The following is a 121,529-nucleotide window of genomic DNA, read 5'->3' on the forward strand; positions in this document are numbered from 1 at the left end:
GTGCACCAGTGTCGGTACAGTCTCCAGAAAACCATCAGAAAAGTGAAATGTGAGTACAGCAGTACCATTGAGTCCCATATCAACATGTGAGGTGCTTGTACTTGTAAAGTGTAATCATGTCCCCTCGCAAGTGCCTTTTTTCCAGAGAAAACAACCCCAACCTTGACAGTTTACCCTCATATTTTAAGTCTTCCATCCCTCTAACCAGTTTAGTTGTACATCTCTGCACATCTCTCCCCAGCTCATTTATATCCCTCTTAAGGACTGGATTCCAAAACTGCACTTCATACTCCAGGTGAGGCCTCACCAGGGACCTATAAAGAGACATAATTATATTTTCATCCCTTGAGTTAATGTCCTTTTTATGCAAGACAGAACTTTATTTGCTTTAGTAGCCACAGAATGACACTGCCCAGAATTAGACAACTTGTTATCTACAAAGACCCCTAGATCCCTCTCATTTAAGGAAACTCCCAACACACTGCCATTTAGTGTATAACTTGCATTTACATTATTTTTGCCAATGTCCATAACCTTGCATTTATCAACAATTTCCCAACTTAGACAAATCATACTGCAAAGTGGCAGCATCCTGCATGGAACCTATAGTTCTGCACAATTTAGTATCATCAGCAAAAATAGAAACAGTACTTTCAATGCCCACCTCCAGGTCATTAATAAACAAGTTGAAAAGCAAGGGACCTAGTACAGAGCCCTGCGGTACTCCACTAACAACACTGGTCCAATTAGAAAATGTTCAATTTACCACCACTCTTTGTAGTGTATCTTTTAGCCAGTTCTCAATCCAGGTACAAATACTATGTTCCAGGCCAACATTCCTTAATTTAACCAGTAACCTTCTTTGTGGCACTGTATCAAATGCTTTAGCAAAGTCTATGTCCACTGCCATCCCAGAATCATAAAAATAAATTAAGTTAGTCTGGAGAGATCTTTTATGCATAAAACCATGCTGGCACAAACTCATAGTATTATGATTTGCTATGAGTATCTTATCCTTTTTTAACCATTGGAAAAGCTTTCCTATCACTGATGTCAGACTAACTGGCCTATAGTTTTGAGGCTAAGAACGGGATCCCTTTTTAAATAGTGGCACCACATTAGCAATTCGCCAGTCTTTCAGCCCCATGCCAGACCTCAATGAATCCTGAAAAACTAAGTAAAGAGGTTTGCCAATCACAGAGCTAAGCTCACTAAGTACCCTAGGATGAATACCATCTGGCCCTGGACCTTTGTTTATCTTAACATGTTCTAGTCTCTTTCAAATTTCCTTATCTGTGATCCATGCATCATTAGTTGTATTACTAGTATTAGGACTATTAATAAGGAAACCTTCATTAACTGGTTCCTCATTTGTGTAGACAGACAAAAAATATGCGTTCAGAATCTGCACTTTTTTTGTTCCCATCAACCAGCTGAACCAACATATTGAAAAAATAATTTTGGATTCTTTTTACTGCTTGCTGCAATATCCTTTTCCATATCGATTTTAGCTTGCCTGATAGCTTTTTTGCATTATTTATTGGCCTCCTTGTACCTTATAAATGATTTAGCTGTCCCAGCTAACTTGACATATCTCTTAATGTCAGCAAAACTAAAGAACTGGTCATGGATTTAATGAAAAAATGGGCTCACAAAAGTGCCGGCGCACTGGAGAGCTGCACGTCACCAGTCCTTCCAATAGAGCAGCTGGGCGGCATGCCACCCCTAATAATCTGCCACCCTAGGCCCGAGCCTGTCAATCCGCACACTGATTCAGGCACAGTTTTTACCCCAGTGCCGTCAGACTTTATAACACACCCCAATGTAACAAATGATATGTAGAGACTGTACAATGTGCATTAATAAATGTTCATACAATGCAAAATAATGTGCAACATATGCTTAGCAGTGGTTTCAACAAACTTATTTGCAATATTGGTAATATACAATACAAATGCTAAATACTGTTAAATAACACATCTTACACTTGTACTGTACTTTATGGTTATGGATATTTTGATAATTTTACGGAGGTTATTTATCAAAAGTCTAATTAGATATATATATATATATATATATATATATATATATATATATATATATATATATATATATATATATATACATACATATACCTCAAATGAACTCAAATGACCTCAAAACTCGATTGGTATCTTATTTAATAAAAAACTCAAACAAATATAACTGACCCGAAAACCCGAATCAAATACGAATCACTTTTGAACAGAACTTGATTTGAGTTTTTACTCTGAATGTCAGGAAGGCTATTAACATCTTTAAATGTGTCAACTGACCTCTGCCATTGACTTCTACATGAACTTGGCAGGTTTTAGGTGGCGAGTTATTAAATTCGAATTACTTCCAGGGTCGAGGTATGATAAGTCAAATTTGAGTTAGGAGTTTCCCAACTCGAATTTGTGAGTTTTGACTAAAAACCCAACTAGAAATAAATCTGCCCCTACATGTTAACTGTATTAATTGACTTTTTTTGTAACTTTACTGTTTATATCTAAAGTGACAGAACTTTTTTTGTAGGTTATTTTATATTGTAATGTTGCACTGAGTGTTAATTGTCTAGTCTATGAAGAAGGCATTCAAGTATTTTAAGAATTTAAAGAAAAAATACCCCGCATATATCTAGTTTTAGCTTCAAACTGGTCACTTTTAAGCTATTGTGTTTCTATTTGATTATATTAACTGAGCAGTTTCAAAATAGGTTATATAACAATACAACAGGACACCACATTTTTTGATAGTCAATTAGACTTATAACTTAGAATATGTTACTAAAGTGCAGTGCAATTATTAGAATTTTATGAATTCAAATCAATTAAGATTTTAGTTAAATTTTTTTTAAAAACAATTAGTTAGTATCTAGATAAAGTGCAGCCAAGAGTTACTTGTAAATTAATCTGATGAATTAATTAACTTTAATTAATCTGAAGTGTAGTCCAATAAATAGTAAATCAATTTTGTTACCAATGAATTCATAAATAGAAAACATAATTTGTGACCAGCAAAAAAATAGGACCATTTAATTTAACAATCTGCTCATAATTCATGATATAACAGAAAGAAAAATAAAATATGATGAGATGGCGTTGTCCCGACATCTACTGCCTAAATAGTTTCTATCCATGGGACATCACAAAACTGGAGAAGACATGGTAACCAGGACTGTGGTCTCAAATTTTACCTGCCCTAAACTTATGGAGAAAACAAGCTAAGCCTCAAAAACCACAAATGCTCGGCCCCTTGGAGTAAAAGCAGGAAGAGAGGAGATTAGAATGAATTGAGCAATTGACCACTTAGATACCACCCCACATTCCCACTTATATGTTTAAAACTGTAGGTAAAAACAAATCAATATTTTTCCTCGTTACTTGGTTAAAATCCAAGTAATTAAAAAGGAAGGAAGAACTTTCGCAGACAAGCGTTTTCGCAATAACAGGCATTCGAGTGAGAATTTCATTGTACTGTGAACACTGTACTCTGTATATAAGACAATAAAACTTATAATATTTGAATCTGAATCTGAGAATTAGCCATTCTATAATTTCTATGATTCTATAAGATAATTTAAAGGTGAATTACCCGTTTAAGTGCAAAATAAAACTGTTGTTCCACAGCACAGTGTAGTACAATTTTACTATAGATCAACAATGATTCCTAATAATGAAGTCCTTCTGTGAATTATAAGCATCTTATAAGAATATTATAAACTGCTAAGAAGTACAATGACCACATGAAGACACGGGGCCCAAAGTTCAGTGATTTCATTTTGTTCAAAAAAGTCAAAGGTGCCATCAGATATCCTTATATTTCAGGGAAATGTCCACCCAAAGAGTCAGAGAAGTCATTATTCTAAGTAACTTTCCAATAAACATTAACAATTTTTAAATACCTGAAAGTTATTTGAAAATGTATTTGCTCTTGATTCTGTCTATCTCTTTCAACTACTCATACTACTGAAAAATGATATTGGGAGTCAGCTTAACTCCAGACAAAACATCACTTCCCATACAACCACAAGATTTTCTGTGATTAATAAACCTAAGAAGTCTGCAAGTCATTGTGCAAACTGGAGTCTTGGCTGGAGGAGAACTGATTATTGATACATTTTTTGTGCAAATTGAGAAAAAAGGAAAGAACAGACAGGAACAGCATTTATTTGCAATTCAATGTACAAATAACTAAAATCATTGAAAATATGTAATCACTATATTGTCACATATCACTTCACTATATATTGCATTGTTGTTTATAATCACATTTTCTTCCATTGTGCAATTTTCTTTACTTTTTGTGAGCATCAGCTGTAAAGTAGAAAGAATTATCTTTCCTAGGTGGTAAATAAAGCAAAGTAAAGCTCATTGAGCTGAATATTTAAAAGTAAATATATGCGGATTTTGAATGTTAGCATTGTCTTTTAATGGAATTGTTTATGGTTAGTATTTTCAAGAAATCTTTTAAATGTTGCAATAATTTATTTGAATATTTCTCATTTAACTCAATTTTAGCTCCACCACCACCAGGTAGGTTATATACATTATTCTTTTCTTTATTCCCTGTGTGATGTTTTTCTATTACTACATGATGATAAATGAGCTGGAGAGCTGGAGAACTGGAGAACAGAGACTTAGGGGCAGATTTATCAAGGGTCGAAGTGAATTAGAGGGAATTTTTGAAGTAAAAAAATTCGAAATTCTAAGTAATTTTTTGGATACTTCGACCATCGAATAGCATACTACGACTTCAAATTTACTTCGAATTCGATTTGAAGTAAAATAGTTTGAATATTCGAATATTCGATAATCAAAGTACTGTCTCTTTAAAAAAACTTTGACTTCAATAGTTCCCCAAATTAAACCTGCCGAAGTGCTATGTAAGCCTATGGAGACCTTCTAGACCATTTTTCAAAGTCTTTACACATCGAAGTAAAACTTCATTTGATTCGAACGATCTGAATCGAATGCTCGAACGATTTTACTTTGATCATTCGATGGGCAAATTTGGTGAAAAATTCTTATATCGAAAAGTCAAAGTATTTCAAAGTAGGGGGTTCTTCACAGTTTGGACAGTGAGGTTGTGGAATGCACTGCAGGGTGATGTTGTGATGCTGATTCAGTTAATGACTATAAGAGGGACTTGGATGATTTTTTGGACAGACATGGGGGCAAATTCACTAAGCACCGAAGCGCCAAACGCTAGCGTTCATTCGCTAGCGTTTGGCATTTTCGTTACTGCGCATATTCACGCTTCGTTTTGCTAGTGTTACTTCGCACCCTTACGCCAGGCGAATTTTCGCTAGCGACGTAACTACGCAAATTCACTAACTTGCGCAGTGTACTGAACGCTACCTTTTACGCTAGACTTCCTTTGCCACCTCAGACCTGGCGAAGCGCAATAGAGTAGATAGGGATTGTTTCAAAAAAAGTCAAATTTTTTTCTAAGTCCCAAAAAACAATGGCGTGTTTTCTACATGATGGGTGATAGGCTGAAAAAGATCGAACAATTTTTTGGGGCTCCCCTCCTTCCCCCCTACATTTCCTGACTCATGGCAACTTACCTAGACAGTGGGCACATGTGTAGGGCAAAATAACATTTTTATTTGCTGATTTGAAGGTTTTCTAGGCATTTGTAGTGCTGATACGTATTCCTCCATTGAAATTTGAATTTTGCGCCGTATGCAAATTAGCCTTCGCTAGCGTAACTTCGCTTTACATAGCGAATCAACGCTAGCGCAACTTTGCAACCTTACGCTACCCCTGAGCGCAACTTCAGATTTTAGTGAATTTGCGGAGCGCTGGCGAAACTACGCCTGGCGAAGTGCGGCGAAGTGCGGCGAAGCGCGGCGAAGTTGCGCCTGGCGAAACTACGAATGTTAGTGAATTTACCCCATAGTATCAAAGGCTATTATGATACTAAGCTCTATAGTTAGTGTATGAGTATATATAGTTTATGTGAGTGTATGGAGGGGTCAGTAAATTTATGTGTATGTATAGATGCTGGGTTTCATGTGGTGGGGTTAAACTTTATGGAATTGGTGTTTTTTCAACCCGATTTAACTATGTAGCTATGTACAGGTATGGGATCCATTATCTGGAAACTCATTATCCAGAAGCTCTGAATTATGAGATGGCCGTCTCCCACAGACTCCATTTTAGTTCAATAATTCAGATTTTTTAAACAAATTTCCTTTTTAGCTGTATTAATAAAACAGTCATTTGTACCTGATCCAAACTAAGATATAAATAATACTTATCAGAACCAAAACAAACCTATTGAGTTTATTTATTATGTTAATGATTATTTATCAGACTTTAGGTATGTAGATCAAGGTTATGAAAAGATCCTTTATCCAGAAAACACCCGGTCCTGAGCATTCTGGATAACAGATAGCATTCATGTAATTGCTTTTTTTCAGGTGCTAGGATTTTTTTAATGAATCAGAATAGCTTCACCTCATTGCACCTCTAATTATTTTCTGAAATATACTCAATTCCTGAAACTGCGCTCTGCTCCTCACACTACATTTTGAATCCAGTGTGAGATGCAGACCGCAACTTTGACTATTGTGCAATATGTTCTCTTGAGCCCCTAGTATCAGCAGTCTAAAGCTGAATATTATGTATTAGAAACCTCTATAAAATAGAATTAATATAAACTGCAAAAGAGCTCTCTCTAAATTTACATCAATTAATTGTTTGGATAACATCCACTATAAATTATGGTATAATATGTGTTAGTGAATCTCTGCAGTGCATATACATTTGCAAGACGTGCCATTTATCAAAGACTCACTTTATACATTTTTATGGTTAACAGAATGTGCAGTAAATCCAGCTGACAGAGTGGACTGTGGATACAGAGGGATTACCCAGGCAGATTGCGAAGGAAAAAACTGCTGCTTCGATTCCACTATCCCTGAAACAAAATGGTGCTTCTATAAACCGGCAGATGGTATTTCAACAGACTATATATGTTTCAACTAATGTTCCACTGAGCACAAGAGGCAGCAGGATATTTTGTTTAGGAAACTGATTAAAGATCGATACAGACCCCAGACCATGAGAGCATTTAGCAAACATAATGTTCCAAACAGGAGGTGGGGTCCTTCTTAAAGAGTCTATTTTAGTTCAGTGTAAATAAATAAAAATAACAAATAGGGTAAAATGGGTAAATAGACTGTGCAAAATAAAAAATAATAAAGGCTGGAGTTACAAGATGTCTTACGTAATTGCCAGAATACAATACAACCTCCTTCTAAGTAACCAACCAGTCAACATGTAACATTGGAACACGAGATATGGAAGACTTTCTCTTAAACAGTTTAACTTTATTGTGGTGACTTCTTCTTACAGGAAAATTGCAGCCCAATCATTGGTCCTCACCTTTCCCTGACACAGACTGCTGTCCCTTGCTCCATCACTGCCAAAATGGCCACCACCTTTCCTGTTCCTGTTTTTTAATCACTGTTCACTACCATCCATTTCATACTTCACAGTTTACTTAGGAATTACTGCCACCTAGTGGCCAAACTAATTATATATCAATTACCATTACTAAACACTTCACATTTCACCCCTGTACAAGCAAGTAGAAGGGGGAGCACATGGGACAAAACTGTTCAGTTAGTTTGCTTTTGATCCTGAGTACACAGGTCAGTTATTATGTCCCATATGACCCCCCATTCAAGTCACTGAGTGACTAACAGGTTAGAAAGTGGTAAATGACAAAGTTGTATTTTGTCTATTATATTAGACACTTTAGCCTTTATAGACAGGGTTGGCCATTATGGGCCCCGTTGGTCCAGACCTAATCCTCACAGCTGCTGCGCTCCTGAACCTTCCTCCTGTTCAATAACACAAAAGAGTAGGTATGTGCTGGTGAAGGCAAGGGGTCAGAGCTGGAGAGGGTGGCAGTGGAGGCTGGGGAAGGGTTTTGGGAGCTGGGGGGCCTAATTAGGCAGCCCAGTGGGCCCTGACACTCCAAGCTGATGCTGTTTGTTTTTGGCTAATTAATTAAAAAAAATATTTTAATTAGCCTATTAAGCCACTTTTATTTTTACACTAAAATAAATGTATTTAATAATCAAAATAATATACAGGTATGGGAAGGGCCGTCACTTAAAGGCTCCATACTATCATAATAATCCAACTTTTTAAAAATGATTTCCTTTTTCTCTGTAATAATAAAACAGAACCTTATACTTGATCCGAACTAATATATAATTAATCCTTATTGGAAACAAAACCATCTTATTGGGTTTATTTAATAGTTACATGATTTTTAAATGATTATATATATATTCACTTATATCCCAACATCCAGGACCACTGACTGACAGGGTTGTCACATTTTTTGCTGCATAATAATGGACTTGGTGGTGATGTCAATTGGGGGTGGGACAATGATGCAATGGGGGTGGGTAATGGGTGGGCAGGTGGGGCAATGGCCAAGTATTGGCAAGAACTGGTACATTTGCAATAACAGCTCTGGCAACCCCACCCACTGAACCAATACAAGATCACATTCCAACATCCAGGAGGGGAGGTGATAGATCTTGTTTGCTATTACAGTGACAAACTTTTTGGATTTAAAAAACATTGGTTCTAGATGTCTAAATGAACAATGTTGTTTTAATTTTTATTGAAAATCACTTCATGTGAAGTCTATTGTTATATTGCATTTAATCTGATAGTAGTTTTGCTTTTGCTGCACATACAAATTTGTATATATATATACATATATGCATGAAGGAATGAAGCAGCACACGATTCTTTGCAAAAGTGTATATTACATATCAAACATCAGTACAGCGACGTTTCGGGCAAGCTATATGCCCTTTATCAAGCCATATTAAAAGTGAGCATTATACACGTGAACTTTAAAAGCAACAAACATGAAATGACTTCATTGCATAATGATTGGCCCACATCCATCACTACACTGGTTTAACCCTATATATCCATTTAATGGATTAGAGAAATAGAAATAGATCATAGTCTTTGTTGAGACCTGAGGGATATAATGATCCAAGTTTTTTGATCCACCACACCTCTCTCTGTTTTAATTTTAATTCTCTATCTCCCCCTCTTTTCAAGGGAGGTATCGTTTCCAACACCATAAATTTCAGTTGGTCTGCAGTATGTCCTTTTTCCAAGAAATGCTTGGACAAAGGCAGGCTCATATTACCTAGATTGATGCTGGAACGGTGTTGGGAGATACGTGATTTGACCATCTGTGTGGTCTCACCTATATAGATGAGACCACACGGACATATCAACACATATATTGCAAATTTAGATCTGCATATGTATGTATATCTAGTGGGGACGTGACGGGGACCCCCCACAGGAGCGTGCACCGAGACCTACACTGACTACATTGTTGAGAGTGCTGGGGCACATATTGGTATTGTGTATATATATATAAAGTGAGAGAATATATATGTATGTGTGTCCATCTCTGATTTTGTCTCTGCTTTTTTGCACATTTATTACAGCTCCAGCTAAGAAAGCAGCATGCGCAGTGCCCCCTGAAAAAAGAACTGACTGTGGATACCCAGGGATTACAGACAAAGACTGCAGGGCGAAGGGTTGCTGTTATGATGAAAGTATTCCTGACGTTATATGGTGCTTCTAAAAAGCAGGTACTTTCCATTCTTGAATCGACTGCTGTAAAGGAGAAAGTAGTGGGCTGTTTTCTTAAAGTGACAGTATACTGATCAGTTATGGGTTTAGAATATTAAAAATATATATATTTCAGAATTGCAGAAAGCCAGTGATACAATGTGACCAATGCTGTTTTATTATTATTAACACATATTTATAAAGTGCAGACGCATTTTACAGCACTGTACAATTAATGGCTGCATAGGCAGCAGAGGAAAGGGATGTGTGAAAACATTAAGCCACATCTACTATCCTCATACCACACCCACTTTTAAAGCTCCACCCTTTAGAACCTGGTGTTAAGTGGGTCTTCATAAAGAAGGAAAAGAAACAGTTGCTTCCAGTCTAATAACCCACAGTAAACTGATCCTAAGATTATTATAAATGCAGAGAGAGAACTGGTTTGTTGCTCAGTACCAGTGACTAGATTTCTAACCCTAAGGGCTCAAAAGTAAAACTGTTAGAATTGTTCAGTGGTGCCTGTTAGAGTGCACAGTTATGTAGCAAACAATCAGTACATGAGTGATGGAAACCGCTGCTGACTACAAGGAAGACAATTGACCTACACTGTCAACAGCTTCTCAACAGCTGCTCAGAGCCCACTGAGCATGTGAGTGTCACAGACACTTTCCAAGATGGTGACCCCCTGTGACAAGTTTGAAGTCCTGGATCATTGCTGCTATTGACAAGCTGAAACTTTAGCCTCGTGCAATAAGTTCACTAAATAAAATATGGTATTTTTACCTGCCGGTTTTGACTCGTACAGCCCAGTAATTTGAAGGGCTGCCTGGGTCAAAACTTGATGAACAAATGAGGAAAACTGGGTAGGATTTCCCATGATTGACACGTCAATCGTGCAATCACCAATCACGTGTCATAGCCATGCCCCCTGATGTCACAGCCCACCCTCCACTGCATCATGGCTGTGCCCCCTGCCCAGTCTCCAACAGTAGAAAAGGTGCAAACCCTAATAATAAACCGTTTACCCAAATGCAGCCTTGTATGTTTACATGGTCAAGGGACTTTCACGGCTTCCTATTCCTAGGGGGTATATTAGCTCCAAACAATCTGTATAATTCGTAGGGATTCATAAGTATAAGAGGCATTTCATCAAATATATGCGATATGTGGTGATATATTAATCATATTGGATGGTACACCAGTAGTGATGGGCGAATTTATTCGCCAGGCTCGAATTCGCAGTGAATTTGCGCAATTCGCCACCAGCGAATACATTCGCGAAACGCCCGTGAAAATTCACGGCAAAAATTCGCCTGCGTCAAAAATTTTTTTTGCAAAAAACAGACGCCGGAGTCAAAAACGGACGCTGGAGTCAAAAACGGGCGCCGGCGTCAAAAACGAGACGCCGGCGCAAATTCGCCCATCACTATACATCAGTCAAATTTATAGAAATTATTAATGATGCCAATAAACAGCATCCCACAGTTACATTTATACATGAAATTGGAGGTAAAAGCATAAACTTTCTAGACATAAAACTAGATATTGTAGTGGATAAAATAGCCATTGTACTATACAGAAAACCCACTGATAGAAACAATATTTTGGATGTACAAAGCTTTCATAATCCTGGTGTAGTTAAAGTTATCCCTAAAGGGCAATTCCTATGGGCTCATAGGATTGTCTCTAGTAAAGAAACATACAACATAGCAGCAAAGTCACTGGAAAAAAGATTTCTAGAAAAAGGATACAATGGACACTATCTTACTAAGGCAAATGAAGAAGTGTCAAAAATCCCCAGAGAACAGTTGTTGGTTGATAAAAACATTGGAATAAACAAAAATCAAATTAGGCATCCAGTATTTGAGAGCCAGTATGGGAATTTTAGTAAGAAAGTGGAAAATGTGGTTAAACAGTATTGGCCGATTATACAAAGCAGCAAAAATTACGGTAAATGCTTCTCAGTCCCCCGATGCTTAGTTACAAAACAGGGAGAACACTAAGGGGCAGATTTATCAAGGGTCGAAGTGAAAATTCAAATTAAAAAAATTCTAATTTCAAGCTATTTTGGTGTACCTCGACTAGAGAACAGTCCAAATTCAATTTGAATTTGAAAAAAATTAGAAAATTTGAATATCGAAATTTATCATGTACTGTCTTTTTTCAACTTCAACCATTCGCCATCTAAAACCTGCCGTATTGCTATTTTAGTCTATGGGCGACCTCCTAGAACCTATTTGGAGTCAATTGGTGGACTTTGAAAAATTTGAATTCGATTGAATACGATGTAACTTCAATTCGTATGATTCGAATTTGATGAAACCGACCTATTCACACCCAAAAAAAAACCTTTAGATTTTTTGATGAATTTTGGTAGGTCTTTTTTATTCGAATTTCAAAGTTATGGGAGTTCAAAAAAACTCCCATTACTTCGAAGTTTGACTAAAAACTTTTTGGGTCAGACTGTTGTTTTTCAGGTGGCCAATGAGCAATTACCCAGGAATGAACTTTGAGCTTTGAATATCCCTTGGATATTCCCCCCTCTGCTTCCTTCATTTCTTCAAATTCACTAATTTGTAGGGATTCACCAAATCCAGGATTCAGTTCAGCCAAATCCAAGTGCCTGGCCGAATCAAATCCGAAAAATCACATGACTTTTCATCACACAAACAAGGAATTCAAATTTCTTTTTACTCTGTGCGGTTCTTTCCCCCTCATTTACATCTACAAACTAGGGTTCGAATACGGTTTGGTATTTGTCTGAATCTTTCACTCAGATTTGGCCAAATCCTAAAATAGCGAATTCAGTTCACCTCTAATAATTTGTATTTGTGCATTTAAGCTCACTGAAATGTTCTGTAAAATAAACGCTGACTAAAACTGCTCTATGTTCATGCTCTTAGTCTTAGATATTTGAAATTTGAAGTGCAATTAGATCGCCCAGTTCTAAATTAAAGGGACACTAAAGCCTGCTGAACTGCACTGCTTAACCACACTTTACTCTGTCGTTGCTGGACTACAAATCCTGGCATACTTATTATCAAGGTTAAAGCATTCTGGGAGTTGTAGTCCAGCAACATCAGGGTTGTATTCTTAAAGCAATACGTTCTCCCAGCTTTCTAGGGCCCACGGCAGCATTAAAATTCAAAATAATCCTCTAATGAGAAGCTGATCTCTGTATATCTGGCTGTATGTTATTTGTTCCTGCAACTGGATTTGCAGTTTCCCAGCACTGTCCAAGTCTGTTTTATTCAGTGTCATATAATCACCCCAAAATTACACAATAATCTCTGTATGTAAGATAAGAACAAGATGGCTGACATAGTTCTGGGAATCAGCATTCTAATTGGTCGATTCTCTTTGAATTGTAATTACGTTTTTGGTCAGTAGTATTCTCATAGGTGAATTGGTTTCCTTGTGTAACTATGTTTTTCTCAACTTCTTTAGAGACCTAGGGTTGTAGTGATGCAGCTTTATTGTTGAGTTTAGTGTCTGTTAAAGTAATGTAATTTCTATAAAATGTAATTATTTCTAATATTTAGATTTCTGTGTCCTTGCAGCACCTTAATTGATGGGCTACACAGAGATATCATCAGATCACAGAAATTTACAAGTTTTGATTTCAAATGGAATATGTAATCAAGGATATGTGTTGATTAACTCCCAATAAAACAGTTCTGCATATTTGTTTTATTTCTGTCTTTTATATGCGCAAACTTATAAGGACAATGTTGTTGTAAACGATGAATTCCTCTTTAAGGCTTATAGTGTACCTGCCATTAATGAGTTAAATTACTGTATATAATATATACAGCTCTCACCTTGCTGTCTTCCTATCTTGCCCATTCCCAAGGCTTGCAGCTCAACCCATTTTCTTTTCAGATTGAAAGCTCTTTTGGGCAGAGCCATTTTTACCTCTATAATTAGTTATCTAATATAAGTAATTCAAAAAACAACTTGACTAGCTAAGTAATTATTGAAGACATTTCAGTACTTATCCCAGCAGCTTCTTCAGTTCAACTGACTGGTGGGGGAAGTTCTCAGCATTTAGACTCTTCCACTAATCCAATCACAACACTAATCCACTAATCCAATCACAACAGCACATTGTAAGTCTTCAGAGAGGTGAGGTGACATCTGAAGAAGCTGCTCGGATGAGTAATAAAACGTCTTCAATAATTACCATGACCTGGATGAATGAAAATCTTCATAGTCTACTATTAGTTATTTGTAGTTTTTGTATCTGTTCTCTCGCATGTTTAAAGGCTAGAGAGGAGTTTAGGGAATATGAAGCTGCTAAGAATTAGACAAAGCCAGCACTGCTGCTTGGTGCTACAATAGTTGAAGGCACTGAAGGCAAACTTTATTGAATTTACTTAGACTTTGCTAAAGCATTTGATACAGTGCCACACAAAAGGTTACTGGTTAAATTAAGGAATGTTGGCCTGGAACATAGTATTTGTACCTGGATAGAGAACTGGCTAAAAGATAGACTACAAAGAGTGGTGGTAAATGGAACATTTTCTAATTGGACCAGTGTTGTTAGTGGAGTACCGCAGGGCTCTGTACTAGGTCCCTTGCTTTTCAACTATTAATGACCTGGAGGTGGCCATTGAAAGTACTGTTTCTATTTTTGCAGATGATACTAAATTGTGCAGAACTATAGGTTCCATGCAGGATGCTGCCACTTTGCAGTATGATTTGTCTAAACTGGAAAACTGGGCAGCAAACTGGAAAATGAGGTTCAATGTTGATAAATGCAGGTTATGCACTTTGGCAAAAATAATATAAATGCAAGTTATACACTAAATGGCAGTGTGTTGGGAGTTTCCTTAAATGAGAAGGATCTAGGGGTCTTTGTAGATAACACGTTGTCTAATTCTGGGCAGTGTCATTCTGTGGCTACTAAAGCAAATAAAGTTCTGTCTTGTATAAAAAAGGGCATTAATTCAAGGGATGAAAACATAATTATGTCTCTTTATAGGTCCCTGGTGAGGCCTCATCTGGAGTATGGGGGGCAGTTTTGGACTCCAGTCCTTAAGAGGGATATAAATGAGCTGGAGAGAGTGCAGAGACTAAGTGCAACTAAACTGGTTAGAGGGACGGAAGAGTTAAATTATGAGGAGAGACTGTCAAGGTTACATAGTTACATAGTTAAATTGGGTTGAAAAAAGACAAAGTCCATCAAGTTCAACCCCTCCAAATGAAAACCCAGCCCCATACACACACCCCTCCCTACTTTTAGGTTGAGGTTGTTTTCTCTGGAAAAAAGGCGCTTGTGAGGGGACATGATTACACTTTACAAGTACATTAGAGGACATTATAGACAAATAGCAGGGGACCTTTTTACCCATAAAGTGGATCACCATACCAGAGGCCTCCCCTTTAAACTAGAAGAAAAGAAGTTTAATTTGAAGCAACGTAGAGGGTTCTTCACAGTCAGGACAGTGAGGTTGGGGAATGCACTGCCGGGTGATGTTGTGATGCTGATTCAGTTAATGACTATAAAAGGGACTTGGATGATTTTTTGGACAGACAGAATATCAAAGGCTATTGTGATACTAAGCTCTATAGTTAGTATAGATATGGGTATATAGAATTTAATTAAAAGTAGAGAGGGGTGTGTGTATGGATGTTGGGTTTTCATTTGGAGGGGTTGAACTTGATGGACTTTGTCTTTTTTTCAACCCAATTTAATGATGTAACTAACTTTAGTCTATTCCCCTTTTTTAAAGGTGCTTCCAAATTTTTCTTTGCTATTTTTATTGTATATTATATATAGGTCAAGACTAACTGCATACACGTATCCAGTGACCTTATAACCAGAAATCTGTTTTAGTTTCTTCTTTAGCTCATAGGGCTGAATTTTTATTGTTTGGAAAGGTGTAAAGTATATATAATATATTATATACATAATCAACCACACGGGTTCTTCTCATGGGTACGGCAGCCAAAAGTCAAAATCCAGAATTCAGAAGTCCCAATCTTGCTTTTAGGTGACCAATTTCACAATGGAAATTTGTTATAATGGCTCGGTATCAATTAACCCCTATGTGTTATAATTTATATACAGGTATGGGACCTGTTATGCAGAATGTGCAGGACCTGGGGTTTTTCAGATAACGGATTTTTCCATAATTTGGATATTCATACCTTAAGTCTACTAGAAAATCATGTAAATATTAAATAACCCCTATAGGCTGTTTTTGCTTCCAATAAGGATTAATTATATCTTAGTTGGGATCAAGTACAAGTTAAGGTCTGCCTCAACCTTCCTTGGGTTACTATATACTGGTTCCAGAACCCGGGCAAGGGGTCCAACGCCTGGCATTTCCCAGTAGGCACAATACAATTTGACTTTATATCTACAGATGGACTCCTGCTTATGGGATGGAGGAAGGGATACAAGTCTGTTATGGACACACAGCCATAAACAGTTGAACACTTTATTGAACAGTCTGTACAGGTATGGGATCTGTTATCCAGAAACCTGGTATCCATAAAGTTCCAAATTATGGAAAATGCTGTCTCCCATAGACTCCGTTATAATTAAATGATCCAAATTTTTTAAAATGATTTCCTTTTTCTTTGTAATAATAAAACAGTAACTTGTACTTGATTCCAACTAAGATATAATTAACCCTTATTGGCGCCAAAACCAGCCTATTGGGGTTATTTCATGTTTATATGATTTTCTAGTAGACTTAAGGTATGAAGATCCAAATTACAGATTATTATAGATTCATTATCCAGAATAGCATTCTGGATAACAGGTACCATACCTGTACACCCATGGAATACCAATTACTTCAAATATGCAGGGTGTGTGCTCAGTTAATAAATTCCATGAACAAGTAGTGGCGGTAGGTAATTTATATTGATACAGGACTCACTTGTCAACTTTCTCACTGGGTTGCATTGCTTGCCTTGTGGCAACCAACTCCCCATCCCTAGATGAAGCCTATAGAGGTGAATTACTCCAGGATCTCCCTAATCCTAATCCTAACCACTCAGGTCCCTATATGGCAACAGAGGTGCCACAGGGTACTAACCCTTCATTAAAGTAATTCATTAATTAATCCTAACTATCACTCCTACAGTGACCTATGACACTTTGTGACCTGACACTTGCTTGCTCCTATACTGAGGTCCACCGCCACCTCAGGCTCTAGCAGCAGCACCCTACCTCCTTCAGCGAGTGGGTGTTACAGAAAAGGGTGGAACATAAGGGAGCATCCTTTTTTATATCCTCTGGGGAACTACTCCCCCTCCCCTTTGGGAAAAAGGACCCAGCCTTGATGGCTAACTAACTCCCTGGGGTATAGAAAAACCTTAAAATATAATAGTGACATATTCTGTACAGTCACTGAACCGCCAGCAGATACTTTCACATAGGAAAAGGAAACAGCTCCCCTTTTATAACTGAGAACCCAATCTAGCTGACTAAGTTATGCTTAGGGGACCCTCCAGCACAGACTTTACTGACTTGGTGTTTGACTACAAATTCCAGAATAATGTAACATATAATGAAGGTTGAGGCATGCTGGGAGCTGTAGTCCAGCAACAGCAGAATTGTATTCTTAAAGCAATATTGAACAATAAAACTTTTCCAAATCTTTTCCCCAAATCTCCACAGTCAGCAACTGCATTAAAATGCCAAAAATCCTCCAATGAAAGTCCCAGCTAATCTGTGTAAATTTGGCTCAATGTTCTTTGTTCCTGAAACTGAAGTTGGAAGCATTAAATGGGTGGTTAACCTTTAAGTGAATTTTTAGGGGGTTATTTACTAAAACTCAAATTTATCTAATTTTTATCTCAAATGTATCTATTTTTTATTTTTAATACACTCCCTAGCTCCCATTTATACATTTAACTCATTTGACTTCTTCAATTGAATTCTACATGACCTTGACAGGTTTTAGATGGAGTAGTTACAGATTCAGATAGATTGTTAGCAGCTTTGAGGCATAATAAATCTAGAAACCTTTTTTTTTTGCTCTAAAAAAATTTTTTCTAAAAAAACTTGACCAGAAAAAAATCCAGGCTTCATAAATAGGCCCCTAAGTAATTTATAGAATGGGTAATTCAAAGCAACTTTTCAATTTACCTTAATTTTTTAATGGTGTTCGAATTATTTGACTTCTTCTGACTCTTCCCAGCTCTCTAAAAAAAACAAATGCTCTTTAAGGCTTCAAATATATTGTTATTGCTTTTTATTACTCAACTCCTATTCATAATCCAGTCTCTTATTCATTTCAGTGCATGGTTGCTAGGGGAATTTTGGAATCAGCATAGTCATTGGTGAATTCTTTTGCATTTATAATGAAGTATTTGGCCAGTAGAATTCTCATTGGTGAATTTTCTTTTACCTACTGTATAATTATGTTTTTGGCAACTTCTATAGAAAACTAGGGGGTGGAGTGCAACAGCGTTGTGGTTGGATTTACAACCTTTTTTTTTTTTACAAAAGACACATTTAAGTTGTTATTTCTCTCTTGATGAAATATCTAATTGTGCCACTAGGTGACATATTGTTTACAGTGAGTATCGGTGCTTCTGAATGGAATTATTAGATTACTGTTCTAAAGCCAAGCCAAGGACTGTACTGTACACATTGTTGGATGGGTGGCTCTTTCTCTGATCAGTGTAATATTATACTAAAATACTGTGGTCCTTCTGTATGTGTTTACTTTTTACTTTTTTGTTACCAACACTGCACTGTTCACTGAGTCAAAGCTGGAAGGCTACATAGCATGCTAAAATAGATAGAATGAAGGTTTTTATCATTAAAGAATACTTGAAGCTCTCCATCCCATCTATGCACATTTTTGTGTAGCCCTTCTGCTTTATCTTCTCCTTATTGGGCTTTCAAAGCAACACAGTCTGTGCAGCCCTCCTACCTGTAATACCTCAACTGGAGAAGCAGAATCTACCATCCTCCGTCATTGGATCAACCTTTTGCAAACCTTGTTATACATATTACGAAAAATAAGTAGAAGGTGGACTGCAAAACCAATATATTAAAAGTACAATTTATTATATAATCACAAAAACACTGGCCAGCCAGAAAACACAGTGAATAAATTATGAATAAATAATTCTAAAATCAGTAATAAATACAATGCAGACGGGCATTCACTTTTCCTGTGAAGAAAATTCAAATGAGTGTTCCTTGGTGTTGGTATATGCTAATAATTTAAAAAAGGAAGATGGTTGTGAGTTGTAGTTGAACAAGGCAGAAAAGTTATTTCCCAGAAGTTAAAGCTGGAATTTTTGAAGCAGTGGAGGGTGGTTGTGAGTTGTAGTTCAACAAGACAGAAAGGTTACATCCCAGAAGTTGGAGCTGGGATTTTGAAACAGTGAAATGTGCAGAGTATTTAATTAGATATAACAAACAGGCCGGCCGATAGATGGCTGAATTTAGAGAGCAGAATATAAAAAGGGGGTATTTTGGGGTGTCCCCAACTCGCTCCTCCTTGCCAGCTGCACAGGCCTCCTAAAAGGAAGTTGGAATAATCTCACCAGATACACAGTTCCGGAATTTCTCAAGGGCACAGCCGGATTTGAACTCTCAGCAGCCTTAAGCCTGTTTCACGAGTGTCTGCTAGTGATGGGCGAATTTGCGCCGGTTCTTTTTGAATTTTGCCAGCCGTTTTGCTAATTTTGCCGGCCGTTTTGCGAAAATTCGCGCAAATTTGCGATTGGCGAATAAATTCGCCCATCACTAGTGTCTGCATATTATTTTTACATACCCACATAGTGGTAACAAGATCCCAGTAAAACAATACTTCACTTGTAATTCTGACTGGGTCGTCTACGCCCTGAAATGCCCTTGCGGCATGGTCTATGTATGCCAAACATCTTGCAATGTTAAAACGCGGATAGGTGAGCATAAGCGTTCCATAGGCTCCTACAACCAGGTGGAAAAGAAGACACATACTCCAGTGGGAAGACACTTTAATATAGCAAAACACAATGCAGCTAAGGTGGATAGTAATGGAACACACTGAAAGACCCCAACAGGGTGGTGATAGGAAGAAATATCTATTACAGTGCGAAGCTAAATGGATTGACAGACTGAACTGTATTGAACCAATGGGGATAAATGAAGCATGGAGTTTGAAATGTTTTCTATGAAAAATAAGGGTGTAATAAACATGAGTAACTAACCTGTTATATCTTTTTACAGTTGAGAATACCTGTGAACACTATGAAACATATGGATACTGTTTCAAACTTGATTTGGTGAGATACCTGACTATTCTATATAATACTGAATTGTAACACTACTACAAAAAGAAGTGCTTTATTGGTGTACTAATGGATAGATGGAAACACAGTATCCTTATTTGTTGATGTATATTGTTTTTTGGCCACAAGATGGAGCTAAGGACATACTTTTGGGTCTTATGGGTAAGAGAATGGTTTAAAAGGTCACCGTGTTAATTGTTTGTAAACTTACACCAGAGGAAGGATCCTTGAGATCCGAAACATATAGTGCTTATATAAAAAATGACATTAATTTACTTTGGAAGGCTCTCCAGTTTTCTTTAATTTTAATTGCTAGCTTATTGCACAAAATATTTACCCTTAAGTAATTTATATGTGCTGCAGTATAATGTTTTTCTGTCCGTGGCATCATTCAGCCTGGTTACAAGCTGGAGAGCCATCTGATTGGCTGGGTGCCCTAGTGTATCATTGGGAGAGGAGGAGGACCCAGGGGAATGCCTTAGTTTGGAGCCAAATGCAAAGGGTTAGAGAGAGATTGCTGATAAAGGAGCCCCTGCTGCAACAGTCAGCCAGAGCCAGATCTATGGAGTGTGACAGTGCAGCTTGTGAGTAAAAGAACTGCAGTAATAGAGAGTGACTGTGTGTGGTACTCAGACTGACAGCTTTGAGTTTCCAGTCTAGATGTAGAAATTACCCTGCATCCAGTTCAGCTGTTGGATGCCTGTTGAAACAATAGTGTGTCCCCACTGTGAGTAGTGATGGGCGAATTTGCGCCGTTTCGCTTCGCCGAAAAATTCGCGAATTTCGCGAAACGGCGAAAAATTCGCGAAACGGCGAATTTTTTCCGCAAATTTTCGCAGGAGTTTCGCGAATTTATTCGCTGGCGGCGAATCGCGCAAATTCGCCACGAATTCGCGCCTGGCGAATAAATTCGCCCATCACTAACTGTGAGGAAATGTCTTGGCTGTGTACCTTCCAGGTGGGAGCAGCTATCAAATACAAAAGGGAAAGTGCCTTGAGGCAGGTACCTGGGGACATAAGAGCTCCTGGGGAAGGAATATTTAAGTGAACTTTGCTAGTCTGCATTTATCCACACGGATTTGACTGGGGCATTGAAGGGCTGTGCCAGGGGTTGTACTGTCTATGCAAGATCCCCAGGGCAATTAATTGTGTGATTTGTATTTACAGTTACTACATTCATTACTACATACATAAAAACCTCAAACATTTATAACCATATTTTGGTTACACTCTCTAAAATAGCGATTAATCCTTTGCTATCCAGGGCCCTGAATTCTCTTTACATATGAAAGATAATGGGAGAACTGGGATTTAAAGTGCAGCTCCTCCACCTAATGAGCACTGAGGAGCACACCTCAGTAGGATTCCACTAGGAAAAATAAATCACAGTTTGCAGTAACGATATAACTTTATATAGAAGATGGTAAATAAAAAAATAATACATAGCACACGTCTGCACCGAGAACTCATGGAGACATTTTTAACTGACTAGTAGATATCACACTGACTGTCTAACTAACAGAGTCTATTTATAACACAATCCAAATCAACACTGGAAGGAATTAAACAAGACACAGTTGAGTTGTCCCGTCCTAAAGAACTCTTATTTTCCAGCAAGCACTACCTTTTCATGAAAGTACATTTCCCTTTTGATACTTAGCATTCGCTTCCATGTGGCAGGTGCACAGACAAGACCTGCTCTCACACAGGGGCCCCACACTTGTAGCCTTGCCAATATCCTTCCTTGGGTGGCTCACTCACAGGATATCACACAGGAGATTACAGGAAGCAGGGTCAATCTCAACAGTGGCACCTTTCCCTTCTTGAGTCTCTAGCAGCGTGGCAAGGAACAGGGTGGACTCTCTCTGTACTTCTAAGGGTGTAGACCTTTCTCCTTGCGATTAAGTGAAACACAGCATGAAACAGTAGCCTGTCTGCAATCTTGAACAGTCTCATGCACATTGCTTTTGACTGGATGCTACAGCAGGGGCTCTTTTATAATCTCACTTTACCAGCCCCTTAGATTTGGCTCCAAACCCAGGATCTTCCTGGATCCTCCTCTTTTTCCCAGACATCCTCTGGATTTTTCAGCCAATCTGTAACTTCCCTGTCTGTAACCAGGCTCAGTGTTGTCAAAGGCAGAACAGAGGGAAGAGCTGTCTGATCTGATTTTTAATTGATGGATACCTATGGAAGTTCCTAGGTAGTGAAATTTGCAGTATAGCTACAGAGTTCACCTTTTCTGAAAAAAATCTGACCCAAGTATGTAATAGAAGGCACTTTATTTGCCCAGGCACATTAACCCATAGTAACCAATAGCATCTTTTGCTTTTAAACAGATGACTAGAAAACCCTACATGCTGATTTGTTGCTAGTGATTGATAGAAACTTTGTAACTTTTATTACGCAACCCACTTTTATTTTAACAGCAGGCATAAGCCATGGAAAAAGTGCAAGGGTTAGGATCATGCAGAGAGCACATTGTCCATGGTTTGACTGCACTCTGCATCTCATGACACCTATATAATACATTAAGAGCTGTATCCATAGGGCAGCTGCAGGTCTTTGCACTCCAAAACAGAGTGCAGAAACCTGCAGCAATTCAAACAGACTGAAAGCTAGGATAACCAAGCAACAATTGCTAAGTGAATTCATAACTTACAAAGGCTGTTGCCCCAGCAGGCAGATATCATTTATGTGTGTTTTTAAAAGCTCAGGTGTGAAACATTGGCCAGTACATAAAAACATGATACTCCTAGAGATTTTTCTAATGTTGCTAGCTGTAAAAGTTACAGATGAACAAATAAAATTACCTTAAATTGCAACAATTTGGGGCTAATTCAGGCTATAAATAAGCAGACCTCCAATTCTCCCTTGTTAATAGGGATACTCATGGCAAAACATGTTTTTTTTCAAAACACATTAGCATTAGCTCCAGCATACTTCTGCACTGAAATCTGTTTTTTAAAAGTGGAAACTGATTTTTTATATTTAATTTTGAAATCTGATATGGGGATAGACATATTGTCAGTGTCTCAGCTGCCCCCAGTCATGTGACTTGTGCTCTGGTAAACTTCAGTTGGAGTGCACTGAGAGCTGGAGTGATATCAACCCAACTCTCTCCCCCCCAGCAGCCCATCAGCAGAACAATGGGAAGGTAACCAGATAACAGGTCCCTTGTAGATATAAGAACAGCACTCAATTGTAAAAATCCAGGACCCACTGTGACTCCTTCAGTCAGGGCCAGAACTAGGGGTAGGCAGAAGAGGCACGAGCCTAGGCCCCAAAGGTGGAGGGGCGCCAGGCACATACCTCATCTGCCACCTTTGCCTAGCTCAGACCATTGCATCCTCCACCTTTTGAGCACATACACTTGTGCTTGGGCTCTTGTGTCCTCAGGGCTCACAGCAACTCTAGCACCCTATGCATGCACGTGCGTGCTTATGCTCGTGCCCATGCACTTGCTCACATGCATGCTTGAGGAGGGGCTGACGTAGCCAGCTGTGTTGCCTAAGGCGCCCAGCCTGCATGGCCCAGCAATGCCTTTAGTTTTTTGTACATTGAGTATGAGAAACAAAACCCTGTCAGAAAGCAGTTCCATAGTGCAGCACTGACTCTTTCTGAAATCACATGACCAGGCAAAATTACCCGAGAAGCACCTACACACCAATATTACAACTAAAAATATATTCTTGTTTGTTCTGGAATGACATTTTATATGGTAGAGTGAATTGTTTACAGTGTAAACAAAATAAAAAGTACACCATAAAAATCATGACAGAATTTTGTTTTATGAAAATGTATGTTGATCATACTGTATGTTTTCTAAGGTTCCTTTTTTAGTGTTAGGTTAGTTGGCTCCTACCCCTTAAAGAGATATGGACAACTGAAATTAAACTGTTTATAAATATATCATAGCATTGTCTTTGCATAAGCATTATAATTTTGCCATGAAAATACATGTACAAGTAAATACTTAAACATTATCTTTGAGATTCCGAGAAGTTTCTGTGAGGAGTCTGCAGTAGTCCATAGAGATGTCGCGAACTGTTCGCCGGCGAACTTGTTCGCGCGAACATCGGGTGTTCGCGCTCGCCGGAAGTTCGCGAACGTCGCGCGACGTTCGCCATTTTGGGTTCGCCATTGTTGGCGCTTTTTTTTGCCCTCTCACCCCAGACCAGCAGGTACATGGCAGCCAATCAGGAAGCTCTCCCCTGGACCACTCCCCTTCCCTATAAAACCGAAGCCCTGCAGCGTTTTTTCACTCTGCCTGTGTGTGCTGAAGAGATAGTGTAGGGAGAGAGCTGCTGCCTGTTAGTGATTTCAGGGACAGTTGAAAGTTTGCTGGCTAGTAATCGTTTTGATACTGCTCTGTTATTGGAGGGACAGAAGTCTGCAGGGGTTTGAGGGACATTTTAGCTTAGGTAGCTTTGCTGGCTAGTAATCTACCTTCTACTGCAGTGCTCTGTATGTAGCTGCAGTGGGCAGCTGTCCTGCTTCTGATCTCATCTGCTGACTGCTGCAATAACAGTAGTCCTTGTAAGGACTGCTTTTATTTATTTTTTTGTTGTTTTACTACTACTACTACTACTACTATAAGAGCCCAGTGCTATTAGTCTAGCAGTGTTGGGGAGTGGGACTGGTGTGCTAATCTGCTGCTCCTAGTAGTTCAGCAGCACCAACTTTAATTTTTTTTTTTTAATATTCATTTTTTTTTTATTTTACTTTTTTTATTTTACTACCGCTGTAGTAGTGTATAAGTTGACCTTTTAGGCATTATTTGCCCTGTAGGCATTATTTGCACAGTGTTTTCTTCAACCCGCCATCTAGCTGTGTGACCTTGTTCACATTCTGTCTAAATATCCATAATATTACCGTCTCCAGAAAAAACACCGGAGTGACTTTTTTCAAGCAGCCATAATATATTTTACGTAATCCGTATCCACCGCTGTAGTAGTGTATACGTTGACCTTGTAGGCATTATTTGCACAGTGTTTTCTTCAACCCGCCATCTAGCTGTGTGACCTTGTTCACATTCTGTCTAAATATCTAAATGTCCCTCCAATACAGAGCAGTATCAAGCAGATTACTAGCCAGCAAACTTACTATCATCTGTCCCTGAAATCACTAACAGCTCTCCCCCTACACTATCTCTTCCAAGCACACACAGGCAGATTTTTCAGATACATTTTTGCCCTTGATCCCCCTCTGGCATGCCACTGTCCAGGTCGTTGCACCCTTTAAACAACTTTAAAATCATTTTTCTGGCCAGAAATTTTTTTTTTAGATGTTAAAGTTCGCCTTCCCATTGAAGTCTATGGGGTTCGCGAACCGTTCGCGAACCGCTCGCGTTTTTGCGCAAGTTCGCGAATATGTTCGCAAACTTTTTTTCCGACGTTCGCTACATCCCTAGTAGTCCACTATCTTTAAAAACTCTTACTGACAGGTTGGAAAGGGACAGTCTGGATAGCAAATCAGTCAGGTTTTGGGAACTTTAATTAACAATTATTTACAAAAACAAACTAATCAGCAAAAAAAATTTCAACATGGGCTAAAGGCATTTTTTATGTACATACATAATACTTGTAGCCATAGATCAACCATGACGGTGATTAAAAGCATTCCATCTTTATTTTCATCTGTTTTAATTCCATTACATATATAGCTAACATATACAGCCATGTGAGTAAAACATTGAGTGGGTGTATATGAAGCATATTGCTACAGCGTGGTAAAGAAACTGACTAAAACACATAGAACTCGCTGCATGCCATTAGATGTGAATGATAGTGTCTATATGTAGATTGCTTTTAAAATGGAGTATCTCTAAAAAGACCACAATGGTGGACTATATATGATTAGAACAGCCAAAGTGCAATGTGATATGGGACTGTATTTAAAATGTGGTGATTAATCCGCATTTATCATGTACATGAACTATATTTGAAATAGAAGTAGCAATATACAGTATGCCATCAAGAGATGTAGATGTGATGGAATGGATGCCGAATATATTGTGCATTTAGCTACTTGAATTTTGTGACTTTGAGATATTCAAGATGGAAATTTCTACGTGTAAAGATCTATGAAGGATTTATTAAAGAGAGAAAGCGCTTGGAACTCAATATAACAATATCTAAGAAGATTTTTTACATCCTATAATAGAGGCTACAGGGCAGAGCATTAATAATGATGAAATGTGTGATGTCTCACCAATCTATCAGGAACGGAATGAGAAGGCTAAGCTTTTGTTCAAAACTGATAAAAAAATACCACTACACATAAAGTGAATGTTAATCCTGAAACTGCAGGGGGTGAAATTCTAAATCTGTTTAAAAAACTCCAGAAACAGTCATTGAAAGAACTGAAAGTATGGTGGGAGATTTCCACACTAGAAAACTATCTGGAGGTTGAGAGAGTACCATGTGGTCTACGTCTAAAAAAGTTGCCGGCTTTTGAATTACAGGATACAGAATTGATGCAGGAATGGTATATGAATGTTTATTTAATCTGATGGGGATACTGATAAGGAATTATAAGAAAGAACAAAGTAAATTGAAAGAGGAGTTAGAAGAATCTCAAAAACAACTGAAGAAATATGAATCATCCTGATTATGAACAGAAAAAAAAAAAAAGTGAAATAGAAAGCCTTGAAAATAAGATTATGGAAAATAAACAGAGAACATTTCTACATGACAAAGTAGACAATGAGAATGAAAGGATATATTCGTGGGGCATGGAACTGAACTCGGATATAGGAAGATGGGAAAGAATTAGAACCATTTTAAAACAGAGAAAATGGGGAAAATACAACAAGAGAAGTTCTACTCCCACTAGAGAAGTTGATGCAACACATGGAGTTACTTTTTTAGAGACAACAGACAGCCATGTGGAATTGAGTCAAGAGGAAGAAGAGCAATTAAAGACAATCGTAAAAGAGACAACAAAGAGACAGAAAGGTATGAAACAATCAGAAAGAGGAGAAGGAGATGAAGAAGATTGCAAAAGGCAAATAAAGAATCAAGAGAAAAGAAATATGACCAAGAAGAAAAATCTGAGAGGGCAACGAAAAATTAAGTCAATATTTCAGAATATGGACAAGATGATAATGACTTGGTTATTAACTTTTCGTCCCATATATTAACATCAAATGAAAGAACTGTCCTGAACAAAGGTTTAACTTTTTGCCCATCTAATCACTTCTCATTATTTAATACGATTGTAGATGTGAATAGATTTATGCGCTCGTTAACCCTTAATCATTTTTTCAATAGCAAAAGAATAAAGGAAAGTAATGGTGAAGGTGTAATAAGTGTAAGTGTAATAGATAATGATGATAGTGAAATGAATGAGAACTATGGCACACAAGATGTGTTACAAGCTCTTGAACAATTGGAGAATAATGATGATATCATAGAATTAACATCATGTGAAAGAGAGATGGTACATACAAACTTAGAGCAGAAATCAACATTCTAACCAATAGTCCATGGTGGTACTTTTCTGGATAGATTCTACACACTAGTGTGTGAGGATTTTAACTGAAAATAAAGGAAAGGGTAGAAGAAATTAAACTAAAACAGAATATCGGGCCCTACAATCACTTAAAGATAATAACAGCATAGTGATACGTAAATCTGATAAGGGTGGATCAATAGTGGTCCTAGAGAATGCTGTGAAAATGACATTATGACTCAACTGAATGATGAAAAACAATATAGAGTGTTGGCATGTGACCCAACAAGATTGTTTCAAAACAATTTGCGAAAAATTTTGGAATATGGTAAATTAATAGTTCTAGATGTGAAGGAATTTGATTATATTTGGTGTGAGAAACCGAGAATCCCAATTTTCCATATATCACCGAAGGTGCATAAGAGCATAATAAACCCTAAAGGGTGACCAATAATAGCGGGTAATGGATCTGAAAAGAGAAATTGGGAGAAAATGTAGACAAACCATGTTTACAGAAGCTTACTTCTTACAGTAAAGATAGTGGTGATGCCATTAATAAGCTTTAAGATGTGATTTGGGAGGAAGACTTTTTATGGGTCACTTTGGATGTCACAGTTCTATATTCGTCGATTAAACATCATTTAGGATTGAGGGCATTGAAAGTTTGGTTGGATTTTTATATGATGTACTCTAATGAGCAAAATGAATTCATTCTAGAATCAGTGGAATATCTATTTAACCACATCTATCTATGTCCCACATCTTTGGAGATGGATCTCCTTGGAAAGTAAATTTAGTGAGATATCATTGATTTATCAATGATTTAATTGTGTTTTGGAGGGGTGATGAGGAACAGATAGGAGAATTTGTGAAATACTGTAATGAAACCGATGTGTATAGAAAACTGATTAGTAGGAATTCACTTTTAAATAGAGATAGTTGTCATCCTGAACCACTTCTGGAGGGTATTCCGAGGGTACAATTTCTCAGATTGAGGAGGATTTGTTCCTCTTGGGATGCCTTCCAGAGAGCGGTGATGAATCTGTGGGACAATGAAAAAGTGTGTGTATAACTTTTAGTGCACATGAGATGGTTTGTATTGCTGTCTATAAAGTTGATCCTTGTTGTAACATGAAACTATGCTCTGAGGAAGTGACCCTTTGAGCTCATGAAACGCGTCAGCAGTGTGCCAATCTGAAGCTCTGCACTTTAGCCATATATGTAATGGTTTTAAAACAGATGAAAATAAAGATGGAATGCTTTTAATCACCATCATGGTTGATCTATGGCTACAAGTATTATGTATGTACTGAGAAGCTGTTGCCGAGTGGGAGTGGTCAGGAACATGCATGCAGAACGGGATTTTGGTGAGCTTTGACTCCACTGTCGCAAATAGGAGAAACTTTTTATGTACATTCATATTTTGAAAAGTTTTTTTTGTGTCAGTATCATTTTAAATGCATTCCTGGAGCTGGCAGGAGAAGTGGAATACAAGAGAAAACGGTGCCCAAACTATGTTTGGAATCTAGTTTGGCCTCTCTAGAGAATTTGATTAAAAATGTAATTTAAGTCAGAACTTGGAACTGTTATGTTCTTTAATTTTGGGACTGGCAAGATTTGACTGCCTTCCATCCTGAGCTAGGTGACATTTGTGGTGTTAATTATTTGTGAGAAATCTTCATAACAAATCTTGGCCTGGATTAAAATGAAACTGTCAGTAAACTCATTCACATTGGCTTCCTGACAAGGACATAACAAAGGAAGCAGGTCTATGACTGATAATTAAATGCATAACTATCACGCAGGTGGCTGGTACTGAAAGGCAGATGCTATAATTAAAAGCAAATTCATTTTATTTAATCAGAAATACAAAACAGATACTGCTGGCAGAGGTGCAACAAAATGACTAGGTAAGGTTATCAACCTACAGATGTTAGAGTTACTTGAAAACGCCTGCAAAATCTGTTAAAGGCATCATTGCTATTTAGGGAAAGGTCATGGTTTAGCAGGACACTTGAAAAGTCATGGCCTGACTTAGACAAATGCTGGAAAATAAGACGGATGCTGGGGATGTAATAGAGGTGAGTCTGATATTTATAGTAACATAGTTAATTTTGTTTGAAAAAATACTAATATATATAAAGTTGTATGTAAATACTAAAAAAAATGAAGCAAGTAGGGGTGGGTCCTTATTATCAGGAGGAGGACAGTTGGTGGATGAGAGCAGGGGAAAAGCAGAGATTCTGAATTGTTTGCCTTTCTACATAACTGAGGAATCAGCTAATAAAGGTTTAATTTTAAAGGAGAACTAAACCCTAAAAATGAATATGGCTAATACTGAACGTATTGCACCAGCCAAAAGTTTCATCTTTTTAATAGCAGCAATGATACAGGACTTCAAACTTGTCACAGGGAGTCACCATCTTGGAAAGTGTCTGTGACACTCACATGCTCAGTGGGCTCTGATTGGCTGTTGAGAAGCTAAGCTTAGGGCTCGTCACTAATTATCCAGCAGAAAATTAGCTTCCCCTGTAATATAAGCTGATGCTACAGGTTTGCTGATTATTCAATTCTGATTCTAGTGGAACTGGTTTCTGTCCCTGGACATGTGTTTTAAAAAGTGTAATTTGCAAGTATATGCACCAACATGTAACATAAAGACATCCATACAACTTTAAATTTCCCGCCCTATGCAAATTGACCTGAGCGAAGCAAAGTTTTTCTAGGCAGAAATGAACTTTAGTGCGTCTTCACTATCAAAAGTTCACATTGCCGAAGTAACGCTAGTGAAAAGTCGCCAGTGTTCAGCGCCCATGACAAAACTCTGCATTTTAGTGAATTAGCGTAGTCTGAGCAAATTTTTGCCTGGCGAAGTGTTGCGCTGGGTACGAAGTGGACGCTTGCAGATTTTTGCCAATTAGTAAATCTGCCCCTTAGATTGGTTAGTGAAGACAGCACTAAACCTTCTCCAGGGTGAAAGAGGCAGGCGTGGAATCGTATTTATCCGACATAATAGAAAAACTCAGATGTGCTGCTGGGGGTATGGATTATAAATAGCTACAAACTCAGCTGAATGGTAACCGAGAGAACGGGCATCTGTGGTAGTAGGTGGATGGACTTACCCTGTTGCATTAGGAAAGAGGAAGGAATAGCTGTGGAAGCTGGGTGAGAGTCTGTTGGCAAGGGAAGGGAGGGTTTATTACAATTGCCAAAGGCAGTGCTTTATCATGTTATAGGAAACCTTAAACAAAGAGGCAGCAGTAATCTGGTACCACATGATAAAAAACTATATTAAAATTATATAAAATGCTTAACTAATACTTGCATTTGCTCACACTCAATATGCCTACGGCAACATAGAAAGAAACAAAAAAATAGTGCAATATGTTTCAATATTACACAATACACCCAGTGTCCAAATTATTTTCTTGAGGTGTATTTCCCCTTTAATCTTTATACTTCTATTGGTGACATGCATGATTTGTCCACTCCGTTACCAGCACTGTTTGGCCAAATTGCGTACTTACAAACTGGAGGTACGGTATATTGCCCATAGTGTCAAGCGATTCTCTCCCTCCTCTTTAGGTCAGCTTTAGTGATGGGCGAATTTATTCGTCAGGCATGAATTTGCGGTGAATTTGCGCGTTTCGCCGCTGGCGAATAAATTCACAAAATTCAAATATATTTGCAGCTTGGGGCAATTCTGACTCAGGCGACAATTCCGATGCCTGCGACAATTCTAGGCGTCTATTGACTTTAATGGGTGTGGGAATTGTCGCCAGTGTCAGAATATTATTTTTGCAAATTTTTCGCTGTTTTGCACATTTTTCTGTAAATTCGCCCATCACTAGTTATATTAATGAAGGTAGGCTGTCCACTCAATTTTTAATGTTGGGAGACAGCATTATATGAACTTTATACTAAAAAATCTGTCTTTGCACACATTTCTAAAAATTCCCAGAGCTATGGTGTCTCCGATTGTAAAAATACTTACCCTTTTTTGCAGATCTGATATACCAGGTGAGGCATGGGATTTTGTTTTTTAAAAGTATTTAAAAAGAGCAGACTGCTGTAATTTGACCTCCTACATGTGTGGTAGATTCTTTCCAAGTAATCACCTTTCTGTACTATACAGTCACAAACTTCAGACCACTGATTTAGACATTAGTTTATTAGAATCTTATGGCCCCCACCTAAACTAATAGTCATCCAATTAGGTTAAAATACAATTTGCCTAATGGAGGAGACATCATAATCCCCAATAGCTTTGCCAGACTTGCCATTTATGTTCAGACCAGAGAACCTACAGTACATAAAACATATCTATTGCCTTTTAAGGCAGAAATAATTGGACCAGTTCAGACAAAATCACTTAACTCATCCATAAACTCTTTTTTAGGCAATGAATGGTAAATAATGGTACAGGCACCACAACGTGATCATATGTGAATGATCTACATCACTTACACTTACTCTAGGTCTAGAACAATTCTGTCACATAATATATTCACTATATTGACTAAAGCCTGCTGCACTGCACTGCTCAACCACACTTTTCTCAGTTGTTGCTGGACTAGTGCTGTGAATCAACATTCTCACTGACTGATTCTCTTGCATCTGTAATGTAATTATTTATAAATAGAGTCTCCAAAGTCCTTGCAAATCTCCCTTGATCCGACCTGTTTCCCTTTGAGTATTTAATTTAAATCCTCCAAATAATTAAGCAAGTTTGCACAAAAAAAGCTCATGTGTAGAGGCAGAGAGCTATGGAAAAAGAAAGAGAAAAAAATAAAAACAATATAGTGTAGTATGTTTCTTATTGTTGTAGTTACACACCACCATACATGTTCTTCTTCTGCTTAATTTGCCCAAATGTATATAACTTGCACTTCACACTCCTTAAGACCACCACGTGTTTTAGTGATAGGTGGGTACTTGTAAATATTATTATTATATCTGTGCAGATCAATTTAATCAGTGTAGCCTTGGTTGACCTCTCACTGTTTGAAAGATAGGAAGCACATACAGTAGATAGTGTAGATCTTTTATTATGTACAAATCAATTAAAATTGCACTCACAATTGTAAATTAAAAAGAGCATATTCAGTCCCGCTTTTTTTCTTATTGTTTGTCCACAATGGAATACTCCAGCTGTAAAGACTACAACCAGCGTTGTCCTTAGCCACTATTGCTAGATGGGTAAAAAAAAAAATTGGGGACCCCTAGAGGCTGTGTGATGTTTCATATGTAGTGGCAATGCTCCAGGGTCAGACAGTTTTGGATTAGGTTATTAGAACTGATTTATTCTGAAACCAACTTCAATCTGCAAAGCAAACCTAATAATGCACAGGGGGGGGAATAAAACCCCAATAAAGTACCCTAGACCCTTTATTTCCACATTTTATAGCAGCACAGATAACAATTTGAAACCATGGACATATCCTTTGCTTTCAATACAACAGCTTAAAAACAAAATGAACTAAATCTCTGTAAATGAAAATTTTTTTGCCGCAGAAATTACGCCCATAGACTTGTATGGCTTTGTGCGTAAAAAAAACGCGCATAGACTTTAATGTGCGTCTGTGACATTTCGCCAGAGGCAAATTTTTGGCAAAACGAAAAAGGTCAAATACACCCAAACTTAATCCCAACTGATGTATTTGATTTATCAGAAGCCAGTTAACCTGGAGTGTAGCGTGTGAGATGAAAATCATGAAGACATGGGGATGAACATAAAAACTCCTTGCAGACAATGCCTTACCTAAAATTGGATCAAGAACCCCAGTGCTCCAAGGCAACAATATTCATTTCAGTTTGGCGAACATTCTCTTTGCTAATAAAATATCAAAATTAACATTTGGGATTGACGTTGGAATTCTGTTCCTTTTCCAAAATAATCATTACTTGTTTGATTTTCATTTCTTGGTGCCTGAATCATTGTAAATATCTCTAGGGCAATGTTTACCTTATCCCTAGGTACACATACCAAGAATATATATAAAATGTATAGTGGGAATGTGATACTAATGTTTTCAGTGATCATTTTGCTAATATAGCTACAATGAAGCACCCAATTTTCTATGTTACTGTCCTCCTGGTAATCGTAGGCTTGGTCCAAGCCCAAGGTAAGAAAATGGCTATGAATTCTTCTACTTCTTCTGTCATTACTTGTGGAAAATTTCAAAATAGTTTAACCTGGTGTAATTGTGCTGCAGCCGGTGTAAGTGAGCCCTATTCCTTTGGTGCAACTATGTATCTTAGTAAATATGCCCCCATGTATTGTGAGGTACATTAGAGAACATATATACTGTATCTCACAAACTGTACCCCGAATGAGTTGCACAAAAGTAAAACAAGTAATACGATGAAAGCAAAGAAAAAATAAAGTATAAACATAGGGGTTTGTGATTAGTAAATTTGAATAAATTTTCAATTCTGTATAAAAATGAATTTTTATATTATGGGGCCTATTTATGAAAAAAAAAAAAAGTTAGCGTATTTTAGTGTGAGTATACATGGAAAGTCACTAGAAAAAAAACTAAAGTTTCTATAGAAGTCAATAGGAATTGACTCAAGCAGCTTTATTATTTTCCCAGCATTCAAGATTTTCAGCCTCATTGAAAATTAACAGAATTGCTTGTGTGGGAGTTTGTGTGTGATATCGATTATTATGCTTTGTTTTTTTCGTAAATAGGATAGTGCTTAAGATAAAAAAAAATGCATGTGCATATTTCCCCCTACACCTCAAATTTTAGTATATCAGCCTCTAAGTGGGTTAAAGGCGGAAAATAAAAAGACATCAAATAAAACACATTGTTGACACATTTATTGCTGATTATAAAACCTTATTTTACAGCATAGAAAAAAACATGCAGCTACTTAAGTTGGAAATGGGCAGGAAATAACAATGTTGAGACTACACCACCAAGCAGGACACTGGTGTCAAGTTACGATATGATAAAAGAGCAACATGAAACAAACCAATTGTATAGGATATGTATTGTATGAGAGACCCCACATATGCTAATCTACAATAACCTTTAGTTTAATGTACTATTATTATATTTTACTATAATATGACATGGGTCAACCAGTGTGTATTGATACCAAAGATCTCCAAGATCACCCAAAGTGTTATACTAAAGTAAGGCTACAATAAAGAAGAAGAACTACAAAGGGTTGGGCAGTCATGGGTAATATTTATATATGTTATATCTGGCCTTTCAAATGCTTGGGGGACAGAGTATTCAAAATTATGTAATAAAAGGAGTTTTATGGACATCTTGGCCATGCAGGGGATCATAAATTATCTTATAGGACCATATCTGGACCATGGTTAATTGCTTTACATAATGGCCAATCAGAAAAGGTCAGCTAATAGTACTGACCTTTAAGCAAACCTATCTGGTAAGACCTCAACAGACCTTGAGACCCAATTGTTTTTTCATAGGTTTTGGCACAGGGATTATATTATTATTTTGTTGTACATGTGGAGGCCTATTTATCAAAATTCTAAATTTTCTAAATTTGAGAAACAAAACACAAACTCAAATGTGTGCTTATTCAAGAAAAACTTGAATGCCAAAAACTCAATTGATTAAAAAAAATGTAAAATTTACATTCTACTGATCATTTTCAATGTCTACAAACTTTTGAAAAAAATTGAAAAACTATAACTTAAAAACAAAAAAAAGTTTGAATCTAGCTTGGGCATCTCCCATTGACTTTTAAATGGGAATTATTTTCTCAAAATGCATAAGTTAATAGTGCCACTCCAGCATAATTCTGCACTGAAATCCATTTCTCAAAAGAGCAAACTGATTTTATTATATTTAAATTTGAAATCTGACATGTGGCTAGACATATTGTCAGTTTCCCAGCTGCCCCAAGTCATGTGACTTATGCTTTGATAAACTTCAGTCACTCTTTACTACTGTACTACAATTTGGAGTGATATCATCCCCCTCCCTTCCCCCCAGCAGCCTAACAACAGAACAATGGGAAGGTAACCAGATAGCAGCTCCCTAACACAAGATAACAGCTGCTTGGTAGATCTAAATGTGACCATCCACTCATTTGGTGATGTCGCTAAATGAGCGGATCTCTCCCCAATATCGGGCTGATCCGATCGTAGGCCCAACGATCCGATCAGAATGGAGGCCAAATGCAGGTCCGGATTTGCGGCAAGGCCGAATAGGCTCGGGCCTAGGCTGCCATTAATTTAAGGGGCGGCATGCCGTCCAGCCGCAAAAGCGATTTTCTTGCCGGAACACTAGTGTCAAATGGCTAGTACTCCGGAATCAAGGCGACAGGAGCTGCATGCTGCATGCGAAATCTTCAGATGACAGGATGCGCATGCGCCATTTTCAAGCTTGATGCGAGGCGCATGCACACAATCTTCTGAGAGGGAGGGAGGGGGTGACGGAAGACGCCGGGCACCCTCAGGGTAAAGCTAGCCCTGCATCAACTAAAAGATGCGGCTGTGTTCCCACGGGATTTTCTAACCTATTCCGACCGGCGAAGTAAACGTATGCAGATTTTGCAATGTTTTTATAGTCTTTCAATGGAATTGTTTGTACTTAGAATTTTTAATAGATCTGTTTAATTTAGCAATAATTTATTTGGATGAATACTTAATTATATTTTAGTTCCAACAACAAACTCAACTGCAGATAGGCTATTTGCATTTTTCCATTCTATATTGTGTGATGTGTGACATTTTTCTATCACAAATTTATTTTAGTCAGATGAAATTAAAATTTGATGATTACCCTTATTTGTTGACCATGGGGTAAAGGGAGCGACTAGTAAAACTTAGCATTAACTTTTGCATGAAAAATTCCAGTTCTCACTCAGCATCTGAAGATCCTTCCAGTCAGCTTCAGATTTCCCTCGCCCAGGGATAAAAATAGGGCTAGGCAGATAGAAGAGCTATGTATCTAGTGCCTCCCACCATTGTAACCAAGACACATGCCTATGTGACCCCCCTTATAAGGAGACTGACTTTATTGGGACTGGGGGATCAGTTAACATTTTATTCTATATTATATGTTCCTTTCTCTGCCTTTTGGCTAAGATCAAGTGTAGTACCTTTGGAAACACTTGGTCCTCTGGCTGGCAAGATCAAGGAGGAGTATCTGTTCTTATGATCCTATGTGAAGAACGGAGAAACACTTGGTCCTCTGGACTAGGCTGGCAAGAGGAAGCTTGATGAAAGTTGGGTTGCTGTGCTCCCATGAGGGAGGCACCTGATTTGCTTTTGAGTCAGGGGCAATGCACATGCATCTATGCCTAATCATGCTTCACTTCCTTTGCCCTGGCCATTAGGCGGACGGGATGTTTTTTATTTTTCCGGCTGCCAGCTGGAGCCTTCCTAAAGGCAATCAATGGCATTGCACCGCACACTCCAGCACCATTTTTGTGTTTGGTTTGAGCACCCTGGATGGGGTCATAGTCCTTTGGCTGGACCCCAGGCCATGACACTCCCTGGGGGAAGCTTCAGCAGAACCTAGGGTAGACGGGACTCCCCCTAGCTTCGGCGAAGGGGAGTCCAAATGACCCCAAACCTCTTTGGGGGGTGTTTTAATTGTGGTTCTATGAGTCTCTCAGAAGTAATTCAAACACACCAGCTATGTATAAGCAAAGGTTTATTACATACATAGAATGAAGAAAATATACATTACTGAGTGAGCAAAGTATGCAAGCCCCCCTCTCTGCCTATATGACTGGGAGATCCCTGAACAGTCCGCAGATCAAGGCTCAAACGGTCTCCAGAAGACCCTGCGCGGGCACGCGTTATCCCCACAGGCGAATCTCAACTGACCGAATGTAGACCCCCAGTTTATATAGGCTTAGCAAACAATGAGCTCATATAGTAGTTTAATCAATAGCTCATATTATTCATATAATGGTTTGGTTAATAACAGATCTTGCTTCCCATGCGCTCATCAGGATCTGGCCAGACTCCCAACAAGCACATCCGAAGCAGAGATCTTATCTTAGCTAACTGGTATCTGAATAGCATATTGTGCCCCTATCTATAATAAAGAAGAGTCTGATAAGGGCTTCAGAAATCATAAGACATAATACATATGAGAATAATGAACAAGTATTAGGTCATCGAGTTGATTCCTTCCCATGATTTCTCTTGCACAAAGCTTCATTATACAGGATTATGGATTATAAGGCCGCCTTGTATACTATGGTACAAAGCTTTGTTATACACAATTATAAGTCATAAAGCTGTCTTTTTACACTATATTGGGCTCAACATACGACATTGGCTTCAACAGTAGAACAGTTCTTTGTGTTATATTTTATACAGTTCTTTATCAAAGTATTGCGATGAGCTATTGGGTTTAATCAGAGTATTACCATGAGCCATTATTAAAAAACTCCTATTAATACAGGGGGCAGGGATGGTGGGCCCTCCCTAGCTTAGGCGAAGGGGGACCCATCCATTCAAGCTATTCATGGGTGGTAGCCTGGGACACTTGGGCAACGGAGCCCATGGCTTCGGGTAGGACTCGGAAGGATGATTCAATATCATATGTTTCTTTGAACAGTGGACTGCCTCCATCATCCCTCATCACTCAGCATCTGAGGATCCTCCCAGTCAACTTAAAATTCCCCTCACCAGGGTCTAAACTAGGGGTAGGCAGAAGTGTGAAGAGGTGTGTGCTTAGTACCTCCCACCATTGTACCCAAGACATGTGCCTCTTTTAACTCCCTCATAAGGAGACTGCTAAATGTAACAGTGGGCAAAACCTTTATGTTTATAAAAATAATAAAAATAAAATCAAAGCCGTATCTACCATTATGCAATTTTTTTTTGGTTGAGCATCAGCTTTAAAGTAAAAAGAATAATCTTTCCTCGGTGGTTAGTAAAGCTCATTCAGATGAATGTTTAAAAGTAAATGTATGCAGATTTTGCAATGTTATCATTGTCTTTCAATGGAATGGTTTATGCTTGGTATTTTTAAAAAATCTGTTTAATTTTGAAATAATTTATTTGGATGAATACTTAATTACATTTTAGCTCCAACAACAACAACTGCAGGCAGGTTATGTGCATTATTCCATTCTAAATTCCCTGTGTGATATTTTCTATCACTAATTGCTTTTGTGGATTACCCTCTGGCCATTGCCCCCTTTTTGTTGACCAAGAGGTAAGGGGCAAAACCTTTATGCTCATATAAACAATAACAAAATTGAAGCCTCATGACCATCTGAGACAGTTTGCAATTGTTTTTTATATTTTATTATTTGTGGTTTTTGAATTATTTAGCTTTATATTCAGCAGCTCTGCAGTTTGCAGTTTCAGCCATCTGGTTGCTAGGGTCCAAATTACCCTAGCAACTATGCATTGAATTAAATAAGAGATTGGAATATGTATAGGAGAGGCTTTAGTCAGTGACCCCCATTTAAAAGCTGGAAACAGTCAGAAGAAGGCAAATATTTAAGAAAATATAAAAAATAAATAATGAAAAGTTGCAAGTGTTGAAGGTGGCTCCTCACAGACGTATTACTTGTGCGTAGTTTGTCTTGTTTTTGTCACCAATTTTACAGCCAGTTTAAAGATTAATTACTTATGATAGACAAACACTTTTAAAACTTGGTGAAACAGTTTGAAAAGGTGCAGCATTTAGGTTCTGCTTTCTTATTAATGGTGTGATGATGTGGAAGTCATTTTACACAACTGCACTCTGAACATGTGTCTTGCTACAAGTTCCCTTGGCAGACTTATCACAAACTAAATGTCTAACTGAGCACTTCCCCCAGCAGACTTATCAAATAAAGGGGTGGAAATAAAACACACAAACATTGATCATCGATAAAGAAGAATAATATATTGTAAGAAAAGTAACACAATACCGATTGAAGACAATGCAACGTCTAGCCGAGCTTCCCTTGGCAGACTTCTGAGAGGAACATCAGCTGGGGGACCCCGGGCCCAAATCAAATACAGCGACTCCCCGAGCACATCAATCAGCCAATGGTCCTTACAAGACCAACTATTCTACACAACACGTCTGCTTGTAGATGAAGTCCCGAAGCCCCCTTAGCTGAACTCCTTTTTATATTGGTACAATAACAAAGTAATAGATCATTACACATAGACATATATAATAATAATGGCTACATGCCCAGGACATGGCCATGAGAATGACCATGTAAATAGGAATAACCATGCAAATGAAAATAATTGCTGTGTATAATTGCTGTGTATTTTGATTATAACTATATGAATAAGATATGAGCTTCCTTCTTAATAAACATTTTTATATGTTTATGAGTCTATTACCTTAACTCCTACTATTCCCTGTTCTCCTGCTAATAACTGAATAACTCAACTCCGGCTGTTCCTTGGTCTCCTGCTAATATCAGTACATCCATTTTACAACTAAGGAGCCATATTGAATGCACTTGATCACACTCACAGTGATACATGGCCTTCCATGTCACATTTGTATCACAACATGGAGTATTTACTTATCAAGTACCGGCCATTTTACCTGCCCAGAGAGTTCAGCGCTGTGTTTATGATGGCGGTTTATATTCTACCACAAGGCAACACACAGTGCGCTCTGAGCAAACTCTACCAGGTCATCACAAGCTGTGAGAAAGCACCTCCCACCAGACAGTTTATTGTTTATGGGGATTTTAATAAAGCAAATTTGAGGATTGTTTATCTAAATATCACCAACATGTCCTACCTAACTTGCAGCTCTAGTACTCTTGACCACTGTTTACACCGCACACAAAGGTTTGTACCACTCTCTCCCATGTGCACCTCTGTCTGTCAGAACACGTCCCAATGCTGCTGCTCCCAGTGTATAAACAGAAACTGAAGTGCGAGGAGCAAGTGATGTTCTGGATGCTGGATGCGTGAGGTGGAGGACAAACTACAGTACTGTTTTGACTTATATTTTTAGAAATAAGTCAAATCAACTAGATTTACAGATGTTTCACAAGTCATCCAAGTGATGACTGGTGAAATGTCTTCAAGAAAAACACAAGTCCAGTTAATTTAACTTATTTCTACAGATATACCATGACCTGGAAAAATGAGAATCGTCACAAACAGACTGTTTTGACTCTATGGACTGATACATGTTCATCCTCCAATTTGGACGAGTATGCCACAGTGGTTACAGACTTCATAAAAACCTCCACTGAAAACAAAAACAATACATCCAGAATGATGGATTAAACCAGAGATCTGACACAAGATCCATGAGAGCATGCACATGTCTCTGTCCAGAGATCTGTTCCCAGTGTTGGACTGGCCCACAGGGATACCAGGAAAACTCCAGGTGGGCCCAGGTGTCAGTGGGCCCTCCTGCTTCAATATATTTAGCATATTTCATGGCCATTACCTATTTCTATGAGAACAAAGAGACTAAATAGATTGAATAATAGATTATAGCATGTTATGAAAATAAACTAGTAGTATAGAGGTTGCGTGAGGAGAGGAATTATAATAGTACTGAGAGTGGGCCCCTGATCTAAGGTCTTTTGGTGGGCCCCTGGTCTGATTTTTGGGTGGGCCCCTGGTGTCCCAATCCGACATTGTGTGTACCAATACAAGAACTGCCGGTACAATCTCCAGAAAACCATCAGAAAAAGGGAAGATTGTATCATACTTACCGTGATCTTCCTTTACTGGATAACTCCATGTCATACTTACCGGGATAGCCCCGCCCCAGTGCTCCCATCAGAATGACCCTCCCCAAAGCTTTAAATGCCCAACCCCACCCCCCAATCTGGTGTCTCGTAATAAGCTTCTAGAAACTACAGAAAATGGGATGGGAACCTTATCCAGGAAAGGAAGATCACGGTAAGTATGATACAATCTTCCCTTTTCCTGGACACTCCATGTCATACTTACCGGGACTTAGCAAGCTAATATCCCAATAGGAGGGAATTTGTTCCACATAAGGAACTGGCCAAGTGTAATCTATACCAGATAAAACTCAGAAGAATGAAATCACCACAGGTGGACCAAAATCACCTTATGGAAACCTGTTAACTCTGTATTTTCAGAGGAAATGGACTGGCAGAGAAATAAAAGGAAATAGTACTCCTTAAAGGAAGAACCCACAACAAAGTAATGATACCGAGTGTGAAACCAGCATGACAATTCCATTTAAAAAGAGAGAACTATCTTTATTTAAAGAGAAGCAGATAGGAACCCAGAGTAACACTTCTCCATAGTCTTACTCCCACTACATACCAGCACATTTATTGCAACCACATAACATCCACAAGAGCACTCTTGGAAATGGCTCAAAAGCACGGTACCTGCAAAAGAGGATTTAGTAGGGGAAGGAAAAATACCATCATTAGTAACACTACCAATACATGGCATCATCTAGTGTAGTTCCCCGTCTCTTTAATACTAAGGAACCTGTATTTATTCTAGACCATAACCAATACATCTCTCAATGAGAGGTCCGTAGAATGACTTACGGAGAAGGAGTGCTGCCACTGTGGGAATACTTTACCTGCCCTGTGAGGTATCTGGGAGCATTCTGCAGTCTATATAGATTAAAATTGTTTTTATTATTAGCTCCTGATCCTCCACCAAACAAGACTGGATAGTATTATGGATCAGCGTGCCCTGGAGTAGACCGGTAATAGAAATGCCTGCAGATATGCATAACCTTGCTATGATGCAGTCCTCGAGCCTTCACGGATGTGACCTGTATAGGGATGTAGCGAACTGTTCGCCGGTGAACTTGTTCGCGTCCGCCGAATGTTCGCGAACGTCGCGCGACGTTCGCATTTTGCGTTCGCGTTCGATTCGAATACAAATCGTTCGACCATTCGAATTCCTTCGACCGCTAAAAATCGAACGATTTCCATTCGTTCGAACGATTGTAAGCATTCGATCGAATGAAAAGCATTCGATCGAATGGCTTCGATCGTTCGATTCGAATGAAAATCCTTCGATCGAACGATTAAAATCCTTCGATCGTTCGAATCGAACGATTTTATCGGGTGTTCGAAGTTCGCGAACTGTTCGCGAACGTTCGCATTTTTTGCCGGTGTTTGCGAACGGCGTTCGCGAACACCAAATCGGCAGTTCGCTACATCCCTAGACCTGTACATAGCTGGAGTTATTGTACCCCATAGATTGGGCCTATAAACAATCCGTATGGCATGATCCTATGAGTTTAACATATAGGAAGAAATTTGAATGACTCCAGGAAGTATAACAACCAACAATACTGCCAGAGATTGGTTATTCTCAAATCCCAGGACATGGACAGTTCATGAGACCATCCTTAAGTGTTCAATATTAAAATGAATCTAGGTATGGGGATATAATTATTCACCTATTATTCTGCAATGGAACTCCCCTACTAACTATACTAGCATGTCCAAGCCTGTTGGTAAGAGATTCCATAACTAGGACCTTGCCTAAGGCCGATACTGCAGCCTTGGTCTAAAAGGATAAGGTGAATAAGACCATTTTTATAGCTTGATGTTAAGCCTTATGATACTTACCTCAACTAGCCAGGCCAGTCTATGGTGGTGTAAAAGGCTAAACCCAGAGTAACTTTAGAAAACCCAGCATGCCATAATTGCATGCTTCCTGTCCACAATAAGGGTTAACATTACAGAAATAGCCTGTTATAATGAACCTATGTCTAAAAACTTTTTTTTAAATCTATAACTGCATTGATGGAGTATACCTCATTTTACAGCCAGCTTTATATGGTACCCATTAATATAATATGTCCCATGAGTATATAATCAGAGAGCTGACCCCTATTGTACTTGAGACAAACTAAATAGGTCTCTACTATAAAATACCTCATTGCAAGGCTCTAAAACCCTGTGGCAGTAGGGAATCCAGTATAAGTGAATTAACTAAAATTTTCACTGACTGATGTACCCACTGTCTTCCAGACTGAGACCAGATAAGTTGCACCCCTGTAACCTAAGAAAGAGATCCTGATGAATATCATACCAGTTTTGTAAATAGACCTTGATTTATCATTGGAATATACAGAAAATTTATCTTGCCTGATCTCTGGCTGTGGTGATATTAGAATCCTTGTTAAATGTATATATGACTGTAAACATATCTACATCCATTCAGCCCCAGGCCAATCCTATCCCATTAATTAGTGAGTTCCTTAAGACTGATAACTATTCCAACAGCCTATAGTTATGAATGTAACCAAAAATATGGACCACATAGACTCCAATGGTTGTGGTCTACAAGTCCATGTTATAATACAACAATTATATAAATCCTATCTGCTGTTTGACTATTGCATAACACCCATATGCAGTATAGTCGTATACCTTTAAACCAGAATTGACCACTACTCTCACACCACCTTTGTGATACTCATGGTTCATAATCCTATATAATACACAAAAGCCATGAATATCTTGTAAATTATATCCTTATTAAGGGTGAGTTCTGATGTCATCAGTTATAAACGGTGAGTTCTGATGTCATTTCTGTCACATGACTCACTGAAACTTGTGTATTATAATAAATAAAGTACCCCCAGTTGTGAAATATGAGGATATTAGAAATTACCTCAGAGTTCCATGACCTGTATAAAAACACTCGGCCTTCGGCCTCGTGTTTTTATATGGTCATGAAACTCCTCGGTAACTTATAATATCCTTATAATTTATAAAAGGGGGTACTTTATTCACTATATATTACATAGCATTTGTATAAATCAGAATTGGCCTTAGCCAATCCATTTAGACAAGATATATGTCTACATCAGTTACCACCTTTACTGTATATGTAACCCATATACTGATTGGGGCATACTTACCAGGACACAGTCCCCTAAGCTATTGTAGACTGCTGTATATAAGGGTATAATACTTATCTGCAACACAGCTGATGCACTTAATTAAGTTCATAATACCTATATCTGACATGGCTAGCGCCTTTAAGTCAGTCTTGGCTGCTGTTATCAGCAAGCATACAATACCCTATTGACTTATTTGCAAGAGTAATACATGCATATAACATACATCAATGTTATTTGAAACAGACAGGACCCAGGGATACTGGAGTCTTGACTTGTGTTACCATGCTTACATACAAACCTGGAGGCTATATAGGCACCCTCCAGAAATGCCTAGAACCTTACCACATCCATTACTCATCAGTTTAACATTTACCTTTAGTTTGGTTATTATATTGATTGGTGTCCAAACCAGAGAGATGTATAGAATGTACATTTATTTTTGGTTATAACCTTAGTTAGCACCAAAGCCACTGAAATGTTTAAGCATACACATACAGTAAGGTTATAGTAGTAACCAGTGGCTGGAACAATTAATGTATAACATGTGCATTAATATGTGGTTATTACAGCCAGCCCCCAAACCACTGATGTTACCCCATCTACATTCAGTTTGGGTAATATTAAAAAGTGCCTAGACCAAAAATGTATAACATGTACATTCATAGTTGGTTATTAAAACCAGCCCTAGAACCACTGAAAAGTTTCCACATATACAGTCAGTTTGGTTACTACATAATGCAGTGACAGGCCCAGAAATGTATAACATGTGCATTTGTATTTGGTTATTCAAGCCAGCTCTAGAAATCACTGAAATGTTTCCACATATACAGTCAGTTTGGTTGTAATACTAAGCAGTGCCAGGACTAGGAATTCCTACATTATGCAGACTGAGAGCACTCTGCCCAGGATTAAAGAGGCCCATTTCTCTGGCTGCCAATCCCAGCTAGCTAGTATCCACATGCATACATATGCACACATATACACAGCAGTTGCGGAACTACCGGGGGAGCAGGGGGTGCGAGCGGGCCTGCACCCCCTTAGGGCCCCCCGGCAGCCCACACGCCACTGGAATTCAGGCTGAAAATCACGTACGGAGGGGGGCGGGGGCCCGGCTGTGCTTCATGCACCAGGACCCGCCCCCCTCTAGTTACGTTACTGATACACACACACATATACTGGCTAAACTGTTTTCTTACTCCCTTGCAGCACTGTCTAAGCTTCTAAGCTACCAGAAAGCAGAGTAGAAACAGTATTGCATTATCACTGCATTACATTATCATTGTTCATAGAACGTATATATCAGCATTAGAGCTGCACAGTTCCTACAATGGCCAATCTGGCTCATACATTTTTAAGAGTTAGGAGACTCTGGAAACAAGGTGGCATTCTCAGCTTAAATAAAGCTTTAACTGCCAGTAGATTTAAGACTTCAGGGTTTTCATTTTATTTAACCCTGGAAGCTGGCAATTACCTCAACCTTGGGAAAGTCTTTTGAGGGAGGCAGCTGGCTCTGACACCTAAATTCCTCCAGAAGAAAAAATAATACCCCCGTATGGGGGAAAAAAGAGAAGGAGGCCATAAGGTTCAGGCCGCTAAGCCGCTAACTAAATATTGTTATCAGAATAACATAACTAACTGCCACCTCCCTCTCCCATCCATATACCCCAATGCCACTGGACGCTTTTTAGACATGCCCAGGTAGGCATATGGATGGGGGGGCATAGTACTTGCCACAGACCTGGATATAATCAGGCTGGAGGGCACTTGGATCAAGGAAAGCAATGATATTAGCCACACTAAAACTGTGCCTACCTGATCCAGATGATTAAACACTGAAGACTCCATTTGAGGTAATGTGCTTAGGGGTAAAAGATCACCAGGACCAACCCTGAGTCCCTAGGATGCTTTCCAGCTAGCCCTACTGCTTCCCCAAAGTTAAAGAGAAAACTTGCTTCTACCAGGAGCAAAAAAAAATAAAAATAACTGAAGCAGAAGGAAAAAAAGACACTGGACTGGGGGGTGGGGTTGGGCTTTTAAAGCTTTGGGGAGGGTCCTTCTGATGGGAGCGGGGCTATCCCGGTAAGTATGACATGGAGTTGTCCAGGAAAAAGAAATGGGAGTACAGCTGTACAGTCCCATATCATGCATTTCGTATGTAGTGGGGAATTCAAATATTAACATCATTGACATCAGGTTCACTGTGTCTGTCAGGGATGTAAAAAGGACTCTTAACAGAATTAACCCACGCAAAGCTGCTTGTACAGATGGAATCTCAGGTTGCAGTAAACAATTGTCTGCTGTCTTCATTGACATTTCTAACACCTTTTTGAAGAGCACTATTCCTATCTACTTCAGAAATATTACCATTGTTCCTGTTCCCAGGAAAAACAATGTTTTATGACTGTCGTCCTATATCACTAACCCCAATCGCAACAAAATACTTCTAGAGGTTTTATACTAAGACACATTAAGAACTCTATTCTAGTCAGTTTGGAGCTCCTACAGTTTGCATATTGCCAAAATAGATCCACTGAGGATGCTATTTCATACACAATCCACACCACCCTGGCTCACCTAGACAACAGAGACTGTTATGCATTTAACACAGTCGCCATTCCCACAAAGCTGATCCCGAATCTTTTGGGACTGTACTCTGAGTTAATCTTTGCAACTGAATGTTGCACTTTCTCAAAAACAGATCACAGCATCTACAGATTGGCAAAGTTACATAGTTAAATTGGGTTGAAAAAAATCAAAGTCCATCAAGTTCAACCCCATCAAATGAAAACCCAGCATCCATACACACACCCTCCCTACTTTTAATTAAATTCTATATACCCATACCTAAACTAACTTTGATTAGTATCACAATAGCCTTTGATATTTTGTCTGTCCAAAAAATCATCCAAGTCCCTCTTATAGTCATTAACTGAATCAGCATCACAACATCACCCGGCAGTGCATTCCCCAACCTCACTGTCCTGACTGTGAAGAACCCTCTACGTTGCTTCAAATGAAAGTTCTTTTCTTCTAGTCTGAAGGGGAGGCCTCTGGTACGTGATTCTCTTTATGGGTAAAAAGGTCCCCTGCTATTTGTCTATAATGTCCTCTAATGTACTTGTAAAGTCTAATCATGTCCCCTCGCAAGTGCCTTTTGTTCAGAGAAAACAACCCCAACCTTGTCAGTCTACCCTCATAATTTAACTCTTCCCTCCCTCTAACCAGTTTAATTGCACTTAGTCTCTGCACTCTCTCCAGCTCATTTATATCCCTCTTAAGGACTGGAGTCCAAAACTGCCCCCATACTCCAGATGAGGCCTCACCAGGGACCTATAAAGAGGCAGAATTATGTTTTCATCCCTTGAGTTAATGCCCTTTTTATACAAGACAAAACTTTATTTGCTTTAGTAGCCACAGAATGACACTGCCCAGAATTAGACAACGTGTTATCTACAAAAACCCCTAGATCCTTCTCATTTAAAGAAACTCCCAACACACTGCCATTTAGTGTATAACTTGCATTTATATTATTTTTGCCAAAGTGCATAACCTGCATTTATCAACACTGAACCTCATTTTCCAGTTTGCTGCCCAGTTTTCCAGTTTAGACAAATCACTGTGCAAAGTGACAGCATCCTGCATGGAACCTATAGTTCTGCACAATTTAGTATCATCTGCAAAAATAGAAACAGTACTTTCAATGGCCACCTCCAGGTCATTAATAAACAAGTTGAAAAGCAAGGGACCTAGTACAGAGCCCTGCGGTACTCCACTAACAACACTGGTCCAATTAGAAAATCTTCCATTTACCACCACTCTTTGTAGTCTATCTTTTAGCCAGTTCTCTATCTAGGTACAAATACTATGTTCCAGGCCAACATTCCTTAATTTAACCAGTAACCTTCTGTGTGGCACTGTATTAAATGCTTTAGCATAGTCTAAGTAAATCACATCCACTGCCATCCCAGAATCGAGGGCCCTGCTCACCTTCTCATAAAAAGAAATTAAGTTAGACTGACAAGATCTATTACGCATAAAACCATGCTGGCACAAACTCACAGTATTATGATTTGCTAAAAAGTCACTTCCTCAAATTTTATCCTCAACACATGACTGTATGACCAGACACAGCTCTAATAATTAAGTTATTAGATCAGCCATAAGTAAGTGATGCTGATGACACCACCATTATGGGTCACCAACAATGATTGCCTAAGGAGAGGAGGGGAGTCCTCTCTCTCAATGTCAGTAAAACTAAAGAGCTGGCCATGGATTTAATGAAAAAATGTGTCTCACGCTACGATTTACATTGGAGGAGATGCTACAGAGAAGGCCAGCAGCTTCAGGTTCCTTAGGATCACCCTCAGTGATAACCTTAAGTGGACAGAGCACACAGCAGCTGTCATCAACAAGGCTCACCAATGCCTTCACTTTCTCCTGCATCTGAAAAAAATCCCCGATGTCCACCACAGTTCAGTTTCTACTGGTGCATTGTTCAGTCCATCATCACAGCCTGTTTTACATCCTGGTATGGCATCTGCTCCGGACAAGAAAACAAAGCCCTGCAAAGAGTGGTGAAAATGGCTTAGATGATCATCAGCACTCAGTAATGCAGGACATTTAAATGAGAAGATATCTATGAAAGACAGATCGCAACATGAAGGACTCTAGTCATCCTGCACTAACACTTTTGATATATGTCCTCTGGCAGGAGACTCAAGTCAATTCGCACACACACTGATAGATTCAAGGACAGATTTTACCCCAGTGCTGCCAGACTGTATAACTCTCAATAATGTAACAAATGATAACAGACTGTTTACAATGTGCAATAATAATGCTCATACAATGTAATATAATGTACAATATATGCTTATCGGTTGTTTCAACACACTTATGTGCAATATTGCTAATATACAATGAAAATGCTAAATACTAATTAACACCGCATTTTACACTTGCACTTTATGATTATGGTCATTTTGATAATACTAGCTAGAGTAGATAGGAGTTGTTGTAAGTTCTCTGTATTTAGAAGAAGACAGACCTTTGTGTACCTTTACTCTTTATAGCTAGAGTAACAGAACTTTCTTGTAGCTTATTTTATATTGTAATGTTGTCCTGAGTGTCAATTGTCTGTGAAGAAGGCTGTTAAATTTTGCAATAATTTATTTGGATCCATATTTAACTCAATTTTATTTCCACCCACCCCTATAGGTAGGTTATATACATTATTCTTTTCTATATTCCCTGTGTATTTCCCTACATAAATGATTTGTGGCAAGGCCACAAAGGCCCAGGCCCAGGGTGGCAAATTTTCAGGGGCCGCATGGCGCCCAGCTGCATTCTAGTTAGTACTGGGGAGCCCCAGCGCTTAGCTGCATTCGTGCATGCACACATTTGTGCAGGGATTGGGGCGTGCATTAAAACAGGAGACACTAGGACCTGTCAGCCTATCAGCCCCAAATGCAGAAATCTGGTCCTGTAAATGATAGGTATGAGATCCATTATCTGTAAACCCATTATCAAGAAATCTCTGAATTATGGGACGGCCATCTCCCATAGACTCCATTTCAGTTAAATATTTCAAATTTTATGTTTTTTTGTTAACATTTCATCTGTCAAAAAATGGAAAGGTTACTTGATAGCACATATTCTAGCATTACCATATACTAGCAAATCATAGTTACAGAGTTTCCCAGAATGCCATTTATTAAAGACTTACTTTATACATTTTTATGGATAACAGATTGCGCACTGGCTTCAGATTTCAACGTGGACTGTGGATACAGTGGGATTACCCAGGCAGAATGCGAAGGAAAAAACTGCTGCTTCGATTCCACTATCCCTGAATCGAAATGGTGCTTATATAAACCGGCAGAAGGTATTTCAACAGACTATATACGTTTCAACTAATGTTCCACTGAGCACAAGAAGCAGCAGGATATTTTCTGTTTTCATGATGAAAGGTTGATGCAGACCCCAGGGCAAGAGAGCATATAGCATATACTGTTCCAAACAGAAGGTGGGGAGGGGGTCCTTCTAATAGATTATATTTGAAATGAAAATTTCAGTGTAACAAATAAAACTGGGTAACTAGAGGCTGCACAATATAGAAAATGTTAAAAAGGCTAAATGTACTAGATGTTGTGTGTAGTGATGGGCGAATTCGCTGCGAATTTGCGCGATTCGCCGCCAGCAAATAAATTATTAAAAATTCGCCGGCGTAAAAAAAAAAGAACGGAAACGGAATCCGTTTCGCAAATTTTTCGCTGTTTCGCGAATTTCACGAATTTTTCAGCAAAGCAAAACGGCGCAAATTCGCCCATCACTAGTTGTGTGTAATAGCCAGAATACAATACAACCTCCTTCTAAGTAACCAGTAAGCGACTCGTAGGGGAACACATGGGACAAAACTGTTAAGTTATTTTGCTTTTGATCCTGAGCACACAGGTCAGTTATAATGTACCACATGGCCCCCCCATTCAAGCCCTGTGTAACTAACAGGTTAGAAAGATGTAAAGGAGGAATTTGGTTTCTGTCTATTACATACATTAGATATCTGGTCACTTTGGCCTTTATAGACAGGGTTTGCCCTCATAGGCCCCATCAGCCCAGACCTACTCCCAGTGGCTGCTGTACTCTTGGCCCTTCTCTCTGTTCAATAACAGAACAGAACAAGTACATGCTGGTGGGGTTAATTGGGTCAGAGGGGGTTTACAGCCAGGGAGGATGGAGGATGGAATTTCCAGAGTCAGGAGGCCTGATTTGTCAGACCCAGTCCGACCCTGTTTATAGATGTCATTTTTGGCTAATTTATTTTGCACAGTCGATTTAGCCACGTTTATTTTACACTAAAATACATTTCTCTAACAAACAAATGAATGTAATAGTTATTGAGGGTTAATAATCTCTGTAGGATGTATAGAATGCCACAAGGTAACTCCCACAGCTGAAAGTTTGCCTATGGACTGCCTATGCCACTGGCTTCATTAAAAGGCCTTCCATTCCAGTAAATGCTGATGGGATACTAAAGAGTAACTTAAATATTTGAGAAATTGTACATCCTCTTAAAATTATAATTTTTATACATTCTTTGTTTACATGAGATGCAGCTATTACATTTAATTTTCAATAGTTAAGGTGATACATATATTTATATATACATGTGTGTTTGTGTGGTATAGGATCCCTTATCTGGAAACCCATTATCCAGAAAGCTCCAAATTCCAAACTCTATTTTAAACAAGTAATTCAAATTGTCTATAGCCTTTCTCAAGACTCTTTTGGTCCCATTACACCTTCCTTTTAAAGCAACAGTCATTTGTAGGTGTGTTTTCTCCCTCATCACCAATCTGCTATAACCCTGAAATAATTTTATATCCCAACATCCAGTACCACCGACTGGCAGGGTTGCCACATTTTTGCTGCATAATAACGGCCTTGGTGGTGACGAATGATGGGCGAATCTGTCCCTTTGTACTTCACTGAAAAAATTGCGAAATTCCGTAAAAATTTGTGAAACGCCGAAAAATTCAAAACGCATTGAAGTCAATGCCCATCAAAATTATATAGAACGCACGACAATTTTGACACGAGTTACAATTTTTGTAAGCGTGACTCTTTTGTCCAAATGCATTAAAGTCAATGGGCGTCTGAAAAATTTTGACGTGCGACAATTTTAATGCACAACAAATTTTGATGCACAACAATCCATGCCTGGCTAAATTTGCCCATCACTAGTGGTGGTGTCAGTTGGGGGTGGGACAATGATTCAATGGGGGCGGGTAATGGGTGGGCAGGTGGGGCAATGGCCAGCACAGAGACAGACCTGTATAATAAAGGGTATCAGGCAGCAGAGAGGGTCAGGCATGGGAGGAATTTATAGGGTGTTATAAATTTACTGGCAAGAACTGATACATTTGTAATAACATTCAACAGCTCTGGCAACCCCACCCACTGAACCAATACAAGATCACATGCCAACATCCAGGAGGGGAGGTGATAGATCTTGTTTGCTATTACAGTGACAAACTTTTTGGATTTAAAACAAATTGGTTCTCCTAGATGTCTAAATGAACAATGTTGTTTTAATCTTTTATTGAAAATTACTTAATGGGAAGTCTATTGTTATATTACATTTAACATGATAGTAGTTGAGCTTTGCACATGTCAAATTTAGACCAAACGGGACAAAACAAATGATTCACTGGGTGGCAATGGATGTTGGGATATGATATAATTTTCAGGTAAAAACACACATGTTTTTTGTTTTAAAGGAATGTATTAATAGGGGCCAAAAGAATCTTGAGAAAGGCTCTAGACAGGAGGCAGAACATACTGGTGTGATTTAATTAAGTATAGATTTCAAAAGACTGAGGCGTGTGTTTGCTGTGGATACTAATTTAATTTTATATATGTGAGAGAGAGAATATATATGTATGTGAGACCATCTCAGATTTTTTTCTCTGCTTTTTTGCACATTTATTACAGCTCCAGCTAAGAAAGCAGAATGTACAGTGGACCCCAGTATAAGAATTGAGTGTGGAGACCCAGGGATTACAGACAAAGACTGCAGGGGGAGCAATTGCTGTTATGATGAAAGTATTCCTGACGTTACATGGTGCTTCCAAAAAGCAGGTACTTTCCATTCTTGAATCGACTGCTGTAAAGGAGAAAGTAGTGGGCTGTTTTCTTAAAGTGACAGTATACTGATCAGTTATGGGTTTAGAATATGAAATATATATATTTCAGAATTGCAGAAAGCCAGTGATACAATGTGACCAATGCGGTTTTATTATTAACACATATTTATAAAGTGCAGACACATTTTACAGCACTGTACAATAAATGGCTGAATAGGCAGCAGAAGAAAGAGATGTGTGAAAACATTAAGCCAGTACATGGGTGATGGATACCGCGGCTAACTATAAGGAAGACAGTTGACCTACACTGTCAACTAGTGATGGGCGAATTTGCGCCGTTTCGCTTCGCCGAAAAATTCGAGAATTTCGCGCGAAATTCGTGAAACGGCGAAAAATTCGCGAAACGGCGCCGGCGCCCGTTTTTGACGCCGGCGTCCGTTTTTCGAAAAAAAAAATTTGCGGGCGTTTCGCGAATTTATTCGCTGGGCGCGAATCGCGCAAATTCGCTGCGAATTCGCGCATGGCGAATAAATTTGCCCATCACTACTGTCAACAGTTTCTCAACAGCCAATCAGAGCCCACTGAGCATGTGAGTGACAGACACTTTCCAAGATGGTGACCCCCTGTGACAAGTTTGAAGTCCTGGATCATTGCTGCTATTGACAAGCTGAAACTTTAAGCTGGTGCAATAAATTCAGTATGTGAAATATAGTATTTTTATGCATAATTATTTTTAGGGTTTAGTTCTCCTTTAATGCAGGAATGTAACCAGTTGTTAAATGCCATTGATGGTTTTCCTTCTCATATAAAATAAGTAATCAGTTGTCAATAAATAGTTTATATGTTGGTGCTGAACATCAATTTTATATGTAGATTTTATTTATCACTTACCACTTCTAACATTTATAGGAAAACAAAACCTTTACATGCAGCCTTGTATTGTACGTTTACATGGTCATGGTGCTATTAATTACAGTAGGGGTACATTAGCCCCGTATAATCTGTATAATTTGTAGGGATTCACCGAATCCTGGATTCAGTTTGGGATTCAGACAAGATCCAGCCTATTTCGCCAGGATTCAGCTGAATCCAAGTGCCAGGCCGAACCGAATCCGAATACAAAAAAAAACACTTGACAAGCATGGTAATCAATATTTTTTTAGCGAGTGGTTTACTCCCCCCTCATTTATGTAATTTACATATTAAAATAAGGGTTCGGATTCAGTACGGTATTTGGATGAATCTTTCACTCGGGATTCAGCAAATAATAAAATAGTGAATTTATAATAATAATTTGTATTTGTACATTTAAGGTGACTGAAATTTTCTCTACCATTAGTATGGAGTAAACTTGCTCTCTGTATATGCTTTTAGTCTTAGATGTTTGAAATCTGAAGTGCAGTTAGATCGCTCAGTTCTAAATTAGGGACACTAAACCCTGCTGAGCTGCACTGCTCAACCACACTTTACTCCGTTCTTGCTGAACTACAAATCCTTATATTTCAGGGAAATGTCCACCCAAAGAGTCAGAGAAATCATGATTATAAGTAACTTTCCAATAAACATTAACAACTTTTAAATACCTGAAAGTTATATGAAAATGTATTTGCCATTGATTCTGTCTCTCTCTTTCAACAACTCATAATACTGAAAAATGATATTGGGAGTCAGTTTAACTCCAGACAAAACATCACTTCCCATACAACCACAAGATTATCTGTGATTAATAAACCTAAGAAGTCTACAAGTCATTGTGCAAACTGGAGTCTTGGCTGGTGGAGAACTGATTATTGACACATTTTTTGTGCAAATTGAGAAAAAAGCAAAGAACAGACAGGAACAGCATTTATTTGCAATTCAATGTACAAATGACTAAAATCATTGAAAAATATGTAATCACTATATTGTCGTATATCACTATATATTGCATTGTTGTTTATAATCACATTTTCTTTCATTGTGCAATTTTCTTTACATTGGGTGACCATCAGCTTTAAAGTAGAAAGAATTATCTTTCCTAGCTGGTAAATAAAGCAAGAGTAAAGCTCATTGAGATGAATGTTTAAAAGTAATGTATGCAGATTTTGAGTTTTAGCATTGCCTTTTAATGGAATTGTTTATGGTTTGTATGTTCAAGAGATCTTTTAAAATGTTGCAATCATTTATTTGAATATTTTTCATTTAACTCCATTTTAGCTCCAACAACAGGTAGGTTATATACATTATTCTTTTCTTTATTCCCTGTGTGATATTTTTCTATTACTACATGATGATAAATGAGCTGGAGAGAGTGCAGGGACTAAGTGAAACCAAACTGGTTAGAGGGATGGAATCTGTAAAATTATGAGGGTAGACTGTCAAGGTTGGGGTTGTTTTCTCTGGAAAAAGGTGCTTTAGAGGGACATAATGACACTTTACAAATATTTATTATTACTATTATTATTATTATTATTATTATTAATAACATTTATTAATATAGCGCCAGCATGTTGAATGGGCAGGACTAAAAATCCCATCAGATTGTTGACCGCATCTGTTCGCAGATGTGGTCCAGCGATCCAACCGCCCATTTACCCTTCCTATTAATCCAATCATTGGGCCCTAGAGCATATGATTGGATCGCCCGAACCTCTAAGTGGACAAATCAGACCAGATTTAATAATGTAACTATGAAGACGGCTCGAGTTTAGGAGCCGAAATGATGAACTAAACCACTGAATTTTTCATGAAAGACCTGTGAGTGTGGTTCCGTCATTTCTTGTATATATATATATATATATATATATATATATATATATATATATATATATATTTTTTTTTTGCTTCAAATGAATTTGAATAACCTCAAAACTCGATTGGTATTTTATTTAAAAAACTCCATCAAATATAACCAACCCGAAAAAACTCAAATCAAATATGAATCAATTTTGAATGGAACTCGATTTGAGTTTTTTCTCTGAAAAAAATTAGAACATCAGAAAGGCTATTGACATTTTCAAATGTGTCAACGGACCTCTGCCATTGACTTCTACATGAACTCGGCAGGTTTTAGGTGCCAATCTATCGAATTCAAATTACTTCCAGGGTCAAGGGTCGATAAGTCTCAAATTCGAGTTTGGATTGTTCCCAACTCGAATTTGTGAGTTTCGACTAAAAACCCAACTAGAAAAATTGAATTTACCATTTGAACCTTAATAAATCTGCCCCTACATGTTAACTGTATTTAGAAAAAGGAAGAATTTTTTTTTGTAACTTTACTGTTTATATCTAAAGTAACAGAACTTTTTTTGTAGGTTATTTTATATTGTAATGTTGCACTGAGTGTTAATTGTCTAGTCTGTGAAGAAGGCATTCAAGTATTTTAAGAAATTAAAGAAAAAGTACCCCGCATATATCTAGCTTTAGCTTCAAACTGGTCACTTTTAAGCTATTGTGTTTCTATTTGATTATATTAACTGTGCAGTTTCAAAATAGGTTATATAACAATACAACAGGAGACCGAATTTGTTGAAAGTCAATTAGACTTATAACTTAGAATATGTTACTAAAGTGCAGTGCAATTATTAGAATTTTATGAATTCAAATCAATTAAGATTTTAGTTAGAAATCAATTACACCCAATGATTAATAAAAAAACAATTAGTTAATATCTAGATAAAGTGTAGTCAAGCGTTATTGTAAATTAATCTGATGAATTATTTAGCTTTAAGTCATCTAAAGTGTAGTGCAATAAATAGTAAATCAATTTTGTTACCAATGAATTCATTAATAAAAAACTCAATTTGCGACGTAAAAAAATAGGATAAATTAATTAAACAATCTGCTCATAATTCATGATATAACAGAAAGAAAAATAAAATATGAAGAGGTGGAGTTGTCCCGATATCTACTGCCTAAATTGTTTCTAACCCTGGGACATCACAAAACTGGAGAAGACATGGTAACCAGGACTGTGGTCTCAAATGTTACCTGCCCTAAACGTATGGAGAAAACGAGCTAAGCCTTAAAAACCACAAATCCTCGGCCCCTTGGAGTAAAAGCAGAAAGAGAGGAGATTAGTATGAATTGAGCAAGTGACCACTTAGATACCACCCCACATTCCCAATGCCGGACTAATATGTTTAACAATGTAGGAAAAAAACAATCAATATTTTTCAGCGTTACTTGGTTAAAAACCAAATAATTAAAAAGGAAGGAAAAACTTTCGCCGATGAGAGTTTCGCAAAAACAGGCATTCAAGTGAGAATTTCATGGTACTGTGAACACTGTACTCTGTATATAAGACAATAAAACTTAAATTATTTGAATCTGAATCTAAGAATTAGCCATTCTATAATTCTATGAGGTAACTTGAAGGTGAATTACTCGTTTAAATGCAAAATAAAACTGTTGTTCAACAGCACAGTGTAGTACAATTTTACTATAGATCAACAATGATTCCAAATAATGAAGTCCGAGTGTTTTTATACAGGTCATGGAACTCCGAGGTAACTTCTAATATCCTCATAATTTTGCAAACAGGGGGTACTTTATTATTATAATACACAAATTAAGTGAGTCATGTGACTGAAATGACATCAGAACTCACCTTTTATAACTGATGACATCAGAACTCACCGTTTATAAGGATATAATTTACAGGATATTCATGGCTTTTGTGTATTATAAGCATCTTATAAGAATATTATAAACTGCTAAGAAGTACAATGACCACATGAAGGCACAGGGCCCATGTAGTTCAGTGATTTCATTTTGTTCAGAAAAGTCAAAGGTGCCATCAGATATCCTTATATTTCAGGGAAATGTCCACCCAAAGAGTCAGAGAAGTCATTATTCTAAGTAACTTTCCAATAAACATTAACGACTTTTAAATACCTGAAAGTTATTTGAAAATGTATTTTCCCTTGATTCTGATTTTCTGTGATTAATAGACCTAAGAATCTGCAAGTCATTGTGCAAACTGGAGTCTTGGCTGGAGGAGAACTGGTTATTGACACATTTTTGTGCAAATTGAGAAAAAAGCAAAGAACAGACAGGAGCAGCATTTATTTGCAATTCAAAGTACAAATAACTAAAATCATTGAAAAATATGTAAACACTATATCGGCGCATATCACTATATATTGCATTGTTGTTTATAATCACATTTTCTTTCATTGTGCAATTTTCTTTACATTGGGTGACCATCAGCTTTAAAATAGAAAGAATTATCTTTCCTAGCTGGTAAATAAAGCAAAGTAAAGCTCATTGAGATGAATGTTTAAAAGTAAATGTTTGCAGATTTTGAATGTTAGCATTGTCTTTTAATGAAATTGTTTATGGTTAGTATCTTCAAGAGATCTTTTAAATGTTGCAATCATTTATTTCAATATTTTTTCATTTAATTCCATTTTAGATCCACCAACAACAGGTAGGTTATATACATTATTCTTTTCTTTATTCCCTGTGTGATGTTTTTCTATTACTACATGATGATAAATGAGCTGGAGAGAGTGCAGGGACTAAGGGGCCCATTTACTTAGTTCGAGTGAAGGAATAGAGGAAAAAAAGTTCAAATTTGGAATGGTCGAATATGGGTACTTCTACCATCGAATGGGCTACTTCGACCGTCGACTATGACCTTCGACTTCGAATCGAACGATTCGAACTAAAAATCATTTGAGTATTCAACCATTCGATAGTCAAAGTACTGTCTCTTTAAAAAAGTTCTTTGACCCCCTAGTTCGCCACCTAAAACCTACCGAGGCCAATGTTAGCCTATGGGGAAGGTCCCCATGGACTTCCTAACAATTTCCTGATCTAAGAAATATCCTTCGATCGATGGATTACAATCTTTCGAATCGTTCGATTCGAAGGATTTAATCGTTCATTCGTAGGAATATCGCAAAATCCTTTGACTTCGATATTCGAAGTCGAAGGATTTTACTTCGACGGCCGAATATCGAGGGTTAATTAACCCTCGATATTCGACCCTAGGTAAATGTGCCCCTAAGTGAAACCAAACGGGTTAAAGGGATGGAAGCCTTAAATTACGAGGGTAGACTGTCAAGGTTTTCTCTGGAAAAAAGGTGCTTTTAAGGGGACATGATTACACTTTACAAATATTTATTATTACCATTATTATTTTTAATAATAACATTTATTTATATAGCTCCAGCATTTTGAACAGGCAGAACTACAAATCCCACCGGATTGTGGACCGCATCTGTTCACAGATGTGGTCCAGTGATCCAACCGCCCATTTACCCTTCGTAATGATCCAATCATTGGGCTCTAGAGCCTATGATTGGATCAGCCCGAACCTCTAGGTGGGCATATCAGAGAGAGATCCTCTTGTTTGGGGACATCGCCAAATGAGCGGATCTCTATGTGTATGGCCACCTTAAGACACAGGCTCTATTCTAAACAGCTTTGATGTCCTGTAGTTTGCACATCGCGACAATACTGTAGGTCCGCGAGGATGTTATTTCACACACATTCACACAATTCGTGAAAAATTCTGTGATTTATTTCAATGTTTTGGCTCCTAAACTCAAGCCCTCTTCCTGAAGACGGCTCGAGTTTAGGAGACAAAATGTTGAACTAAACCACTGAAATTTTCATGAAAGACCTGTGAGTGTGGTTCCTTAAATTTTTTTGTTCATATATATATATATATATATATATATATATATATATATATATATATATATATGACTTTTGTTCAGAAAAGTCAAAGGTTCCATCAGATATCCTTATATTTCACGGAAATGTCCACCCAAAGAGTCAGAGAAATCATGATTCTAAGTAACTTTCCAATAAACATTTACAACTTTTAAATACCTGAAAGTTATTTAAAAATGTATTTGCCCTTGATTCTGTCTCTCTCTTTCAACTACTCATAATACTGAAAAAATGATATTGGGAGTCAGCTTAACTCCAGCCAAAACATCACTTCCCATACAACCATAAGATTATCTGTGATTAATAGACCTAAGAAGTCTACAAGTCATTGTGCAAACTGGAGTCTTGGCTGGTGGAGAACTGGTTATTGACACATTTTTTGTGCAAATTGAGAAAAAAAGCAAAGAACAGACAGGAACAGCATTTATTTGCAATTCAATGTACAAATAACTAAAATCAATGAAAAATATGTAATCACTATATTGTCGTATATCACTATATATTGCATTGTTGTTTAAAATCACATTTTCTTTCATTGTGCAATTTTCTTTACATTGGGTGACCATCAGCTTTAAAGTAGATAGAATTATCTTTCCTAGCTGGTAAATAGGTAAATGTGCCCCTAAGTGAAACCAAACGGGTTAAAGGGATGGAAGCCTTAAATTACGAGGGTAGACTGTCAAGGTTTTCTCTGGAAAAAAGGTGCTTTTAAGGGGACATGATTACACTTTACAAATATTTATTATTACCATTATTATTTTTAATAATAACATTTATTTATATAGCTCCAGCATTTTGAACAGGCAGAACTACAAATCCCACCGGATTGTGGACCGCATCTGTTCACAGATGTGGTCCAGTGATCCAACCGCCCATTTACCCTTCGTAATGATCCAATCATTGGGCTCTAGAGCCTATGATTGGATCAGCCCGAACCTCTAGGTGGGCATATCAGAGAGAGATCCTCTTGTTTGGGGACATCGCCAAATGAGCGGATCTCTATGTGTATGGCCACCTTAAGACACAGGCTCTATTCTAAACAGCTTTGATGTCCTGTAGTTTGCACATCGCGACAATACTGTAGGTCCGCGAGGATGTTATTTCACACACATTCACACAATTCGTGAAAAATTCTGTGATTTATTTCAATGTTTTGGCTCCTAAACTCAAGCCCTCTTCCTGAAGACGGCTCGAGTTTAGGAGACAAAATGTTGAACTAAACCACTGAAATTTTCATGAAAGACCTGTGAGTGTGGTTCCTTAAATTTTTTTGTTCATATATATATATATATATATATATATATATATATATATATATATATATATATATGACTTTTGTTCAGAAAAGTCAAAGGTTCCATCAGATATCCTTATATTTCACGGAAATGTCCACCCAAAGAGTCAGAGAAATCATGATTCTAAGTAACTTTCCAATAAACATTTACAACTTTTAAATACCTGAAAGTTATTTAAAAATGTATTTGCCCTTGATTCTGTCTCTCTCTTTCAACTACTCATAATACTGAAAAATGATATTGGGAGTCAGCTTAACTCCAGCCAAAACATCACTTCCCATACAACCATAAGATTATCTGTGATTAATAGACCTAAGAAGTCTACAAGTCATTGTGCAAACTGGAGTCTTGGCTGGTGGAGAACTGGTTATTGACACATTTTTTGTGCAAATTGAGAAAAAAAGCAAAGAACAGACAGGAACAGCATTTATTTGCAATTCAATGTACAAATAACTAAAATCAATGAAAAATATGTAATCACTATATTGTCGTATATCACTATATATTGCATTGTTGTTTAAAATCACATTTTCTTTCATTGTGCAATTTTCTTTACATTGGGTGACCATCAGCTTTAAAGTAGATAGAATTATCTTTCCTAGCTGGTAAATAAAGCAAGAATAAAGCTCATTGAGATGATTGTTTAAAAGTAAATGTATGCAGATTTTGAATGTTAGCATTGTCTTTTAATGGAATTGTTTATGGTTAGTATGTTCAAGAGATCTTTTAAATGTTGCAATCATTTATTTCAATATTTTTTCATTTAACTCCATTTTAGATCCACCAACAACAGGTAGGTTATATACATTATTCTTTTCTTTATTCCCTGTGTGATGTTTTTCTATTACTACATGATGATAAATGAGCTGGAGAGAGTGCAGGGACTAAGGGGCCCATTTACTTAGTTCGAGTGAAGGAATAGAGGAAAAAAAGTTCAAATTTGGAATGGTCGAATGTGGGTACTTCTACCATCAAATGGGCTACTTTGACCATCGACTATGACCTTCGACTTCGAATCGAACAATTCGAACTAAAAATCGTTTGAGTATTCGACCATTCGATAGTCGAAGTACTGTCTCTTTAAAAAATTCTTCGACCCCCTAGTTCGCCACCTAAAACCTACCGAGGCCAATGTTAGCCTATGGGGAAGGTCCCCATGGACTTCCTAACAATTTCCTGATCGAAGAAATATCCTTCGATGGATGGATTACAATCCTTTGAATCGTTCGATTCGAAGGATTTAATCGTTCGTTCGTAGGAATATCGCAAAATACTTTGACTTCGATATTCGAAGTCGAAGGATTTTACTTCGACGGTCGAATATCGAGGGTTAATTAACCCTCGATATTCGACCCTAGGTAAATGTGCCCCTAAGTGAAACCAAACTGGTTAAAGGGATGGAAGCCTTAAATTACGAGGGTAGACTGTCAAGGTTGGGGTTGTTTTCTCTGGAAAAAAGGTGCTTTTGAGGGGACATGATTACACTTTACAAATATTTATTATTACTATTATTATTATTTTTAATAATAACATTTATTTATATAGCGCCAGCATTTTGAACAGGCAGAACTACAAATCCCACCGGATTGTGGACCGCATCTGTTCACAGATGTGGTCCAGCGATCCAACCGCCCATTTACCCTTCGTAATGATCCAATCATTGGGCTCTAGAGCCTATGATTGGATCAGCCCGAACCTCTAGGTGGGCATATCAGAGAGAGATCCTCTTGTTTGGGGACATCACCAAATGAGCGGATCTCTATGTGTATGGCCACCTTAAGACACAGGCTCTATTCTAAACAACTTTGACGTCCTGTAGTTTGCACATCGCGACAATAGGTCCGCGAGGATGTTATTTCACACACAATTCGTGAAAAATTCTGTGATTTATTTCAATGTTTCGGCTCCTAAACTCAAGCCCTCTTCCTAAAGATGGCTCGAGTTTAGGAGCCGAAATGTTGAACTAAACCACTGAAATTTTCATGAAAGACCTGTGAGTGTGGTTCCTTAAATTTTTTTGTTCATATATATATATATATATATATATATATATATATATATATATATATATATATATATATATATATATATGACTTTTGTTCAGAAAAGTCAAAGGTTCCATCAGATATCCTTATATTTCAGGGAAAAGTCCAGCCAAAGAGTCAGAGAAATCATGATTCTAAGTAACTTTCCAATAAACATTAACAACTTTTAAATACCTGAAAGTTATTTGAAAATGTATTTGCCCTTGATTCTGTCTATCTCTTTCAACTACTCATACTACTGAAAAATTATATTGGGAGTCAGCTTAACTCCAGACAAAACATCACTTCCCATACAACCATAAGATTATCTGTGATTAATAGACCTAAGAAGTCTACAAGTCATTGTGCAAACTGGAGTCTTGGCTGGAGGAGAACTGGTTATTGACACATTTTTTGTGCAAATTGAGAAAAAAAGCAAAGAACAGACAGGAACAGCATTTATTTGCAATTCAATGTACAAATAACTAAAATCATTGAAAAATATGTAATCACTATATTGTCGTATATCACTTTATATTGCATTGTTGTTTAAAATCACATTTTCTTTCATTGTGCAATTTTCTTTACATTGGTTGACCATCAGCTTTAAAGTAGATAGAATTATCTTTCCTAGCTGGTAAATAAAGCAAGAGTAAAGCTCATTGAGATTAATGGTTAAAAGTAAATGTATGCAGATTTTGAATGTTAGCATTGTCTTTTAATGGAATTGTTTATGGTTAGTATGTTCAAGAGATCTTTTAAATGTTGCAATCATTTATTTGAATATTTTTTTCATTTAACTCCATTTTAGATCCACCAACAGGTAGGTTAAATACATTATTCTTTTCTATATTCCCTGTCTGATGTTTTTCTATTACTACATGATGATAAATTAGCTGGAGAGAGTGCAGGGACTAAGGCCCATTTACTTAGTTCGAGTGAAGGAATAGAGGGAAAAAAGTTCAAATTGGAATGGTCGAATATGGGTACTTCTACCATCGAATGGGCTACTTTGACCATCGACTAGAACTTTCGACTTCGAATCGAACGATTCGAACTAAAAATCGTTTGAGTATTCGACCATTCGATAGTCGAAGTACTGTCTCTTTAAAAAATTCTTCGACCCCCTAGTTCACCAACTAAAACCTATCGAGGCCAATGTTAGCCTATGGGGAAGGTCCCCATGGACTTCCTTACAATTTCCTGATCGTAGAAATATCCTTCGATGGATGGATTACAATCCTTTGAATCGTTCGATTCGAAGGATTTAATCGTTCGTTCGTAGGAATATCGCAAAATACTTTGACTTCGATATTCGAAGTCGAAGGATTTTACTTTGACGGTCGAATATCGAGGGTTAATTAACCCTCGATATTCGACCCTAGGTAAATGTGCCCCTAAGTGAAACCAAACTGGTTAAAGGGATGGAAGCCTTAAATTACGAGGGTAGACTGTCAAGGTTGGGGTTGTTTTCTCTGGAAAAAAGGTGCTTTTGAGGGGACATGATTACACTTTACAAATATTTATTATTACTATTATTATTATTATTATTTTTAATAATAACATTTATTTATATAGCGCCAGCATTTTGAACAGGCAGAACTACAAATCCCACCGGATTGTGGACCGCATCTGTTCACAGATGTGATCCAGCGATCCAACCGCCCATTTACCCTTCGTAATGATCCAATCATTGGGCTCTAGAGCCTATGATTGGATCAGCCCGAACCTCTAGGTGGGCATATCAGAGAGAGATCCTCTTGTTTGGGGACATCGCCAAATGAGCGGATCTCTATGTGTATGGCCACCTTAAGACACAGGCTCTATTCTAAACAACTTTGACGTCCTGTAGTTTGCACATCGCGACAATAGGTCCGCGAGGATGTTATTTCACACACAATTCGTGAAAAATTCTGTGATTTATTTCAATGTTTCGGCTCCTAAACTCAAGCCCTCTTCCTAAAGATGGCTCGAGTTTAGGAGCCGAAATGTTGAACTAAACCACTGAAATTTTCATGAAAGACCTGTGAGTGTGGTTCCTTAAATTTTTTTGTTCATATATATATATATATATATATATATATATATATATATATATATATATATATATATGACTTTTGTTCAGAAAAGTCAAAGGTTCCATCAGATATCCTTATATTTCAGGGAAAAGTCCAGCCAAAGAGTCAGAGAAATCATGATTCTAAGTAACTTTCCAATAAACATTAACAACTTTTAAATACCTGAAAGTTATTTGAAAATGTATTTGCCCTTGATTCTGTCTCTCTCTTTCAACTACTCATACTACTGAAAAATGATATTGGGAGTCAGCTTAACTCCAGCCAAAACTTCACTTCCCATACAACCATAAGATTATCTGTGATTAATAGACCTAAGAAGTCTACAAGTCATTGTGCAAACTGGAGTCTTGGCTGGAGGAGAACTGGTTATTGACACATTTTTTGTGCAAATTGAGAAAAAAAGCAAAGAACAGACAGGAACAGCATTTATTTGCAATTCAATGTACAAATAACTAAAATCATTGAAAAATATGTAATCACTATATTGTCGTATATCACTTTATATTGCATTGTTGTTTAAAATCACATTTTCTTTCATTGTGCAATTTTCTTTACATTGGGTGACCATCAGCTTTAAAGTAGATAGAATTATCTTTCCTAGCTGGTAAATAAAGCAAGAGTAAAGCTCATTGAGATTAATGGTTAAAAGTAAATGTATGCAGATTTTGAATGTTAGCATTGTCTTTTAATGGAATTGTTTATGGTTAGTATGTTCAAGAGATCTTTTAAATGTTGCAATCATTTATTTGAATATTTTTTTCATTTAACTCCATTTTAGATCCACCAACAGGTAGGTTAAATACATTATTCTTTTCTATATTCCCTGTCTGATGTTTTTCTATTACTACATGATGATAAATTAGCTGGAGAGAGTGCAGGGACTAAGGCCCATTTACTTAGTTCGAGTGAAGGAATAGAGGGAAAAAAGTTCAAATTGGAATGGTCGAATATGGGTACTTCTACCATCGAATGGGCTACTTTGACCATCGACTTGAACTTTCGACTTCGAATCGAACGATTCGAACTAAAAATCGTTTGAGTATTCGACCATTCGATAGTCGAAGTACTGTCTCTTTAAAAAATTCTTCGACCCCCTAGTTCACCACCTAAAACCTACCGAGGCCAATGTTAGCCTATGGGGAAGGTCCCCATGGACTTCCTTACAATTTCCTGATCGTAGAAATATCCTTCGATGGATGGATTACAATCCTTTGAATCGTTCGATTCGAAGGATTTAATCGTTCGTTCATAGGAATATCGCAAAATACTTTGACTTCGATATTCGAAGTCGAAGGATTTTACTTCGACGGTCGAATATCGAGGGTTAATTAACCCTCGATATTCGACCCTAGGTAAATGTGCCCCTCAGTGAAACCAAACTGGTTAAAGGGATGGAAGCCTTAAATTACGAGGGTAGACTGTCAAGGTTGGGGTTGTTTTCTCTGGAAAAAAGGTGCTTTTGAGGGGACATGATTACACTTTACAAATATTTATTATTACTATTATTATTTTTAATAATAACATTTATTTATATAGCGCCAGCATTTTGAACAGGCAGAACTACAAATCCCACCGGATTGTGGACCGCATCTGTTCACAGATGTGGTCCAGCGATCCAACCGCCCATTTACCCTTCGTAATGATCCAATCATTGGGCTCTAGAGCCTATGATTGGATCAGCCCAAACCTCTAGGTGGGCATATCAGAGAGAGATCCTCTTGTTTGGGGACATCGCCAAATGAGCGGATATCTATGTGTATGGCCACCTTAAGACACAGGCTCTATTCTAAACAGCTTTGATGTCCTGTAGTTTGCACATCGCGACAATAGGTCCGCGAGGATGTTATTTCACACACATTCACACAATTCGTGAAAAATTCTGTGATTTATTTCAATGTTTCGGCTCCTAAACTGAAGCCCTCTTCCTGAAGACGGCTCGAGTTTAGGAGCCGAAATGTTGAACTAAACCACTGAAATTTTCATGAAAGACCTGTGAGTGTGGTTTCTTAAATTTTTTTGTTCATATATATATATATATGACTTTTGTTCAGAAAAGTCAAAGGTTCCATCAGATATCCTTATATTTCAGGGAAATGTCCAGCCAAAGAGTCAGAGAAATCATGATTCTAAGTAACTTTGCAATAAACATTAACAACTTTTAAATACCTGAAAGTTATTTGAAAATGTATTTGCCCTTGATTCTGTCTCTCTCTTTCAACTACTTATATTACTGAAAAATGATATTGGGAGTCAGCTTAACTCCAGCCAAAACATCACTTCCCATACAACCATAAGATTTTCTGTGATTAATAGACCTAAGAAGTCTGCAAGTCATTGTGCAAACTGGAGTCTTGACTGGAGGAGAACTGGTTATTGACACATTTTTTGTGCAAATTGAGAAAAAAGCAAAGAACAGACAGGAACAGCATTTATTTGCAATTCAATGTACAAATAACTAAAATCATTGAAAAATATGTAATCACTATATTGTCGTATAGTTGTTTAAAATCACATTTTCTTTCATTGTGCAATTTTCTTTACATTGGGTGACCATCAGCTTTAAAGTAGAAAGAATTATCTTTTCTAGCTGGTAAATAAAGCAAGAGTAAAGCTCATTGAGATGAATGTTTAAAAGTAAATGTATGCAGATTTTGAATTTTAGCATTGCCTTTTAATGAAATTGTTTATGGTTAGTATGTTCAAGAGATCTTTTAAATGTTGCAATCATTTATTTGAATATTTTTTTCATTTAACTCCATTTTAGATCCACCAACAGGTAGGTTATATACATTATTCCTTTCTTTATTCCCTGTGTGATGTTTTTCTATAACTACATGATGATAAATGAGCTGGAGAGAGTGCAGTGACTAAGGGGCCCATTTACCGTATATACTCTTGTATAAGCCGAGGTACCTAATTTTACCTATGAAAACCAGAAAAACTTATTGACTCGCGTATAAGCCTAGACACAACTCAGAAAAGTCTCAGAAATATCAAACAGTCGGTTTAATGTTAAAAATCAAGCCATGATGCTTAAAACATTAATTCATCGTACAATGATAAAAAAAAACCTCTGGTAGATGAAATAGATATATTAAGAAGACAGCTGCCTTACCGGTAAATTTGGAAGCTGCTCCCTGTAGTAGGCGCTGATCGCCTTCAAAGGCTGCCCAGAGTTGTTAGTGGGTGGGAGGGGAAGCTGCTCTCTGCTGCTGGGCCCCTTCAAAGTTTAAGCGATCGCTGGGGTAGGGGCAGCCCGGAGATGCTGGCAGGCAGAAGGGGAGAGCCGGGGATACTGCTTCCTGCAGCCGGTGCCGGAGTTGTCACGTCGCTGAGCTGAAGACGTCAGCGTGCGCACACACTCCTTGCGCTGTTGCTCTTTCTTCACGGCTGGGAGGGGGATCATGTCGGATTCATCTCTACAAATTTACCGGTAAGGCAGCTGACCCGCGTATAAGCCGAGGTAGGATTTTCAAGCACATTTTGGGTGCTGAAAATCTCGGCTTATACGCGAGTATATACGGTACTTAGTTCTAGTGAAGGAATAGAGGAAAAAAAGTTCAAATTTGGAATGGTCGAATATGGGTACTTCTACCATCGAATGGGCTACTTCGACCTTCGACTATGACCTTCGACTTCGACCCGAACGATTCCAACTAAAAATCGTTTGAGTATTCGACCATTCGATAGTCGAAGTACTGTCTCTTTAAAAAATTCTTCGACCCCCTAGTTCGCCACCTAAAACCTACCGAGGCCAATGTTAGCCTATGGGGAAGGTCCCCATGGACTTCCTAACAATTTACCGATGGATTAAAATCCTTCGAATCGTTCGATTCGAAGGATTTAATTGTTCGATCGTAGGAATATCACAAAATCCTTCGACCGATATTCGAAGTCGAAGGATTTTACTTCGACGGTCGAATATCGAGGGTGCTTTTGAGGGGACATGATTACACTACAAATATTTATTATTACTATTATTATTATTATTTTTAATAACAACATTTATTTATATAGCGCCAGCATTTTGAACAGGCAGAACTACAAATCCCTTCGGATTGTGGACCGCATCTGTTCACAGATGTGGTCCAGTGATCCAACCGCCCATTTACCCTTCGTAATGATCCAATCATTGGGCTCTAGAGCCCATGATTGGATCAGCCCGAACCTCTAGGTGGGCATATTAGAGAGAGATCCTCTTGTTTGGGGACATCACCAAATGAGCGGATCTCTATGTGTATGGCCACCTTAAGACACAGGCTCTATTCTAAACAGCTTTGATGTCCTGTAGTTTGCATATCGCCACAATAGGTCCGCAAGGATGTTATTTCACACACATTCACACAATTCGTGAAAAATTCTGTGATTTATTTCAATGTTTCGGCTCCTAAACTCAAGCCCTCTTCCTGAAGACTAAACCACTGAAATTTTCATGAAAGACCTGTGAGTGTGGTTCCTTAAATTTTTTTGTACACATATATATATATATATATATATATATATATATATATATATATATAATATATATATATATATATATATATATATATATATATATATATATATATATATATATATATATATATTGCCTCAAATTAATTTGAATGACCTCAAAACTCGAAGGGTATTTTATTTAATAAAAAACTCAATCAAATATAACCGACCCGAAAACTCGAATCAAATATGAATCAATTTTGAATGGAACTCGATTTGAAAGGCTATTGATATCTCCAAATGTGTCAACGGACCTCTGCCATTGACTTCTACATGAACTCGGCAGGTTTTAGGGTCAATCTATTGAATTCGAATTACTTCCAGGGTCAAGGGACGATAAGTCTCAAACTCTAATTTGTGAGTTTTGACTAAAAGCCCAACTAGAAAATTCAAATTTACCATTTGAACCTTAATAAATCTGCCCCTACATGTTAACTGTATTTAGAAGAAGGAAGACTTTTTTTGTAACTTTACTATTTATAGCTAAAGCAACAGAACTGTTATTTTATATTGTAATGTTGCACTGAGTGTTAATTGTCTAGTCTGTGAAGAAGGCATTCAAGTATTTTAAGAATTTAAAGAAAAAGTACCCCGCATATATCTAGTTTTAGCTTCAAACTGGTCACTTTTTAGCTATTATGTTTCTATTTGTTTATATTAACTGTGCAGTTTCAAAATAGGTTATATAACAATACAACAGGACACCAAATTGGTTTATAGTCATAAGAATATGTTACTAAAGTGCAGTGCATTTATTAGAATTTTATGAATTCAAATCAATTAAGATTTTAGTCAAATTATTAATCAATTTCCCCAGTGATTAATAAAAAAACAATTACCGTATATACTCAAGTATAAGCCGACCCGAGTATAAGCCGAGGTACCTAATTTTACCTACGAAAACTGGGAAAACTTATTGACTCTAGTATAAGCCTAGACACAACTACAGCCCTGTCTCCCAGCAACGCACATTCTGCCAACGCGACCCCCCCAGCGATCAACCGGACTTCTTTGCAAAGTTTATGGTGACAGGGAATTGCCAAACGGATTACTGTGTGCATTGTCCCACTGTCCCACTACCATGTGCAGAGGGTGCTGTGTGATATTGCCATCACTGTTAATCTTTTGTATAACCAACAGAGGGCACTGTGTGATATTGCCATCACTGTTAATCTTTCGTATAACCAACAGAGGGTGCTGTGTGATATTGCCATCACTGTTAATCTTTCGTTTAACCAACAGAGGGCACTGTGTGATATTGCCATCACTGTTAATCTTTCGTATAACCAACAGAGGGCGCTGTGTGATATTGCCATCACTGTTAATCCTTCATATAACCAACAGAGGGCGCTGTGTGATATTGCAGTCACTGTTATTCTTTAATATAACCAACAGATGGCGCTGTGTGATATTGCAGTCACTGTTATTCTTTCATATAACCAACAGAGGGCGCTGTGTGATATTGCAGTCACTGTTATTCTTTCATATAACCAACAGAGGGCACAGTGTTATTATTTCATATAACCAACAGAGGGTGCTGTGTGATATTGCAGTCACTGTTATTCTTTCATATAACCAACAGAAGGTGCTGTGTGATATTGCAGTCACTGTTATTCTTTCATATAACCAACAGAGGGCATTGTGGGATATTGCAGTCTCTCCCCAAGTGAACTGTTGGTATAGGAATGATTAAAAGTGACTGCAATCTCAGCTACTGCCCGCTGACCCGAGTATAAGCCGAGGTAGACTTTTTCAGCACATTTTGGATGCTGAAAAACTCGGCTTATACTCGAGTATATACGGTAGTAAATACAGTATCTAGATAAAGTGCAGCCAAAAGTTACTTGTAAATTAATCTGATGAATTAATTAACTTTAATTCATCTAAAGTGTAGTGCACTTTTGTTACTAGTGAATTCATAAATAGAAAACTTCATTTCTGAAATATACTCTGTTTTTTCCCCTTATTTATGAATACATTTTCCCAAAAATTTCCTGACAGAACTAATCATATGAATTTTTCAGATTTACCACCCAAAACCACAAAATCTTTGTATTATTGCACAAAACCATGCACGATTTTCGAATGCTTACTTTTTTCATCCTCGGGATATAATAAATCCCGAATAACAATAAAAATACAGATTTTATAGTAAAAAAACGTTTTTTTGACACACGTTGATTGTAATGTGTTTCATTTCTGGTGTTCAGAATGTGAGTGGTGTGTGCACAAGCCCGATTCTTTCAGTGCAACTGTTCTATGTAATTAATGCAGTGTGCTTGAAAACCCTGGAGACACTACCTGGTCCAGGGGTTCCCTTAGTTCCCTGAGTATTTAATCACTGTAGCAGAGTTTGACTTAGAAAAAGGGAGGCAGGAAGGAAGTACCCTTAAAGGGGTAGTAAGCCCTGTTGCACTACTCAGTTGTTGCTGCATTACTCAGTTGTGTAAGGAAATCTTACCCTGGTGGTATAGTGGGGGGACGGCAGGGACGCCTGCCGCCCCCTCGGCGGGGACGCCCGCCGCGTCCGTCTGTTCCTCTGGTCTCTGCTGCTTTAGGGTGCGCGCGCACACCTCTTCCTGGAATTTGTGCGCATGCGCGCTGACGTGACGACGTCAGCGCGCAGTGGCGCGAGATTCAAATAGTATTAAAGGGAGCTTCAGTGTGTAGTCCAGTGCCCATGATAGGATTCGTTTCCTGGTGCTGTTAGCGATTGCTATTCTGTTCTGACCTGCTTCTGCTTACCTGTTTGACCCCTGCCTGGCTGTTTTGACTACTCTGATCTCTGGAACCTGACCTTTGCCTGAAACCAACTCTGATTCTGCTTCACCCTCCTGTTTGACGTTCTGGTTTGACCTCTGCCTGTTATTTGACTCCGCTTCTGCCTCAACCCATCTGATTGATTACCTGGTTTTGACCCTTTGCCTTCCTGACGATTCTGATATCCACCCGCCTCGATCCTGCTTGTCTGACCATCCGCTTGCCTTGACCTTTTGTACCGTGACCTTCGGCCTAAAGACTCTGCTAAACAGCCGTGCCCCTTCGCCAGCCAGAACATCTCGCCTTGTACCCCTCGTTAAGTCCAGGTGGCACCCAAGTAAGCTGAGGGCTCCTCCCGAGGCCCAACGGTGGTCACACTACTGGTGAAGCCGAGCCGAGACCAGGGTGCTTGGCATTTGTTCTGGTATCGGGTGCCGGCCGTGACAAGTTGTTGCTGGACTATAAATAAATGTATGATATAATGAAGGTTGAGGAATTCTGGGAGCTGTAATCCAGCAACATTAGGTTTGTATTGTTAACAGGGATGTTAACTCAGCCATTATGCCATCCCACAACACCCCTAGTTTTCTATAGAACAAATAAAACATAATAATAGGTGCACGAAAATTCACCAATGAGAATTCTATTGATCCAAAATGTAATTATAAATGCAAAAGAACTGACAAATAAAAATGTTATATCTCAGAAACATCTTGCTGATGCCAAAATAACAGAATAATCTCTGTATGTAAGATAACAACAAGATGGCTGACCTAGTCATGGGAATCAGCATTCTCATTGGTGGATTTTTTTGCACTTCCTGAAACTGCGCTCTGCTCCTCACACTAGATTTTGAATCCAGTGTGAGATACAGACCGCAACTTTGACTATGGTGCAATATGCTCTCTTGAGCCCCTAGTATCAGCAGTCTAAAGCTGCTAATATTATGTATTAGAAACCTCTATAAAATAGAATTAATATAAACTGCAAAAGAGTACTCTCTTATTAATTGTTTGGATAACATCCACTATGAATTATGGTATAATATGTGTTAGTGAATCTCTGCAGAACATATACATTTGCAAGACGTGTCATTTATTAAAGACTCACTTTATACATTTTTATGATTAACAGAATGTGCAATAAATCCAGCTGACAGAGTGGACTGTGGATACAGAGGGATTACCCAGGCTGATTGCGAAGGAAAAAACTGCTGCTTCGATTCCACTATCCCTCAAACGAAATGGTGCTTCTATAAACCGGCAGATGGTATTTCACCAGACTATATACGTTTCAACTAATGTTCCACTGAGCACAAGAGGCAGCAGGATATTTTGTTTAGGAAACTGATTAAAGATCGATACAGACCCCAGACCATGAGAGCATTTAGCAAACATAATGTTCCAAACAGGAGGTGGGGTCCTTCTTAAAGAGTCTATTTTAAATGAACAGTTCAGTGTAAATAAATAAAAATAACAAATAGGCTAAAATGGGTAAATAGACTGTGCAAAATATAAAATAATAAAGGCTGGAGTTACAAGATGTCTTACGTAATTGCCAGAATACAATACAACCTCCTTCTAAGTAACCAACCAGTCAACATGTAACATTGGAACACGAGATATGGAAGACTTTCTCTTAAACAGTTTAACTTTATTGTGGTGACTTCTTCTTACAGATAAATTGCAGCCCAATCATTGCTCCTCACCTTTCCCTGACACAGACTGCTGTCCCTTGCTCCATCACTGCCAAAATGGCCACCACCTTTCTTATTCCTGTTTTTTTTTTATTCACTGTTCACTACCATCCATTTTATACGTTCGTATGTCCCATAGCCCCCCCCCCCAGCACAGTGGGCCCTGACACTCAAGCTGACGCTGTAAATAGATGACATTTTGGGCTAATTAATTAAAAAAAAAATATTTTGCACAGCCTATTAAGCCACTTTTATTTTTACACTAATATAAATGTATTTAACAAACAAATGAATACACAGGTATGGGATCAATTATCTGGAAACCCATTATCCAGAAAGCTCCACATTATGGAAAGGCCATCTCTCACAGACTCCATTCTATCAAAATAATCCAGATTTTTAAAAACGATTTCCCTTTTCTCTGTAATAATAAAACAGTACCTTATGTTTGATCCCAACTAAGAAATAATTAATCCTTATTGGAAGCAAAACCAGCCTGTTGGGTTTATTTAATAGTTACATGATTTTCTAGTAGACTTAAGGTGTGAAGATCCAAATTACATAAAGATCCAGAAAACCCCAGGCCCAAGCATTTTAGTTAACAGGTCCCATACCTGTAATTGGTAGTGAGAGGTAATAATCTCTGAAGGAGATATAGAATGCCACAAAGTAACTCAGACTGCTGAAAGTTTGCCTATGGACTATGCCATTGGCTTCATTAGAAGGCCTTCTTCCATTCCAGTAAATGCTGATGGGATACTAAAGAGTAACTTAATTTGAGAAATAGTACATTTTTTAAAATTATATATATATATATATATATATATATATATCATTCTTTGTTTACTTGAGATGCAGGGTTGTCAAATGTTTTGCTGCATTGGTGGTGATGTCAATTGGGGGTGGGACAATGATGCAATGGGGGCGGGTAATGGGTGGGCAGGTGGGGCAATGGCCAACACAGAGACAGACCTGTGTAATAAAGGGTATCAGGCAGCAGAGAGGGTCAGGCATGGGAGGAATTTATAGGGTGTTATAAATTTACTGGCAAGAACTGATACATTTGTAATAACAGTTACCGTAACAGCTCTGGTAACCCCACCTACTGAACCAATAAAAGATCACATTCCAAGATCCAGGAGGGGAGGTGATAGATCTTGTTTGCTATTACAGTGACAAACTTTTTGGATTAAAAAAACTATTGGGTCTCCTAGATGTCTAAATGAACAATGTTGTTTTAATTTTTTATTGAAAATTACATCATGTGAAGTCTATTGTTATATTACATTTAACCTGATAGTAGTTGAGCTTTGCACATGTCAAATTTAGACCAACGAAGACAAAACAAATGATTCACTGGGTGGCAATGGATGTTGTGATATAATATAGTTTTTAGGTTTAAAACACACCTGTTTGTTGCTTTAAAGGATTTTAATAGGGGCCAAAATAATCTTGAGAAAGGCTCTAGACAGGAGCCAGAATATACTGGTGTGATTTAATGAAGTATACATTTTAAAAGACAGAGGAGTGCATTTACTGTGCATACTAATTCGATTTTGTATATACAGTATAAGAGAGAGAGAATATATATGTATGTGTGTCCATCACTGATTTTTCTCTGCTTATTTGCACTTTTATTACAGCTCCAGCTAGGAAAGCAGAATGTACAGTGGGCCCCAGTGTAAGAATTGACTGTGGATACCCAGGGATTACAGACAAAGACTGCAGGGGGAAGGGTTGCTGTTATGATGAAAGTATTCCTGACGTTATATGGTGCTTCCAAAAAGCAGGTACTTTCCATTCCTGAATCGACTGCTGTAAAGGATAACATTTTGGGCTGTTTTCTTAAATTGACACTATACTGATCAGTTATGGGTTTAGAATATTAAAAATATATATATTTCAGAATTGCAGAAAGCCAGTGATACAATGTGACCAATGCTGTTTTATTATTAACACATATTTATAAAGTGCAGACACATTTTACAGCACTGTACAATAAATGGCTGCATAGGCAGCAGAGGAAAGGGATAAGTGAAAACATTAAGCCACATCTACTATCCTCATACCACACCCACTTTTAAAGCTCCACCCTTTAGAATCTGGTGTAAAGTGGCTCTTCATAAAGAAGGGAAAGAAACAGTTGCTTCCAGTCTAATAACCCACAGTAAACTGATCCTAAGATTATTATTTTTAATTTTTCTTTTTATTGAGAAAATGTGTCAATACATCTTAACTAATAGCATATTTATCCCAGTAGCACAGTGGTAACATCAGGTCAGTAGCATCGACTAGAAGTTTTTGATAAAGTTATATAATGCTATACTAGGTGTGGGGGGGAGGGTTTAGTAATAGATTCAGTGGTAGACAGGTTAGATGAGATAGTGGGCAAAGAAAGGGAAAATGGGGGAGGAGATTTGGCTGGGGATACTGTTAAGGATAGGGAGGACCACATGTTATATGTTCAATATGGTACCAGTATTAAATGTATGTTTACAAATGCAAGAAGTCTGACTGGTAAACTGGAGGTGTTGGAAGGAAAATATGATGTGATTGGTGTGGCCGAAACATGGCTGAATGAGTCGCATGACTGGGCAGTAAATATCAGTGGCAATACTTTGTTTCGGAGGGATAGAGGCAATAGAAAAGGAGGAGGGGTATGTCTGTTTGTTAGGCAGGATTTAAAAGCTCATATAAAGGAGGAGGTTGTGTTAGAAAATGAGGGGGCAGAAGTCGTATGGGTGGAGTTCTTCACCAATTGTAAAGAATCCAGCAAATTAATTGTAGGCGTCGCTATAGACCCCCTAATGTAAGTGAGGAGGAAGAGACAAAGCTCCTAATGCAAATAGAAAAGGCTGCTAGTTTAGGTAAAGTAATGATAATGGAGGATTTTAATTACCCAGATATTGACTGGAGCAACGGTACTGCTAGATCAGTTAATGGGAACAAATTTATAAACTTATTGCACGACAATTTTTTAGCACAGGTTGTTGAGGAGCCTACCAGAAAAAATGCTATTCTTGATTTAGTGATTTCAAATGACCCAGAACTTATAGCAAATGTGCAAGTCATTGAACCCCTGGGTAATAGTGACCATAATGTTATATCTTTTAATGTCTGGTGCAAAAAACAAAAATATACTGGGGCAACAAAAACCATGAATTTTGGAAAAGCTAATTTTAGTGCCTTGAGGGCTGCCCTACAGAGCATTGATTGGGGCATTAAGTTTTCAGCTAAAAACACAGAACAGAAATGGTTGTCCTTTAAAATGATATTAAATCATTACTGTTCTCAATTTATTCCCTTAAGGACTAAACGTAGAAGCTCTAAGAATCATCCTGTGTGGCTTAATACAGAAGTAAAGAAGTTAATGGGAAAGAAGAGAAAGGCATTTAAAAACTACAAATCTGTAGGGACAAAAGCTGCATTTAATGAATATAAACACTGTAACAAATGTTGTAAATTAGCAATCCGGAAGGCTAAGAAAAGAAATGAAGAGTTAATTGCGGTGGAGGTGAAAACTAACCCTAAAAAGTTTTTTAAATATATTAATAGTAAAAAGATGCAGTTTGAGAGTGTTGCTCCATTAAATAATGGTACCAGTATGGTTGTAACAGATACAGAAAAGGCAAATGTGTTAAATCAGTTCTTTTCTTCAGTGTATACAATAGAGGAGTCTGGGTTCCCAGGCTCACTTAATAACTGCACGAATGGTTCAGCTCAATCTAGTCAGTGGCTGACTCAGGATATGATTCAAAAAGCTTTAATACAAATTAATGTAAACAAGGCTCCAGGGCCTGATGGCATACACCCCCGGGTTCTAAGAGAGCTTAGTTCAGTTTTAGACCAGCCCTTATTTCTGATTTTCTCAGTTTCACTGTCATCTGGTATGGTTCCTATGGATTGGAGAAAAGCTGATGTTATTCCAATATTTAAAAAGGGATTACGATCTCAGCCTGGCAATTATAGGCCAGTAAGCTTGACATCTGTGGTGGGCAAATTATTTGAAGGCTTGTTAAGGGATCACATTCAAAATTTTTTCCTAATGAATGGCATTATGAGCAATAATCAGCACGGCTTTATGAAGGATAGGTCATGTCAGACGAATTTGATTGCATTTTATGATGTGGTAAGTAAGATTCTGGACAGTGGGGGGGCAGTAGATGTGATCTATTTGGATTTGCCAAAGCGTTTGATACTGTACCCCACAAACGACTGCTTTCTAAACTAAGGTCTGTTGGGCTTAATGAAGTCGTTTGCACATGGATAGGAAACTGGCTACAGGATCGGGTACAGAGGGTGGTTGTTAATGGGACATTCTCTACTTGGAGTAAGGTTCTTAGTGGGGTCCCCCAGGGCTCAGTATTGGGTCCACTTTTATTTAACTTGTTCATTAATGACTTAGGGGAGGGTGCTGTAAGTAATGTATCAGTGTTTGCAGATGACACAAAATTATCAGCCCAATTAATTCCATCCAGGATGTGGCATCCTTGCAACATGATCTTGACAAACTGGCAATCTGGGCAGCTAAGTGGCAAATGAGATTCAATGTTGATAAATGTAAAGTCCTGCACCTGGGATGTACAAATATCCAAGCCACTTATACCCTTAATGGGACTGCACTAGGCAAATCCATTATGGAAAAGGACCTTGGAGTCCTTGTAGATGATAAACTTGGCTGTAGCAAGCAATGCCAGTCAGCAGCATCAAGGGCAAATAAGGTCTTGAGCTGTATTAAATGGGGCATAGAGTCAAGGGAGGAGGGGGTCATTCTTCCACTGTATAGAGCACTGGTAAGGCCCCATCTAGAATATGCCGTACAGTTTTGGTCTCCATCACTCAAACAGGACATTATTGTATTAGAGAGGGTACAGAGAAGGCAACTAAGCTGGTAAAGGGTATTGAAAATCTTAGCTATGAGGAAAGACTGGCCAAATTGGGGATGTTCACTCTGGAGAAGAGGCACTTAAGGGGTGATATGATGACTATGTATAAATATATAAGGGGATCATATAATAATCTCTCTAATGCTTTATTTACTAGTAGGTCTTTCCAGCTGACACGAGGTCACCCATTCCGATTAGAAGAAAAGAGGTTCCGCCTAAATATTCGGAAGGGGTTTTTTACAGTGAGAACTGTGAAGATATGGAATTCTCTCCCTGAATCAGTCGTACAGGCTGATACATTAGATAGCTTTAAGAAGGGGTTGGATAGCTTTTTAGCAAGTAAGCGAATACAGGGTTATGGAAAATAGCTCATAGTACAAGTTGATCCAGGGACTAGACCGATTGCCATTTTGGAGTCAGGAAGGAATTTTTCCCCCTCTGAGGCAAATTGGAGAGGCTTCAGATGGGTTTTTTGCCTTCCTCTGGATCAACTGGCAGATAGGTAGTTAATAAAAAAAAAATTAAAAAAAGGTTGAACTCGATGGACATGTGTCTTTTTTCAACCTTACTTACTATGTTACTATGTATACATGTTGCGGATGAGTCTGTAGGGCCATTCGTGTTGAAACAGTACAGGTCTGAGTGATAAGAGTGGATTACGGTTCCTCCTTCTGTAGAGGCTGTTATCTTGTGCCATCCATGTACTGAGTATAAATCATGAAAAGAAAAATAGAAAGAGGAGAGAAAGGTGGGAGGAGAGAGAGGGGGGGTATAGGTTATTCCCATCACGGCTCTGCGGGTCTGTCATTTTGGTAGCATTGGTTCATACCTTTTATATCTCTCAGGTGGTTTAATAGGAGGAGGAGGAGGAGGAGGAGGAGGAGGAGGAGGAGGAGGATCCGGCTCTGGAGATCTTCTGAAGGATGGTAGGTTCAGTCAAAGCATAACTTAATTGCCTCATGTCAGTATGAGGGTAAAGACCAGCCTAGTATAGTTGATGTCTTGGCAAGGATGTACACCACTCATAGGTCATTAAGTCTCTAGCCATAAAGGTTTTGAATTTGTCAGTTTCCATGAATTGGAAGCAGTAGAACCATTTCTAACCATCATGTAATCTGTACCGTATCTTTTTCTGTGTTAGATTTAAATTCCTCAAATTTCTGGATCTCCTTAATTTTGGCAAGCCATTCCCTGATCGTGGGGTTATTTGCTGACTTCCAGTGGAGGGGTATTAACGCTTTTGCTGTATCTAGCATAATAGGTATAAGGGATTTCCAGTATGCTTTCAGGGAGTGGCCGGATGATTGCTTGCAGTTATTGAATGTGAGCTCTGTCTAATTTCAAGGGAGTGTCAGCGTCTTTTTATAGGATAGCGTTAAATAGGGTCCGCAGTTTGGCTTGATTCAGGGATGCTCCGTACCCACAAATTGTTACGTCTACCCCTGTTATCTAAATCTTCCATGTGCTTGTGGAGGAGATAGATGTATTTATGGTGATCATTCATTCAATGGGTCAGAGTGCTGTGGGCCTATTTCGCTAGCTCAAGCCTGCTTTCCACTTTGCCTTACACTTCTCCTATGGCACAAATGTCGGCATTAATTTCCATTAGGTTTGCCTTGTGCACCTCCTTTTTTTCGCCTTGTTTTGCGGCAGAAATGACGCCCATAGACTTATATGGCGTTGTGCGGGAAAAAAAAAAAGACGCACGTCAAAAAAAATTCTGCCGCTCGACAAAATTCTTCTGATGCCCATAGACTTTAATGGGCGTCGGCAACATTTCGCCGGCGGCAAATTTTTGGCGAAACTAAACGGGTCAAATTCGCCCATCCCTACTCGGAAGTCCTCTTTGATAAGAAGGGCAGCCAGTATTGCTTGCAGGTCTGGTGGGGCTGAAGTCCTCCACTATTTTGGATGCGTGTTTAGCCATTCTGATCCTGTGGCGTTTGTGCAGAAACAGAGGCATCGAGCTCTGACTGCTCTGCGTAGTGGCGTGTGCATTCAGTTCTACCTTTTTGTAGTATTTTCCCATAACAGCGAAATATATTGACTTCAACTGGGACTAGTACATGCACAATAAGATTTTCTATTACCGCACACCTCCTTCCACTTTTCTGCGTAGTGGTGCTGGTCCTCCGTTGACCTTGCCAGGTCTCCTTGCTGCTTTGTAGTTTTGAAAAACGGTCCGCACACACCAATATTGCAGTCGGGGATTGTGCCCCTTTTATTAATGCCACCAACAATCAACGTTTCGGGGGGAACACAGCCTCCCTTCTTCAGGAAGAAGGGAGGCTGTGTTCCCCCCGAAACTGCAGATGGATAACTGGTTTGTTGCTTGCAACTCAGCATCAGTGCCTATGTTTCAAAAGTAAAACTGCCAGAATTGGTCAGTGGTGCCTGGTAGAATGCACAGTTATGTAGCAAACAATCAGTACATGAGTGATGGAAACCGCTGCTGACTACAAGGAAGACAATTGACCTACACTGTCAACAGCTTCTCAACAGCCAATCAGAGCCCACTGAGCATGTGAGTGTCACAGACACTTTCCAAGATGGTGACCCCCTGTGACAAGTTTGAAGTCCTGGATCATTTCTGTGCAATAAGTTCAGTATATAAAATGTGGTATATTTACGCATATTTATTTTTAGAGTTTAGTTCTCCTTTAATGCAGGAATGTAACCAGTGGTTAAATGCCATTGATGATTTTCCTTCTCATATAAAATAAGTAATCTGTTGTCAATAAATAGTTTATATGTTGGTGCTGAACATCAATTTTATATGTAGATTTTATTTATCACTTAGCACCTCTAACATGATAAGGACAATAAACCCTTTACCCAAATGCAGCCTTGTACATGGTCGAGGGACTTTCTTGGCTTCCTGTGGCGCTATTAATTACTAGTGATTGGCAAATTTGCGAAACGGCAAAAAATTTGTGAAACGGCGCCGGTGTCTCGTTTTTGACGCTGGCGTCTGGTTTTTTTACTGCGGCGTCTGGTTTTTTTTTTACGTCGGCGTCCGTTTTTTTTTACACCGGCATCCGTATTTTCACCAGCGAATTTTTGCGGGCGTTTTGCGAATTTATTCGCGCCTGTTTCGCTAATGTATTCGCCGGCAGCAAATCGCGCAAATTCGCCACAAATTTGCGCCTGGCAAATAAATTCCCCATCACTATTTATTACAATAGGGGGTACATTAGCCCCATATAATCTGTATAATTTGTAGGGATTCACAGAATACTGGATTCAGTTCAGCCGAATCCAAATGCCTGGCCGAACCAAATCCGAAAAATGATATGACTTTTCATTACACAAACAAGGAAGTACATTTTTTTTACTCTGTGCGGTTCTCTTTCACCCTCATTTATGTAATTTACATATACAAACTAGGGTTCGGATTCGCTTCAGTATTTTTCCAAATCTTTCACTGAGAATTAGCAAAATCCTAAAATAGTGGATTCAGTTCACCTCTAATAATTTGTATTTGTACATTTAGGCTCACTGACATGTTCTGTAAAATAAACGCTGACTAAAACTGCTCTATGTTCATGCTCTTAGTCTTAGATATCTGAAATTTGAAGTGCAGTTAGATCGCTCAGTTCTAAATTAAAGGGACACTAAACCCTGCTGAACTGCACTTCTCAACCACACTTTACTCTGTTGTTGCTGGACTACAAATCCCGGCATACTCAAGGTTGCGGCATTTTAGGAGCTGTAGTCCAGCAACATCAGGGTTGTATTTTTAAAGCAATATTGCACAATAAATCTTTCCCCAGTTAACCAGAGTCCACGGCAGCATTAACATGCAAAATAATCCTCTAACGAGAAGCTGATCTGTGTAAATCTGGCTCCGTGTTCTTTGTTCCTGCAACTGGAGTTGGAAACTTTAAGCCCAGTTTCCCAGCACTGAACAAGTCTGTCCTTTATCTCCATGTTTGATTCCAGTGTCATATAATGACCCCAAAATAGCACAATTATCTCTGTATGTAAGATAAGAACAATATGGCTGACATAGTGCTGGGAGTCAGTATTCTTATTGGTCGATTATCTTGCATCTGTTATTAAGTTTTTGGTCAGTAGAATTCTCATTGGTGAATTGGTTTCCGTGTGTTTTTTCTAAACTTCTATAGAGACCTATTGGACTTTATTGTTGAGTTTAGTGTCTGTTAAAATAATGTAATTTCTATAAAATGGAATTATTTCTAATATTTACATTTCTGTGTCCTTGCAGCACCTTAATTGATGGGATACACAGAGATCATCAGATCACAGAAACGTACAAGTTTTAATTTCAAATGGAATATGTAATCAAGGATGTGTGTTGAATAAATCCCAATAAAACAGTTCTGCATATTTGTTTTATTTCTGTCTTTTATATGCGCAAACTTATAAGGACAATGTTGCTGTAAATGATGAATTCCTCTTTACCTTACTGCCATTAATGAGTTCAATTACTGTATATAATATTTATATCTCTCACCTTGCTGACTTCCGATCTTGCCCATTCCCACACCTTGCGTCCCAACCCATTTTCCCTTTAAATTGTAAACTCTTTTTTACCTCCACTATTAATTTCAGTATTTGTAGTTTTTGTATCTGTTTCTTGTATGTTTAAAGGCTAGAAAGGAGCTTAGGGAATATAAAACTGCTAAGAATTAGACAAAGCAATGATAAATGATCCCTCACATCCAAAAAAAAATACAAACTTTATTGCTAGATATCCGAAACATTTCTGGTGCCTAACTAGAATGCGGAATCATAATTACATCTCGTTGCCCTATCAGGCTGTTTCCAGATAACCAACCACACGGGTTCATCTCATGGGTACGGCAGCCAAAAGTCAAAATCCATTGTCAGAAGTCCCAATCTTGCTTTTAGGTGACCAATTTCACAATTTCAGGTATTTGAGGTTATAAGAGCCACAAATCCCTTAACTGACAGAAATCACTTCATACCCTCTCAGCCTGTCACCAAGGGACCAATTGCCACTCAGTGTTGGGGGTGTGGAACCTGGAGATCTGTTATAATGACTCAATATATCAATGAACCCCTATGTGTAATTATTAATATACAGGTATGGGACATGTTATCCAGAATGCTCAGGACCTGGGGGTTTTCAAATTACAGATCTTGCCGTAATTTGGATATTCATACCTTAAGTCTACTAGAAAATCATGTAAACATTAAATAATGGTTTTGCTTCCAATAAGGAGTATTTAGTTGGGGTCAAGTACAAGCTACTGTTTTAATTTTGCAGAGAAAAAGAAAATTATTTTTTAAAAATTGGCTTATTTGGATAAAATGTAGTCTGAGACTGTGTTTCCATAATTTGGAGCTTTCTGGATAACAGGTTTCCCATACAGGATCCCATATATGTTCTTCTTTGATATCTTGTTCAACCATGGTGTCAGCCCATCTGCTGTTGTGGCACATTTCCATGCGGCAATCTAAAATCTGATCAGATAATGGCCGGTGTATTCATCAATTTATTTCTCATAGTCATGATAGATAGTGATGGGCGAATTTGCGCTGTTTCGCCGGAAAATTCGGGAAATTCGCGAAACGGCGAAAAACTCGCGAAACGACGCCGGCAAATCTTTGCCGCGAATTTTCGCGGGCGTTTCGAGAATTTATTCGCTGGCGGCAAATCTCGCAAATTCGCCGCAAATTCGCGCCTGGCAAATAAATTCGCCCATCACTAATGATAGATAGCAACAATTTGTTTACAAAAGATATTTATACAACTACCTCCAATTCACAGGGTGCAATCTATTGATCCAACTCCATCCAAACAATAAATCTTATGTGTTGTTCAGCTCTAATACTTATGAACAGATACAGCTTTTGCCAGTGTTTGTACCATTATGTTTCTACAGTAACTTGTCTGATTATCCAGCTGCACTGCAATGCTTGAGCAGATGTAACAGGTGGATGAGTTAAGGTTGGCCTCAACCTTCCTTGGGTTACTATATACTGGTTCCAGAACCCGGGCAAGGGGTCCAACGCCTGGCATTTCCCAATAGGCACAATACAATTTGACTTTATATCTACAGATGGACTCCTGCTTATGGGATGGAGGAAGGGATACAAGTCTGTTATGGACACACAGCCATAAATCTTTATCAAATAAACCCTTTATTGGAACCCTTTATTGGTAAGTTTGGCAGCCTCAGGCATCTGGTCGGGTGCAGCAATCTTTCAGCATCCCACGCTGTACAAAGTATGAAGTATGAAGCTTATGATTAAGGGCAGCTGTGCCCGAAACACGTCAAGCCAGCAGTGTGTTTTAATATGAATTGAATAAAGATTAGCAAAAAAAAGTCCAGTGTCTGGTGTGTGTAATTTCACCCCTTTCTGCTGCTGGCACAGATACATAGTTGGGGGCAATAATGTGGATTTTTTGGCTGCTGCTGGTACAGGTACAGATTTGGGGCAATATGAGTTTTTCTTTTACGCCAGCGTCCGTTTTTGACGCCGGCGTCCATTTTTGTGATGCTGGCGACCATTTGTTTAACGCCGGCATCTGTTTTTTTTTTGGACGTCGGCGACATTTTTTTTGACGCCGGTGAATTAAAAAATGGACGTCACAAACATAAATACCCAATGCCCTGCCCTTACACCTTTAAGAGTGGAAACTTTTCTTGAGCAAAGATGGCAGCAGGGCCTGGTGCTCTTAACCCTCAGCAACTGCGCTTCTTCATTATGTTTCTGCATTGGGGGGGGTACAATAGCATCCCTCTAGGGCAGTGGTCCCCAACCTTTTTTAACCCGTGAGCAACATGCAGATGTAAAAGGAGTTCAGGAGCAACACAAGAATGAATAATGTTCCTGGGAGTGCCAAATAAGGGCTGCAATTGGTCATTTGGTAGCCCCTATGTGGTCTGGCAGCCTACAGGAGGTTCTGTTTGGCAGTACACATGGTTATTATGAAACAAAACATTGCCTCCAAGCCAGAATTCAAAAATAAGCTCCTGCTTTGAGGCCACTGGGAGCAACATCCAAGGGGTTGGGGAGCAACATGTTACTCACGAGCCACTGGTTGGGGATCACTGCTCTAGGGACCCCCGGTATCCAGCAGCTAAAAAGGAACGTAATGGAGAGGCTGAGGCGCAGGCTGAGAAGGTTCCAAATCCATCTCAGGCTCTGAGTTGTCCAGCGCATCTGGATGGTGTTGCCCGCCCCATACCTGCCATCCTTATAGATGTTGGTTTTCCTGTAATTACATGACACACCTCTTCCTGTATAATTTGCACTGTACAAATGCAAGTGCTGCAATACTCAAACTGAAATTCTTTAATTGACAGCTGAATACTGGGTGGTGTATTGCCATTTGTAGCAGATAGATGTAAAATGCATGACAATATAAATAATATTACTTTTATATAAAAAAGGTTATATTACTGAGCTCTGCATATGAGCCCAAGCTTCAAACTGTTTCACCAGCTTTCCCAACTATATGGAAAACATCTTAGGACTGGTTATAGTAATCAGAACCATTTTGATCTTTAAACTTCCTATATATGAAGATTTTTATTCAAATGTACATATAGATATATTTATCTGCTTATTATTTTCGGTAGGGCTCCTGCACCAGCAGAAGGTTTGGTGCCACCTTATTATTTTCAGTAAACCTCTCAGAGGACTGGGAGGATTTTTAAGCAGTTTCATGTCTATTTGAAAAAGGAACAAGTATTATATTATCTCTAATGACCCAGAAGGAATACATCTTTCAAGACGGCTAGAGATGGAAGCACAAAGATGGAGAGGTCCAAAATTGCAGACGTGCCTGGCTAACAGCAGCCAATCAGGCATTGCTTTCATTTTCTAGCTATGAGGCCCATTTATCAACATTCTCATTTTAGTGGTTTTAGGATTTTTGTTTTAAAACTATGATAAAACTTTACCCTTCTCTAAAATCACCAATGCATCATAGTATATTAAAAGACCCTAATATAAAAAGAACAGACAAAAAAAAACAAAACACTGAATTGAGTTTTAGTAAATAACCCTCTTAAGGTATGAAGATCCAAATAACGGATAGATCTGTTATCTGGAAAACCCCAGGTCCCGAGCATTCTGGATAACAGGTCCCATACCAATACCTGCAGTATTAATATGTGCATTCTATTTACAGTATAATGCTTTTAATACAAATAGGGTAACCAACATAAGATTTTAAAAATGTATCCAGAAATGATTTGCCTATATTAAAAAAATTCATTCAAATGTTAACAACACGAAAACTTGAACCGAATTTGAACGCAATTTGAAATGCATTTTCCTCCACAAAAAACTTGAGTGTCAGGAAGGTTATTAACATCTTACAATGGGTCAACGGACCTCTGCTATTGACTTGTACATGAGGATTTAGGTGGCGACCTATCGAATTCAAGTTGTTTCCAGAGTAGGCTGATAATAAATCTCGAATTCTAATTCAAGTTGATAGTTTTAAACTCGAAATAGTGAGTTTTGACCAAAAAACCCCTCAAAATTCTGAATTTACCATTCGAACCTTAGTAAATCTGCCCATCAGTGTCTTGTTTATGAATGAAAATGATAATAAAAATCGTTTTATAAATGTGTATGTGTTTGTATTGCATAAGTATTATCTATTTTATATAAATATTAGACTAAATAAACCCCTTTTATGTATTTTCACCATTTTTGATCTGTCTGCCTAGATAATATATAAAATAACAGCTAAAATATAAATGGAACTTTTATGGGAACCAAAAGCCGTAAAATTGATAGTAAAGTTGCTTTTTAAATTTACTTTCAGTTTCTATTTTTTAGCGGTTTCTGAGATATTGCCAATTTTAGACAACTGATATCAGACTTCAGGCAAATTTTTGGAGTCAGTAACACTAGCGGCAGAATTTTTAATTTTTGTGCAAAAAAAGTTACTAGCAGTTAATATATCAACCTCAAAGTCTATTGTCAGATAAGGATGGAACTTTCCCCAGACACCATGGTGTTTACAACGGAACCTTCTAATGCTATTCTATTTTTCACTTATCATTTTCATTGACTACTAGAAATAGGCCCTATGGTTATTTGCTAGAGAAATTGTGACATCTAGTGGTTGCTTTGGGGCATTAAAATGTATACAGGATTGTATTTTTTAAAGGTCATTTAGCTGCATAGATTTGCTCATTGCCTACACAGAGAGATCCCATAAAACTATGGCAGCATAGGTATTCCCTGTACTAAGCACAATTCAGCAAAAACAGTCCCCTAAGTTTGCTCATAGTCTGTACAGAGAGATCCCATAAAACTATGGCAGCATAGGTATTCCCTGTACTAAGCACAATTCAGCAGGGACAGCCCCTAAGTTTGCTCATAGTCTGTACAGAGAGATCCCATAAAACTATGGCAGCATAGGTATTCCCTGTACTAAGCACAATTCAGCAGGAACGGACTGTTTGTTCATAGTCTGTACAGAGAGATCCCATAAAACTATGGCAGCATAGGTATTCCCCTGTACTAAGCACAATTCAGCAGGAACAGTCCCTAAGTTTGTTCATAGTCTGTACAGAGAGATCCCATAAAACTATGGCAGCATAGGTATTCCCTTTACTAAGCACAATTCAGCAGGAACAGTCCCTAAGTTTGCTCATAGTCTGTACAGAGAGATCCCATAAAACTATGACAGCATAGGTATTCCCTGTACTAAGCACAATTCAGCAGGAACAGTCCCTAAGTTTGTTCATAGTCTGTACAGAGAGATCCCATAAAACTATGGCAGCATAGGTATTCCTCTGTACTAAGCACAATTCAGCAGGAACAGTCCCTAAGTTTGCTCATAGTCTGTACAGAGAGATCCCATAAAACTATGGCAGCATAGGTATTCCCTGTACTAAGCACAATTCAGCAGGAACAGCCCCTAAGTTTGCTCATAGTCTGTACAGAGAGATCCCATAAAACTATGGCAGCATAGGTATTCCCTGTACTAAGACAGTTCAGGGTTTGGTGCGCTAAGTTGATATTCGGTCCCCAATATCTAAGTAAGGATGGAAAGATATATGGTGTAATACAGTCGATTGGTTTTAATAAAGGTTGCTGCTCAGAACTACTCACAGATTATTATTTCTTGACAGATGTTTAAGTGTCTGTTCCAAAGTGGAGTCGGTCTGTAGAGCGCACCTATAACAGACAGCTGCAATAGTGTGATACTGGAATTTTTCGGATATATTTAACGGGCAATTAGTAAGTTAATAGTAAGCGTCTTTGGGGGAGATCTCCGTCTTCTACACAGAGTGTCCACCTCACCTCCACCAGCTGTTTAACGATATCTTGCTCCAAGGCCGCAGCGGTGTAGTTCTAAATGCCAAGATATCCCTCAGCGTGTCTCTGCGTTCTCTGCGGGGCCTTGTGGGATATCTGATTCAGTGCTCCAGTGCGAGTATCAGGTAGGGGCCGGTGTCTCCAGGGAGGATCTCTGCCCGATTGTACGGGATGTCCACCCCACTTCCACTGACAGCCCGAACACCGCACACTCTAGGATCACAGTCACGTGGTTCTGGAGGCCGGAAAATCCCTCAGCGTGTTACCGCCAGTTCTTTTGCGGTGCCTTGTGAAATCTCCGATCTAGTATTCCGGTGTTTCAGCAAAGATCTGGATAGCAGGTTTTCGTGTTTCACTGAGCTTTGCCTGTTGTGCCTCTATATTCAAAGCTGTAACTCTCAAATGTCTCAGCCAGGGACAAGCAGAGGCAACAGTTGTATAGAACCAGTTGTATATTAAGTATTTGAAACTTAATTAAATAAGATGCTTTTGGCAGAGAGTCCAGAATATCCAGCACCTGCACTTAGATACATTTGTAACTAACAAGCTTAGCAGGATTCTTGGGGGAACTGAGACATGTAGGTTAAAGGGCAATTCACTTTCATTAGCAAAACTGTAATAACACATAAAACATGTACCTACAAAAACCCAAAAATGTGCTCAAACTTTCCATATCCTGCCAAGTTTTGTCAAATGGAAGTATTATTTAGGGGGTGTTCCCCGAAATGGTTGTAGTCAAAAAATGTCCACAGCAAAGAACGCACCATATATTTTCATTCCTCTTTATGGTATGAAACTGACCCTAAGCAACATTATTTCCAAGGTACATGTCTGATAAATCACATTTGGCTGAGTGCCATTTATACCTTCTCTCCACTTTGTGACAATAATCTGGCCTTCAGACTGGCCCCCCTTAACAAGGTTACAGATATATAGAAACATTGGGGTAACAGTCACCCTGCTATAGTTCCAGGGGTACCCAGGGCACAAATAAGCACTCATCCCAAATCTCCCCTTAACTGACCTTCAGACTGGACCTCCTTAGCTCATAACAAGGTTACAGATATATAGAAACATTGGGGTAACAGTCACCCTGCTATAGTTCCAGGGGTACCCAGGGTACAAATAAACACTCACCCCAAATCTCCCCCTAACTGACCTTCAGACTGGGCCCCCTTAGCTCATAACAAGGTTACAGATACAGTATATAGAAACATTGGGGTAACAGTCACCCTGCTATAGTTCCAGGGGTACCCAGGGTACAAATAAGCACTCACCCCAACTGGCCTTCAGGCTGGGCCCCCTTAGCTCATAACAAGGTTACAGATATATAGAAACAAAAACCATGAATTTCAGAAAAGCTAATTTTAGAGCCTTGAAGGATGCCCTTCAGGGAATTGATTGGGGCATTATGTTTTCAGCTAAAACACAGAACAGAAATGATTGTCATTTAAAATTATATTAAATCATTACTGTTCTCAATTTATTCCCTTAAGGAGTAAATGTAGAAACACTAAGAATCACCCTATGTGGCTTATTATAGAAAGAAGTTAATAGGAATGAACAGAAAGGCATTTAAAAATTACAAGTCTGTTGGGAAAGAAGCTGCATTTAATGAATATAAAAACTATTATAAATGGTGTAAAACAGCAATAGGAAATGAGTTTGTTCATAACTGAGGTTAAGACTAACCCCAAATTTTTAAAAAAAAATTTAAGTATATTAATAGTAGAAAGATGCGGGTTGAGAGTGTTGCTCCTTTAAATAATGGTACCAGTATGGTTGTAAAAGTTACAGAAAAGGCAAATGTGCTAAATCCGTTTTTTTCTTCTTAATAGAGAAGTCAGAGTACCCAGGCTCACTTCATAACTGCACTGTTGGTTCAGCTCAATCTAGTCAGTGGCTGACTCAGGAAAGCTTTAATAAAAATTTATATAAACAAGGCTCTAGGGCCAGATGGCATACACCCCTGGGTTCTAAGAGAGTTTAGTTCAGTTTTAGACCTGCCCCTATTGCTGATTTTCTCAGAATCCCTTTCATCTGGTATGGTGCCTATAGATTGGAGAAAAGATGATGTCATTCCAATATGGGAAAATTATTTGAAGGCTTGTTAAGGGATCACATTCAAAAATTTGTCCTAGTGAATGGCATTATGAGCAGCAATCAGCATGGCTTTATGAAGGATAGGTCATGTCAGACAAATTTGATTGCATTTTATGATGAGGTAAGTAAGATGCTGGACAGTAGACGTGATCTATTTGGATATCCCAAAGGGTTTGATACTGAGCCCCACAAACGACTGCTTTCTAAACTAAGGTCTGTTGGGCTTAATGAAGTCATTTGCACGTCGATAGGAAACTGGCTACAGGATCGGGTACAGAGGGTGCTTGATAATGGGACATTCTCTACTTGGAGTAACGTTCTTAGTGGGGTCCCTCAGGGCTCAGTATTGGGTCCACTTTTATTTAACTTGTTCATTAATGACTTAGGGGAGGGTGTTGTAAGTAATGTATCAGTGTTTGCAGATGACACAAAATTATCCAGCCCAATTAATTCCATCCAGGATGTGGCACTTGCAACAGGATCTTGACAAACTGGCAATCTGGGCAGCTAAGTGGCAAATGAGATTCAATGTTGATAAATGTAAAGTCCTGCACCTGGGCTGTAACAATATCCACTTATACCCTTAATGGGACTGCACTAGGCAAATCCATAATGAAAAAGGACCTTGGAGTCCTTGTAGATGATAAACTTGTCTGTAGCAAGCAATGCCAGTCAGCAGCATCAAGGGCAAATAATGTCTTGTGTTGTATTAAAAGGGGCATAGAGTCATGGGAGGAGGGGGTCATTCTTCCAATGTATAGAGCACTGGTAAGAGAATGATGATGAGAAGAAAGGAGGTGGTGGGTGTGGCCTAGGAGCAAAAGATAGGAAACTACAACCAATGATAAAAAAACTTGGAGATATGAGCCTTTTAACTGCAGAGGCACAAAGAAAGAATGATGTACAGTATATTATAAATTAAAAAGCTATTTCCACTTTCACAATGGGAAGCAAACACTCAGCTTTATAACTATGACCCATAGGATTGTGGGAATATTTGGCTTAACCATGCTTATTAGTGATGAGTGAAACGCATTGAATTTAATGGGCATCAACATTTTTCACTTACAAGCAACAGTTTTTCTCGCTCCAAATGCATTAAAGTCAGCGGGCATTTTTTCTTATGGCGACTTTTTTGTACCAATGTGCTAAAGTCAATGGCCTTTTTTTCTTGCACTGACTCTTTTTGTCTCTGCGACATTTTTGTCATGGAGCCTTTTTTATCATGGGAAATTTTTCTTGTGGTGAAATTTTGCCACAGTTTTGCATAAAATGCCGAATTTCGGCGCAAATTCATGGCTGTGCGAAAACATTTGCTCATTACTAATTTGTCTCCAAGAATACTACCTTAATATAGGACATGCTGTCTGAAATGAATATCTACATGTGGAACTGCTGTATTCTCCACCACCACCACCACCTTAGTGCTTCATCATTTACGTAGGTTTGCAAAATGATCCCATTAGTTTATTGATTATGAAATAGGTACTCATAATGACAGACCAAGATCTACAGATCAAGGAGGTAAGTCATAACAAAAAGAATGCAGCTAGGGTTGCCAAGTTTTGGGGCGTAAGGTCGGAGTCAGGGCGTAACAAGGCCCTGACCCCGACCTGGGCAGGCAGTTTTGACCTGGGCAGCCCTTCCAAAAACTGGGTCAAAACCAGACAGATTTGCATGAAGTCTTTACTCTGTTCTATGTGGGAAGAGCAGTGGCTAGTGATGGGCGAATTTATTCGCCAGGCGCGAATTCGCGGCGAATTTGCGCAATTCGCGGCAGGCGAATAAATTCGAGGAAAAAATTCGCTAGCGTCAATATTTTTTTTTCAAAAAAACGGGCGCCGGCGTCGAAAAAACGGACGACGTTTCGCGAATTTTCCGCCGTTTCGCGAATTTCGCGCGAAATTCGCTAATTTTTCGGCGAAGCGAAACGGCGCAAATTCGCCCATCACTAGCAGTGGCAGGTGATACAATGTACTTGACTGAATTAAAACATCCCAACCAGCTTAGTGGCACCAGTGACTGGTGATGAGTGATTACTTTTTATTACTTATTATGTATTTGCAGCAAAATCAGCCATTTAGTCCATGACATATTTTTTGCTAAAAAAAAAAGAAGTGCAATTTTGCTCATCACTACCAGTTAAGCATGCTGGGAGTTGTAGTACAATAACATAAGGGTTATATTCGTAAAACAATATTGCACAATAAAACTTCCTCCAGCTCTCAGGAAAGCATCCGAACTGGCCAATTCTCTTGAATTTCTAATAAAGTTATTGGCCAGTAGAATTATCATTAATTCATTTTCTTGCATGTGTCATTTTCATTTTTTAGAAAACTAAGGGGCACAGTGGGCCAGCATTTCAATTGCATTTACCATTTCACATTGAGGACTTCTAATTTCACTTTGCTTTTGTATATATATATGTATATATATATATATATATATATAATATATATATATATATATATATATATATATATATATATATATATATATATATATATATATATATATATATATATATCCCTAATTTGGTTACTGTCTCTTCAAATAGCAATTAACCCTTTGCAATCTAGGGCCCTGAATCCCTTTTGCGTATGAAAAGTACTGGGAACTGGAATTTACAGCGCAGTACCTCCACATAGTGAACACTGAGGAGCACACCTCTGGGGGGATTTCCACTAGGAAAAATAAAACACACAAGTTTGCAATGAAACAGATATAAACTTTATATAAAACTGTAGTGAAGGAGCTTGGGCAATCTAATGCACGATGCACTACTGAACTGGTAAAACATGGGACCTACCTAGCTCACTATTAACTCACCCCTACTGTCTCTCCAACACAGTTCTTTATATTATCACATTCACAATCCTCTGGAAAGCGTTAATAACCACACAGTTCAGTTCAAATGGAATGTCCCTTCCCAAGAGTTCTTATACCCCAGGTAGCGCTACCTTTCCCAAAAGTACCTCTCCCTTTGGAACTTAGCAGCTGCTCCCACATAGCAGGTAATTGCACAAGACCTGTCCTCAAACTGGGGCCCCACATTTGTATTCTCACCAGTATCCTCCCTTGGGTGTCTCAGTCTGGAGATTAAAGGCAGCTCTGCGTCAATCTCACCAGTGGCACCTTTCACCTCCTGAGTCTCTAGCAGCTTGGCAGGGAACAGGATGGGCTCTCTGTGTACTTCTAGAGATGCAGAACTCTCAACTAAATCTGAACAGCATAAAACTGACCAGGTAAATAGTAAGGACCACCATATGAGCTTTTTCCTTTTCTTGGTATGGTGGCTTGTCAATTTTATGATCATAACTTTGTAACTAAAACCAAAAGTTTTGAATATACAGGCATGGGTTATGTTATACAGAATACTTGGGACATAGAGTTTTCCAGATAGATCTTAAACCTTCTCAAAAATCATGTAAACATTAAATAAAGTCAATAGGCTGGTTTTGCTTCTAATAAGGATTATATCTTAGTTGGTATCAAGTACAAGCTACTGTTTTATTATTACAGAGATAACAAATAAAAAAAAAACACAAATACAAGAAGTGTTGTAGAAGTGATATCTATATTGGCTAACAATAAAAATAGATTGCAAGCTTTCGGAGCACCCAGGCCCCTTCTTCAGGCAAAATACAAATGAAAGCTAGAAAGGCACAGCATATATTCTGTTAGATCAGTGAAAGGTATTCATGGCCAATAAATTAGGAAATTACAGATAGATAGAGATCAATTGTAGAGATAATACAATGAATTAGGGTGGGTTGTAAATAGTCCAGGAGTCTGGATTCAGTCAGGTCACATAGTGTGACATGAAACCTGACCCTAAATTAAGGCCCTGTCTTAATGTGTTAAATAACTCCATACATTTGAACTCATAAATCTTCCTTTCTCGTTCAGTTTTAAAGTTCCCTCTTAGAATTAAGACCTGCATGTCCTGAAGACTGTGATTTTGACTGCAGAAGTGTTGCCCCACTGGTGTATCACATGATTTGCTGTGGATTTTATGTCTGTGTGGTTGTCTATAAGACAAGAGAGGTAGTTCCGGGAATATTTGTTTTAGTCGGGTATCTGTATGGAGCATGGGTTGCAGGTCTCTGGCTATTTTTCTAATAATGTTCAGTTGTGGGTTGTAGGTAAATACAATAGGTACCCTGTTGTTTTCTGTCTTTTCTTTGTAATCCAAGAGTGTGTCTCTGGGTATTTGAGTTGCTCTGTGGATTTGATCATCAATATCCTGTGGATGGTATCGGTATATATATGGAATTGGTTAAATCTTTGGTGGAATGCCAATAGTTTTTTTTCTGATGCTGTCCATATGATAAGTATGTCATCTATATACCATAAATAGGTTAAGGGCCTGGTGTTGCAGGAAGCCAGGTAATTTTCCTCTAACTGGGCCATAAACAGATTAAGGTGCCATTTTGCTTCCCATAGCACTTCCCATCAGTTGGAGGTAAATGGCATCCCTAAAGAGAAGTAGTAGTACTGTGTGTCAGTATAAATCTGATCAGTTGAAGAGTTGGTACTTTGGGCATATGATTTTTTTCTAGGAAGTGCTGGCAGGCTGCAATACTGTCTTCATGTGGGATGTTGGTATACAGAGACTCCACATTCATTGTAGCTAGGATGGTGCCCTCTAGAAGTGGACCTATATTGGCCAGTTTGTTTAAAAGGTCAGTGGTGTCTTGTATAAAGCTGGGTGTTTTTCTTACAATTGGCTTCAGGATGTTTTCTTCCCAGCCAGATATGCCATCAGTTAATGTTACAATACCAGAGATGCTACTGGCTAACACGGTACCACTGTTTTTGTTTTATTATTACAGACAAAAAGTAAATCATTTAAAAAAATTTTTTGATTATTTGGATAAAACGGAGTCTATAGGAGACAGCCTTTCTGTAATTCAGAGCTTTCTGGATAACAGGTTTTATTTAAATGTGACAATAAATCGACAAAACACTTGTAATAATGTAGGTGATGCCAACGACCACAAAGTGTCCTACTTATTACTTTAAATTTACACATACATAGCCTCTAGCAAATTTTAGCAAAGCTTTTTATTAAAATGAGAAGTTCAGTCTTATGGTCATCTTTTGCTAAATGTACAGATGCAGCCACTTTGGTTTGCCTGTTTGACACAGAATAACTAAACACAGATATCCCACTTATCCCATTTAACACAGAAAATTGTGTCACAGCATCCCATCTAATTAAACCATTCCCCATTGTGAACAATGGTGCTTTGGTATGCTAATGAAAAGGTTAAATGCATTAAATGAGTTAAGATAACTTTAGATAACACAGTTTCTTTAATTAACCCTGAGTCATGACGCATTTAACTCACAAATCCAAGTGGCTTCATCTGTATACCTATTAAAGTCAGTAACAGCTCTTTGCAGCTCTTTGGAAACAGTGCAAGTACTAATGCGCCTTAAATCTTCCAAATTCATTTTTTCCCCATAGAAATTGAAACAAATTTAGGCTCAATTTGTTTTTGGCAGAGATTCAGAAATTTCAGCTCTATTGATGACAAACCACAAAAGATATTTTTGGCTAATAAATAACTCCCACTACTCCCAGTTTCTGAAGAGAAGTCCAGAAATGCAAAAGTAAAAATGGGAATGGATTTCCATAAATTGGATGGGGCTTTAGGTGCATCAGAGGGGTGTTGGGAATCCACGGGTGTAGCCAGCTATTGATCAAGGACATTGTATAAACTGGTCCATCTTCTGTGATGTTGAGAAGTACTAAAACATTACAAATCAGCTAATGTGAGATGCAGGCAATATGGGAATACAGTATTGATTCTGCAATCAGTCCATTGCCAAAGTGTAGGGTTCTAACAGTCAGGGTGTCTAAATGTTCCTGGACTACAATGATAATGCAGCTTGGTAACTTGTGCCTATTAATGAATGAGAGTGAAAGAAAAAACAGTAGAGAGGTCTCTATGAATAATCAACCTTTCTAGTTAATAAACTGGCAATCCACTATGTCAGTGAGATGGAAAGAAATTCCAAAGAAATGAAGAAGAAACTGTTTATGGTGAAAACATGGGTATGAGTCTATGATGGACTGAGAACATGTGTTAAAAGCTTAAAGGAGAACTAAACATGCCTTAGCCAAAAGCCCCCCACTGCCCCCCTCTGCTGGCCCCCCACCCTGCTGCCCCCTGCACATTCTTACTCCTGAATTGTGTCCCCCCCTCTAGAAATACTGACCACACATACAGAGTCAGCACAGCGAAGCTCACGGACACCATCTTTGGCGCTTCGATATTCTTCGTAATGTGAGTGCCATATTGGTGCATGCGCAGTTGGAGCAATCTTCCAGTTTGCGACAACTGCACATGCACCGAAAATAACAAAAATTGACAAAGGGCAGGAAGAAGACCCGAAGAATACCGAATTGCCAGAAGATGGCGCCCGTGAGCTCTGCTACACCAACTCTGCCTGGCGGTCAGTATTTCTAGAGGGGACACAATTCAGAAGTAAGCCTATACAGGGGGAAGCAGGGAGGGGGGCCAGTGGGGACTTTAGGGGGGTTTAGTTCTCCTTTAAAGGAGCATTCTACTTCCTCGCTAGTGTCATCAGGGAGAAGAACCCACATAAATCACTCAAAGGGTGTGGGAGGGAAGACAGCTACTTTATGAGGAACAGGTTCACTCATTGAGTTTGGTCAACGAACAATCATGTAAGGTGCAGCCTTTCCAAACGACTGACTATTATATCTACAGTATCTACATATTATTTTACTGACACTACTGATACATACATGTTACATCTCTTGCTACAAATAGGGGAAGATTTATCAAGGGTCAAAGTAAAAATCCGAAGTAAAACATTTTTAATTTCAAGATATTTTTGTGTACTTCGACTATAGAATAGGCCAAAATTCGATTCGTATTTGAAAAAATTTGACTTCTTGAAATTTATCATCTACTGTCTCTTCAACTTCGACCATTCGCCATCTAAAATCTGCCAAATTGCTGTTTTAGCCTATGGTGGACCTCCTAAAACCTATTTGGAGTCATTTTGGTGGAAAAATCTAAAGTTTTTTTGGAAAAACTTTGAATCCAAGTAGATCGAATACGATCTTACTAGGATTCAAACAATTCGAATACAGCCTGTTCACTCACAGAATAAAACTTAGATTTTCTAAGTCATTTTAGAAGTCTTTTTTTTTCGAATTTCCAAGTTATAGGAGTTCAAAAAAACTCCCAATATATTCGAAATTTGACCCTTGATAAATCTGCCCCTTAATGTATATTTCTTGTTGCGCTGGTTGTAATAAATAGATTTTCAACTTAAATAGGTATTGTAAATAATAGGAGGGAATGGGAGATTTGGGTAGGCATGTGAATAGGGAGAAGGGCTTGGTGACTGACGCTGTCTATGTCAAGAGAAACAAGGGGGGTTGTGGGTGCACTCCTAAGGCCATATAAAAACATATTTAAGTACAATAATCCCCTGTAGGGATGGGCAAATTTGACCCGTTTCGTTTCGCCAAAAATTTGCCACTGGCGAAATGTCACCGACGCCCATAAAAGTCTATGGGCGTCAAAAACATTTTGTCGCGGCAAAATGTTTTTGACAAATGTTTTTTTGGACGCACAACGCCATACAAGTCTATGGGCGTCATTTTTGCAGCAAAACAAGGCGAAAAAATGTTCCCATCCCTAATCTCCTGCACCAACAACCCTCCTTTTTTGTACCTGATATGTCAAGAGAAACCCAAGTCAGGAGGTAATAATTAAAACTTTAAAAAATGGCTTAGAAAAGCAACCATTTGTTTTGGCTCTGGTCATAGTAACAATTAGGTATTTGTATTACACAAAAGTGTGATTGGATGTACAATAAATTAATATTTTTCTGACTGGCAGAGCCGGTGAGAAAGGTTTGGTGCTGACCACATCAAAGAACGTTGGAACAATAAACCGCTGTAGGAAAAGGAAAATCAGCTCAATTAAATCCATAGATAAATATGCGGCTTCACCTGTGAATTTTTATTCATTTATTTTTTGAAGTCTCATGATAGTTCATAAAAGTCAAGATACAAAATGACTTGTGCTTTACATATAGAGGCAGTAATGTATAAACATAATGTTTATGCTTTATAATCTACAAAAGCAGTACAGTTCAGCAGTACCTCCAGTGCCCCTCTGGACACCTTGACATATGGCCTTGTATCTTTAATGAGCAAACAAGAGTGCATAGGGGGTTATGTAATAAAAGGCACTAACTTTGCCCTGGGGCAGTAACACATAGCAACCAATCAGCAGGTGCCATTTATAGGTCACCTGTTTAAAATGCAAACATTGTATTGGTTGCTATGGGTTATTGCTCCAGGGCAAACTTAGTGTCTTATATTACATATGGGGGTATCAGTCTAACGTAATGTTTACCCGATAACTAAAGATTTGTGGTCAATGACTAGTGTAGACCCAAATCTATATCTACAGTACATGTCCCCACACCCCAATAGTTACAAGGCGAGGCAGAGCAATGACTTTTACCTCCTACCCTGTCCCTCAACATGTTGCTCTCCACTTCCATTCATGTTGTTCCCAGTAGCCTCCTAGAAAGTACCCACTTTGAAATTCCTGATTTAAATTCAGGGCCAGATTTAAATTTGCTGTGCCCCAAGGCCCCCCCCCCACTCACACCAGATCTGACCCCATCCCCTGCTTGCACGCACTCCGTCCCCCTCTGCTTGCATCTAACCCGATCCCACCCCCCGCTCGCACCAGATCCAACACCAGCCCTTGCTTGCACTCAACCCAACCTCCTCCGTGCTTGCATCCACCCCTGCCACTTGCAATTGTTTCATCTCTGATGCTTCTGGCCAAGTGAGATAGCTTCCTTTGGGGAGTGGGTGGGCAGGAGATTTAAATTACTGTTTCAAATCCCATCCAGTCCCCTGTGGAGATGTGGCAACTTCGGGCGACTTTGGAAAAAGAAGCGCACTGATTGCCACCCCACCAGCGATTTACATACTAGCCGGTGGGAGGCAGTTCAGGGAGGTTAGTCTCCCAGAAGAAGAGGAGATTTGTCACTGGGCGACTAATCTCCCCGAATTTGAGTGTGTGTCTCTGCCCTAAATGATGCCAAACACATTGTCTATACCTAATTTGATGCTATCAAGGTGGAATTAAAGGGGAAGTAAAGTCTAAAATAGAATATGGCTGGAAATGCTGTATTTTGTATACTAAACATAAACATGAACTTACTGCACCACAAGCCTAATCAAACAAATGATTTATGCTTTCAAAGTTGGCCACAGGGGGTCACCATCTTGTAACTTTGTTAAACATCTTTGCAAGACCAAGACTGTGCACATGCTCAGTGTGGTCTGGGCTGCTTAGATATCATCATCAAAACAGCACAAGTCAAATAATATCTGCCAGAAGCCGATACAGCAAGACTGATTAATAATCAGAATATACAGGCTGCACTGGGTCCTGTGTTGTCATGTAATCTAATGTGGATTTTATAGTTTTTGTATTGTTTAATACAAACTTTCTCCGACTCTGCAGAACCAGTGGCTGCAGCAAAATAATCCTCCAAATAGAATCCCAGTTTATCTGTTTAAATCTGGCTCCATGATCTTTGTCCATGCAGCTGGAGTTGGAAACAGTAAAGGGGATGTAAAGGCGAAAAAAAAAGCCAATACAAATCTTTACACAGTCGCCGACTGCTCTACAGGGAAACAAACAAAGCTGCTTGAGTTCTGCATGGCTGGGAAGTAAGGCGGGGGCTCCCCCTGCTGTTCATAAGTATGATTGTTTCCCTGCAGAGCAGTTAGGGACTGACTGACAATTCCTATCCACAGCAGTAAATGAAGGGAGAATTTCACTGCATACAGTCAGGTTTCTCATAAAAATGGTGCACCTTTTTTAATTAAAGTATATTGGAGATAGGCTTCTTTTTATTAAAAATAGTAAAAATGGGATTTTATTTTTTTTCCTTTACATGCTTTTTAAGATACATTACTTATACTGTATTAGAAAGTGCTGTACGTTTTTGAACTGTGCAATATGATTTGTAAGGTATGCAGTAAGCAAGCAATATTTCTTCCAAAATCTAAAATATAGAGAGAATTGCACTTTTTTAAACAGATGGCTTAATCAAAAATGCTTCAATCATGGGTATGGAAATCAGAGGCAAACAGCAGAATACCTGCTAATCAGTGCTTTATTGTGCGTCCACACAACATGTTTCGGGCAGCAAAAGGCCCTTTTTCAATGATAATAGAGCTAATGTGATGATAGAGGGAAAAATCAGACTTATTTTGAGTCATTGTTTTTCAACTTCTTCTGGAAGAAGAACAAAAAGGATTTTACTATCTTATGCATATGATGCATTGATGAATTTGTTAAGCTAAATAACCATAATAATAATGTTTTACTTTAATAGTACATTTACAGGTAAATATATATATATATATATATATATATATATATATGACTATGGAGATCAAGGTTAAATGGGGCATACAGTGTAACTACACCTTTATCTTTGTCTTGGAGTAAATTCAAATGAGCTCAGGGAAGTCACAATACAAAAATAAACATTTAACCTCCCTTTAATGCGTATTTCACGCTGCCATGTTTGCCTTGGCATGCCCTTACAGCTGCACTTAAACACATTATGAGTAAAAGTAATCTTGAGCCAAGAGAAGGTATTTGGAGTGACAGAAAAAAATGATGAATGTGGGAAAAGGACAAGAAAGAATAATACTGAAGGGGAAAGAATATAGAAAGAAAGAAGTAGTTGATCAAGTGAAAAAGAGAAACCAAAGGGCCACATGAAGTTATATACTGTACTTCTGTTCTACATGACCTTTCCACTGCCTAATACTATTTATTCAGAAGAAGTGCTCTTGTTAAAAAATGTTTAGGTGAATATTAACCTGCATAAAAAAAATGTTGGACGGTGACCTGTCATGTGCCCAAGAATTAATAAAAAAAAATCCCACTTTGGTAAAAATGGCAATTTCATTTGACCTGAAGTTAAAAAAATAACCTAACTTTTAGTAAATCAAACCCAAAGTAGACTATGAAATAGATGTTTCTAGATCTATTACCCCAGGTTTCTTTTTTGAGCTTCTGAAATATAAAATCCTGAAACTGGCTTTATATTTTCTTCTCCTTCACTGGAAAACTGGTCCCTGTACAGCTATGGGATCCATTATCTGGAAACCCGTTATCCAGAAAGCTCCAAATTACTGGAAGGCCATCTCCAATAGATTGCATTTTAAGCAAATAATTAGATTTTTTTTTATTTTGTTTTTCACTGTAATACTAAAATAATAATTTGTACCTGTTCCCAACTAAGATTGAATTACTCCTTACTGAAGGCAAAGCAATCCTATTGGGTTTATTTTGGGGGTTATCAAAATCCGAATATATCTCAAACTAAGATCCACAATTTAATTTTATCATTAAAAAAACCCTGATTGGGAAAAACCTCAGCTTTTTCGTATTCACACACGAAAACCGCAAATTTTTCAGATTTTCATGCGAAAAATCCGAATTCTTATTATTTGACGACAGAAAAGTCCAAATTTTTCATCAAGTCGTCAGAAAAGCCGGAAATGTTCGAAATTATTATTACGTTCGACCATAATATTGTCAAATTGAAAATAGAACCTCTGCCATTGATTTCTGCAGGACCTCGACAGGATGAAGGTGGAGTATTTTCAGAAATTGACTTTTTGCATCCTAAAAATGCAGATTTCCACTGAAAATTCAGATTTTATAGTAAAAACAAACAAACAAAATTTGAGTTTTTAGCATTCAGACTTTAATAAATAAACCCCTTAATGTTTAAATGATTTTTTTTTTTAGCAGACTTGAGGTATGGAGATCAAAATTACTAAAAGACTCGTTTTCCAGAAAACAGCATTCTGGATAACAGATCCCATACTTGTACCTATAACTCGCAGTTATTGTTCTCTTAAAGCCTTAACACCTTATTTTCCATACATTGCTGCTTTTACCAGTTATATTTGTTTTGTCTGCTGAAATGTAACAGAGTCACTATGTGCAAATACACCTGTATAATAATATTAGAGCATGGGATATCTCTATTTACATCTACACTAATAATAGTAATGGACTCAATAGTGCATGGAGAACTATATACACAAGTGCATGGTGATTGCTTGGGCCACCCTAATAAATATAAGATAAGATATAGATCTGATGGGAGCCACAGCTGCCTAGTAACTGCCACTGAGTCACCCATGATAACTTTCTCATTTATTTTCACTATCCCCAAATGTAAATAATGAAAGAAAATAACAGCATAAAAGAGTTTGGGTGCAAACTTAAATTATTACTAGTTGGGTGGTTAATATTATTTATGACCAATACATTTCAAATACAAGGTTCCAGATAGGAGATTGTATTTGTCTTGAACGAGGATTTGATTACGTGAGGTTGTAGAGTTTCCAACAACTGCAAAAGCCTAGTAGAGTGAAGGATTACCTTATGAAGGAAGTTTCATGTAATTATAATTCTAGAATGTTCCAGGTGTCATATTATAGTATTTCATACATATAATAGATATTGTATCTACTTTCCTTATTCGTCCAATCTCCTCCTTTCAATGCTCTTCCTTTTATTTATCCCTATTCAATTATTTCAATCTCATCTATTTTAGCATTTCTTCTCACTTATTCTTCTATCATTTGCATGTTTTCTGTTACCTGTATCATAAGAGATGTTAAACTACAAGCCAGGACAACACACTCCTTCCAGGTCTTCTGCAAAATAGGAACATCTTCTTAAAAGCTTGGTAGTGGATCACTGCTTCTTTAGCAATGCCTCCCAAAATTGAGCTTATAAAACCGGTACCTTGATGCTAAAATGTTAATGGCCAAGTAATGGTGAGAAATTACAACTGACTGCATGAGAGTAGGGGACATACTATAGACAAGGGTAGAACCTGGAAGCTACTGAAAGAGAAAAATGATGAACTTGTTTTGCTTAGTGGGGGAAATGTGATGCCTCCAATATTGGTCCCTGACATTAAGGGGGTTCGTTACTGAAATCCGAATTTATCTCATAATTTTAATAAAAAAAAGCTTGACCAAACTCTAATGCTCGATTTTAGCTCATTTATTAGTAAAAATACTCTATTAAATCCGATTGTGAAAAAACTCGTTAAAATGGAGCAAAAACCCAAATCGCTCAAAATTTTCAGGCTTTTTTCCCGAATCACCTGATTACTAAAAACCCTGAAAACTCACCGAAGACCATGAAAAATTCAAATTGATATAGGTGCCTCTCCCATTAACTTATACAGTACATCAACAGTTCCGAGATTGTGGATTTTCAGATTCGGGCTTTATACAGCATCGGGGTATAATAAATCTCGAAAAAATTGAGGTTTGTTTTTTTTCCTCGAAAATGATGTCTTTTGCTGCAAAAAGTCAGACCAGAAAAATTTGAAGTTTAATAAATAACCCCCTATTTGTCCCATAGGACTTCTGTTTTTCTTTATGGACATGAAGGTTGTACAGGTATTGGACCTGTTATCAAGAATGCTTGGGAGCTGGGGTTTTCCAGATAATGGATCTTTCTGTAATTTGGATCTTCAAACCTCAAGCCCACTAGAAAACCATGTAAATATTAAATAAATCCAATAGGCTGGTTTTGCCTCCAATAAGGATTAATTATATCTTAGTTGGGATCAAGTACAAGGTCCTGTTTTATTATTACATAGAAAAAGGAAATCATTTTTAAAAATTTGAATTATTTTTATAAAATGGAGCCTATGGGAGAAAGCCTTTCCATAATTGTAGATTTCTGAATGATGGGTTTCTGGATAACAGATCCCATAGCTGTATAATGTTTATGCTGCAGTAATCTGAAAGAATTTTTAAAATGCGGATGCGCATTTTTTCTTTTTCTCTAACTTACATTAAAGGGGTTGTAAACCGAATCATAATGCTGTCCCAAAACAATGGGCAGCAAAACATATAGTTCATAGTGTATGGTGCCTATAAAAAGTCTGTCAGTTAATTTTGGAGTTTTAGGCAGGCAGCCATATTGTAAGTTAATTTTGAAAAGGGATATTGAATAACTTATGTACTGTTTATAATATTTTGAAAGCTCCATACTTTCCTGGAGTACAAATATTTATATATCTGGGCAAGTGGAGAACTCTTCAAAAGCTCAAATGAAATTATAAAACGAATAAGGCAAAATGTTCTGATTCCTTCACTTAACTTTCAACTCTATACAGCTAGGGGTCGATTCACTAACTTCGAGTGAAGGATTCAAAGTAAAAAACTTCGAATTTCAAAGTGTTTTCTGGGCTACTTCGACCATCGAATGGGCTACTTCGACCTTCGACTACGACTTCGAATCGAAGGATTCGAACTAAAAATCGCTCGACTATTCGACCATTCGATAGTTGAAGTACTGTCTCTTTAAGAAAAAACTTCGACCCCCTAGTTCGCCATCTAAAAGCTACTGAACTCAATGTTAGCCTATGGGGAAAGTCCCCATAGGCTTTCCTAAGTTTTTTAATCGAAGGATATTCCTTTGATCGTTGGATTAAAATCCTTCGAATCGTTCGATTCGAAGGATTTTATCGTTCGATCAAAGGAATAATCCTTCAATCGCACTATTTGCGCTAAATCCTTCAACTTCGATATTCGAAGTCTAATTAATTTAATTCCCAGTCAAATATCAAGGGTTAATTAACCCTCGATATTCGACCCTTGATGAATCGGCCCCCTAAAGTGATCTGGCTGTTCTCATTATATAAAAAATGACTAATTAAATACAAACTTATTTTTTATGCCACGTAATATTTGTCACATAATCTCTGAACAAAGATTTGTGTCCTACCCATCATCTAGGTAAACATAATCAAACTTGGGCTCGTAAGTCCCACAAACAAAAATGTTATCAGCTAATTAAGCAAACAGCAGTCAAGATATAAAAAAGGTTCCTTTCAAGAGCAGAGCACATTTCCAACTGGACTGAGTAAGAAGGAGAGGAACAATGGCAAACGGTGTGTTCTGGGCCATTGCTGTAGCCCTGATTCTTGGGGCTGAAGCCGACATGCCACTTGATTGTAAGTACTGTATCTTAGAAATATATTATGCAAGCATTTTACTTTTAATATTTTTGTATATTTTTCTGTTATATCACCCATATGAGTCACCTTCTCCTATGTCTATCCATAACTATTGGTGAGTGCGGGAAGCAAAAAGAAGAAAAAAATTACAGGAGTCTTATGTAGATATGAAGGGGCACATTTACTATTGGTCGAATATCGAGGGTTAATTAAACCTTGATATTCAACCCTCGAGGTTAAATCCTTCAACTTCGAATATTGAAGTCGAAGGATTTAGCGCAATTCGTTCGATCGAACAATCAGAGGAAAAATCGTTCGATCGAACAATTAAATCCTTCGAATCAAACGACTCGAAGGATTTTAATCCATCGATCGAACGATTTTCCTTCAATCCCAAATTACTTAGAAAGCCTATGGGACCTTCTCCATAGGCTAACATTGGTGCTCGGTAGGTTTTAGGTGGCGAAGTAGGTGGTCTAAGTTTTTTTTAGAGACAGTACTTCGACTATCTAATGGTCGAATAGTCGAAGATTTTTAGTTCAAATTGTTCGATTCGTAGTCGAAGTCGTAGTTCAAAATTCAAAGTATTTTTTATTCTAATCCTTCACTCGAGCTAAGTAAATGTGCCCCTAAGTATGTAATTAAGTTTTTGCAATCAACAGATTGAAAGGAAGCAATGATAGTCCCACCACCTCTTCAGGCTCACAGTGTCATGCAACTTCATGCCTCACTGTAAAGTAATGGATTCTGAGATTAAAGTCCCTCTGCTTTCCAGAGAATATGTGTGAGAATATGTGTACCACTCACTATAAAAAGAAGAGGGGCTTCAAGTCTCATAATCCATCACTTTGAAACGGAACAATGTGAGAAGGGGTTGCATAAAACTGTGAGCCTAAGGTACATTGGAACTGGTTCATATGAGTATTATGGTTTCCTTTAAAATATCTTGGTTTCCCTCGTAGTAATGTCAATGATACTATGTCATATAAAACGCAATCTAATGTGGAGGTATAAATGATATATATTTATTTTTAAAAATTTACATTTTATATCTTAACCAGATCGATGTGGTGTACAGCCAAAGTCAAGAGACAATTGTGGTCCCCCTGGCATAAGCCCAGATGAATGTGTAATGAAAGGTTGCTGCTTTGATGACAGCGATCCAGACAGTATTTGGTGTTACACTCCATGGAAATTGGAAGGTACTGTTGTTGTAAAATCTCTGACTGGCATATTTTTAAGTACAAGCATAATTCATATGTAGGCAACATGGGAGACTAATTATGGACTATGCAATTATATACAAATTTATGAAGAATAAACTGTGTTCACAGAATCACAGGTAGAGGCTCTATAAAAGAAAATAAGCAAATGCAATTAGAAAACATTTTAGGGGCTGATTTGATCATTAATTGATATATTCCTATGAGTGGTACCAATACATGCTGCTTGTAAACAATTTTATTTCTGTTTAACAATTTATTTTTCACATGAAAAAAAAATGTTTCCATGCAGAAAATAATTGTCCACATTTTTTATCCCAGCATGTCATTTCAGTGAATATTTCTTTGTTTTCAATCTAAATTGGGTATCAGAAAAAATTAAAGTATCAAAGGGAAGTTTAATGAAGTACCGAGCAGAAGGTCCATTACATTAAAGATTGTGTATTAGTAGTGAAATTTGACAAAGGAGTTACATTAAGTTATATTATATATCTTGGCTTGGATTGAAGGGTTGAAAGATGGAGTGGACATGTAAAGCAGAATATTTATATGAGTTATGCAAGTTATGTGAAAGGGACTTAAAGGGATACTGTCATGGGAAAAAACATTTTTTTCAAAATGAATCAGTTAATAATGCTGCTCCAGCAGAATTCTGCACTGAAATCCATTTCTCAAAAGAGCAAACAGATTTTTTTATATTCAATTTTGAAATCTGACATGGGGCTAGACATATTGTCATATTGTCTCAGCTGCCCTAAGTCATGTGACTTGTGCTCTGATAAACTTCAATCACTCTTTACTGCTGCACTGCAAATTGGAGTGATATCACCCCTCCCTTCCCCCCCAGCAGCCAAACAAAAGAAAAATGGGAAGGTAACCAGATAACAGCACCCAAACACAAGATAACAACTGCCTGGTAGATCTAAGAACAACACTCAATAGTAAAAACCCATGTCCCACTGAGACGCATTCAGTTACATTGAGAAGGAAAAACAGCAGCCTGCCAGAAAGCATTTCTCTCCTAAAGTGCAGGCACAAGTCACATGACCAGGGGCAGCTGGGAAATTGACAATATGTCTAGCCCCATGTCAGATTTCAAAATTGAATATAAAAATTTCTCTTTTGAGAAATGGATTTCAGTGCAGAATTCTGCTGGAGCAGCACTATTAACTGATGCGTTTTGAAAAAAAAACAAGTTTTCCGATGACAGGATCCCTTTAACTACAATTAACGCAAGGGGAAACTCATCTTAATTATCATAATAATAATACATGTATAATTTGGTTTCTCTGGAAATAGTGGGAAAACTTGAATGATGCCACTGGTGAGTAGGGATGGGCGAATTTGACTTTGCAGCCGGCAAAATGTCGCCGACGCTTCAAAAAAATTTGACGCACGGCAAATTTATTTTTGATGCACAGCTTTTTTTTTTGTTGCACAAGGCAATACAAAATTTGCCCATCCCTACTGGTGAGCTAGGCAATCAGCCTTGGTAGGCCTCCATGCAACGTAAAACAGGGTAGAGAACTCTTTGTTGGAATATTATTCAGGGTTAGGTTGAGGAGCAAATAAGACATGAGAAGTTAGTACTGAGAGTGGCACAAAGTCCCTGGCTATATACAGCAGCCCACTCCAAAATAAATTGAGTGAGGGAAGAGGTGATCATTGTGCTTGAGAGTGTTATCCTGTGTGAGTACTGTAACCCATATAGACATGAGTAACCTGTTTGGATGTGCTCTGTGCAAATAAATGTACTACATAAAGAGTATGCATGACTAGTTATGAGTGGACACTTTGATACGTTATAGAAAGTGTATACAAAAGGTATTAAGTGTTTGTTGTACTTTGACAGAAACTCAAGCTCTTCTCAATCATTTCAGTTTTTTTTTTTTTGTTAATTTGCAGGCACCGTATGCAACGCAGCGGAACCAAAGGCCAGAGTAAACTGTGGCTACCCTGGAATTAGTTCACAGGACTGTGACAGCAAAGGCTGTTGCTTCAATGACGCCATTCCCAATGTTGTGTGGTGTTATCAGCCTATCATAGAAGCAGGTAGTAGCTGCATTTTATATATCACACACTGGGCCAGATTCAATTCAATGAGAAAAAGTTATCTCATTGTTTATCATGTGAAAACTCATGAATGAGATTCAATTTGAGGAGAAAAAACGTTTTCTCCAAATTCAGTTCCAGTTTTTTTCCCATAGTCTTCAATAGAGTTTTCATGGGATAAACCATGAGATAAGTTTTTCTGAATCTCGAATCTCGTCCATGAGTTTTCATGTGCTAAAACTTTTTTCTCACTGAATTGCATCTGGCCCCACGATACAAAAATGATAGCTTTAATATAAACCCATGAATATATTTTTCCTTCTAGTGGAACGTGACTGTTCTGCAGTGGATCCCAAGAAAAGAGTGAACTGTGGACCACCAGGAGTGACCCCAGATGAATGTACTAACAATGGCTGCTGCTTCAGTTCTGAAGTGGATGGTGTGCCATGGTGCTTTAATCCAGAAATCAAGAAAGGTAAACCAGTGGCTTTAATTTAGCACTAAAGTCTTTTTTTAACTCTGTAAGGTTTCTTTTTGCCGCTAACTTAAAAATATATGTTACTTTTTGTGAATATAATAAAGCTCAATAGCAACAGAGCACACAGCCTCCAATATTGTAAAAATACATTAATATGCATTTTATTATATCATTATATCATTCACAAGAGAATCTTGTTTTTCTACCATTTTGCAGAGCTTCTGCAATGTGCTGTTCTACCAAAAGCAAGGGTAAACTGTGGCTATCCTGACATTACAATGGACCAATGCAGCAAGAAAGGATGCTGCTATGATTCCAGCGAGCCCGACACAGTCTGGTGCTTCTATCCAGATATTCAGGATGGTAAGAAAAGTAGTGAGTCTCCAAAGTGGATCTGAGGGCTGTGTAGTACAGAACAAGATACAAATGTTCTAATATTAAGACAAGAAAGTTAGTTAAGAAGAATTCAACAGGTTCTTGATGAGTGATTAACATGATCAGTGCCCATACACTTTATTATAGAATATAAACCGAGTTTTTCAAACTCCTTTTCTGAAGGACATCTTCTTATCATTAGGAATACTTAAAGGAGAAGGAAAGACTAAAACTTAATAAGCTTTATCAGAAAGAGTCTGTCAAAAGAAACACCGCATTTCTTTCCTTCTATTGTGTACACATAGGCTTCTCTATCAGACTTCCTGTTTTCAGCTTAAACCTCCAAGGCTAGGGCTTGAGCATGCTCAGTTTGCTCCTATCTCACTCTCTCCCTCCCTTTTCCTCATCACTCCTCCCCTACCTGCTGTAATCTGAGGCTAGAGCTATGAGTGAGCAGGGAGAGACTCAGGCCGGAAGTGACGTCACACCAAGCTAATATGGCAGCTGCTATCCTAAACAAATAGAGAGAGCTTCCAGAGCTGTTTACTCCATGAAGTAGAATTTCCTATAGAACAATTTTCTCTCTACTTTGATAGGAGTGAAGTCATACTATAGTGAAATGCCATCATCATATAACCTTCAAGTGAACGTGCAAATTTTGAGTGTGTTTCCTGCGCATTTCGCTAAAAATTAAATTTCACAATTTTTTTTTTTGGCAGGAGTAGAATACATATTTAATTGTGATATTGTTATAGACTCTGGTGAAAATTTTTGGAAGAAGCTTGGATAATTTAAAACTCTTGATACAGAACTTTATAAAAAATGAAAGATTTCCAGAAAATTACAGTTTTATAAATAGATATTGGAGGGAAAAGTAGCAAAAACCATTCATTTGTAAATTATTGTCCATATTGTCATATCACTTTTAATTTTCACCCAAATTTGAATATTGTTTCATTCATATCACTTCAACTCAGTCTTACCCTTCTATTCTTCTTCATTCTAAAAGACAAACGAGCAGAGGTTCAGGTCTGGCAGGATGTTTTCAGTTAAAAAATATATAACAATCTGATTAAAACATGTCCCTTAATAAATATTCTTCTCTTTTGTTTTTAGTTACTATCATTGAATAAGCATATCATCCACAACTTATCATGACGGCTCAGTAGTAGAAACTCTCTGCCTCAGCTGATTAATGCCACAACTTCCAATCACCACAGTGCCAGTCTGTTTAAGTCCAGAGTTTTCATAAACAACTGTGCCTATCAAACACAATAAATATTACTTAGAAAACTGCATATCTGTATGATATTTTGTTTTTACAAAAAAGGATATTTAGAAATTTTATAATGATAGAAAATCAACATTCTCAGTGCCTTGCATGGGTTTTCATATCCTTTGATTTTTCCACATTATATCATCTTACAACCTGTAACTTAATATGATTTATATGGTTTGTAGGGATAAACCGAATCCACTATTTTGGGAATCTGGTCAACCCTAAATCCTTCAAACATTCAGCTGAATCATAATTTGCATACTACTTTGATTGTCCAACATATTGTTTTTGGTGACAAAGAGGGTTATTGGTTTCACCCCTTGGGGTCAATACTTTGTAGAACCAACTTTGACTGCAATTCCAGAGAGTCTTTTGGAGCAAGTTTCTGCCAACTTTGCTCATCTGGATCCTGAAATTCTTTCTCAGGTTGGGTGGGATGGACAGTGAAGGGGAATTTTCAACTCTTGTCACTGATTCTCAATCAATTTGGGGTCTAGGCTTCAACTGGACCATTCTAACACATTTTAATTCCATACAATAAAATGTGGAAGAATGTAAGAAGATAAAAGATAAATCATAAAGATACATAGTTAACAAGCCTGCCACACAAATATTGTACTTGCCAAGTTCACCACATGCTCAGAGAATAATATAACCTCTGTCCAAGGATCAGTTTAGTAAATAATGTATGAAGACACTTGTATAATGGGTTTTAAGAAATCCTAGGGACACTGTGTGCAGGATTAATTTTAATCTAAAATTAAGGGGCTGATTCACTAAGGGTCGAATATCGAGGGTTAATTAACCCTCGATATTCGACTGGGAATTGAAATCCTTCGACTTCGAATATCGAAGTCGAAGGATTTAGCGCAGATAGTACGATCGAACGTTCGAAGGATTATTCCTTTGATTCGAACGATTGAATCCTTCTAATCGTTCGATTCGAAGGATTTTAATCCACCGATCGAAGGAATATCCTTCGATCAAAAAAACGTAGGAAAGCCTATGGGGACCTTCCCCATAGGCTAAAATTGAGTTCGGTAGGTTTTAGATGGCGAACTAGGGGGTCGAAGTTTTTTTTAAAGAGACAGTACTTCGATTATCGAATTGTCGAATAGTCGAACGATTTTTAGTTAGAATCCTTCGGTTCGAAGTCGGAGTCGTAGTCGAAGGTCGAAGTAGCCCATTCGATGGTCGAAGTAGGCCAAAAAACACTTCGAAATTCAAAGTTTTTTTTACTTCGAATCCTTCACTCGAAGTTAGTGAATCGGCCCCTTAGTGTTTAAATTATTCAGGGTGGACTTTAAACTATCGGCTTTGGCAGTAAAGAATTATGCTGATTGTTGCTATTTACATCAGCCTTTTAGAGAGTTAACCTACTAGTTTATTTTGACACAAAGCCAAAGAGAAGATACACATTCCAAGGTGAACTCAACTTAAAACTTGTATGCAGTCTTTACAAAGAACTAGAAGAGAAATTTACACAAATAATGAGCTCAGCTTGGTTGAGTGTGTCTCTTTTTAACCCCGTCAACTGAAGCTAATATCTAAAAATGTTGAATCATTAAATCATGGAGTCCAAAGTGTTCCAAAAACATATGAAGACTATCTTATACACCTTATGATTTTTTTGCCTTTCAGCCAAATGACATTAACTTTTAACATTTTTATAAACAAAGTGGAATGAAAACAGGATTAATAAATGAGTTTGCAGCAACAACGAAATACATGGAGACACATAAAGTAGAGCAGAAATAGGAAGTTTATTGAAATGCCCCTCATCCTAGTCGTTTATGTACAATACATTGTATATAGACACTACATTAAGTGAAGTAGACTTTATTGATGCAACAACTGGTGCTTACAGTGCAAGCATCACACCTTTCAATACAGTAGGGGAAAGGGTGTGATTTTGTTTGCCAGATGCTTCAATAAAACCTGCTCCATCTATAGGTAACAGTGCAGATTTACCATTGCGTGCCCAAAGTCGATAAACCTTTAATCCCCCGATGAAATAGTGCATCAAACCTTGCACTTGAAAACAAGCAATGTGTATTGTCCACTTTCACAATACATATATGCATTTTGTTGCACGCTGAATAAATTGTTACTTGCATTGATTCTTGCTTTGTATACAAAAAACTTAATTCTATTTTCAAGACACATTGCAACAGGTATATTTTACAAGTTCAAAACATAGATTTTTGTTTTTTTGGTCAAAAGGTTAATTACCATTCATATATACAATAAAAAAGAACCCTCTTTTTTTTCTTTTGTTTCAAGAGAACAATACAACTGTAAGATATATTATACACTTTCTCAATACCGATTTTGATACAGTGATTACAAAAATAATTCTGTGCCCACTGAAATAATAAAATGGAGTATCCCTCTTTCTTCTGAAATCTATATTACACAAGACTAGATATTCTTCACGTCTTTCTGGAGGCATTTTTACAAATTAAATACATGAACCTGTTTTAATACATGTAGGGGCATATTAATCAAGTGTCGAGTTTAGAGTTTATAAAAACTCCCATGAAGTAGAAAATTGGAAAAAAAACAACCAATCAAATTTATTTAAAAATTCAAATTTTTTAAATTCGGGTGAATAGGATCGACCTGTAAATTCGAATCAAATTCGAATCAAATTAGATTCGAGCTTTTTTTTTACAAAAAAAAATTGATTGATTGTAGGAGGTCCCCCATAGGCTAAAAAACCAATTAAGCAGGTTTTCGATGGAGAATAGTCAAATTTGAATTCTTAATTGGACAGTACATAATAAATTTCTAAATTTGAATTTCAAATTTTTTTTAAACTCAAATCAAATTTAGACTATTCCCTAGTCAAATTACACTAAAATAAACTCAAAATTTGAATTAAAAAATTAGAATTTTTAATTTGACCCTTGATAAATCTGCCCCTAAAATAAACATGAAATTTGAATCTAAAAATGTAAATATTCAATTCAACCCTTGATAAATCTGCCTTAAGTTCCAGACATATTTTGTTGCTGCTCCTTTAACAGCTGGTTCTGCTAAACAGGGAATGTTACGATTCTGTAATTAACTATAGGTTGGCCTTGCCCTGTGAATATTCTAATTTTGTATTGGCTACATGTTTTCCTAGCCATAAATCACTTTTTATATTACCATCTCACATATTCACACAATTATGTAATGTAAATTGGTGTGGTTTTTTTGAGTCATGCAATAGCAATACCTTTGGCAAATTGCACCTATAAACCAATACGTAGAATGAATATCAGTTGACTGTTATAGAAGACATTGTTCAAATGTGCAAATGTTTCTCTTCTTTTGTAAAGTGGCTTATGCAAAGCTAGAGGAAATAAATTCAAACCCAGGGAATTTTCACCGAAATTAAGCACGGGCACTAAAACAGGAAAATTCTTTATTTTACATTAAACAGAAACCCACCCACTATTAGATGTGATCTGGGCTCACCAAGCTTTCTAAGAACTGATACAACACAGAGCAATTTATTGTTTATACAACTATGCACATTATTTTCCATTATTTGTGATTGGCTTTCAGTCAGGAGGACTGTGTAACGTTCACAACTAGGAACTGTTGTGACCGAGGATAGCCACTCCAAGGGGAGTGGATATGGTGGACGCCCAGGGGTGTAGCCATAGGTAATAGTAGGCAAAAACATGATGGTGATGAAGTTATAGCAGGTTTATTGCAGACGGAACACAGAAACACAAAAGGCAGGAACAAGCAGAATGGCTGATCGAGGAATCCACATGGTGAGGGAAAAAAGGGGAACACAGGAACAAAAGTACTCACTCAGGAAACAAGGTAACAAGGTTTTCAGGAACAAGACAAACAAGGTTTTCAAGGTTCAGGTTCAGATTCAGGTTCAGGTTCAGATTCAGATTCAGATTCAGATTCAGATTCAGATTCAGATTCAGATTCAGATTCAGATTCAGATTCAGATTCAGATTCAGATTCAGATTCAGATTCAAAATAGCAGGTCAGGAACAAACAGGATACAATCAATGACTCAGCACTGAGCAAAGCTCAGGGCGGGGTTTATAAAGGGAAGGTGATTAGGAAATGGGAAACACATGAGGGTAAACGAGGTGGGTGGAAAACAGACTGTGAATGGCAGATAACAGAAAACAATACACACCAAAGTTCAGAATCAGCCCTGAGAGCCCCCAGTGGCTCATCAGGTAAGTGCTGCAATGAGCAGAACAGCACCACCAGAGTTCAAGTCCCGGGCTGATCCTGACATTACCCCCCCCCTTGAGGATCGACCTCCGGGCGATCCCAGGATCAAATGGTCCCCCATCCATTTTAGTCCAAACCCTGGGGAAATGGGCCGAAGCCCTCGCCAGAAACGAGAACAGGAGCTTCTTGAGGATTGGAAAACAAAACAAAGAAATTGCTGGGGTCAGGAGCCAGAAACAGGAACATTGGCAGAATTAGGAGCCAAGATATCACAGCCAGAGTCGGAAACCAGGACATGAAGACAGACAAAATCAATACAGGCACCCATTACAAGGTGGCGGACCAGGAGCTTGGACACCCATCACGGGTGGCAGACCAGGAGTTTGGACACCCATCACGGGTGGCGGATCAGGAATACAGGCACCCATCACGGGTGGCGGATCAGGAGTTCGGACACCCATCACGGGTGGCGGATCAGGAGTTTGGACACCCATCACGGGTGGCGGACCAGGAGCACGGGCACCCATCACAGGTGGCGGACCAAGAGACTGGGCACCCATCACAGGTGGCAGACCAAGAATACAGGCACCGGATCACGGGTGGCGGATCAGGAGTTTGGACACCCATCACGGGTGGCGGACCAGGAGCACGGGCACCCATCACAGGTGGCGGACCAAGAGCACGGGCACCATCACAGGTGGCGGACCAAGAGCACGGGCACCCATCACAGGTGGCAGACCAAGAATACAGGCACCGATCACGGGTGGCGGATCAGGAGTTTGGACACCCATCACGGGTGGCGGACCAGGAGCACGGGCACCCATCACGGGTGGCGGACCAAGAGCACAGGCACCCATCACAGGTGGCGGACCAGGAGCACAGGCACCCATCACAGGTGGCGGACCAGGAGCACAGGCACCCATCACAGGTGGCGGACCAGGAGCACAGGCACCCATCACAAGGTGGCGGACCAGGAGCACAGGCACCCATCACAGGTGGCGGACCAGGAGCACAGGCACCCATCACAGGTGGCGGACCAGGAGCACAGGCACCCATCACAGGTGGCGGACCAGGAGCACAGGCACCCATCACAGTGGCGGACCAGGAGCACAGGCACCCGTTAGAAATAGGAAGAGGCAAGCCAGGACAGCAATACCAACACCTACAGCAATAGACCTGATAGAGACAGGATTAACCGCCCTACCAGGTCCAGTAGCAGGGAAAGTGGCACTATCCAGGGCAGGCAGGTCCTCAGGCCCGGAGGCCAGGGCAGGCAGGTCCTCAGGCCCGGAGCCAGGGCAAACAGGTCCTCAGGCCCGGAGCCTCAGGCCCGGAGGCCAGGGCAAACAGGTCCTCAGGCCCGGAGGCCAGGGCAAACAGGTCCTCAGGTCCTCAGGCCCGGAGGCCAGGGCAAACAGGTCCTCAGGCCCGGAGGCCAGGGCAAACAGGTCCCTCAGGCCCGGAGGCCAGGGCAAACAGGTCCCTCAGGCCCGGAGGCCAGGGCAAACAGGGTCCTCAGGCCCGCGAGGCCAAGGGCAAACAGGTCCTCAGGCCCGGAGGCCCAGGGCAAACAGGTCCTCAGGCCCGGAGGCCAGGGCAAACAGGTCCTCAGGCCCGGAGGCCAGGGCAAACAGGTCCTCAGGCCCGGAGGCCAGGGCAAACCGTACAGAAACTGACACGGGAACGGAGTCTGGCTGGGCTGCTGGCACGGAGACTGGAACCGTCTGGGCTGCAGGCACGGAGACTGGAACCGTCTGCGGCTGCAGGCACGGAGACTGGAACCGTCTGGGCTGCAGGCACGCGAGACTGGAACCGTCTGGGCTGCAGGCACGGAGACTGGGAACCGTCTGGGCTGCAGGCACGGAGGCTGGAACCGTCTGGGCTGCAGGCACGGAGGCTGGAAAACCGTCTGGGCTGCAGGCACGGAGGCTGGAACCGTCTGGGCTGCAGGCACGGAGGCTGGAACCGGCTGGGCTGCAGGCACGGAGGCTGGAACCGGCTGGGCTGCAGGCACGGAGGCTGGAACCGGCTTGGGCTGCAGGCACGGAGGCTGGAACCGGCTGGGCTGCAGGCACGGAGGCTGGAACCGGCTGGGCTGCAGGCACGGAGGCTGGAACCGGCTGGGCTGCAGGCACGGAGGCTGGAACCGGCTGGGCTGCAGGCACGGAGGCTGGAAACCGGCTGGGCTGCAGCACGGAGGCTGGAACCGGCTGGGCTGCAGGCACGGAGGCTGGAACCGGCTGGGCTGCAGGCACGGAGGCTGGAACCGGCTGGGCTGCAGGCACGGAGGCTGGAACCGGCTGGGCTGCAGGCACGGAGGCTGGAACCGGCTGGGCTGCAGGCACGGAGGCTGGAACCGGCTGGGCTGCAGGCACGGAGGCTGGAACCGGCTGGGCTGCAGGCAGCTTTCGGGGAGCAGGCACAGGCAGCTTTCGGGGAGCCGGCACAGGCAGCTTTCGGGGAGCCGGCACAGGCAGCTTTCGGGGAGCCGGCACAGGCAGCTTTCGGGAGCCGGCACAGGAACAAGGTCTGGCTGGGAAGCCGGCACAGGAACAAGGTCTGGCTGGGAAGCCGGCACAGGAGCAAGGTCTGGCTGGGAAGCCGGCACAGGAGCAAGGACTGGCTGGGAAGCCGGCACAGGGAGCAAGGACTGGCTGGGAAGCCGGCACAGGAGCAAGGACTGGCTGGGAAGCCGGCACAGGAGCAAGGACTGGCTGGGAGCCGGCACAGGAGGCAAGGACTGGCTGGAAGCCGGCACAGGAGCAAGGACTGGCTGGGAAGCCGGCACAGGAGCAAGGACTGGCTGGGAAGCCGGCACAGGAGCAAGGACTGGCTGGGAAGCCGGCACAGGAGCAAGGACTGGCTGGGAAGCCGGCACAGGAGCAAGGACTGGCTGGGAAGCCGGCACAGGAGCAAGGACTGGCTGGGAAGCCGGCACAGGAGCAAGGACTGGCTGGGAAGCCGGCACCAGGAGCAGGACTGGGCTGGGAAGCCGGCACAGGAGCAAGGACTCGGCTGGGAAGCCGCACGGAGCAGAGGACTGGCTGGAAGCGGCCAGCAGGAGCGAGGACTGGCTGGAGAGCCGGCACCAAAGCTGGAGACTGGAGAGCCGGCACCAAAGCTGGAGACTGAGAGGCCGGCACCAAAGCTGGAGACTGCGAGAGCCGGCCACCCAAAAGCTGGGAGACTGGAGAGCCGGCACAAAGCTGGAGACTGGAGAGCCGGCACCAAAAGCTGGAGACTGGAGAGCCGGCACCAAAAGCTGGAGACTGGAGAGCCGGCACCAAAAGCTGGAGGACTGGAGAGCCGGCACCAAAGCTGGAGACTGGAGAGCCGGCACCAAAGCTGGGAGACTGGAGAGCCGGGCACCAAAGCTGGAGACTGGAGAGCCGGCACCAAAGCTGGAGACTGGAAGAGCCGGCACCAAAGCTGGAGACTGGAGAGCCGGCACCAAAGCTGAGGCTGGCGAGCCGGCACAGGAGCAGGTGACTGAAGAGCCGGCACACGAGCTGGAGACTGGAGAGGTGCTGGGGAAACTGTAGAAAACTAATAAACTGGGGTTCAGGTCTGAGAGAAAAAAGAGGGGTGACCTGGGTTTGGCAGCTGCCACAGGAGGCAGAAGGTTGTGGAGGAGACAAGGGCCCAAAAACTGGAAGTGGCCGATCTGACACAGGCCAGATAGCGGTTTGTAGTTCATCTTCATCCGAGTCTAGATCCTCCCAGTCCTCATCGAAGGCTGAATCCTCCCACTCATCATCGGAGACAAAATCCTGCCAGACATCATCAGTGAAATGGATGGCGTCTTCTGCCTTACCCTCTCCATCCCAAGGGAGTTGCAGTTTAACAACAGAGTCAGAAGGCATGGAGGGCTTTCCCAAAGGCTTCCTGTAGTTGGGCTGAGTCATTCTGTAACGTTCACAACTAGGAACTGTTGTGACCGAGGATAGCCACTCCAAGGGGAGTGGATATGGTGGACGCCCAGGGGTGTAGCCATAGGTAATAGTAGGCAAAAACATGATGGTGATGAAGTTATAGCAGGTTTATTGCAGACGGAACACAGAAACACAAAAGGCAGGAACAAGCAGAATGGCTGATCGAGGAATCCACATGGTGAGGGAAAAAAGGGGAACACAGGAACAAAAGTACTCACTCAGGAAACAAGGTAACAAGGTTTTCAGGAACAAGACAAACAAGGTTTTCAAGGTTCAGGTTCAGATTCAGGTTCAGGTTCAGATTCAGATTCAGATTCAGATTCAGATTCAGATTCAGATTCAGATTCAGATTCAGATTCAGATTCAGATTCAGATTCAGATTCAGATTCAGATTCAGATTCAGATTCAAAATAGCAGGTCAGGAACAAACAGGATACAATCAATGACTCAGCACTGAGCAAAGCTCAGGGCGGGGTTTATAAAGGGAAGGTGATTAGGAAATGGGAAACACATGAGGGTAAACGAGGTGGGTGGAAAACAGACTGTGAATGGCAGATAACAGAAAACAATACACACCAAAGTTCAGAATCAGCCCTGAGAGCCCCCAGTGGCTCATCAGGTAAGTGCTGCAATGAGCAGAACAGCACCACCAGAGTTCAAGTCCCGGGCTGATCCTGACAGACTGATCTTTATTACATTTTAAAAGAAAGTTCTTAAAAAACAGTATAATCAGTCATCCCACTACAAAATAGAATCTATGGCTTAATTAGAAATTAATATTGTGATGAGTTTCCTATACAATCTTAACCTCAATTTCTTTGGACAACGTATTTTGTTGCTATGAGCTTGAAATGGTTTGTCTATATTTAATAAGAAGAAAAAGTTTAAATTATGTAAGATCTACAATTACATTTAGCGGTAGATTTATCAAGGGTCAAATATCGAAATGAAAAATACTTCGAAAGTTGACCATCGAATAGAATCCTCTGACATTCGAATTCAAAGTTGAAGGATTTTATTCATCGTACAATCGTATTCCGATCGTAGTACTATCGTACTTTGAATCGTACGATTCGAACGATTTTATCGTACAATCGTACGATTTTCCTTTCAATATAAAAAACTGCTAGAAAATTGCTCTGGAAGGTCCCCATAGGCTAACATAGCACTTCGGCAGGTTTAAGTTGGCGAAGTATTGAAGTCGAAGTTTTTTTAAAGAGACAGTACTTCGATTATCAAATGGTCGAATAGTCTAATGATTTTTACTTCGGATCGAAGTCGAAGCAAATTCGAAGTTGTAGTATCCTATTCGATGGTCGAAGTATTCAAAAAATTTCTTCGAATTCACTTCGACCCTTGATAAATCTGCCCCTTATTGTTCTAGTTTTCTAACTTCTCCCTGTTATTTTCATCTTTCTTCTGCATTGTTTTACAATAGACAACTCAAATAATTTAGTAAATGTATGTGAACTAACTAAAGACAAATGAACAACATATTTTTCCTAAAATTATCATTCATCCTCAAATTTCCATCTCAGTAAAGCCAATATAGAACCCACGACCCAAACCTTGCACTTAGAAATCCCTGATTTACATTTCTAGTTCCCTTCCTTTCTCCTAATAGACACCCTCAACTTTAGCTAGACATTTTGCCCTAATACATGTTATTTATTCTATGTAATCCAGAAAGACAGGCTTAATTGCAGAGAATTTCATGAAAACTGAATTGAATAAAACATTTACTATGTTGGCCAATAATTATATCATATAGCTTTAAGTAATTATATCTTTTAATCTAAGAAATA

The 121,529-nt window shown here is 38.8% G+C and overlaps 3 protein-coding genes and 1 long non-coding RNA gene across 4 annotated transcripts; all 4 read left to right on the forward strand.

Annotated features, from left to right (window-relative positions):
- Positions 1-6,849: 6,849 nt before the first annotated feature.
- Positions 6,850-13,343, forward strand: LOC121399809. Its single transcript, XR_005965279.1, has 3 exons — positions 6,850-6,984; positions 9,530-9,676; positions 13,220-13,343. It is a non-coding gene; the product is annotated as an uncharacterized LOC121399809 (long non-coding RNA).
- A 20,039-nt stretch (positions 13,344-33,382) lies between these two features.
- Positions 33,383-55,070, forward strand: LOC121399808 (integumentary mucin A.1-like). The gene is made up of 4 exons (XM_041581507.1): positions 33,383-33,490; positions 49,911-50,045; positions 52,655-52,801; positions 55,003-55,070. Exons 1-4 carry the CDS (start codon positions 33,427-33,429, stop codon positions 55,053-55,055), a joined length of 399 nt encoding a protein of 132 aa, XP_041437441.1. The 5' UTR covers positions 33,383-33,426; the 3' UTR covers positions 55,056-55,070.
- A 2,538-nt stretch (positions 55,071-57,608) lies between these two features.
- On the forward strand, positions 57,609-83,052 carry LOC121399619 (integumentary mucin A.1-like). The gene is made up of 8 exons (XM_041581160.1): positions 57,609-57,645; positions 58,202-58,216; positions 61,543-61,557; positions 63,600-63,611; positions 73,255-73,389; positions 75,460-75,606; positions 79,548-79,628; positions 82,931-83,052. The coding sequence occupies exons 1-8, from the start codon at positions 57,609-57,611 to the stop codon at positions 82,936-82,938; spliced, it is 450 nt and encodes a 149-aa protein (XP_041437094.1). The 3' UTR covers positions 82,939-83,052.
- A 23,023-nt stretch (positions 83,053-106,075) lies between these two features.
- Positions 106,076-111,613, forward strand: tff3.8.L (trefoil factor 3 gene 8 L homeolog). Its single transcript, NM_001085843.1, is given in 6 exon segments — positions 106,076-106,185; positions 107,250-107,390; positions 109,317-109,463; positions 109,789-109,938; positions 110,158-110,304; positions 111,433-111,613. Coding segments are annotated over 6 exon segments (675 nt in total). The 5' UTR covers positions 106,076-106,112; the 3' UTR covers positions 111,450-111,613.
- The last annotated feature ends 9,916 nt before the right edge of the window (positions 111,614-121,529 follow it).

The sequence above is a fragment of the Xenopus laevis genome, chromosome 2L (genome assembly GCF_017654675.1).
Source record: "Xenopus laevis strain J_2021 chromosome 2L, Xenopus_laevis_v10.1, whole genome shotgun sequence".
Taxonomy (NCBI): Eukaryota; Metazoa; Chordata; class Amphibia; order Anura; family Pipidae; genus Xenopus; species Xenopus laevis.

Excerpts from the sequence above, each read along its gene's own strand:
- LOC121399808 (XM_041581507.1), top strand. The coding sequence starts at position 33,427 with ATGAAGCACCCAATTTTCTATGTTACTGTCCTCCTGGTAATCGTAGGC. Across the intron at positions 50,046-52,654 it reads CTTATATAAACCGGCAGAAG|CTCCAGCTAAGAAAGCAGAA; the intron begins GTATTTCAACAG and ends CATTTATTACAG. Across the intron at positions 52,802-55,002 it reads ATGGTGCTTCCAAAAAGCAG|CTCCAACAACAGGTAGGTTA; the intron begins GTACTTTCCATT and ends ACTCCATTTTAG.
- LOC121399619 (XM_041581160.1), top strand. The coding sequence starts at position 57,609 with ATGTCCACCCAAAGAGTCAGAGAAGTCATTATTCTAA. Across the intron at positions 73,390-75,459 it reads CTTCTATAAACCGGCAGATG|CTCCAGCTAGGAAAGCAGAA; the intron begins GTATTTCACCAG and ends CTTTTATTACAG. Across the intron at positions 75,607-79,547 it reads ATGGTGCTTCCAAAAAGCAG|GTGGTTTAATAGGAGGAGGA; the intron begins GTACTTTCCATT and ends TATATCTCTCAG.